The sequence below is a fragment of the Balaenoptera ricei genome, chromosome 1 (assembly GCF_028023285.1).
Source record: "Balaenoptera ricei isolate mBalRic1 chromosome 1, mBalRic1.hap2, whole genome shotgun sequence".
In the NCBI taxonomy this organism is placed as follows: domain Eukaryota; kingdom Metazoa; phylum Chordata; class Mammalia; order Artiodactyla; family Balaenopteridae; genus Balaenoptera; species Balaenoptera ricei.
Window position 1 is genome coordinate 152,916,918 of NC_082639.1, and position 144,179 is coordinate 153,061,096.

General features: G+C 40.7%; 2 protein-coding genes across 5 annotated transcripts in view; both read left to right on the forward strand.

Moving 5' to 3' along the window:
• Nucleotides 1-9,716: 9,716 nt before the first annotated feature.
• LPGAT1 (lysophosphatidylglycerol acyltransferase 1) lies at nt 9,717-86,342 on the forward strand. 4 transcript variants are annotated; one of them, XM_059938497.1, is made up of 9 exons: nt 9,717-9,838; nt 10,096-10,287; nt 11,156-11,420; nt 42,096-42,214; nt 47,102-47,197; nt 50,272-50,545; nt 54,797-54,923; nt 79,050-79,156; nt 81,543-86,342. In XM_059938497.1, exons 2-9 carry the CDS (start codon nt 10,165-10,167, stop codon nt 81,692-81,694), a joined length of 1,263 nt encoding a protein of 420 aa, XP_059794480.1. In that variant the 5' UTR covers nt 9,717-9,838; nt 10,096-10,164; the 3' UTR covers nt 81,695-86,342. The 4 variants fall into 4 exon arrangements, with proteins under 4 accessions (XP_059794480.1, XP_059794488.1, XP_059794509.1 ...); XM_059938505.1 differs by lacking the exon at nt 10,096-10,287; XM_059938526.1 differs by lacking the exon at nt 10,096-10,287 and having other exon boundaries at nt 11,160-11,420.
• A 49,157-nt stretch (nt 86,343-135,499) lies between these two features.
• NEK2 (NIMA related kinase 2) overlaps nt 135,500-144,179 on the forward strand; it is an 11,181-nt gene continuing 2,501 nt past the window's right edge. Inside the window, exons 1-7 of the mRNA XM_059904349.1 lie at nt 135,500-135,687; nt 136,663-136,880; nt 137,150-137,390; nt 139,282-139,364; nt 140,109-140,235; nt 141,269-141,488; nt 142,949-143,074. Of these exons, the coding sequence (XP_059760332.1) occupies nt 135,592-135,687; nt 136,663-136,880; nt 137,150-137,390; nt 139,282-139,364; nt 140,109-140,235; nt 141,269-141,488; nt 142,949-143,074 (1,111 nt within the window). The 5' untranslated portion in view covers nt 135,500-135,591. The remainder of the gene's footprint in view (nt 135,688-136,662; nt 136,881-137,149; nt 137,391-139,281; nt 139,365-140,108; nt 140,236-141,268; nt 141,489-142,948; nt 143,075-144,179) is intronic.

A 144,179-nucleotide genomic window follows, 5' to 3' on the forward strand; every position in this document is an offset into this window, starting at 1 on the left:
CTTCAGAGCACCTGCCTCAGATCACGTGAAGATGCTTTTTAATGCTGAAGATCCCCAGACCCCACCCCAGACAGACTGAATCAGAATCTTTGGGATGAGGCCCAGGAATCCGCATTTTAACAAGGAGATGATTATATACACTAAAGTCTCAAATTAAAAAGAACTGCAGATGTTTCTCATGATTAGGCATATTTAAAAACATTGAAATAGAGTAGGTACCTTTTCAGAAGAATGTCATTCAATTCAACATGACGTGGAGTTGCTGAAACTTTACCAAAACCTCATGAAAGAGCTTAAACTATAGAATTACTATAAGCTGAGTGGCTCCAAACTTTAAAAATCCCATCCTTTTGTTGCAGGAAGGGGGACCCCTTCCAGGGCCTGAGAGTGGGCTCTTGTCTAACACTTGGAAATGAATTGTCCGAGGAGACACACTTACTGACAAAGCAAGAGACTTTACAGGGAAAGGGCGCCCGGGCAGAGAGCAGGAGGGTAAGGGAACCCAGGAGGACTGCTCTGCCACGTGGCTCGCAGTGTCGGGTTTTACGGTGATGGGATTAGTTTCCGGGTTGTCTCTGGCCAGCCATTCTGACTCAGGGTCCTTCCTGGCGGCACGTGCAACCACTCAGCCAAGATGGATTCCAGCGAGGAGGATTCTGGGAGGCTGGTAGGACATGTGGACTGGCATCTCCTCTCTCCTTTTGACCTTTCCCGTATTCTTCTGGTTGGTGGTGGCTTGTTAGTTCCGTGTTCCTTACCAGGATCTCCTGTCGTAAAATAATTCATGCAAATTGTTACTGTCTTTGCCTGGCCAGGGCGGGTGGTTTCGGTCTGCGTTTCCCCTAACACTTGAAGAGGCAGCATTTTAGCCTCACTCTTTTGCGGAGAGCCTTGTTTAAGTCACAGTACTTAAAACAAGAGCTTGTGCTGAGAAGACCTTATAATAGGAAACCAAGAGATGAGGGATTCTTTGTCGACGGTTCCCAATTTACAATCAGGTTCTCTTTCAAGAGCATGTAAGTTTGCATTTCCCCATAGAAATAATACTCTAGGTGAGAGGAAGTAGAGAGGCAGGGCCTGCCAGGTTTTGGGGTGATGGAGGGTGGGACCCTCCCTCCAGGGCCTGCAGCTGGCTGTGCTGGGAGGGAGGAGCTGGGATCCCCCCAGCCCGACTCTGGGGTTTCTCCAGGCTGTGTGGTTGCCAGTAGCTGATTCTTTTTTTTTTTTTTACAAGCCATGGACAGTTTTTAATTTTATTTATTTATTTATTTATAGCCATAAAATAAATTGGGTCTGTGTTGGGTCTTCATTTCTGTGCGAGGGCTTTCTCCAGTTGCGGCAAGCGGGGGCCACTCTTCATCGCGGTGCGCGGGCCTCTCACCATCGCGGCCTCTCTTGTTGCGGAGCACAGGCTCCAGACGCGCAGGCTCAGTAGTTGTGGCTCACGGGCCTAGTTGCTCCGCGGCATGTGGGATCTTCCCGGACCAGGGCTCGAACCCGTGTCCCCTGCCTTGGCAGGCAGAGTCTCAACCACTGCGCCACCAGGGAAGCCCCCAGTAGCTGATTCTTAATAATTTAGATCTCCACTTCAGTTTATGCTTTGAAGACAGAAGTTAAGAGAAACAAAGGATTTGAAAGCATGTGTTATAAACTATTTCTTAAAGACATTTCAAGAGAAAACCACTTGTAAAGAAATTCTTTCCTTACCCTGCTTACTTCTTTCAACCAGTAAGTACCTGCCTACCTCAGGGGGTTATTGGTAACACCAAGCAAGGGGTGTGTGTGTGTGTGTGTGTGTGTGTGTGTGTGAGAGAGAGAGAGAGAGAGAGCGAGAGAGAGAGAGCACTTTGTTGACACAAGGCAAGGCACTGGGGAAATGCAAGGTGGCATGATTTTCATTATGACAGTCTCAGCCAACAGGCTCAGTCCCCAAGATGACAAATCAATCTTAAACACACAGTTTGAAAAGGAGCAGGGTGAAAATTTCTGCTTAAACCCCTTATGATTTAAGCTGATGAGAACCTCAGAAAGAGCCAAGCTGCGCTGCTGAAGACTTGGATAAGAGGGGAAATTTAACCCAGATAAGGACAAGTAATAACGCTTTAGAGGAAACATTAAACACGTTATCAGACCTGAATGGCTTGTTAACTTCTGATGCATCAAATCGTCAGAGAGCAGGTGTAGCAGAGAAAAGGTAGGCTGGGCGGGGAAGCGGGACCTCTGTAACCTGGCTAAGGGACTGCATGGGGACCCAGGACACCATAGAGTGTCACCAACCATTTGCCAGGACTGAGTAGTTTCCTGGGCTGTGGGACTTTGAGTGCTAAAATGATGAAAGTCCTGGGTAAACCAGGAGTTGGTCGCCTTAAGACCACAGCAGCTGTTTCTGGTGCTCTCTGGGATGAACAAGCCGTGTAACTTCCCCATACCTTCTTTCCTCTGTTCATAAGTGGAATTATCCTGTGTTCCTTTTCCACAGGGGAATTCCTCTTCCTTAACAAATATCACTAAATTTCACCACCCCAATGCCAGAACAAAGACGCTGCAGTGGGTTGTTTTTTGTTTTTTTTAAATTTGTGGGAAAACCCAGAAACATAGGATACTTATGAGTTAAAAGCTTCCAGATAAGTTAGGAGTCCGTTGTCAATGGTAGGACTTGGAATTGTGAAAGAAAGCTTCAGACATGTGATTCCATGGGATCTCCTGAGGATAAATGTGAGGTTAGAGGAAAGGGAGAAGAAACTAGTACAAAGCAGATAGGGTACTCTTTCCAGAAAGAAGTCAGTGCTGGGAAATTCTGTGGACACAGTCCAGGGAAATTGCCAAGCTGGAATTCAGGTTAACTGTAAAGAGAGCAGTTTTGTCTGGAAGCTAAGCAGAATCCAGGACCCTGAAAAGACCTAACTTTTCTGAGGGTCTAGAGAGGCTGAAGAAAGTAGATTTGGCTTTAAACTGGAGGATGGACTGTGGAAGGACAGAATGACTGAAAGGATCAAGCTACTGAAGGACCATCAGATAAAGAAGTGAGAAGGAGGAGCTGGAACTTGTTTGCAGTCTGAGTGGGGTAATGTGAAATTATGCACCTGGAACTTCTCAATCTGTACATCTTATATGCCGAGACCTCCCTGTACTGCAGGCTCAGAATCAGGCAGGTAATTGTGCTATCCACTGCAACAAGCATGCAGAAGGGAAGTGTGAGAGCAAAGATGCAACAAGCATGCAGAAGGGATGTGTGAGAGCAAAGATGCAACAAGCATGCAGAAGGGATGTGTGAGAGCAAAGAATTAAGCCAAAACTGTGGGGTGCTCTCTATATAAATGCAGTAGTTATTCAGAGAAGGGACTCTGGAGTCCCGGATGAGAAGACAGACTTCCCGTGGTTGTTAAAAGATGGTCAGAGAGAAAGAAGGATGGCTTTCCAGGTAGGGGAATAGCCAAAGCAAAGCTACGGAATGTGTTTGTTTAAAAGTAGAGGAGGCTGGTTGGGAAGTAAATGAGAACTGAAGGAGAATTTGACAATGTTTCCCAGCCTTTCGTTTCACGGCAGTCATTGACAATGGTGATAATAGGTTGGGGTAAATGGAGGCCACCAGTTTGTACCCTAGAGTGCCAGGCTCTGCCTTGGGAACCTCACTGAGACACAGCAGCGTGCATGGCCCGTTGGTTGATAAACTCTAGGATAATGAGTGAGGAACCTGGTGTTGAGGTCCTGAAGTAAACCAGACAGAGAGAGTCACACTTGATTTGCTAGGACGTGGAAAAACAATGTCAAAACTTGAGCAGGAAAATAAAATGTTAAAAATGGTACTTTAAGCCAAGTACTACAACCACATCATCTAGGATGGATTGGGAGTAGATGATAGCTTGAGAATGAGGAAGGAAGATATTTTAATAATAAAAGGGGTAATATTATTGTGTACAATTAGTGATTCAGCTGAGGTGCTTCTAGCCACTGAAAAAATCTTTTTTTTTTTTTTTTTTTTGTGGCTGCGTTGGGTCTTCGTTGCTGTGCGCGGGCTTTCTCTAGCTGCAGAGAGCAGGGGCTACTCTTCGTTGTGGTGCGCAGGCTTCTCACTGCGGTGGCTTCTCTTGTTGCAGAGCACAGGCTCTAGGCGCGTGGGCTTCAGTAGTTGTGGCACGTGGGCTCAGTAGTTGTGGCTCGCGGGCTCTAGAGCACAGGCTCAGCAGCTGTGGCGCACGGGCTTGGTTGCTCCGCGGCATGTGGGATCTTCCCAGACCAGGGCTCGAACCCGTGTCCCTCGCATTGGCAGGCAGATTCTTAACCACTGCGCTTCGGGGAAGCCCGAAACAATCATTTTTAAAAGGTTGAAATACATTTTAAGATGAAGTATTAGCAACATTTATTGCTTCTGGCTGTGGTTTGGATAATGATGGTGGTGATGACAATGATGGTGGTGTCACCACTCAAGGTTTCCTCCTGTCAACTTAAAAAAATGAAATGATTTAGTCTGAATAAATTAAATGAACATTGAATTCAATTTTTTTTCCTACCAAATATAAGGCGCTAAGCTAGACATTGGAAAAAAATGAGAAAGACAGGTGATATGGAACCTCTAATTTTAGCAGAGAACCTGAAATGTAAAACATCCAAGCCTGTTACAGTATGGTAAGCATTGGGATATAAAAATGCACACAGAGGAAGAATGAAGTCTGGGGATGGGGCTGGGGGTATGGATCCTTTGATATCTTAGCTGGACCACGAAGATGAGTAGGATCAAAAAGACACAGAGAGGGGAAATTCCTTGGTGGTCCTGTGGTTAGGACTCCACGCTTCCACTGCCGGGAACCTTGGTTTGATCCCTGGTCGGGGAACTAAGGTCCCACAAACTGTGTAGTGCAGCGCCACCCCCTCCCAAAAAAAAGCATAGAGAAGGGAAAAGCATGAACAAAAAAATGCATGAGCTTGTATGTGTGAAGTTGCACAGTGCATCCTTTCAAGATGGTGTGAGAAGGGAGTGATAAGAGATGAGGCTGGAGAAGAGTAGCATCCTCTGAAACTTCCTCTCAATCTCTCTCTCTTTCTCTCACCCTCTTGGTGGAGAGTGGCTTTTCTACCAGCCTCTCCTAGAGAGGCACTGTAGTTTGTGGTCAGGAGAATGGGCTCTGGAGCCTGAGAACTGGGAATTGAGTTGCAGCCCTGCCACTTGCTGGCTGAGTGACCTGGGGCAGATCACTTACTCTCTCCATCAGTAAAATGTAGGTCCTTATAAGGTCTTTGTGAAGAATGAATGAGTTGATGCATGGAAAGCAGGCACTGAGAACAGGGCCTGCAGTGTTGAAAGTGATCAATAAATGTGAGCTATTATTACTATTTTAACATAATCATCAATAACATGTCATTATTTTAGTTATTATGTTAGGAAAAGACAATTTTAAATCTGAATTTGTCTCATTCTTAGGGGTACTACATGATTTCGTAGGTTCTGTCAGCAAAGGAACTTGCTGAAATAGCCTCTCCAAAATATCTTACAAGAATACTTCTCCACTATAGTACCGGGGAATCTACCGATAGAAATGCTTTTAAGGAAGTCCTTTATAAAATGTTAATACTTCAGGAAGAGGGAATGTGGGTTTTAGCCATTAGCAACTCAGCAGGGATTAGTTTACCACACTAGGCAGGAAAGACTGGGCTGAACTAAGGAAATGCAATGTTGGATAGGTGAGAAAGAAGGTTCTAGCTTAGAGTGTTGTCTGTTGGGGGTGGAGGTCTTAGGTGGGGTCTTCAGGGCCCCTTGGAAAGTACGTACCATTTCAGTATCAAGAGGGGAAAAAGGAAATTAGTCGAAGAGGAGAGGGACATAGAGAAGAAGAGAGAATTGTTTACTTCACAAAACTGTTTAGGGTCAACCTTGTTAATAACAAGAGTTGCTGAAATGGCTTAAATAAAGCTGTAGTCAAGTCTTGTCTAAAAAATTTTAAGGTTATAAGTCCTAACATATTTTATGTAAAATGATTATGGATACTAATATAGAAGAAAAATATATATTATATATTTCATATATTTATATATATTTAGGTATATATATATCTCCCTTTTTGTTTGAAGTTAAAACTGACAACAGTCAGAATGCATGACTGTCTCGGGGTGCTAATTTCTAGGCTGCAACTGTTTCTAGTGATGTGGGAGGCCGGTATCAAGTCATTGCATGTTTATAAAACTGCTGATTGGGTTTCCCCTAGAGAGGAAATATTTCATTGGTGCTTTAGTGCAGAAACCGGTAAAGGTAGGTGAAATGTTTTTATAATTGCCACCAGGAAAAAGGGAGAGCCCAGGAGGATTCTTCTGCCCAAGGGAGCTCCTCCCTGGTTATAACCTAATTTGTGGGATGTATGTGGACCAGATGGGTGGAATTAAACCTTCTCAGGTGTTGTGGTTAGATTGTTTTAAAATGTCTAGAGACTCCTGGAAATGTGAGAAGTCATATTTCTCTTTCAAAGGACCATCCTCTTGTGGTTCAAATGTGGGCTTTTGAGACTGAAACTATAACTCTTGTGGCTATAGGGTGGGGTCTCCTTGTTTTCCTTCTTCCCCTATTGGGCTGTACTATAGGAAGGTGGCAAAATTCTTAATTTATGTTTGTGTTTTGATAAACCTGGGTCTAAGGGAGCTGGACAGGGGACTGGAGGCTAGTTAGTCATTGAAGAAGGCCCTTGCTTTCTATAGATCTTCTACCCTGAACAACTGGCCATCTCAACCTTCTTGTTACAGTCGTTCAGAGCATATATGCATCTGTCTGCCTGTGGTATTGTGAAAATAAGCTACAGAAAAATCTCAGGAGGCTGCCTCAGTAAACTGAAAGCTGGCAGGGGAAAAAAACATATAGGCAAGAGGGAGGTATTATATGTAAGGTAAAAGAATACAAAACATATATCTTAAATGAACTCTGAAATACAAGAAATAAATATAAGCGTCATCTGAAATTGTTCCCTGAAGAAGCCAGACCAAATGCAGTTCCTTATCCATGGTAGACACTGAATGAATTGTCTGGAAACTGAACACGCTGCTGTGGTCAAGAAAGTTAAAAAGATAAGCCCCCTCATTCACCCTGGGCAATGAAAGAGGACATACCTACACCTGAAACACGATGTGCTTAGCTTGAAGATAAGTCTAATGAAGTTGGAGCCAGTCAAGAGGGGACTAGCTGAAAGATTCAAGATTAGCGTTTCCACATCTCTCCCATAAAGAGCTACTGAAATGGCAGAATTCTGCAGTGTAAACAGTAAAAAGATGATGTTATGGTTGAATGGTGTCCCCCTAAAATTCATATACTAAAGCCATAACCCTCAGTACCTCAGAATGTGGCTATATTTGGAGATAGGGCCTTTAAAGAGGTAATTAAATTAAATGGGGTCACTAGGGTGGGTGCTAATCAGTGTGACTGGTATAAGGACTGGTGTCCTTGTAAGAAGAGATTGGGACACGAAGAGCAGACACCAGACACCTGCATGCACAGACAGATGACTATGCGAAGTCACAAGGAGAAGATGGTCATCCACAAGCCAAGGCAAGAGGCCTTAGAAGAAACAAACCCTGCCAACACCTTCATCTTGGACTTCCAGCCTCCAGAACCGTGAGAAAATAAATTTCTGTTGTTTAAGCCACCCAGTCTGTGGTATTTTGTTATGGCAGCCCTAGCAAACTAATACAGATGAGAACAGATATGATTAAATGATTTAAAATCATGAAGGGTCAAGAAAAGGATGTGATTATCTCAGGATACCTCTAGGTCAGAGTTTCTTAAAGCATGGTCTGTATACTCTACCTGCATCAGAACCACCTATGACATTTTTTAAAAGCATGTTCTCAGGCCCCTCTGGACCTAGAGTATTAAAATTTTCTGTTATGAGGTCCAAGAATCTTTTTTGTAGGCACCACAAGTGATGTTTTGCATGCTAAAGTTTGACACCCACTGTGCAAGGTCTTGCCCAACCTCTGGCCCTTTTCTGGGCATGACTGATTGGTACTAATTACATCTCAGCAAGTGCTGGAGTATCTGAAGCTCTGGCAGATGCTCTATGATCCGGGAACCGGGTACAGATCACATGGTAGGTTCTCTCTCTCCAGGTGTCAGCCAGTGTTTGCCAGCGTGTGAGGAATGCTGAATGGGATGGACCTAATGGAATCTTAGGGGAGTTTATTCTTGATTCTTGGAAGAATATATGCCTTACCTGTCTTACCCACTTAAGAGTATAATGACATATTTTAAACAATAATCTACAGTACATATATTATTTCTCTCATGAGATTTATTTAAAGATGCTATTGCCCTGGCACCTAAATTCTCAGAGGAAATACAAGGAATGGAAAGGTCATATTTAACTTTTCTATTGCTATACATCATTTGATCTTATACAGAAAGATCTCTGACAAGGTCTGTGCCTTTTTATGCCCTGTACAGTTAGAATATAATGCTGGTGAAATAGATAAGCAACATATATAAATAAAAACAAATTAATAATAAATGGAAAGAAATCTAATAAATTATTTCAGCCAGGCTCTGTGCTTTCATATTTCCTCATCACCCAAGGGAGTAGAAATAGAATATATTCTTTCACGTGTTCGTAAGGTGAGTTTTCTTTTCTTCATCTGTGAGCCAAAGAGGAGCTGAAGTTAAGGGCTGAGAGAGAGAGAAGTCGTTGAGAGTCCAAAACAAACACAGTGATAAACATTTTGTAGGCGGAATAAGTGGCATTCTGATTTAAACATGGCAGTTCACTAGGAGCACAAAAAAATGTGCACCCCTCCTCCCCCCATTTAAGGGATATAACAAGATTTTATAAGTTTTTTTTTTTTTTAGTACTGAAATTTAGGTAGGCCATATGAGAATGTTCAGGTGGGCAGGCCATTGGGCGATTTCTCTATTTTTCTTCTGGTGGTCCAACCTTTGAAACAGAATGCAACTACGGTACCTCGGGAATAACCAGGCCTGTCCGGGGTACTTATGGCCACAAATTTTTGAGCACTTACTCAATGACTGTCACTGCCTACAAGCTTTTCCCTCCTTGACTAACTAAATTTCAGTGTCTCTGTGTAGGCCGCTCATTCCCACTGGATTCTTTTTGGGGCGGAGGGGGCGAGAGGATGGATGGGGCATCAGAATTGTCATTAATGTTCTTCCAGGTGCTTTCCAGGAACAAGAGTTCTGGCACTTAACATGAATTGATTTTAAACTCTAGACCTTAATACTCTGGGGAGATTCAGAAGAAAAGCCATGAGAGCAACTGGGTTTCATTAGGAAAGAGAAGAGGACATTCAGTCTTCAAGGAGACAGCTTTCCAGTTTGGGCAGCGATAGCGTTTGTCAGGAGAGAGAGCCCTAACAATGAAAAACGGCTGTTTTGGCTAAAAAGCGGCTCTCAATTTGGACCAAATCACTCGTGTGGTGTAAGAATTGGTGCTCATTCCTAGATCTTTCCGAGCGGCCCTCTTCCTCGGTCCCGGGCTGAGCCAAGTCCCGGCCTAGGTGTTAGGCAGCCCCAAGGGCCTCGATCCGCGGACAGCGGGATTCCTGGCGCTGGCGGCGCCGGCGGCGGGTTGAGCAGGCGGACGACGGCGGCCGCGCCTTCATTAGAGGGCGCTCTGGGGGCGGCTCTGCAGCAGTCCCGACTCCCGCCGCTTCCTCCCCGCCGCCCCTCCCCGCCAGCCCCGGCGAACGCGGCTGGGCCCTGGGGACCGAGTCTCGGCGCCGCCGTGGACGGGGCGCGGGGCGCGCCGCAGCCGGAGCGGGGCCGGGCCCCGCCGCTCCTCCTTCCGCCTGCCATGCAGTCTTCCGGCTCCTCTGGCTCCCGTAGCCCCAGCCGGGGCCGGGCCAGCCCGAGGTAACCCCAGGCTCGGTGGGCTCAGGCCCCAGGGCTGCGGCGGGCTGGGCCCGGGGAGGCGCTGGGGGGCCGGGGAAGGGGTGTCGTAGTCGCGTGGCCCGGGGAGGAGGCGGCGGCGGCGGCGGCGGCGGCATGAGGGACGAGAGCGCGGTAGGCCCCAAGAAGGAGGCGGGGGCGCTGGGTATCCGCCCGCCTCCCCGGGACCCGCCCCGGTGACAGGTCTGGCCTCTGAGTCCCCGCCGTCCCTCTGTCCGCAGGCAGCTGCGAGGGGAGTAGGGCGTCCGCGCGCCCGCTCGCGCCGCGCCTCGGCCGCCGCTGCCGGGTCCATGACCGCGACCCCTCGGCCGGGGACACCCGCCGCCGCCGCCGCGCAGCACCGCGTCCCGGGCCGCCGACCCCCGGCCCCACCGGCTCCCGCGCTCCACCGCCCGCCGCCCGCGCCCGCCGAGGTGAGACCGGCGCGCGGGCCGAGACCGCCGCCCTAACCCTTCCACATCGCGGAAACCGCGGCGGGCCCCACCCGCCCCCTGAGCGCTGCCGTCGCCTCCTCTTCCCCGCTTCTTTCATCATCCCTGGTTTCCCTGGTGGGGACGGTGCTCCTCATCCCTGGCCCTTTGCCTCCACCTCCTTCTGCGATTGCTCCCCTCCCCCTACTCCTGTCGTTAATCCTTTTTTCCTTATTATCGCCCACTTTCTTCCTCTCACCCTTTTGCCTTCTTTTCTGCCGCCCCCCTTTTTTTCTGTAAAAAAAAAAAAAAAAAAAAAGGAACACAAGACCCGATTTGCCGCAAATGAACAATTTTAACTCTTTTTGCTAACGCGAGAGACCTTTTAAAGGAATAAATCAGTGCAGGAAGGGTGGTGGTGAGGGTACCGAGGTCGCAGTGTCTGGGAGATTTGATCGAGAGGTCCCTGTTTTAGTCTTCTTTTCACTCGTATCGTCAGTTTGGAGATACTGAGGGTGTGTGAAGCAAGTGGGTCTATTTTTCTTCGTTAAAGTCCAACAGAAGACTGCAGTCAGACGCGGTGCGGGCCGGCCACAGATTAGTTGGTGGGAATAGTGTTATCATTTGCTAAATATATTATGACATAGCTGTGCCTCCGTGAGCAGCTCCCTTGACCTTGTGCGGCTCCTCCTCCCTTGCTCTCTGTCCCCCTCTGGAATTTCCCGGACAGATCGCCGAGGTAATACACTAGGAAAGCTTAGACTCTCGATGTTTTCATTTATTTTTGTGCTGGAGGTGATTTCTCTGTTGGTGACTATCTAGATGTGTTTAATCCATTTTCCTTTTTAAATGAATTTTCTTTTCATCTCAGAAAGACAGGACAGTCTCCAATGTGAGAATGGCTGTGACTTTGGAAGAAGCTCCGTGGCTGGGCTGGATCTTGGTGAAAGCCCTGATGAGATTTGCCTTCATGGTCGCCAACAACCTGGTTGCTATTTCCTCCTACATCTGCTATGTAATTGTGCTTCAGCCCCTTCGACTGCTGGACAGTAAGCGGTTCTGGTATATTGAAGGAATCATGTACAAATGGCTTTTAGGAATGGTGGCTTCTTGGGGATGGTATGCTGGATATACAGGTAAGAATGAGAGCACTTTTAAAATGCATATTAAAAATTTTGTAATGTTATGCTTAAGTCAGGAGCCATGATTTAAAAAAAATATATATATATATTACACTTTGGGTGGAAGATGCTTTGACTACTGAAAAAATAAATAGAAAACAATTCTATTGAGTTGTTTTTTTCCAGAATCCTAATTTAGGAAGGATGATATTTTCAGAAGTATAATTTCATAATTATATATTGATAAATTCCTTAAATAATGTTTTTAAATGATTGACGTCTATTAAAACCAGTCTGTGAAAGCTCTCCTAGAGGAATAGGAGTGAGTTTTATAGGGCTTCAGGGGTTGGAAAATGAAGAGGTGAGATATTTAGCCCATAATCATTGGGCATTAAGAAAAACTACTGAGCCCCATTTGTGCTAAGATAGTTTAATAAGTTTTTTCATAGTGTGTCGTACTGTGTTCACGTTTGAAGCCAAGCAAAAAATGGCTTTCTTTTCTGTTACGTGTTTCTTTGGTTTACTAGAATCTATGTTTTATCTCATAATTCAATATTAGAATATTAAGTATAAGAAATTAAGTTTTATCCCTGTTAAGCTAACTTATCTTCTGAGTGTCTTTTAGTAGATTTTTATTAATTCTATTCTGAAGCGAACTTTTGAAGAACTGAATAAGTAGTGTTTATTTTCTGCTTATAAGCCTTATGTGCTTTGAGAACTTATGCCCCTGCTGTGAAAATTCTGTATTGTTTATTATATTTATTTGACTTTTTTCCTCTAAGAATTAGGATAAAGAAAAAAACACTGAGGTTTCTGGCATTTGTCTTAGACATTGAGGCTTTATCAGGGAATTGTATAGGTGATAAGCTCCTTAGAGATAGTGCCGCAGGTGCTGTAGGTCGTATCTTGGAAGAGTGAGGAGGGTCCTCTTAGGGTGGAACTGCACTGCAGTTCCCCATTGAAAATGTTCTGTCTCCCTCTTTCCTGCCCAGGCTACATCTCCAGATTTTATCCACGCATGTGAGGGCACTGACAGCACACAGCTTTTATGGAGTCTGACAGTCTCTTGCTAGATCAGAGTGCTCTTAGTTGCCCCAGATGAAGCCTTTTCTCCTTGTGGCAATGCCATTTATTATTCTGCAAGACGTGAAGCCTGGGGAATAGCGTAGGCATTGCTTCTTAGTTACGTGTCTTGTTGAGATCCCAATGCTCTTTAGATACAGTAGGTGAACTTCGAGTCCTTTTTTTGGGACCTGGTGGTAGCAGTAGTAATGGGAGAGGAAAAAAAGTGAAGTTTTCATCTATGGTGTTGAATTCTTAACCTGAACTGCACTGCTGTCATAGAATTGCTTTGCTCTGTGTAGTCTGAGCTTCCCCTAGTATGCTATGCGGTATTAGTGGCTTTGTTCTTTGCACAGTATACTTAAGTTTGCTTGTTTTAAATGAGCTCATAGTATTTTTAGATACAAGTTCTAGAAGTTCACTCTACTTAAAAATAATGAAATTACTGAAACACTTGTGCCTGTGTGTGTGTTTGTGGAGTATTTGTGTATAAGTATTAGCATGATGAGAAGCTTGAAAAAACTAATTTGGCATTTACCTTGAGATTGTAAGGAGTGCAATGGTGCTGATTGAAGTTAAAGTTAGTTATCCTATGGCCACAGCAAGGCTGCAGTCTATTTTTAAGCATATTTTCTTGGGGAGTCTCTTCCTTGCTGCCTATAGAACTATGCATTTTCTTTTGCCACCTGCTTGGAAGGTGGTCTTGGCATGATCTGCGTATTTTAGTCTCTCTGAAGCATCTGCTCTCCTTCAAGCTACTGCTTTTTGACCATTTGATCAGTTGGTCTCATTTAAATATAGGATATTTTAGTATGTGCATTTTAAATGGTCTTCCTATAAGTAGAATACTTCTAGAGGGTCTGGTCATAACACAGCACAGTCAAGAGGTCAAGCAAATGTAGGAATGACTTTTGTTGAAAGCCACGACTGTGTCTAAAGAAGCAAACATAAGCAAGGGTTGGTGAGCAGATAGATGTACCCAGAAGAGTCTAGGAGGTTGTATTAGGCTTTGTATAGATTATGTGTTTTATTTCTTACCTTTGTATCAGGAGGAGGGTGGGCCTAAGTTGTTTTTCTTCCCCTTTCCCTGTGCTTAAGTTTCACAGATGGAAAATTGAAAGTTGCCAAAGGAATCCTGCTCAGCAGATCTAGTATGTTCACGTTCTAGAATAAAAATTGCCAAACTTTGTTGAAAAGCCACTTCTGAGGAAACCTTAAATGTTAATTAACTAAATATTAATTAGGAAGCTGAAAATTGAATATTGGTGTAGAATATCATATTTTCAAATTGTGACATTCTGTCTAAGGTAAGTCAATTACTCAGCTTTGCTGCTGAGGACTTAAGTTGATTATCTAATCTACACTGCCCCATATGGTAGCTGCCAGCCATATATGGCTATTTAAATTTAAATTAATTAAAATGAAATAAATGTAAAACTCAGTTTCTCAGTCACACCAATCACATTCCAAGTGCTCGGTACTAGGTGGCCAGTGGCTACTGTATTGGACAGTGAGATAATAGAACACTTCCATCATCACAGAAAGTTCTACTGGATGGAGCTGATAAATAATAGGTATGACATAATCCTTTTTCTTAGAAAAAACTGCATTTTATCTTTATAAAAGAATATTTTTCTCAACATAGTTCTAAACAGATTTCTTTTGGGGAAGACAGGAAGATTTATTAAAGTTTTATAAAATTGTCCTTTAATTTGAGGCAAATGTCACAAAAAATGAGTCCTTTAAACTCAGACATGCTTCTTGGATGGGGAATGGTGAGGCTAGTAAGCCCAAGAACTTGACTGAACATTCTTGTACTTAATCTGCGTTCTCAGAGCTGGAGTACTGTCTGTGGACACAGAGGAGGGAAAGGGATTTTCTGGTCTTTCTGCGTGTTTCTGACTTTACATCTGTTCCGGGGAATACATTTCTTGAAATAACTCTGAGAATATTGGGGTTTCTTCATCTCTAACTTGCTGCTAGGTAGTGATGATTGTTGTTATCCCATTTCCTTTAGTGGGAAGTGCTGTATAAGCATCCTATGTTGAGGAAAAGTTGTATACTGCCTTGCTCTCTTATTTCAAGAGCAAACCAAAAAACCTATTACCTTAATTAATGAGTCACTTCTACATGCTTTATTCAGATCTGGGATAAATCAGTACACTCCCCTGCCCTCAATTTAAGTGAAGATTGACAAATATCAGTGAGAGATTTTTTAAAAATAAGATGTTTATTTTGATTTTCATTCACTTATTTTAATAAATTCATTGTTTCCCATCCAAACACATTTAATTAAAGTCTCTTACACAAAATAATTTAAAAATATTCAGTGTAAGTGGAAGCTCCAGAATTTCTTGTGTAGAATGATGAGAGTCTTTTGAGCCACAGTCTGGCTGGAAGAGAGCTGAGGTGCCAGGGGACTTGCCACCAAGCCCCCTGTTTTTGCTTAGCAATAGCTGTTTCCCTTAGATCGGGTATTTACTTTAGAGAAAGCTGATGGAGATTAGGTTTAGCTTCCTCCCACTCCCCAAGTGACAGCTGTCATGGCTCTGTGTTAGTCTTTGGGGGTTATTTGATTATTTGATAGTGTTTTACTTTTTTTTTGCTGGGACATTCGTTGTGTGAGAAAAATTAATTATTAGGAATTATATCTGACTGACATTTTAGAGAGAGTTTTAAAATATATCTTCTAGAGCAGTATTTTTCCACCTTTGAGTCATAAACCAATTTAATGTGTCAAGATGAACATTTTAAAAAAGTGAAATAGAAAATAATTAAATAGAAAAGATCAGAAGTGTATGTATCTGTACTGGGTAGTGGTACAGAATACATTTTTTACTATGAGCCCTGTCAACATTTGAAAGGCATTGTTCCCGTGGAAAGAGCACTGAAATTTAGGAGAATTCTAGGCATCAGCTGTCTTGATCTAGCTTTAACTTTAACATCTCTACTTAGCTAGTTGGAGGGAGATCCTTACCTGCTCCGTGCCCACCGGGCTGTGAGCTCTCTATAGACAGAGATGTGGTCTTCTTTACAACCCTAGAGCCCGGTTCATTGCCTGGTGCTCACAGGGTACTCTGTAAGTGTCTAAGTATTTCTTGAACGATCCCTTCTTTCATTCTTGGTCCCAGCTGAGCTGCCTTAGCTGCCTGCCTTCCTGATCTTGATAACGGACCTTTCAGGAAGGTAGGCAGCTAAGGCAGCTCAGTCTGTTATCAAGATCATTGCAATCCACAGAATATAAACCCTGAACTGGATCGTGTTTTTCACACACGTGCGCGCGCGCACACACACACGAAACCTACAATACCACATTTGTTAATTTAACACACCCTAATTGAACTTATATTATGTGTGGGAACAGGTGCCCTGGAGGTGAGATGCATAAAGACATAATCACTGACTTTAAGGAGTTCACAGTAGCCTTGGTGGGGAAGACAGTGCCAACAACAATGAATACATCCTGGTATAATGCTCTAATGGAGGTGTACCATGGGATGAAAGAGGAAGGGCTCCTGATCTCGCCCCAGGGGTAGGTGGTAGCAGAGAGGGAGTAGGGCATTTAGGAAAGGAGCAGCTTTACATTCTTTTTTTTTTCCATTAGGGGAATATTTCTCTGTGGGGCTAATTCTGTCATCAGTAATTATAATAGATTTAAAAGATTTGAATAATACATCAGTTTGAAATTTATATCTTTGTGATGATAATATTAGCTAACATTTATTGCAATATAAGCCAAGCAGTGTACTAAGTGTTTCAGTCATTTAATGCTCACAACGGTCTTATCAGGTTGGTACTATTATTATCTCCCCTTTTATTATTGATGTTGAAATTGAAACACAGATTTCACAGTTACTTCCTCTTTTGCATTAACTGAGTTGATGCTGCCACAAGTGTATTTTTGTATTTGTAGAGCCGTTATTGACCTTTATATAATATTCCTAGAATGTTTCTTAATTTTTACTACCCATATTTTTGTTTCTGAGGCATGAAATCTCTTTCTGAAGCTACAGATCTTTAACACCTGAAAGCAATATTATAGCTGTGGATTTCTGCAAGAGGTTAAAAAAAAATTGTTGCTTCAACAGAATAATTTGTAGTATACTATAAATTTCTTAAAATCCCACTTCCTTAAGATTCAGAGAACAACTCAAATTTTAGTTTTTGAGTGCTTGACAGTAGATTGTCATCAGAATAAGGAGTTACTGCATGCTTTTAGATCAACAGCTGATCTTGACGTAAATCCAGGTGAGGAGTTTTCAGTAGTGTTTTGATTTTTATATGGAAAAATTTTTATATACCATTAAAGGTAAATAGTACTAAATTCTTTAAACTCAGAAATTTGATATCTAGTCTTATTTCAAAAACTGTATATAATTGAGTAATTTGTTATAGTTTTTAAAAATATATAAGGTATATTCATTCATGTACACATACTCTATACATGCACTATTACAGAAGCACATGAAACATTATTTGCAGTTTTTGTTTATAGATAAGACCTCAGATTCTGGAGTCAGAAAGAGCTGGGTCAAACAATTCCTACTTTCTTTTTTTTTACATTTGCCGTGTATATCTTTGCCCATCCTTTTGTTTTCAAACTATTTAAATTACTTTGATTTAGATGTATCTCTAAATCAGCATGGAGATAGGTTTTGCTTTATGAGTCAATTTGAAAATCTCTTTCAATATGAGTTGAATCCATTTACATTTATTGATATGTCAGACGTGTTTTGTCTGGCCTCTGTCATTGTATTTTGTGTTTTCTGTTTTTAATTATATAAATGTTAAGTCTTTCACTGTGTAGTCTTTCTTTGCTTTTTTGTTCTTTCGATATTTAGAAAGGTTTGTATTTTTGTCTTATTAGTTACTTTATAAGATATCTTTAGTTCTCTATTCATAGTAACTATTAGTTTTTTTCTATGAAGAAAAGTGAAATTCTTTTTAAATACTCTCTTCTCTCTTCCCCTTTCTCTTCTGCATTACCCAGTTTTTTAGTCAATAGTGAATAGTATTTATTCACAATTGTATTTACATTTGCACTATTATGTATGCTTTTACTTCTACTGCTTGATTTGTGAGCTTTAAGGCTATCTATTGACTCCCAGCTGTTACATCAAGGTAAGCAGTAAGTTTATTATACTTCCTGCTCACTTTCTCCCTTCACCCAATTTTTGTTGTTTGAATTTATACATTGTTATAGCCTATAATGTTTGTGTTCTATTTTATCACCTTTATCTCTTTCTGTTTTAGTCTTAATTTTTCAGTTAAATATATATAATGCTCACCCAAGCACTTTTGCAGAAGTTTTTCCCAGTTATCCTGCGGCTGGTTAAAGTTTATCCTCTGGTAGTTTCTCAGTAACGAGGCATGAAAATAATATGGGAATATTATTCTTACAACATTTTCAGAACTTCTTTTTGTAGCTTTACACTTAGGATGGCTTAGCAGGTATAAAATCCTTGGCTCACTCTTTCTTTCCTTGAGTATCTTACAGGTGCTGTACAGATGTATTCTGGCATTAAATGTTGCTGTAGAGATGTGTGAAGCCAACTTGAATTTTTTCCCATGATTAATGATTTGATCTTTTTGCCTATTGGACCCAAAGGATTCTCTCTTTGTCTCTAATATTTAGTAATTTTACTAGGATATGCTGGTGTAGGATATGCTGGCACATGTGTGCCTTTTAATATGCAGATTCAAATCTATTTTTATTTCAGGAAAGTTTTCTTTAATTATAACTTTAAATATTTATTTTGTTTGATCATTTTGGTTTTCTTTCTTGGTGACCCTAATTATATGTCTGTTGGATCTCCCTTTGTATATCTTTTTTATTTATTATTTTCTCTTTAATCCTTTTAAACACTTTTTCATTTATTTGTTTCTGTCTTTAATGTCTCTTACTGTGTCTTCTGCAATGTCTCTTTGTTCTGCTTTCAGTTTCTTCTTCATTTCTGTGATGCTTTTGTTTTTTCTTCTGTTTCTTCCTTGAGTTCTGCCAATTCATGCTTCCTTTGTTCCTGTTGTCTAGACAGTTCTTCCTTGAGTTCTTATTTTATTTATGCTTTGTGAGCTTCTTCATAGTGGGGTGGCTTCATTGATTTTCTTAAATTCATGCAAGAATATTTAGTTATAGTTTTCATCTTCTCCATTGTAATGTTTTTCTAGCAGTATTGTTTGACAGCTGGTACGTTATGCTGCTCGTTTCTACCATTTTTCTTATAGTATCTCCAAGTCAGTGCTCTGCCAGTTACCTTTTTATTCCCTGTGATTTAGTGAATTGGATTTTCCTCAGTTATTTGTAGGAGGTGTGGGTGGGGCCAGGGTAGTTTTCCAGATTTCTGCCTCAGAGATAGTTTTTTTTACATATGGCGCCTGGGTGTGTTCTCTGTGTTGCCACAAGTCCTCTGCCTCTCCAAACCAGACTGAGTCTAGGAGGCTTTTTGCCACCAATTCTGGACTTCCCACTAATTCTGGACTTCCCACTCCTTCCTTTGCAGCTGTGACTGGAGGGACACAGCCACAGCATGCCAGTGTAAATCCCTCTCCTTAAGAATGTGAGTTTTTGCTGTTGCTTTCTGAGATCTGCCATTATTGGGCCCTCCTCATCACATGCCACACGTTCTGTCTCTCTCTGCTCTCCACTCCCAATATAGATTCTGTCTGATATCAGCTTTGTTTGATCTCAGTCAGATCTCATGTATCTTGGAGTTTTTATATTTTTGTTTTTCTCCTAGGTTTGCTGGAAAAGTTTTGTGAGGTTTTCTTTTCCTCTTTCTCCTTGTTGCTATGTATATTTTCCAGGAAGATTCACGTCTATAACTCTACTGTGTTCATGCCAGAAAGTGCAACATAAGACTTTTATTCAACTATGTAATTATAATTCAGTCAACTCTGTCTCCATTCTAATGCACTACTAGTTGATTATTATAAAATGGAGACCAACTTTATTACATAATTAATTTTCTTTAAGGTCTGTCCAAAAGCAAGAAATAGCCTCCCCAAGATTTTTTTCCTCCTAAACTGTTTTGGGTTTTGGTTCTCAAACTGTTTTGATTCTTGGAATACTTATCACTGGAGTATAGTTAAGATATCCACTCTGTTTCTACTTGGCTACAGTCAGAAAATGTCACCAAAATGAATGGAAGAAGTGAGTTACCTTTGATACTTGAGTAAGGAATATGAATGAAATGTAACATTACTACTGCTCTCTAGGGTCTGGTCTATAGACCACCTTGAAAACTTTAAGGATGACTAGCACCCCCAAACTTTGAAAATATATTTATAGTATATTATAGTGATTAAATATATTAAGTATATATAATATATATTAGTAAAATAAAAAGTGTATTATCTCTATTAAATATAGTACATTTATAGTTTATCTGTTACAAACTAGTTTCAAGAGTTTCTTTTCAGAGTTTGCAAACTAGTGGCCATATTCAGCAGCTGATGGGCTTTATTTGACCTTTGCAGTATTTCAATGTTTTTTTTAATTAGTTGCCAACATTTCAAAATTAGGGGGATTTCCCAAAACATGAAAGATAAAACCAAGATTTCCAGCTCTTGAGAAATTAGAAATCTGGCTGTGTGGGGCTCTCACATCTGGCGGCAGTTTGCTGGAGCTAAGTGATGACCGCCTCCTTTACATGGGCCTGTGCTCTCCACTTCACCTTCCTTGTTTTACTCTGGACCTGCTTTGCTCATTTACATTACCTGCCTGGACCCCAGAGGCTCAGATGACGTTCATTTAAAAATACTCAAGTAACAATTACTAGGCTATTTCTGCTGGGCATATGATAGTTTTGCATTTATATGCCTTAATAGTGCCTATATACTAATGATTTCTACCATTAAAACTGAAAGCTTGTTAGTGACCTCAGCTGCTGATTTCATGTAGCAGAGGCATGTGATGAAAACTGAAAAATAAAGTTCCATTAGTAAGAACTGTGGTCACAGGTTTTTCAAATTTCATGTACCATATTACTAGCCTAGTGAAATGTTTCCTGTTATTTGTGCATTCATTAATTAGTAGAATGTCTCAATTCTTCTTTTGAATATAGTCATATAAAAATCTAGATTATTAAAAATTGGTTATTCTCTTTGCTTTTCATGTTTTGAATATGAAAAACAAAGCAAGTCTAGTTGATTTCTGTTTCTTTAAATTATAGTGCAGATAATTTTAAAGTAGTATTGTAAAAAGCATGCATAAATTTTAGTTATGAGGTTATACTTTTTCTTAAGGTTTGGTAGATCTGATCAAGTTTTGCTAGTAAAACACTTTTCCCCAAACTTTTTTATTACTCATTAAACTTTAAGAAACCATTATGAATCAGGTATATAAACACATTTTGCATATGCTATTAACTTGGAGTTTACATTATTCGACACTTTAAGGGATAAAACACCTGTAAATTTAAACACATCAAGATGTTTTTGAATCATCAAAAGACTAAACTATGATCACTATAACTTTACTATATATGTTAAAAATTTATATATATATATAAATTGAGATGGAATTCACATACCATAAATTTCACTATATTTAACAAATAAATGGTTTTTACTATAGTCACAATATTGTACAACCATCAGCGCTAATTCTAGAACATTTCATTACCCCAAAAGAAACCCCAAACCCTTTAGCAGTCACTCCCCATTTCCTCCTCCGTTCAACCCCTGGCAACCTCTAATCTCTACTTTGTCTGTATGGATTTGCCTATTCTGGACATTTATATAAATGGAATTGTACAATATTTAGCCTTATATGTCTGGCTTCTTTCACATAGCATAGTGTTTTCAAGGTTCATCCATATTGTAACATGTGTCAGTACTTTATTCCTTTGTATGTCTGAATAATATTCCATTGTATGGATAGACCACATTTTGTTTATACATTCATCAGTTGATGAACATTTGGGTTGTTTCCACATTTTGTCTATTGTGAATAATGCTTCCATGAACATTCATATACAAATTTGGGGGTGAACATATGTTTTCAAATCTCTTGGACCTAGGAGTCCAATTGCTGGGTCATATGATAATTCTATGTTTAACTTTTTGAGGAACTGCCAAACTATTTTCCATACCAGCTGTCCCATTGTACATTCCTACCAGCAGTGTAGAAGAGTTCCAATTTCTCCATATCCTCACTAATACTTATTATTTTCTGGGTTTTTTGTCGTCGTTGTTGTTTTAATTTGGCCATCGTAGTGGATGTGAAGTGATAGCTCACTGTGGTTTAGACTTGCATATCCCTAATGACTAATGATGTTGAGCATCTTTTCATGTGCTTATTAGCCATTTATATGTCTTTAGAGAAATGTCTATTCAAATCCTTTGCCCATTTTTAAATTGGATTATTTGTCTTTTTAGTATTGAATTATAAGATTTTTTTCTGTATTTTATATACTATACCCTATCTATATTTTCACTGGTTGCTTGTGCTTTTGGTGTCATCTAAGGAACCACTGCCTAATCCAAGGTCATGAAGATTTACACCTATGTTTTATTTTAAGAGTTTAGGTTTTATGTTTAGATCTTTGATCCATTTTGAGTTAATTTTTCTATATGGTGTAAGGTAGGGGTCCAAACTTCATTCTTTTGCATGTGGAGGATATCCAGTTGTTCTAGCATTGTTTGTTGAAAAGACTATTCTTTCCATATTGACTGATCTCGGCACCCTTGTTGAATATTAGTTGGCCATATGGGTTTATTTCTGGCCTCTCAATTCTGTTCCATTGATCTATATGTCTGTCCTTATGCCAGTACCACGCTTTCTTTATTACTGTAGTTTTGTACTAAGTTTTAATGTTAAGTATATTTTGCTGTATTTTAATTCTTTAAAAATTCATGATCCTTTTTGATATGTATAATGACTTCAATAATGAGGCTAGTTCACTAATCAGAACTAGTTTAAAGCTGTTTTGGATTTAAAAGTGTTTACTGAAAACCGTGTTTTTCAAGAATTAACATTCGTAATTGGGTTAAATCACCCCTTTTTACCTCTGTGTTGAGGAAATGCTTACTAGTTATGTATTTCACTAGGAGTTGTCTTAGAAATAGTGTGATTAGGAATAACAATATTTCTTTCCTGTTGCTCTGTCAAGAAAACAGGACCTTAGTTGTAGAGGTATCTTGTGTGATTGATCAATCAAATGCTTATTGACTGCCTACTGCCAGTTAGCAAAGTTATTGATTTGTATAATACTGTGTTAGAGAGTGTGATTTAGATTAATTTCTACCAAAAGGATTTTTGGCATAGTTTCTACTTTGATGAATGGCTTTGGGAATAGTTGAGTTTGCTATGAACTATGTGTTCAAAATGCTTCTGCGAAAAGTTTTCTGAAAAATGGAGCTCAATATACAGATTTCCCGCTCATGGGATGGTTCCATTTTTTAAAGTTAATTTAATTTTAAAGTTAATTGAGGTCTTTGCAGAGAAGAAAATTAACTAGAAGCTAAATTTATGTTATAGAATAAAGTATGGATTACATGGATAAGGAAAAAGGGTGTCATTCTGAATGAGTCACAGGCTGTTTTTTATGGGTGGAATAGAATTAGTTTTTGTATATGAGAGACTAAATTAGGCAGTCATTTTAAAGCTGAAATAATCATTTAAAGCTGTTTTAAGCCGCAAATACTTATATACAGGTGTTGTATTTTTAACAAATAATAGTTATTGCTAAATAAGTATGATATTGGAGACAGCATGACGTATTAGAAAAAAACATTGACCTAAAAAAAAATTTTTTTTAATTTATTTATTTTTGGCTGCGTTGGGTCTTCGTTGCTGTGTGCAGGCTTTCTCTAGTAGCCTCGAGCGGGGGCTACTCTTTGTTGCGGTACGCCGGCTTCTGATTGCGGTGGCTTCTCTTGTTTCAGAGCATGGGCTCTAGAGCGCAGGCTCAGTAGTTGTGGCGAACGGGCTTAGTTGCTCCACGGCATATGGGATCTTCCCGGACCAGAGCTCGAACCTGCATCCCCTGCATTGGCAGGCGGATTTTTAATCACTTCGCCACCTGGGAAGTCACAAAACATTGACTTATGAGTTAGTATGAGTTTGAGTCCTGCTACCACCCATTGTTAATTGTATAACTTTGAACTAGTTAACTTCTCTGAGCCTCAGTTTCACCATCTTTAAAAATGGAGGTTATAATATTTATCTCTTGTGAAGCTTAAATGTAAAGTGAATAGCATGATGTTTGGTACTCTATAAATAATAATATTATTATTATTACCATTATTATTATTATTATATTAATGCCTAGGAAAACAATTATATTAACCTTTGGGGGAAAGGTATGTCTAAATGAATAAAAGCTAACTTTATGGAATAGTTTTAGAAATACATTTGAGGATATTCACACTTAGCTAATAGTATATCTCAATATAGTTCTTGTGCTTTAATCAATAAATAAAAATAATTTATTGTTAGTAATTTAAGCCATAGTCTAAAATATTAACTGAATTTTATGTTTGTAAATTATGAAATGCTTCAAAGCAATTTATGTTTAACTACCTTCTAACTCATTCAGTCACCTGTTCTAATACCAAATATTTGAGTGCTTTCTCCATCAAGCACCATGCTGGTGGTGGAAATAAAACAGTGACAAATAAAACAGGACAGTTCCTGTTGACTTTTTCATGTGGGAGACAGAAGGAGTCACATGATAACCGTGTAATCACAAGTGTGAAAACAACAAGTGTAGAGGCTATAAGAATAAGTAACAGAGAGCTTGTTCTGGAGATGATGGTGTCAGGGAGGAATGGCCTCCTTGAGAAAGTGATGTTGAGACTCAGACTTCAAGTATGAGCAGACCAGGTGATGCTGGGGGAGGGGCCACATATACAGAGGATGAAAAGAGTTTGTCATGTTTGAGGAACAAAGGGAAGGCCAGGTTGGCTGCAGCATGGAGTGAATGAAGAGGAGAGGAGTAAGGGTGGTGGTGTTGGTGGGCGTGAGCTGATGAGGCCGAGTCCACTGAGGCCTTGGAGTGCTTACTGAGGAGTTTGAAATTTATCCTAAGAGGAAACAATGCAAGGATTTTAAGCAAGGGAATGATGAACCCAGGTTCGTATCTGAAATTTGTAACTGTAACGATGAAATCAGATTCGTATCTGTAATTCTGCCTGTTTTGTGGAAATGGACTAGAGAGAAGTGAGAGTGTGCAGGCGATACCCTCTGGAAGATTCTCAGCTTCCCCAGGTGAGGTGATAGTTGTTTGGTCCAGGGGTGACGGCAGTGGACATGGAAAGGAGTGAACTAACTGGAGAGTTTTATAGGAGGAGATCTGTCAGGACTTGCTGAGGGATTGAACATAAAGGATGGAATACATGCGCAGGTGACGGGGGTGACCATGAGGTTTCTGGTGTGAGATGCTGGGTGGATAGGGAAGCCCAGAGAAGGAGCAATGTTGAGAGGAAGGATGAAAATTGAACACAGGCTGAGTGAGAAGCATCTAAGTGTAGCTCTGAAGTAGACATGGATATGCAGTCTAGAACTCAGAAGAGAAACCTGAGCTAGAAGAGAAACCTGAGCTAGAAAGATAAATTGGGAAATTACCAATGGTATTTAAAGCCATGGAGATGGGTGGGTTCACCTAGGGAGATTGTAAGTACTGAGTGATGAGAGGCCCAGGGTCAGACTTTGAGGGCATGCCAACATTTGGAGATTGGGGAGAGGAGGGTGGTAGAGCCTGGGAAGGAGCAGCTAGAGAAGTAGAACGAATGCCTGCCCTACAAGTGTGTGTCAGAGTCAGCAGTGTTCCAGGGCTGGGGCTCTCCATGAGAGCTGCTGAGAGTTTACCTTTTGTAAGATGAGAGCTGGTTTAGTCTTTCATTGATTTGGCAAGAGCAGCTTCGTTGAGGTGGTAGAAGTGGAAACTAGCTTGGAGTGGGTTGGAGATGAATGTGACTGGAGGAGCTAAAATGGAAACATGAATGTATGACTTTCCAGAAGCGTGGCTCTGAAGGAATAGAGAGTGATAGTTGCAGGAGAGAAATTAGGTCAAGGGAAGGCTTTAAAATTTTTTTTTAAGATTTAAAAGTTTAGCTTTCAATCCACTTAGAGTTGTACCTGATGAAACCAGGGTCATTTACTTACACGCCTCAAGTATTTAGGAATCTATTCTAAGACTGAATGAGAGAAAGCTTATCAGGGCTCCATGATACGACGAAACATGGAAAGCACTTAGATGCTGGCTCTGGTGACAGAGCTTCCATAATTTGATCCTGTTCTCAACTCTTATTCAGTAAGGCTGCTCTCCCTTGGCCCCTCTGCATTTTCTCATTGATATTCTTCCTGTCCCTAAAATCTGTTCTTCAGTTTCTTTGAAAATTTATCTCCTTATCTAAGCCTATGATGTCCTTGCCCCCTACTCCAGTTTCTACTGTTTCCTTCTTTCTGAACCTCTTTGGCATCTACTCTGTAACTGTGGTTATGAACCTTTGGGCTGAGAGTTTCGGCAGTGCTTCAGAGTTCCCTCAGGGGGTCGAGAATCCATACACATATTAAGTAACATCTGTGGTTGTATAAATAATGGGTCTTATAAATACATGTTAATACTTTTCAAATATATGTAGCTGCTGTTTTGATTAATAAGAAATCCCTTAAAAGCATTATAGACTTTACAGTTGCTTTTTGTTACAGATCTTTTCACTCATTGCTAAAAAAACTACTAGCATAGATCTCTGCCACATTTTTTTTTAAATTTAAATTAATTTTAGAATGCTATACCACTCACTTTGAGAAACAGTCTATTAATGATGGAGGGGGTAACTATTACAAGATATAAAGCCAAATATTTATTAGGCTACTAATGTAGGACAGTAAGACAAGTGTTGGTGAAATGCTCAGATTTCATGTATCATCCCTCTGTGCTCTGAGTGCCCGTATTGCCAGGACCAGGGCTTGTCACATTTTGTGACATTCAAAAAGACTCTTCATACTTGAAACAGTTAGGAGTCACTGCTCTACAACATAAAACATTCAGAATTCTGCTTCATGTTTTTCACTGTTGATTTCACCTTTGCTATTCCTGTCTCTTTAACTTGTCAGTTGCTTCAGGGCAGGGGCTGTGGCTTGTTCTTCTTCCTTATACCTTCCTGCAGAGGTTGGCAAGCTACAGCCCTTAAGCCAAATCCAGCCCGCTGCCTGTTTGTTTTGTAAGTCCTTTCCAGCTCAGGAGGTTTTTATAGATGACAGTTTGCAACTGATCTTGAGCTGATGATAGGAAACACTAACTTTGAACCCCAATTAAGTAAAATCTTACCCCTTGCAAGAAATAATTTTATTCTTCTCATTAGTAGACCAATATTGCAAAAAGTTGTATTCAATTATTTTTATATTTTGAATTTTGTCAATAAAAAATTTGTAGAAATGTGTTGAAAAACAAATTTGTTATGTAAATACCTATATAATATCCTCAATTTTGCCTCTTGGCCTGCATAGCCTAAAAGTTTTACCATCTGACCTTTTAGAGAAGAAGTTTACTGATCCTTGCCTTATAGTAGTAGTTCCCAAATTCGTCTGCACATCTGCATTATCAAGAGGAGCTTTAACATGTACATTTATGAACTTCTCTACCCTGGAGATTCTGATCAATATATTGAGATGGAGCCTGAGAACCTATATTTTTAACAGGCTATTTAATTGTTTGGGAATCAATGCCTTTTAATGCATTTGTAGGGTTGAACTCCAAGAGATAGTGAAATGAATATTGGATTAGATATCATAGGACAGCTTGTTATTTTCTTACTTCAATATTTACTAACTATGGGACCTTATCCAAGTAACTACTTGTTCTGCAGGTTTTAAAAAAATTTCTTGTTCCTTTGTTTGTAGATGGTTTTGCTTAATCTTCTACATAGTAGTTCTTTTACCTTTTGGGGTTCATAAGAACCTCTTCTAGAGTCTGATGAAAGCTCTGCACCCTCCTCTCAGAAAAGTACACCTATATTAATTTCCTGTGGCTGCCATTACAAGTGACTGCAGAAGCACTTAAAACAACAGACATTAATTCTGTCACGTTTCTGGAGGGCTGAAGTTCAAATTGAGGTGTCAGCAGGGCTGCACTCCCTGCAGAGGCTCTGGGGGAGATTCCTTGTCTCTTCTAGCTGCTGGTAGCTCTCAGCATTCCTGGGCTTGTGGCTGCATCACTCCAAGCTCTACCTCAGGGTCCTGTGGCCGCCTCCTCTTCTCTATGTCTATTCTCTGTGTGTCACTTGTAAGGACACTTGTCACTGATTGAGGGTCCATCTAGGTAATCCAGAGTTAGCTCCTCTTCTCAAGATCCTTAACTAAATCACACCTTTTACCGTATAATGTAACATTCACAGGTTCCAGAGGTTTGACATGGATATCTTGTGGAGTGGAGGTAGGGGAGCATTTTTTGGCTGACCACAGCACCTTTGCACGTGCTCACAGTTTTACAAACAGTTTCAAGAGGTTCACAGCTCTTTGAAGTCCATTTATGGACCCTGTGGACTCCAGGTTTGAACTCCGTGCTCAGTGAGAAGAGCTTTACACCTTAGTGTATTCTATTTAGTCTCTCCTCTATGTCATGTCTCCTTTTAATACCAAACTTGAAATGATGTTTTCTTCTTGTGACTTAGATTCTTCAATTTATAGTATGTTTTTTGAGTTAGTTTCTCTGGTTCCTTTAGGAACTATTTATCTTCTAATAAGATTTACTGTTAAAATAAAAGCCTTTTCCAATCCTTTTTACTTAATTCTGTTGCAAGGAGACTAACTTCTGTGTAAACTATAGATAACTGGTAATCCTTCCAGTGAGAAGAAAAACTTACCTTGATCGAGTACCTGATGTGCCAGACTTTTTAGCAAGTGCTTACATGTGGCTTCCTATAAATATTGAAAGCAGTCCTGAGAGGGAAATAATATCAACCCCATTAAACAAATGAGAAAAGGAAGACTTCTGGAAGTTAAGTAACTTGCTTAATGTGGATGACAGAGCTAGCAAGGGATGGAGCTGGTCTTTGAATGAAAGTCTTCTACTCTAAAGCCCATGCTATTTTCATTATACCTTGAAAACAGCACACTTCCCTTTTAATTGAATGGTTAATAATTTCATTAGACAGGGGCTATCCATAGTTTGGTTTTAGGGTCCAACAGACTTAGATTTCAGTCAGATTTATGGTGCTTACTTACAGTATTATCTTTTACAATATCTTCTCAGATTCTTATCTTTAAATAAAATTGATATAATGTAAAATAGATAGCTAGTGGGAAGCAGCCGCATAGCACAGGAAGATCAGCTCAGTGCTTTGTGATCACCTAGAGGGGTGGGATAGGGAGGGTGGGAGGGAGACGCAAGAGGGAGGAGATATGGGGATATATGTATACATATAGCTGATTCACTTTGTTGTACAGCAGAAACTAACACACCATTGTAAAGCAATTATACTCCAATAAAGATGTTAAAAAAAAATTATTCACCCACATAAAGAAAAAAATAAGATTGATAAATGGCCTGTTATGCCTTATGGTGCTGCTGTGGCAATTGAGAGAATATGAGTGAAAGTCCTTTAAAATAAGAAAGTTTTCCTAATATGTGGTACAATTAATTCGTTTCTCCTTTGATTATATTCTTAGTACTTTCTTCTTTTAGTATCCTAGGTTTCAAAGCTTAGGAATATGGCCAAGCCTCAACTCAGAGGGTATATTAGCTCCAACCATGAATTTCTTTGCTTCAGGCTTCTTGGACAGTTGGCTGGCATGAATGCTTCTATGTGCTTTCTGCTCTTTCATTTTAAGGGGCATCCCCAATTTTGTCTAGCTCAGCTCCACTTAGGATATCTACGTTCGTGGTGATTTTCTAAGCAGTTCTCTTCCCCAGGTCAGTTTTTAACTCCTCTCATTGCCTCTTTGCCGTGGGTTTGGTTAGTGCCCTGGAACTGTGCTGTGGAGAGTCTTCCCCTTTTCTCTGTCCTCCTCCCCCAACTTCTTCGCACCCTCATTCATCTGTAGATAAGTCTGTTACCCAAAGCTAACATCCCATCTCTCTTGCTTCACCTTACTGATTACTATCTCCTTCTATCTTTGCTCTTAGTCTTCCAGGATATAAAGATACTAAAGACATTCTCACCTTAAAAAAAAAAAAAATCCCCCACTTAACAACTAGCTACTCTCCCTCATCCCTGCAGCCCTTCATCCCTTCCCTCCATCCCACATATTGTCAATTCCTTTCCTGCTGGTTTCTGTGGTTTGTGAGATAATGTGCAGAATTTTGGTGCTCTACTAGCCTGGCCCAAGCCTACCTCTTAAGCTGCATCTTTTGGTATTCCTTTCCTTTATTCTTCCTGTTACATTGCAGAATGTCCTTTCTATCAAGAGCCAGTCCCTTTGCTTAGATTCCATTCCTGCCTGCTTGCCCAGGAACCTTCCTCCATTGTTAATCTCTTTATTTAACTTTCATACAAACTCTGAAATTTCCAATTACTCTTAAAAAATTGGAAGGTCTGGTAACCGGGGTCCACATTCCCAGATATCGGCAACAGCCTGGAGCTGGATAGGTAGCTGCCCTCTTTGGGGGTGGGGCACGCACTCTGTTTTTAACACAGTCCCACTGCTCTCTTCTGTCATATAGGAAGCCCACTTCCCTCACTTTTGTCACCTGTCTGGTGACAAAAAAAGGGATTTTATATCTCCTGGCCTAAACTGTAGTATCTGACTTCTAAAAGTATCTCTGTAATCTGACCTCTTATTTACAGATACAACCTCATTTTCCATTTTTCCCAATAGCAACCGTCTGTTCAAGGCCATTTCCCCCATGTCTTTGGTATCTCTTCCCTTCATGTTTTAGCTCCCAATGATTTCTTCTTTCCCTGACTCCTGTGGTACATAACTTCATGTGTAATGCACTAATCCCCAATTTATCTTTTATTCCCAATGAGTGAGCAGATCTCTTGAGGGCAGGGATCATATTGCATCAGTTAAAAAGTTTGCTTAAGTTTTATATGGAAGAAAATGTATTTTTAAAAAAACTGAAATCATCCAGCTCAGTGAGCTGCTGCCTCAGTAGGATGCTGGCATGATGACAGGCACATGCCAGCGGCATTGATGAGGAGCAGCAGATTCACAATTCCAGTCTCAAGCTTCCTCCAGGGCATAGATCTGAGGACTGGAAAGGCTGGCAAAATTGCTTGTACTATTTAAAATGTTCTCTGTTTCAGTCTTTTACTTCTGCCCTTCCATGCTCTCTCTTCTCTCACCTTTTACTTTTTCTCTCTTTCTTTCTTTTTTGCTAAGTTCCTATAGTTGAATTTAATGAGTTAATTACTTTGTGATAGAATCCCTGTGTACGTTTATGTCCCCCGCAGTGGTAGAATCCTGTTTCTCTATGAAGAGAATAAAACTAGTTGAATGAATGAATACATCAGTAAGTGCTTTGGGGGATAGTGAGCAGGAGGTGCTGTAAATTAATTATCCTCACCATCTGTATGTTTTTCTTTGCAACTAATTCGGTCAGTCAAGAAGCAGCCGTAGAGTTCTGTTTCTTGTATTTGATAAAATATCTGTGAAGTGAGGAACTTGGATTCAGATATCTGTAAATTCCTTTCTAGCTGTAAACTTCATTAAAATCAAAACCCCTACCATATGTAATAGTCTGATTCTAAAACTATTTAGAGCTCTCGTAGCAAAGCAGAGAAGTACCTACATTGCCCACTTATTTCCTAGCAATTTGGTGCAATCCTTTACCTTTAGGAGAAGTTAGAATTTCCCTTCTTCCAATTACTCATTTTAGCAGCCTAAGGCAGATACTACTTAATCCCACTGCTTACACTTTTCCCAATGGAAACAAATTAAAGTGCCTTTGATTTAAATCCCCATCTCTGAATTTAGTATAGTGTTCTGTTGGTCAACTTACAAGTGAATGTAAGAAGCTATTTAAAAGGTTGAGAAAACAAAACTTTGAGCAAGTTGAGCATTTTGCATAGAGTGAAGTACTTTTATTGGAACATACTATAAAAAGAAACTTAAGATGTGAAGTCTTAGCTACTTCAACTCTCAGTGGTTTAATAAAATACATTTGAACCAGACTAGTCAGGGGGAGAGGTTTTTAGTTAGTGAAAGTGAGAAAATGAACATTTAAGAAACAGATAAAAAGAGTGCAGCCCACTAGTAGTATCTTCCATTAATACTTTGATCTGGGGAGAAAAACCTTCCTGAATTACAAAAGTAATAAGTCAAATGCTGAAAACAGAAAAATATAAAGAAAAGAAAGAAAAATAACAGAGCAAAAATTATCTGTAGTTCTGCCATGCTTTAGTCATCATTATCCTTTGTAATCACATTCTCCCTCAACTTCTAACCCCTGGCAATTCCTGATCTGTTCTCTTTCACTATAATTTTGTCTCTTTTGAGAATGTCATAAAATGGATTCATGCATTATGTAACCTTTTGAGACTGACTTCTTTCACTCAGCATGCCTTTGAAAGTCATCCAAGTTGTTGCATGTATCATTAGAATGTTCTTTTTTGTTGCTGAGTCGTATTCCATTGTATGAATGTACCACAGTTTATGTCCATTCAGCTACTGAAGGACGTTTGGTTTGTTTCTAGTTTTTAGCAATTATGAATAGAGCTGGTATAACATTCATGTACAGGTTTCTGTATTAACTTAAGTTTTCATTTCTCTAGGGTAGGAGTCAACAAACTATGCCCAATGGGCCAAATTTTCCTGTTGCCTGTTTTTGTATGGCCCTATGAGCTAAGAATGGCTTTTACATTTGTAAAGGTTTGTAAAAAACAACAACAACAAAAGAAGAATTTGCAACAGAGACCATATGTGGCCTGCAAAGCTTAAAATATTTAATGGCTGACCCTTTGCAGAAAAAGTTTGCTAACCCCTGCTCTAGGGTAAATACCCAGGAGTGGGTTTCCTGGGTCAGATGGTAAGTGTATTTTTAACTTTATAAGAAACTGCCAAACTGTTTCCAGAGTGGCTATACATTTTGCATTTCTATCAGCAGTGTCTACAAGTTCCAATTTTTCTGCATCCTTATCAAAATTTGGTATTATCAGTATGTTTAATTTTAGTCATTCTAGTAAATGTATAGTGGTTGCTCGTCATGGTTTTAATTTGTATTTCCCTAGTGGCTGATGATGTTGAACATCTTCATATGGTTGTTTGCCATCCTTATATCCTCTTTGGTGAGGTGTCCAAGTTTTCTGCCTGGTTTTTAATTGGGTGGTTTGTTATCTTACTGCTGAGTTTTGGAAGTTCTATAAGTATTCTGGATACAAAGACACAAATCCTTTGTTGGATATGTGATTGCATATATTTTCTCCCAGTCTTTTCATTCTCTTAACAGTGTCTTTTGCTGAGCAAAAGGTTTAAATTTCGATGAAGTGCAATTTACTGATTTTTTTTCTTTTATGAGTTATGCTTTTTCTGTCAAGTCTAAGAACACTGCCTAACCCCAGGTCATGGAGGTCTTCCCCTAAATTTTCTTTTGGAAGTTTTGGAGTTCTAAGTTTTACATTTAACTATATGATCCATTTCAAATTAATTGTTGTATAAGGTATAGGTTTAGGTTTCATATTTTTCTAACATTGTTTTTTGAAAAGACTATTCTTTCTCCATTGGATTGACTTTACACCTTTGTCAAAAATCATTTAGCCATATTTGTGTGGTCTATTTCTGGGCTCTCTTTTCTGCTCTGTTGATCTGTGTGTCTGATCCTTCACCAATACCATGCCATTTGATTATTGTAGCTTTATAGTAAGTTTTAAAATTGGGTAGTGTGATTCCTCCAACTTTATTCTTCCTTTTCAAAGTTATTTTGGTTTTTCTAGTTTGTTGGCGTTTCTTTATAAGTTTTAGAATCCAATTGCCTGTATCTGCAAAAATTCTTATTGGCATTTTGATTAGAATTGTGTTTTACTTGTAGATCAATTTGTGGGAGAATTGATATCTTTAATGTGTTGAATCTTTCAATCCATGAACATGGTATTCATTTCATTTTGGCCTTCTTTGATTTCTTTCATCAGCACTTTGTAGTTTTCAGCATACAGATCCTGTCCATGTGTTTTAGATTTATACCTAAGTATATTTTTTGAGCTATTGTAAGTTGGATTTAATTTTTAAAAATTTCTTATCATTCATTCCTAGTATAAAAATATGATTGATACTTACTGTTGAGTTTGTAGTTGTTTAGTAATTTTGCTAAACTCACTTATTAATAATAGGAGCTTTTTGTAGATTAATTGGGATATTCTACAGAGACAGTCATGCTATTTGTGAATATGGGCAGAATTATCTCTTCCTTTCCAACCTGTATGATTTTCATTTCTTTTTCTTTTTCTTTTTTCTTTTTTTTTGCATTATTGAACTGGCTAGGACTTCTGGAATAATGTTAAATAAGAGAGGTGAGATTGGACGTCCTTGCCTTGTTCTCAATCTTAGGGAGAAAGCACTCATATATAATTAATACTAAATATTATGTTAACTATAGGTTTTGTGTAGAAACACTTTATTACATTGAGGAAATTCCTTTCTGTTTTCAGTTTACTGAGAGTTTTTTTCATGAATGTATATTGGAATTTGTTTAGTGCTTTTTGTGCATCAATTCATATGTGACTTAGTCTGTTTGAGCTGCTATAACAAAATGTCACAGGCTGGGTGGCTTATAAACAACAGAAATTTATTGCTTATAGTTCTGGAGGCTTGGAAGTCCAAGACAAGGTGCCAGCATAGTCACCTTCTGATGAGGGCTCTCTTCATGGTTCATAGTCTTTTCACTGTGCCCTCATTTGGTAGAATGGGCTAGACAGCTCAGTGGGATCTCTTTTATAAGCGCACTAATCCCATTCATGAGGGCTCAACCCTTATGACCTAATCACTTTCCAAAGTCCTCATCTGCTAATGCCATCACCTTTGGGGGTTAGGACTTCAACATTTGAATTTTAGGGGGACACAGACCTTCAGACCATACCAATATAATCATGAATTTTTTCTTCCTTAGATTGTTAATATGGTGGACTATTACACTGATTAATTTTTAATATTCAATCAACCTTGCATTCCTGTGATGATAAACCTTACTTGGTTGCAGTGTATATTATTGGATCCCATTTTCTAACATTTTTTGAGGATTTTAATGGATATAAGTCTATAGTTTTGTTTGTTTGTTTGTTTGTTTCTGGTTTTGGTATAAGGGTAATGCTGGCCTTATAAAGTAAACTTGAAAGTTTTCCCTTCTTTTCTGTTTTCTGGAAGAGATTGTATAGAATTGGTGTTATTTCTTTTTAAAATGTTTGGCAGAATTTGCTAGTGAAATCATCTGGGCCAGAAGAATTATTTTTTGGAAGATTTCTGACTATAAAATCAATTTCTTTAATAGGCTGCTTTATTTTCTGTCTTTCACATTAAAGACTTTTTCTGGGTATCTGGTAATACATGATGATCTGTTCTTATTTAAGAGTAGGGGACTATAAAGTTGATTGGTAGCCCTGTTAGTGGCTGCGTCTTGTCCACACTAAGCCTCATTGTAGGATAATCTGATTGGAATACTTCACTGGAGAATCCTAAATGTCAGTATTTTTAGATCTTCTCTCTTGAGCTGATCAGATTTCCTAGAGAAGACTCCTCCAAACTCTTGCTGCCATATCCTGGGGCTGAGTGGGTAAAGGTTAGGCATCAGAGGGCTTGATCTTTGTTTTTAATAAGCACATGTTCACTTAGTCCTCATGTTGTCTGTACTATTCTCATTTGTTATTTAACCTCACTCTGATTTTACCACAGGCTTATATTGACCTAAATCATTTTGAACTTTCTAACTTAGTGGTTTTAAATGGATAGAGGTGGGGGTGGGATGTTTGAAATGTGTAGGCTCTTGAGGGTTGTAACAGAGAATGTTGGCCAGGTGTGCTAAAAGTTTTGCAATGCTGATGACTGCAGGAAGAATTGCTTCTCCTGAGATACCAATATCTCCCCTGTTGGAAACTGTCTGGGTTTAAGTTAAAGCAAATCTCAATACCAGTTACAGTTAATTATCACTTATTATCTTTGACTTTCTTGCTCTTTCTTTTTCCATTCTTGCCAGTGGTGATTTAGATTATACTGGTATTTGAAATTAGCAACTATTTTAAAGTTTTCTTTTAAGCAGGTGGCTAGAGTGGAAGTGAGAAGACTAGTTAGGAGGTCACTTCAGAAATCCAAGAAAGAGGTATTGATGGCTTGGCCTAGAGTAGTAGTAGTAAAGAAGGAGAGACATAGAGGTTGCAGGATGTGTCTTAGAGTCCAAAGGACTTAGAGATGGATTAAATATGGAGAATTGAGGAAAGGGGGGAATCAAAAGTGGTCTTAGGTTTGGTCTTGAATTGACTGGGTGAATGACAGTGTCCTTCACTGAGACGGAAAAGGCTAGGGTAAAGAGCTGGTTCTGTACTGAGCACATTAAGTTTAAGATACCTGTATCCTGGGCCCAAAGACAGTGTTGATTTTTATTTTTCTTAGAACTCTTTGCCTCTTTAGACTTGTTTATTATTCAACTGTCATGCAAAAAAACACTTGATCCTTGGCTTCTGCACCATTCCTTATTGTTGCCGCCCACTAACCTTATTTGTTGAGGACTTTGGGACTTGGCTTGTCCACCCCACTTTTTGGCATAATCATGGGCAACATCAGGGGCTGTGTGGGCAACTTAACCGTTACTGTTTTCAAGGTTCCTTGATGTAGCCTGCCAGCAGTGACAGCATGATACAGTGGTTTTGAATCCCAGTTCCCCTACTTTCTAACTGTGTAACTTTGAAGATACTGCTTAACCTTTTGTGTCTCATTTTCTTCAATTGTAAATTGGGGATAACAGTGTCTGTACATTTGGGATTTTGTGAAGATTACATAGGAAAATAATGTGAATTATTTTCTCTTACTAATTATTAATGCCTGACACATAGTAAGCATTCTATAAATGTTGGCTATTAAGATTATTAGTATTTAATTATATATCTATTTAATAATATATGCTACTATTATTCTTTTAGTTAAACAACCCCTCCAAAAGCTACACCTTGAGCCTTGCCTCCTCAAGTTTAACCTCTTAAATTAAATTAAATTAAATTAATTAAAGTGCCAAAAAAAGGGCACTGACCACAACTTCCTAGTATGTTCAGTATACTTGTTTTAAGAAAATAAAACAAAACTCATCAGAGCTAAAATTCCAGTGGTTCTTATTTACAAATATACATTAGATTCACCCGGGGGCTTTCTCACAATCTCTGGGCCCTATCTATGGGGGTTTGAGTAGGATGGGTAAAGGTGGAGGTGGGGAATGGCTTCAAGTATCTCTACTATAATAGCCCTCCCTCTGTTTTCTTTAGTGAATTACCCCCTTGCTTGGTTCCTTTCCTCACCAGTCTCCTCTCCATTAATCAGTACCTTAATCTACTTTCTCACGGCTACCCTTCATGTCCTCACTCCCTTTTTATCTTCCTCTGCTAACCCCTAACTTTGGATGAATCCAACCCACTCTGCCTCCAATGTGTGTTACTGAAAGCCACAGTTCTTGAGCTACATGAGATTCCTTCATGTGTTTTTTTGCTCTCTAATCTTTACTATTCATATTAGAATACCTGACTTTACGTGACACAGTAGTTGTATGACTCTTTTAGTTAATAGTGATTTCAAAAGTAACTTCAACTGTCATGTAATCTAATTGCCAGGACGTCTGTGATTCTATCATTTATATCTCAGTCATCTTCACAATACGTTTGAGTAGCATAATGATATTATTAATGTTTCTTAAGTGAGTCACAGAATGGTAAAATAGTTGTGGCATCAGCTTGCAGGCATTTTTTTTTGCACTTTGAGAAGTAAGCTGTTATGGTCGTGTATAAAGCAACCTTTCTTCTCCACATTAATTCTGTTTTGTGGGTCAGTATAACAGCTTTAGCATCACTGTTTTTAAGGAAATTGTGATGGTTTATTGTTGTTTTTATTTTCTTTTTGAGATGTGAACTGTCATGATCAATTTTAGTCTAAAACTTTTGGGGGAGGTTTATTAATGTGTGTGTGTGTGTGTGTGTATGTGTGTGTGTGTAGTGGGTGATAATCTTTGGCTTTGGTTTTTAACAAGAAGTTTTAAAAATTCAATTACAACTAGGGAACTTTTCTTCCAGTTTTTACTCAGTTGTCTTTCATTCCCTTTGGAAATAGTGGACCTGACCCAGTTCTTTTTTGAGAATTCCTTTCACAGAACAGTGTGTTAAAATATTTTTGTCCTTCTAATCAAGTACAATGTAAGAACTGGCAGGCATCCATAGCTTCTGTTCTTTAACATGAGAATAATTCTATTCCTTGATTAAGATACTGGCTCCATTATTATACTTACTGGTTTGGATGGCAGGGTATGATTTGAGGAACATAGCTATTTCAAACATAAAATAAATGCTTTTTCTCTACAAGCATTTTTTAATCTTGATTTTGTTAGTCATATAACTTTCTAACAGTGATCTTTGAAGTATATAATGGTTTGGTAAAAGAAGAATACCATAGATACTGGAAATGAAATTTATTGTTGAATAAAATTTAGATTATTATAAAATCCAACATGACTTTATTGCTACATCAGGATAATTTTAAAAAGTTGATCCTTCTACCTTCACTTGTTTGATTTAGTATGTGTGTGAGTCTTAGCAAATTGACATTTAGTTTGAAAATTAATTTTAGCTAAGTTATGGCTGAGAGATAAAATATGTATTGGATTAACTCTTAATGATTATACCCTGAAAGTATTATAGAAATAAACACTGAGAACCATTTATAATACATAATGGTAGATTTCTATGATAATGTTCTGGATGTTTAAAATACAGTGCTGTTGTTCTTTTCCTATAGTTGGTTAGAAAAAAACTATAATTTTGGGGGAATAGAATGGAAAAGAGAAAGGATGGGGAAAATTGAGGAGGGTGGAGTATATCAGTTTCAGAGAGCTGCCATAACAAAGTACCACAAACAAAGTTCCTGTGGCTTAAAACAACAGGAATTTATTCTCTCACAGTTCCAGAGGTTAGAAGTCTGAAATTGAGGTGCTGACAGGGTTGTGTTCTGTCTGAAGGCTCTGGTGGGAAGGATCCTTCCTTGCCTCTTGGTCGCTTTGGGTGTTTGTCTGCAGTCCTTGGCTTGTAGACACATCACTCCAGTCTTTGCCTCCATTGTCGTGTGGCGTTTTCCCTGTGTATCTCTGTCCAAATTTCCCTCTTTTTATAAGGATACCAGTCATATTGGATATAGGTTTAGGGCCCATCCTAATCCATTATGACCTCATCTTAACTTGATACATCTACAAAGCCCCTGCTTCCAAATAGGGTCACATTCACAGGTTTTGGATGGATGTAAATTTGGTGGGACACTATTTAAGCCAGAACAGAGAGTTCTAAATTCAATTTATATTTTGAGATTTAAACCAACACACTAGATTTATCTACTTTATATAAAGCAAGTAAGATACATTTTAAGTAGAAAACTTATTTTTATTTGCAGTTATATTCACACGTATGCTTTCCTACTGCACAGGCCTAGGTATCTAGTATTTTCCATTCATGTAGCAGAAATTGCATTAAAGGACTATTTGGTTATGAAACATCTATTTATATAGATGTGGAGCTAGAAGACCTTCCACATTACCTCTTTTTTTAAAAATTTTATTTATTTATTTATTTATTTATTTATTTATTTATTTTTGGCTGTGTTGGGTCTTCGTTTCTGTGCGAGGGCCTTCTCTAGTTGCGGCAAGCGGGGGCCACTCTTCATCGCGGTGCACGGGCCTCTTACTATCGCAGCCTCTGTTGTTGCGGAGCACAGGCTCCAGACACGCAGGCTCAGTAGTTGTGGCTCACGGGCCTAGTTGCTCCGCGGCATGTGGGATCTTCCCAGACCAGGGCTCGAACCCGTGTCCCCTGCATTAGCAGGCAGATTCTCAACGATTGCACCACCAGGGAAGCCTCACATTACCTCTTAATAGCCTAGTATTTATAGAACCAAGTTAGACTTTTCTTGAGTGTTTTAACTGCATTAGAATACTACTTTTGTTCTTATTTGTTTTATATCCACAGTGCCTGATGCTGATTTATTGAGTGAAGAATGAATTAATGAAAGAATGGTGTGTGTGTGTGTGTGTGTGTGCGCGCGCATGTGTGCGGCACGCGCACATTCATTGAAGGGTTGTCAACAGAGACATGATATGAGGAGTTTTCATTTAGTAAATATATTCTCTCTTCACACATTGTTCTGCACTTTGCTTCTATTACTTAGAGTATATCATTCCATATTAGTGTAAAAATGCTATGATTACATAATATTCCATTGCATGGATATATTATAATTTGACTAGTCTCCCTTTTTATTTTTAATTGTGACAAAATACACATAACATAAAATTTACCATCTTAACCATTTTTAAGTGTCAGTATTAAGTATATTCACATTATTGTGTAACCAATCTCCAAAACTTTTGCATTTTACAAAACCAAAACTCCATACTAATTAAACAACTCCCCAGTTTTCCCTGCTGTCAACCACCATTTTAGAAATTTCTATGAATTTGAGCTAGTCTCTCTTTTTAGCTGTTATCATCTTTGCTCTTATAAACAATGCTGCAATAAAGAGCTTTGCATATGTGTCATTTTACACATGAATAAGTATATCTGTAAGATGAATTCCTAGAAGCGGACTTGCTGGGTAGAAGGATTTTCACATTTCTTAGTTCTGATATATATATCGCCAAATTGACTTCCAAAACTCTTGTACCAATTTATACTCCCCCTGCTCCCACACACAATGTATATCAGCTATTCAATTATGTTTCAGTAAAGTTAGCTTGTCAGCTAAACTTCACTGGCAACTTGGGAAAGGAAAGGCCGCTGTGAAGGAAAGTTGGTGCTGCTGGGCTGTCCCCAGTGTTCTACGTCTATTCCTTAAGGATTACTTGACATCTGTAATGTAGTTTCCATTCTGCATTCATTTTAAAAACTTAAAAGCTTTCGCCATACAGTGTAAGCTATTTGTGTGTTAGTAATAACTTCTGAGAGAATGACTGGAATACCTCACTTTGCAAGTAGGTACCACAACTGAATATATGTTCAGCCCAGCTGAAATTCCCTTAATACAAGTCTTTAAGATCTTTAAAATGAATGCATAGATGCCTTGCTTAAATGGCTGGTTTTTTTTTTTTTTTGGCTGCATTGGGTCTTCCATGCTGTGCACGGGCTCTCTCTAGTTGTGGCGAGCGGGGGCTACTCTTCGTTGCGGTGCGCGGGCTTCTCACTGCGGTGGCTTCTCTTGTTGCGGAGCACGGGCTCTAGGCCTGGGGGCTTCACTAGTTGTGGCACGCGGGCTCAGTAGTTGTGGCTCGCCGGCTCTAGAGCGCAGGCTTAGTAGTTGTGACGCATGGGCTTAGCGGCTCCGCGACATGTGGGATCTTCCCAGACCAAAGCTCGAACCCGTTTCCCCTGCATTGGCAGGAGGATTGTTAACCACTGTGCCACCAGGGAAGCCCTTAAATGGCTTTTAATAAAAAGAAAAAATTAGCAGAACTCTTTTCTCAAATGAACTCTTATGAGGAGCTCCGCTATATTGGGGTGACAGTGAAAGGTGACTGTGAAGGAGGGAGGCTGGCAGAGGTAAAGCAGGTGAGCAACAGGTCTCCCATCCCTATTTCATCCAGAACTATTACACACAGGTGAGTCAACTTCTTTCCTTATAGCAGTGAGTGAGATGAGTGAATGCTAACATATATTCAGCCTCTGGTAATTCACGTCAGACATTTGAGGAACCTAGAACCTTCTTTGTAGAGTCCTGATGTTTGACACTGATGCTCAATTTTATTTTTTTGCGTGTAGTAAATTTGGTATAAAATGAGGCGTAACTACTTGGAGATATCATTATTTTCCTTAGAGTGTACATATAGGTTTTGGTGCATTGACTTTTCATCTGGAGATTTTTAATAAATGTAACATCCTTAATTAGTTTTCTTGTAAAATGAAAATGCTTACACATTTTATAATACTTGCATATTTTATTATAAAGTAGAATTTAAGGGGGCTTTGGGAACCACCTCCCAATGATGATCAGTATTAAGTTTTGAATTCATTTCCCCAGACTTTTTTCAATGCATTAAGTTACATGTAAATTTTATTCCTTCTTTGAAAAGATGGGATTATATTATATATACTGTTTTGTGGTATGTTTTGTTTACTTGATAAGTCCTTTTGGGTTAGTGTATATAGATATCCTCCATTCTTTTAATGGGTTTATACTCTTCCATTATATAAAAATTATCCATTCCCCTGTTGGTGAACACTTAAGTTGCAATAAATATCCTTTGTGCATATCTTTGCCTGTTTGGACAAATGTTTCTATAGGATAAACTCTTAAATAGAATTTCTAAATCAAAGGTATGGCCGCTTTACATTTTAACGGATATTTTGGGTCTCTATAAAATATGAACATCCTGATTTTTATAGGAAATAAACTTAGTTCTAAACTTTTAGAAGTTTTAGCTAAGTGATGTATCATCATTAATGTGCACCAGTGTTTCTAATATAAGGCTTCTGGAAATGTATAAACTTTTTAAATGACAGCTTTGAAACTTTTTGTTCTTACAGTGATGGAATGGGGGGAAGATATTAAAGCAATTTCAAAAGATGAAGCAGTAATGTTGGTGAATCATCAGGCAACAGGAGATGTGTGTACTTTGATGATGTGCCTCCAGGACAAAGGACTGGTAAGCCATCCTGAAGGCAGAGATAGACTGCAGAAAGGGGAGGTTAACAGAGAATCAATTTAATGGTCTTACCACAGTTGGGAATGTAGACTTACACTTTAATATGTATACTTTTCATGAAAATTTAGAAAAATTTAAAAAGAGAAATATACTATGTATATAACTCTAAATTACTCTGAGAGGAATTTACAGACCTCAAGAAAAATAACTGGGATAATGTGGATTATATCTCCACAAAGCTGTTTTTTAAAAAAGATAACTGAAATGAAAGCAAAGTTAATATGGTTCAGCATGGGGCTGTCTTGAGGTGAGTGGTGGATTGCCAGTTTGAGAAATACAAACACAAAAAGCAGTTTGCTTAAGATAGAAGAGCAAAATTGGACAGGGAATTAGGTGATCTTGGGGATCTTTAGCCAGAAGAAAGTAAAGTAAATATTATTTTGGATTTCACTTAGAAAGCAAATTGAAAGGAAAGATATTAGGGCCATTTTATTCAGTGTTCTAGGGCTGTATTTGAACTGTTGATTTCACATTGCTTATATTGCTACCTAAAACACATCTGTAAACTGGGAGGGTTTAAAATAAAGTCAGTCCTTAACATTAAAAGAGTTGTTACCTTAAGAGAAGGTAAAGCGGTTATGTTCATAGAAAAGTAAATAAATAGAAAATATATAAAATTAATGGAATTAATATTTGGCCTAATAGTGAAGAAACAAATCAATAGGTATTTTATAAGTGTTTCATATTCATGGTCACCGACTATAAATATAGAAGTCCATCCTATAAGATACTATCCCCTTAAAGCAACTAATAATCTAGTGGTAGGTGGAGAGAGGGAATAGCAAACAATACTTAATTGCAAAGTGAGAAATATTCAGTGGAAAGTGAGCTCACCATGTACTTGGTGGATATAGAAAACTTTGTGGAGGGGAGAGGATGTAAACTTGACCTTGAAGGGTGAGTAAAATTTAGTTAGGCAGAGTAGTGAAGCAAGGGCCTCTTCTTTAATGAAATAATCTTGGCCAAAACACTAAGGCAAGAATACGCCTGATGTGTTTAGGTCCCAGAGAGTTTGATTCAGCAGCTCAGGGGTCAGAAAATGAGGTGACAGTAAATGGAAAATATGTTTGCTTATTATGGAATCTGTTTTTGTTGTTTATCTGAAAAGCAGAGGCATAATTTTGCTAGAATGTAGAATAAATTCAGTCCTTTCTTATATTCAGAATCTTATATTCCGAATTGTTAAAATAAAGAATATCACTGTGTAGATATATTTGCATTATAATAATATTTATTGCCTGTCCCCTAAATTCTTGATGTTAAAATTGTGTAAAAACTAGTTTATTTGGCTTTGTATCAAGGAGAACATTTTTATGCTTACCGATAAGATACTTACATTTATAGTGATTTTTCTGAGGGCCTACAGTGTCTTCTATTGGTTTTTGAATCTCAAAGAGTGCTTAAAACGGTGAGTATAAATACGCCTAACTTTGTTACTCTAACTCCAGTCTGGCAGAGATGATAACTGTATTAACCAGAGTATCAGGTAATCTGAGATTCACCGATATTGTGGACAAAAAAATTTTGATTTGTTTGCTTTTGTAAAAAGATTTTAGTTAGTTGGTCTTTGGTTCATTTTTCTGTCCAGAGTTATTTTGTTTTTATTTTCAGATTAATTATACTGATATTACTATCTAATATTACAAAATAATTTGAAACCTTGGAGAATTTTTTATCTTGTTTCATAAAGGAGTAATTGAGAAATAAAAAGGTGGAAGCATTAAAATCTCTGCCTCCTGCGTAATAAGTATAGGGCAATATTAATTTACCTTCACGAGTAGGAATGTTTACTTGATTAATTGCATACTCCATGGGCACTTTCAAAGAAAGAAAGCTAATGCTAAATTGTGGGCCAGTTTAAAAATACTAGTTTAATGGTGATGTGAGTATAACATAGCTTTTTGAATTCAGGAATTCCTGTAGCGCCTGTCGTTGTTCCTCAGTGGGGGCACTGCTTGCATTTTCGTAGGACGGCACTGTTGTTCTGGACTGTCCTGCTGCACATTGTTTTCCTTACCTGGCTGCAACCTACTACATGCTAGTAGAACTCCCTAGTCATTATGACAGCCAAAATTGTCCTTGCAGACTTCTAAACTGGCAAACCATTGACTCCACTGTAATTTCAGAAGGATATAAAGAATGGAGCCATTCATGTAAGCCTCCCCAGATGTTTTGACATGTAGAAAATTCGTGCTTCCAGGTAAAGAATAATTGATGTAGAGCAATTTTGTCCCTTGGAAATACCTAACAACGTTCTGAGTGACAACCTGTGAAACGTCGACAGGGTTGATTCAGGCAGCTTGTGTTTACTGACCTCATTTTTTCCGAAATATGAAACAAAGGATTAGTTATGTTTTCTAAACGTGCTAGTACCTTTTTAATAAGTATCTGTGCAGTGAGGAGTCTTGCCCTTTTGTGGCAATTGATGATAAAACTAAGAATTTTTATTTCTATCAATAGAACTTTTAGATATGTAATAAATATTTATTGACTTGTAACGTTTCCCCTAAAATAAGTTAGGACAGAATTATCCATACAAATCTCAGAAGATAGCTTGGCTGTCTTACTGAATTTGTTTTACGTTACCCTTCTAACTGAGGCAGTAAATCCACTATAAATGTAAGATTAAACATAAAAGCTAGTTACTTTAGTGTTGGTATTAAACCCAGAGAGCAATAAATTGCAGCCACACTTCATAGTGTGTACAAAGCTCAAAGGTTTTACAGGTTGAATCCACTTGCTTTTTGTTTTGTTTCTTGGGGCACTTTTCAGCAAATTCCATTTAGTTCAGATCTCAATTTATCTAAACAAAGTAGTTATCATTACAAAGCAAAACAAGATTCAAAAATGAGATGTTGGTGATTATTTTATTCTGTATTAATTGATTTGGGAATCAGTCTTTCATGTATGTATCTTTATTTTTTTTAAGTTATTTTATATGGTAAAACCGTTGGAATAGGAGTCATGTAACTGAACTATTCGGTGATACTGAAAAATTACATCAGAAGCTTGAATATTATTTGTGGGCTTTTATAATGTTTTTGTAAAAGCAACACATGGATGTCAATGCTTAGTTTTTTCCATATATGTTAGTTCATACAATTTGGTGCTCAGAGATGAAGTTTACATTTGTTATTCCTATAGGAACCAAAGTGGAACTCTGTTGCTTTCTTGATGGAGGCTGTAGTTTTCACTTTATTTATTAAAGGCTTATAACAAGGGATGCTGTTATCTCAGCACGGGAGAACAATTAACCAATTCATTAACTAGGTCCTGTTTACACTTACTTTTAATTTTGAAATTTGCTTGAAATAAAGTCTTCTGCTCTTGATATGGCTATTAACTCTTATCAGCAGTGGATAATATTTTTGTGTTTAAGAAACTGAGTATTTTTATGCTGGCAAAGAGTATGGCCTTGTATAAACTAACAAATACTCTTCATGATATAATAGAATGTGTAAATCATTCTACTAAATGAATTTTTAAAAAATTTACAGTGTATTTATTGACTAAATGAATTCTTCAATGTTCTTTTATTTTGGATATTTTTATATTTTATATTATTATAAATTTTTATATCTTTATATTTTACGACTTTTAATATTTTAGCCATTAAGTTAAGGTCACATTTTATAAAGCCTTAGTGCTTATTGATTAAACGTGTAGCCCTCATTTGATAACTTAGGCATATTGTATTGTTTCAAAATAACTTTAAAAGTTATATAAGAATTTCCAAAGGTTTTGTTTACATAGAACAAATTGGAAATCATTAAGTTCAAATTTAAGAAGTTAATTCAGTTTTATTTGTTACCCAGTGATATGTATATACCTGTGACTTAGGAATCCAAGACTTGGAATCAAGACCTGTAATTTTTTTTTTTTTTTAAGCACTAACATAGCAATAAATATATTATGTTTAAATAGTCTAAATACAGCAAGTTAAAGAAAGATTGGTGGAGTAAACATATTATTCAACAATAGTCTGTCTACAAGAAACTCATTTGAAATACACTGAACTAGTTAGTTTTAAGGTAAACGATATAAGTATAAATATATATATATATATATCATGAACACATTAATCAAAGAAAACAGTGAGATTGGCCATATTAATATCAGAAAAAGTAACCTTCAAAGGAAAGAAAATTAATAGAAACAAAGAGGACCGTTACATAAAAGGACCAATCTTCCAGGAAGGCATAACAATCTTAAATGCATAAACACAAAACAACAAAACCTCAAAATGCATGAAGCAAAAACTGATAGAGATAAAAGGAGAAATAGATAAATACAAAATTATAGTTGGAGATTTTAGTACCCATCTATCAGCACCTGATAGAACTTATAGACAGAAAATCAACAATGATATGGAACTCAACGACACCATCAACCAATAAAATCTAATCAAAACATATAGAATACTACACCCCAAAACACAGAATACACATTCTTTTTAATCATCTGTGGAACATATACAATGATATTCTATATCCTGGGCCATAAAACAAACTTCAATACATTTTAAACATTGACCTAATACAGAATAGGTTATCTTAATATAATGAAGTCAGATTAGAACTCAATAGCAGAAAACAGCAGAGAAATCTCAAAATCCTTGGAAATTATACAACACATTTCTAAATAATGCATGAAGACCTGTAATTTTTCATGTAGTGCTTTATTTATAGAAGTAACATTAGATTTAAGATAGGTTAATTAAAAGTATGCTTGGATGATTATACTTAAAATTTAGAGACTGGCTAGACTATAGTCAGGTTTTTTTTTTTTTTCTATTCAACATTTATTTCTTGCTTTTAAATATTTTAGGTTGTTGCTCAAATGATGTGGTTGATGGATCATATTTTTAAGTACACAAACTTTGGAATTGTTTCTCTAATTCACGGAGACTTCTTTATCAGACAGGTAAGTAATGAGCATTTTTTTCCACAGTGATAGCCTGATCAATCTGATTCTTTATTGTAAAAAGAGGCATCACAAAACCAGTTATAATAGATAGAGCCAGTTCTAGTTATCTCAGGGAGCTGGGAATCTTTTTTCCTAAAACATTTATTTCAGTCTGAATTTGAGTATGCATAAACATTAAAATCTAATTAAAATTAATCTCTACCCTCCTCGCTTCTAAACAGTTTACCAAGCACCTGCCACATTCTCAGCTCTTCTGCTCCTTAGCTGTGTGAATTGGGCAAGTTATTTAACCTCTCAAAGTTTCCTCATTTTTCAAATGAGAATAATGGGTACTCCTCTCACAGAGTTGCTGTGGGGATAACATGAAGAAATACGTGTTACACGCTCAGAACAGTCCCTGTTACTTTCATCATCTTCATCATGACTACCACTATCATCATCTATATTATCACTGTTATTTTTATTTACAAGTCACCGTTATATGATACAGAAGGTATCTATGTTAGCAGTTGGGAGATTGTTAAATAAGATTACCAGTCGGGAGAATATTAAATAAATAAATAAGAGGAAATATTTTGCGAATTCATAGTATGAAAAGTGAGTATGTCAAATTTCTGTAAATCCAGAAAAACCGTAGAGGAGAAGATGATATGTGGCATAAATTTAAAGAATGAGTACGGGTGTGATGGAGGAAGGTGGATTGGGAATGGGTCGCAAGCATTAGGAATAGTTTAGTATAGGAAAAAGAATAATACCCTCTTATCAAGTCAGCATACAGGGACTTCCCTGGCGGTCCAGTGGTGAGACTCCGCGCTTCCAATGCAGGGGCTGCGGTTTCAGTCCCTGCTTGGGGAACTAAGATCCCACATGCCGTGCGGCATGGCAAGAAAAAAAAAAAGAAAAAAAGAAAAAGTCAGCACTACATTATAGTGTTCCCCTGATATGCTACATGCTTTATTTTCTCAAAAATGGATAACAAAATATGATATCAAGAGTTTTTATGTATGGTAATGCCACACTTATCTGGTGTTTATATATTTAGCCACTTCACCCTGGATGGTGCAGTACCTTGCACGTAGTAATTATGTAATGAATTGCTGGTGAATCTAATTAAGCCTCTTCTGAGCATCACAAATTCAGAAATAAGCTAGAAGTGTGTAGAAAAACTTCTAAGCTCTATGAAAATAGGTCTCCCCAAACACATATACTTTGCTCCAGACAGTTTTTTAAATATTTATTTATTTATTTGGCTGCACCAGGTCTTAGTTACAGCACACGAAATCTTTGTTGTGGCATGAGGACTCTTAGTTGTGGCATGCATGTGGGATCTAGTTCCCTGGTGTGGGATCTAGTTCCCTGACCAGGGATCGAACCCAGGCCCCCTGCACTGGGAGCACAGAGTCTTAACCACTGGACCATCAGGGAAGTCCCCTCCAGACAGTTTTATACACAAAACATATTTTTGTTTTTCACATTCTGTGTAATTGTCTAGTTTTTTCTGGAAACACCCTTGGTTTTTCTGAGCAGAGAGTTGGAAAAAGCAGGCACTGGAACCCCAGGAAGAATTGGGAATGGGGATTGGCCACAACAAGGTTGAGACAAAATAAGCAGTGATCAGAGCAACTTAAGGAAGAAACTAACCTAATATCTTAGAGTGTCACTGGAGGGGAAGACAGGAGAGATTTACAAATTCATTTCTGAAGAGCAAAAATTTTTTCCCTGTTAGATAGTAATAAAAATCTATAACAAGGGGGAAGGGGAGAGAAAAAAAGTATTAATGTTAAAGAAAATCTCTTGGGACTTTGATACTAAACATTTTTGACAAGATATTTCCAAGAATATTAAAAATATTTTACATGTACTCTTGGGAACTTAATAAGTAAAGCTTAATTATAATCAATTCAATTCCATAAATTAGCTAAGAAAATTGTTACTTTGTTTGCATTTAGAATAATTTAGTCTAAAGACTGAAAGTATACAAATTATTTTGGGGAGCTTCTGTAATTGTGTTGGCTGGAAAATTATTAGCGAATTGATCATACTGAAAGGAAGAACCTTCTTATATTTAGTCATGGGTTTTGGGCTTTCCTAAAAATGCTTCTAGGTTCCTCTTTTCAGTCTTCAAGTTATCCTCTTTCCTCTCTTTCCCTCACAACTAAGATCCAGTCCATCAGAATGTCCTGTTAGCTTTCAGATTTTTTCCTGAATGTGTGCACCTCTCATCGATATCCCACAGTTGAATCTCATCAAACTGCCTTGTCCAGACTCTACAGGAGTCTCCTAACTTATTTCCTACAGTCTTTTTGTCACTGGAGCCAGCAGATTTTTTTTTTATGTAAATAAGATCATGACTCTCCCTTTTTGAAAACTATCTAATGATGTTCCATCCCAAACTACTACTTAACCAAGCTCAAGGCCTTTCTTATATGTCTTCCGCCTCTCTCTGCAATTTTCAGCCACACTGGCCTTGCCACAGTTCTCTGAACATGCCACACATGTTCCTACCTCAGGGCCTTTGTCCTTTCTCTCCTCATCACCTGGAGTACTCTGACACTCATCTTCACATGGCTTATTCCCTCACATTATCAGCTGTTTGCTCAAATTTCACCTCCTTGGAGCTGCTTTTCCTGACCCTGTTGAGCTTCTCTAGTCTCTTACCCTTCTTCCTAACCTTATCACCGGTTGCATTTATACATATGCACATATACATATGCATATGTATTATATATCTTCCCCATTCAAGTAAGCTTCGTGAGGGTCTCTTACTTCTCTATCTCCAGGACAGTGCCTGGCAAGTAAGTAGTAGGTACTCAGTAAATACTCACTAATGATGAATGAACGAACTTTCGGGGGCAATTAGAGCAATTTTTTTCTTCAGAGGAAAGGGTTTATTTATGTAAGTGCTAATAACTTACTTTTTCCACTGTGGTCAAAAGGGGAAGTAAGTGGGGGGAAATCACTATTCTAGCCTATGATTGGGATTTGCTCTAGAAGCAGTTATTTCTATTTAATTTTACAGCCTTTAAATTTCAAATGTGACTGTACTTACTCTATGTGTGTCTACCTTCTAGGGAAAATCTCATCGTGACCAACAGCTTCTTCTTCTCAAGAAGCACCTAGAAAATAATTACAGGAGCAGAGATCGAAAATGGATTGTTCTGTTTCCAGAAGGGGGCTTCCTCAGGAAGAGGCGAGAAACCAGTCAGGCATTTGCCAAGAAAAATAACTTGCCATTTCTTACACATGTCACTTTGCCAAGGATTGGGGCAACAAAAATTATTTTGAATGCACTTGTAGCACGACAGGAAAATGGAAGTCCAGCAGGAGGAGATGCTAAGGAATTAGGTATGATGGTTTTTTAGCATTTTTTTCTTTTCTTGGAATTAAAGAATTTTCTGGAGTTCCAGAAGATAACATTGTTCTTTTTTATATTTATAATTTTTGTCAAATAGAAATAATGCTGAGGGAGAAGATGAAAATATAACTTTTTAATGTTTCTATTTCCTAAAGTAGTCCATGCTTACAATAATTTATTCAAATAATATAGGAATGTATAAAGTCGAAGGTGTCTCTCCCTTACTGTACACCTTACTCATGGCCATTCCCACTGCTGCAGTCAACATTCCTGTAAATATCCTTACAGATTTGTGGAACATGTCTGTAGTATAAATTCCTAGAAGTGGAATTGCTGGATTAAAAGATACAGGAATAGAAATGACAAATTTGAAAAACTAATCATAGATATGCAAATGGAATTATAATGACTTATATTTTTTGCATTTATCAAATTAGAAAGTTTTTTTGTTTTTAATACAGAGAATGAGTTTAATGAAGTTTGGCAGTATTTACTAAGAGTCTTAAAATGTTGATAAATTACTCAGTTATTCTACTGCAAATAATACTTATCAAAAGGGAATGATCTGAAATACTGGCAAAGTAGTTTATCACAGCATTATTTCTTTTTTAAATAAATTTATTTATTTTTGGCTGTGTCGGGTCTTTGTTGCTGTGCACGGACTTTCTCTAGTTGCGGCGAGCGGGGGCTACTCTTCGTTGCGGTGCGCAGGCTTCTCGTTGCGGTGGCTTCTCTTGTTGCAGAGCACGGGCTCTAGGTGCGCGGGCTTCAGTAGTTGTGGCACGTGGGCTCAGTAGTTGTGGCTCGCAGGCTCTAGAGCGCAGGCTCAGTAGTTGTGGCACACGGTCTTAGTTGCTCCGCGGCATGTGGGATCTTCCCGGACCAGGGTTCGAACCAGTGTCCCCTGCATCGGCAGGCGGATTCTTAACCACTGCACCACCAGGGAAGCCCCAGCATTATTTCTAATGGCAAGAAATTGGAAATAGCCAGCAGAGAGAACAGATAAGTAATTATTAAATATCCATCTAACAGAATACAACACAGCCATTACAAATGATGTTTACTGGCTTGGAAAATTCTTATGCTCTATAATGTTAATGGGGTGGGAGAAACATACAACTCTTGTGTAAACAATATGAGCTCAAATATGTAAATAATAAGGCAGTAGAAAATCAGTGAAAGGAAAGATTTCAGAATATTAACAGTGATTTCTTCTCTGAGTTGTAACATTATGGATAATTTTTCTCCATTTCTTAATACTTTTCTGAATTAAAAAAATATAGTGAGTATGTATTACTTTTATGACCAGGAAAAAGTACACCATACTCAAAGATGCAACTGTGGACTTCCCTGGTGGTGCAGTGGTTAAGAAACCGCCTGCCAATGCAGGGGACATGGGTTTGATCCCTGGTCCGGGAAGATCCCACATGCCATGGAGCAACTAAACCCGTGTGCCACAACTAGTGAGCCTGCGCTCTAGAGCCCGCAAGCCACAACTACTGAAGGCCACGTGCCTAGAGCCCGTGCTACACAACAAGGGAAGCCACCGCAATGAGAAGCCCGGGCACCACAGCGAAGCCACAACTAGAGAAAGCCCGCACGCAGCAACGAAGACCCAGTGCAGCCAAAAATAAATAAATAAATTTATTAAAAAAAAAAAAAAACTGAACAATAAAAGATGCAACTGTCTTGGAGATAGCCTCGTGAGTTGTGCATATTTGCAGAAGATATTTGTGCCAACAGCATGAAGACTGTTTTGAACAAGTTTATCCAAGACACTATGAAAGTTTGGTGATAAATTATAAATTAAAAAGCTGAAAGAAACTTACTAGGCCTGTTTCCGTAGTAGCATTTTGCTATTTCTTTTAATATTCTTCAGATAAAATAAAATGGGAATGACTGGCCCTCAGAAATATGTGTTATTTTAGATGACGGTAAGGACCAAACATAGAAATAATGCCTGTGAGATTGTGCTGAGTTTTCCTTTCATTTGTTTTTTCCAAACAGCTGCCTGGCAGTCAGCTCTCTTAATGTTTCATCATCTATTAAAAAGACAAATTGAAAGAGTCTTTTAATAGAAAAGGAAGGTTCAGAATAGCTTCACTGCTGGAGAGACACTGTGGCAATGTCAGCCAAGCCAAAGCTTGAAGGCAAAGTTTTTCCAAATAGGATTCATTGCACTAATAAATACCGCTGCTTTTAAATAGTTTTACCCAGTCAATACCCTGTGGTCTAGATCTCAGAGGCATGGGCACTTGTCATACTGATTACACAAGAGGGAAGAAAAATGGTTTTTTCTTTTGGAGAGAAGCAATCTCTGTTTATAACCGAAGTGAAATTGTTTATTACTTATCTTACCTTAGTTAAAATTTAGGCCTCTCGCCTTCTGAGACGGCCCACACTCTGTCTGTGGAGTGTGATTCTCCCAGGGCCAGTCTTGCCTTTTGAGATGGACAGCATTCTGTCTATGGAGTGTGTGTCTCTCTAAATGAATCCACTTCTTACCTATCAAGAAAAAAATTTTTATTCTAGCAGTTTAGGAAAATCATAAAAATTTTAGAAAACTGTATTCCCCAAAACTAGTTTTACTTATATTTTACCATTTGCTTCTCTGCTTTGATATCGATATTTTGTGTTTTATTTTCTTTAGTATTCATACTCACTATTTAGTATTTTATTCCATATAAACACAAACCATGCCTTCATGTCTGTTTTAATGTGCGGTCGGTCCATACACATATAAAAATTGAGTTGTATCTAATTAACTTTAAGTTTTTATATATTTATTTATTTTGGCTGCCCCGTGCGGCATGTGGGATCTTAGTTCCCCGACCAGGGATTGAACCTGTGCCCCTTGCAATGGAAGTGCGGAGTCTTAACCACTGGACCGCCAGGGAAGTCCCTCTAATTAACTTTAAAAGGATTAGTACTTTTTTGTTTATTGTATGATTTAATAGATATTAAACTGAACTCTGGTGATTTTTCCCAACCATTTTATTATAAAAATTTTCAAACATACATAAAAGTTGAAATAATTTTGCAGTTAATATCCATGAACTGACCAACTAGATTTTATAATTAACACTTTACTATATTTGCTTTATCACATCTCTCTCCATCCTTCTATCCATCTATTTAGTCCATCTTGGTTGGTTTTTTTTAATGCATCTCAAAGTAAGTTGCAGACATCAGTGTACTTTACCCCTAAACATTTTAGCATGTACATCAGTGGTAGCTTGTTAAAATGTGTCTCTTTACATACACTCTGTTCCTTTAGCAATATGTTATTTAAAAATTAAAATTTTTAAGCTTATTTCTTATATGATTATTTCTTCCCCTTCAAAATGTCTAAAATTTTAAAAGAATTTAAGGCCAGTTTTTAATTATTTGACATTTTAAGTAAAATATTATTGATTCCTACTGTACATTTGGCCTTATATTTAAAAATAAGTTTTATTTTTTTAGAGATCCTTTAAATACTTCAAACAAAGGATAGACCATTACACTTTAAAGTCTAGCTATCAGCGTTCTCTTTGAGAATTCCTGTCTCAATTCTTACTCAACTTTGTACTCCGTGCTGGGAATAAAAACAGTGTGCAGAGGACCAAAGTAAACAGAACTTCCCCAGCCCCTCTCATAACGGTAGTTACCTGTTGTACCTACCAAAGGGTAGACAGGTTTATTGCTTTATTTTTATATAACTCTTGCTAAAATGGGAGGAGTTTTTTGTTTGTTTTGAACAAGAGCAGCAACTGATGATCATGTGCATCAATAAAATGCTTAATTTTATTGCCTTATTTCAATATTTATTAATGCCTCCCAAGTATCACAAAACTTGGTGTTTGTATTATATTGTGTTATATTTAGTGAGTGGAGTTTTTTGTTTTAAGGTCTGCTTTTCGCTTTTGTGATGTGATACTTTAGCTACTGACTATTTTTGTAGGCCAGTTTTTATGAGTGATAAAATGTAAATTAGACCTTGATACTGCATAATTGTATTGAATGCTTAAATGATGCATGTCCAATAAATTATACCACTCTGTTGTTTAATTTGTTTGAGATTCAGCCATTTTATAATGTAATAGGAAATGCTTAATTTCATCCTAAGTGCATCATATAGAACAGTAATGCCAAAGTTCATTCTCTTAAAGCAAAGGATATATCAGTATGCTTTATAATTCTATACTATGTTATTTGCTGCAAATAATATAAAAATTTATCCAATTTTATATTGTTATCAGACAGCAAATCGAAAGGCCTCCAGTGGATAATAGATACAACCATAGCTTATCCCAAAGCTGAACCCATAGATATTCAAACCTGGATCCTTGGATACAGGAAACCAGTAGTCACACATGTACATTACAGGTAAGAATTCCACATTAGTACTCAGTGTAAAGCCAACATGAAGTACTATCTCAGGACATTGTGAATGTTTTAATATTAAATTATAATTAATAGTGAAAACAGTTGGCTCAGAATCATTCTTATGCTGAATTTTTAATATGAAAATATCATTTGAAGTAGTTATTTTCACTGATTGATAAAAGTCTCTAAAAATGGCATTCTAGAGGCACTATGATTATTTGATCGCCTGACACTCTTGACTGAAAGTAACTAACTTAAAGGGCAAATATCAAGGATAAATATGTACTCAATTGGGGTAAGTAGGTTTGTATTAATAGAAATGGAATTTGTTTTTAAATCATTAAGTCATGTAAGATTTTCTAAATGATTGAATCGATAATTTAACAATGACTTACACTTTCAAATTTTTAATATTTTAATATGCCTATGTCTTTTGCATAAACAACAGTAAAACCATTTATTGAATATTCTGCAACAGCTCCTTGAGATTTTTTTAATATAGACCTTTCTTTTTTTAAAGTGTTTGAGGTAAATGTGTATAGGTATTCATATCAAAAAATGATGCTGATAAGACCTGGATAGAATTGATCGCTTTATAAGCCATTTATCTCCTCGTCAAAGATCTCAATACATGGTAACTAAGTTACTAAGGGAGTGGTTGGTCCCAAGGAAGATCACAATTGCCACAAAAGCCCTCCTTTAAAGAGGAAAACTACTCAAATTACATACCCATTGGAAGTAAATAGGTAGCATATTTTCATAGGTGTAAACCATTAGAGTTTTCAAATATAAAAACAAAGTTGGAATAATTTGAAACAAATTTTAAAACTCAAAATTATTAAGTATTACAGTTTGGGTTTTTTTTTTTCTTTTTTTTTTTAACATCTTTATTGGAGTATAATTGCTTCACAGTGCTGTGTTAGATGCTGCTGTATAACAAAGTGAATCAGCTATATGTATACATATATCCCCATATCCCCTCCCTCTTGCGTCTCCCTCACACCCTCCCTATCCCATGCCTTTAGGTGGTCACAAAGCACTGAGCTGATCTCCCTGTGCTATGTGGCTGCTTCCCACTAGCTATCTATTTTACATTTGGTAGTGTATATATGTCCATGCCACTCTCTCACTTCATCCCAGCTTACCCTTCCCCCTCCCTGTGTCCTCAAGTCCATTCTCTACATCTGCATCTTTATTCCTGTCCTGTCACTAGGTTCATCAGAACCATTTTTTTTTTAGATTCCATATATATGTGTTAGCATACGGTATTTGTTTTTCTCTTTCTGACTTATTTCACTCTGTATGACAGACTCTAGGTCCATCCGCCTCACTACAAATAACTCAATTTCGTTTCTTTTTATGGCTGACTAGTATTCCATTGTATATATGTGCCACATCTTCTTTATCCATTCATCTGTCCATGGACATTTAGGTTGCTTCCATGTCCTGGCTATTGTAAATAGTGCTGCAGTGAACATTGTGGTACATGACTCTTTTTGAACTATGGTTTTCTCAGGGTATATGCCCAGTAGTGGGATTGCTGGGTCATATAGTAGTTCTATTTTTAGTTTTTTAAGGAACCTCCATACTGTTCTCCATAGTGGCTGTATCAATTTACATTCCCACCAACAGTGCAAGAGGGTTCCCTTTTCTCCACACCCTCTCCAGCATTTATTGTTTGTAGATTTTTTGATGATGGCCATTCTAACTGGTGTGAGGTGATACCTCACTGTAGTTTTGATTTGCATTACTCCAATGATTAGTGATGTTGAGCATCCTTTCATGTGTTTGTTGGCAATCTGTATATCTTCTTTGGAGAAATGTCTGTTTAGGTCTTCTGCCCATTTTTGGGTTGGGTTGTTTGTTTTTTTGATATTGAGCTGCATGAGCTGCTTGTATATTTGGAAAATATTAAATTACGTAGGCATTCTTATTGTTGACCTTGCTTTTCTTTTTTAATCAATCCTTTGTCAGTTGCTTCGTTTGCAACTATTTTCTCCCATTCTGAGGGTTGTCTTTTCGTCTTGTTTATAGTTTCCTTTGCTGTGCAAAAGCTTTTAAGTTTTATTAGGTCCCATTTATTTATTTTTATTTTTATTTCCATTTCTCTAGGACGTGAGTCAAAAAGAGTCTTGCTGTGATTTATGTCCTAGAGTGTTCTGCCTATGTTTTCCTCTAAGAGTTTGATAGTGTCTGGCCTTACATTTAGGTCTTTAATCCATTTTGAGTTTATTTTTGTATACGGTGTTAGGGAGTGTTCTAATTTCATTCTTTTACAAGTAGCTGTCCAGATTTCCCAGCACCACTTATTGAAGAGGCTGTCTTTTCTCCATTGTATATTCTTGCCTCCTTTATCAAAGATAAGGTGACCATATGTGTGTGGGTTTATCTCTGGGCTTTCTATCCTGTTCCATTGATCTATATTTCTGTTTTTGTGCCAGTACCATACTATCTTGATTACTGTAGCTTTGTAGTATAATCTGAAGTCTGAGAGCCTGATTCCTCCAGCTCCATTTTTCTTTCTCAATATTGCTTTGGCTATTCAGCATCTTTTGTGTTTCCATACAAATTGTGCAAGTTTTTGTTCTAGTTCTATGAAAAATGCCATTGGTAGTTTGATAGGGATTGCATTGAATCTGTAGATTGCTTTGGGTACTATAGTCATTTTCACAATGTTGATTCTTCCAATCCAAGAACATGGTGTATCTGTCCATCTGTTTGTATCATCTTTAATTTCCTTCATAAGTGTCTTATAGTTTTCTGCATACAGGTCTTTTGTCTCCTTAGGTAGTTTTATTCCTAGGTATTTTTTTCTTTTTGTTGCAATGGTAAATGGGAGTGTTTCCTTAATTTCTCTTTCAGATTTTTCATCATTAGTGTATAAGACAGTTTGGGGTTTTGATGTGTGAGGGATGACTATAAAATTACAGTTGATTCTGCTCTGTAACTTACATTGCCAAACTATGCATTCATGTATAAGGTAAGAAAGTAATTCTTGGTGATTGTTCTGACTCCATTCTACATGTATTGTCCATTTTACTTAACTTATTGAGCACTTAGTATATACAAGGCAATGTGCTTGGCCCTGGAAGAATTTCTCCAGGAACAGTTTCATTTTCATCTATATGAAACATATCTAGCCTTCAGTAAGTTTTTAAATTGTAATCTATAAATGAGGCTAAGTTCCAGTGCCCAAGTCCAGAATACATGGCTGTTGGATATATGTTTTGGCCACATGTAGATTGTATCTGCATTGGATATATGCAGCTCTTCCTAGCATATCATACTCAAAAAGAATTGAGACAAGAAAGAAAATATTAAATTATGTAGGCATTCTTATTGTTGACCTTGCTTTTCTTTTTTAACCAACAAATAGAAGAAATTGTAGTTTATAGAGACAGAAAAAAAACCTGAATGGAATCATAAGGGATCTTAGAAATTGAAGAAATGCCCATTTTTAGCAAAATTATTTTAATAAGAGCAAGTGCAACACTCAAATTCACTCGGAGAAGGAGTTTTTAACCTTGGGTCTCATGGATGGACCTTAGAGAATTTTTTAACTGAATCTCTATGCAGAATTTTGTGTATGTTTGTAATTTTCTGTGGAGAAGTTTCATAGCTTTCATTCTATTCTCAAAATAGATTAAGGATTAAAAAAAGATAAAGGACCCCTGATTTAGAGATCGAAACCAAATACTGTAGTAGATAGAAGATGAGGAGTGGTTAGTTTGATACAGAAAAATACTTCTATTAATAAAATAGAAGCTTCTCAGAAATAAATTTTTTATAAAAACTTTATTAGCAGACATAGCAATAATAAAGAAAATTCTAACATGTTAAATTAGCTGAGATTAAATTATGACATAGAATCATACCCCAAAATATGCATTAAAGTACAAATTATGCCCCATATTTATTTATACATACACACACAATGCACACGAACACACAAAATCCTATGAGTCTTGGGACAGACTCTTTTCTTTCCAGAAATTTAATAGAGATCATTATCTAACCAATGGTGGGAAAAGAGAAGGACCTGTGTTCAGGTGGGAAGGGGAGGGCAGTTGAAAGATACAGGAGAAGACAGGTGTCTTGGTGTCAGGATAATTTTGAGGACTTGCAAGAAGCTTGTGAGGAGGGATGTGGGCTCTGTTCTTAGCAGCTCCCAGGAATAAGTCTTTATCAGCCATAGGTTGACTAGGTTTCCTCATGTGTTATTCTAGGCCACCAAGACACCCTGGGGGATAGGGAAAAAAAGATTGGGTTTTTTTTGTGTTTCGCTGTTGGGGTTTTTTTGGCTTTTTTTTTTTTTTTTAACCCCTAGCTTTCTCAATTCCAAAATAATCTGTTTATTGCATATCTTGGATTTGTCCTGTCAGGAATAACACCATTGAAATTAAATTTAAACAAACATGGCACTCCTTACCCATTTTTGGTTTTTCGTTTGTTTTGTTTGTTTGCTGTTCTCAGAAGGATTGGTTTCTGTTCAGACTCTCCAGTTGTGTGGTTATATTTTAAAATTTTTAAACAAGGATGAGGTGTTTCCAATCAGAATAAGAGATGTAAAATGCAGCATTGGAAATCATATATATATGCAAATGTGAATAATACAAATATTGGGGTTGGATCTCTTTCTCTTTTAATATGAGGAGATTGGCAAGAAAAACTAAGTAGCATTGACTCCTTAAAGTGGGGAATAGGTGCACAGAGAGATAGGAAAAGGTGGTCTGGAAAGTGTAAAGTTCACTGAAAAATGGTAGTTTTGCTTAATGTTGGCTTACTTATCTTGACTTATAGGCAGATTTAAAAGTCTATTCATGAATGTATTCTTTTTCCTGCAGTTAAACATATTTTATCCAGAACATTACTATTAAACCAAATTGGTCCAAGCCAATTTTGCTTCACATGACATAGAAAGTGTTTGTTTTCTTCTTAATCCCAACTGACTTTTTAAAAATAAAGCAGCACCAATTCTTAGAGAATTTAATTGAAATGATCACTTTGGTGATTTGGTGTAGCTGGGCAAGTTAATACTATTGCTAGTTTTTTTTTTTCCAGTATAATTTAGAAGACTATACATGTGAGAGTCAGAAAGGAATTATTCCATTATGCTCAGCATTTATCAGATCCCACTTAGAATATTGCATGTATTTTAATTTCACCATTTCAAAAGAAATAATACAATTAGTAGAAGGTTTTGAAAAGAGCTAATATAGAGAAATCCTAGACCACTAGTACCATTTAAAATGCAGTCGTTTTAGATCAAATCAAAGCAAACTTGGAGATAGTAGTGACTAAATGAAACATAATTCTAGGAGAAACTCCAAGTTGAGAGCACCAAATCCTGGCCACTAGACCACCAGGGAAAAGAAACTCCAAGTTGAAAGTACAAACAGGTTAAAGAGAAGTTTAACAATTCATAAGTATTGAGTTTGTAATAAGTTTCTATATATATGAAGTACTTTTATCATATTTTAGGTAGATTTCATGCAAGGCAGTAACTGTCCTTGCCTATGTGATTCATCTTGGAGCCTGCTGAGAACAGCACAGTGTTCCTCTGGATGGCTGGAGTACTCTGGTATTATGCTGTAACGTTCCTGACCATCAGAGTACACTTGGGAAATAATACAATTGCCATCATTCATTTAACATTGATCAGTGGTTGGGCCATTTTAAATTTCTTTAATACACTTCTTTTTTCTTCTTGGAAATTATTGTCAAGGCTACCAAGGATTCCACTACCTGTTCTATATCTCACTGGAACATACTGTGACAGATGTATGGAGATCTCTGAGCAAGAAAGGCATTTTCCCTACCGAGTAGCTTCAGTCATAATGCGTTAGTAAAATTAAGTACTTAGAAAACATTAGGTCTTTATTTAAATAGGAAAAGAATATCTAGTTACCAGAATGTGCAGCAGAATGTTCTTCTAGATTTTACATTTCTGTACTGATGCTTAGGAATAAAAAGATAAGAATGCAATAGCTAATTTTAAATGTTCTGAAATAAACTTTTTTCTTCCAATAGCAGTTTTCTACATTGTCAGTTCCCTTCTTACTTCTTAGGTGTATGTTGATTTTTAGGATTTCTGGAGGAGATAAATATACATGTTATTATATGCTGTGAAATACTTTCCTAAAATACCATGCAAATGAAAAAGTAAAAAATTTGTGACATAGTTATTTATTAGATCCTATCCTACAAACAGGTAGTAAATAACAGTGCCGTGAATACAAACGATACACTGATTTTATTTATTTATTTATTAATTATTGGAGTATAGTTGCTTTACAATATTGTGTTAGTTTATACTGTACAGCAAAGTGAATCAACTATATGTATACATATATCCCCTCTTTTCTTGGATTTCCTTCTCAACTTAGGTCACCACAGAGCATTGAGTAGAGTTCCCTGTGCTATACAGTAGGTTCTCATTAGTTATCTGTTTTATACATAGTATCAATAGTGTGTGTATGTCAATCCCAATCTCTCAATTCATCCCACCCTCCCCGCTTCCCCCTTGGTATTCATAAGTTTGTTCTCTACGTCTGTGTCTCTATTTCTGCTTTGTAAATAAGATTGTCTATACCAGATACACTGATTTTAAAAGTGTTTTAAAAACTGCACATCACCTTACAAATACAAAGTACTATTATTAAGATATTTAAAGTATGTATGGGTTATTGATAAATCCAGTACTAATAAATCAGCATTCCCCATAGTTTGGATCTAAACTACTTATTACTTTAAAGGATGTCTTATTCTTTACTTCCCAATATTATATATTATTTAACTGGGGAAATATTTTTTGTTATTTTTGTTTTTTTAATAAATTTTTTAAAAATTATTTATTTATTTATTTATCTTTGGCTGCATTGGGTCTTCATTGCTGTGTGTGGGCTTTCTCTAGTTGCAGCGAGCAGTGGCTTCTCTTGTTGTGGAGCACAGGCTCAGTAGTTGTGGCTCGCGGGCTCTAGAATGCAGGCTCAGTAGTTGTGGCACACGGATTTGTTGCTCCGTGGCATGTGGGATCTTCCCGGACCAGGGCTCGAACCCGTGTTCCCTGCATTGGCAGGCGGATTCTTAACCACTGCGCCACCAGGGAAGCCCCTTTTTGTTACTTTTGGATACAACTACATTATGGATCTCTTTCTAAAGTGAAGCTCGTTTTAAAAGAGGAATTAAGGCTTAACTATGAGAACCATTTGAGGGGAACAATTTTTTCCTCCCCTTCATATTACTGTCACATTGGAAGACAGCTTATTCCTATTAAAGTAGTAATGGGCACAGTGTGCTGTTGTTAAGGAGTTAATAGCAAAATTAAACATGAATTAGATTTTAATTACAGGGATAGAATGTTTATAGAGATAAAAGCAAAAGTAACCCCTGTCCTTAATACAAATGTCTGCTTCACTCCAAATTAGGAAAGTGAGTTGGAGAAGATGATTCTCTTGTGCAGAAATAGCTTATACTTTTATTTTAAAATAAGTTATAACCATGAGTGTAGTGGCATAGATAAGTTACTGAAAGCAGAGGTGTTACTTTCATGTCTAATTTGACTGGAACATTGGTAACTTTGGAGAAGGCATTCAATTAGGGACTTTGGGTAAGAAATTATTTACAGTTTGCAGGGGGAATTAATTCAGAAAAGGAGTATTCAATGAATATTTTTAAAGAAAATATGCTCACTAGCAAGAATGGACAAATGTTAACATTCTGACATATTTGCCTCAGGATACTTTTATTAATAAAGGAAATAAAACATTTCTAAAATGCAATACTTACTGAACGTGTGAATGCTAAAGTTCATGCTCTCTAGACATGCACTGTCCAGTTACAGCAGCCACTAGCCACATATGCCGTTGAGCACTGAAACTGTGGCTAGTCTGATTTGAGATGTTCTGTAAATGTAAAATACACAATGAATTTTAAAGACTAGTAGGAAAAAGGAATATAAAGTATCTCACTAATAATTTTTGTTGATAATATGCCGAAATGATAATATTTTAGTTTTGGGGGATTAAAGGATTAAATTTCTTTAATGTTATTAGATGTTCTCTATTGTGTACTTTGTAAAATATTAAATTTATTTTTAAAAATAAAAGCATGTAACTATGAAAAATATGTCATAGAGGGGAAAAAAATCTTTCCCAGCATGTTCACATAAAATTCCTTTTTCATATTTCCTTTTAATATTTGTTTTGTGTATGTTTTTAGTGTAGCTGTAGTTGTAATATGCATAAAAGTTATTTGTATTCTACTTTTTCCCACGTAGCATTTTAACGAACGTTAAACCTGTACTACACGTGGACTGGGTGTTAAGATTACAAATTTTGTAAGCATTTTTAAGTCCTGTTATGAAGTCTTTACATTTTTAGTGGCTTTCCAAAATCCTGGTTAGTAGATACATTTAATTACCTATTTCCCTATTGATCATAGGCTTTTCAGGTTTTATTCTTGATTTTAATAACACTATGCTGAATATCTTAGTACGTACATATAGCTTACCCTACCCCATGTTTTAGTTGTTTTTATAATAGATATATTTAACCTGTTCTAATGTTAGGTTGGAGAGTGTTATTAAAATTACAGAAAAACTTATTTATATGAAAAATTACCAACATTTTAAAACAGAGTTATAATATTTTGGTAATTTTATGCATAAACCTATAAATATTTGTGATTAATATGTCACTTTTGTTTTTCTTTCTGTTTTGTCCCCTTTACTTCTTAAAACAACAAAACAAAAAAGTCACAAATATTTATCAGTTTTAGGGGCTATAATTTCAGAAATAGTTTTTTCCTCCAAAACTTTTTATTATGGAAAATTTCAAACCTAGAAATTAAACCCCATGTACCTATTGTACACTTATGGTGTACACTTATGTATTTGTGGTGTACACTTACGGTTGTTTCCTCTGTGTTATCTCCCAGGTCCCAGTGGATTATTTTGAAGGAAGGTTCAGATATTATATCATTTCATTTGTAAATGTTTTATTATATATTCTCTAAAATGTAATAATTCTTTTTGTAAAATCATTATCTATTATCACACCTGAAATATTAATAACAATTCATTAATATCATTAAATATCTAGTCAGTCATCAAATTTCCTGGATTGTCTCATAAATTATTTTTTTAAAACAGTTTGGATTCAGTTAGATTGCAGTTGGTTGATATATCTCTTAAATTTCTTTTGTGTACGGATTCCCCCCTCTACCTTTTATTTTCCTTGTAGCTTATTTTTTGAGGATACCATATTATTTGCCCGGTAGAGTTTATACAAATTTGGTTTTGCTGATTGTATCCTGTGTATTCCTCTGCCCCCTATATTTCCTATAAATTAGTAGGTAGATACTAAAACTTCACCAGATTGAGGTTTGAATTTGCTTGACAAGAAATACTTCATAAGTTGTGATGCTTATTACTTCTGTGAAGGAGATAAATAATATCTGATGTCTGTCAGAAATAGTTTTTAAACACTCTTATTAGTTTAAATTTTTAAAACAAATATATCCAGTGTGTTGAGGAAAAAGTGATGCTTCCTTATTCCATCCCTTTAACCCCAAACAATAATGTCAGAAATTTCAACTTAGAATTGAGGCCTCTTCAGGCATATAACACATAAAGAGAATCAGTTTGCCTAGGATACCCTCATAGTAATGGTATAAGAAGGTCCATAGTCTTTATTTTGTTTGATGAGCCATTAAAAAGGGGTTTTTCCCCACTGTGTCCCTAACTATAAAGATGTTGAAAATGTTCTAAACCTAATTGGAAAATGAGCTATAAATCATCAATTGGGGTGACAGATAATGACAGATAGTTGTATTAGTCAGGGTTCTTCAGAGAAATAGAACTAATAGGATATATAGAGAGATCAAGAATAGATTTACTCTAGGAGTTCGCTCTCCTGGTATGGAGACTGAGAAATCCCATGATCTACTGTCTGCAAGCTGGAGAACCAGGAAAGCCAGTGGTGTAATTCAGTCTGAGTCCCAAGGTCTGAGAATGATGAGGAAGGGAGTCTGAAAGCCTAAGAAATAGGAGAGCTGATGTCCTAGAGCAGAAGGACGTCTTAGCTAAAGCAGAGAGAGTGGACTCACCCTTCTTCCACCTTTCTGTTCTATTCAGGCCCTCAGTGGATTGGATGCTGCCCACCTGCATTGGTGAGGCCGACCTTCTTAAGTTATTCTACTGGTTCGAATGCTAATCTCTTCCAGTGACATCCTCACAGCACACCCTGAAATAATGTTGTACCAGCTATCTGGGCATCCTTTAGCCCAGTCAAGTTGACATATAAAGTAAACCATCACAATAGTCTACATAGAAAACCCAGGAAACTGAGTTCACCTTCTATTTATAGAGTTTAGCAATCTTGATATAAAATCATCACAGAAAAAAATCAATATTATCCCTTTTTACTGACATAAATAGAAAATGTAATTTTTTAAAAGATACTTATCTGAGAAGCAAGAATACTATAAAGTATCTACCAATAAAACTTAAGAAAAAATGTAGAAGACTTTTATGAAGGAAAATATAAAACTGCATTGAAGAACATACAAGACCTGAATAAGTGGAAAGAGATACTGTGTTCATAGAGGGGAAGGCTGAAAATTATAGAGATGTCAGTTCTCCCAAATTAATCTATAAATTTAACATAATTGCAATTACATTATATCCAGGAGGGTTATGATCAGAATCCAGGAGGGTTTTTCTGGAAACTTGACAAATGGTTCTAAAATTCATTTGAGAGAGTAAAGATAAATGAATAGCGAAGATAGTGTTGAAGATGAGCAAGACAGAGGAATTCTTCCTACCAGATGTCAAGGCTTAGTGTAATTAAAGCAGTGTGGTTTGAGGGCAGGGTCAGATCAATGGAAAGATTAGAAAAGCCAGATTTACTTGGGAACATGTGTATGATTGATGATTTTCTAATTATATTTCTTATAGTTGATAGTTACAAAGGTGATATTTGAAACCCATCCCATAGAGATAAAGTAGTGTTACTTCTTAGATACTACATTTAAGTTCTGAAAAACACATATCAGCGAGACATCATATACCATGTTTCACCCATTAAGATACATATTTTTTCACATGTTAACATCTCTGAAACTGGGAGGCATCCTAAAAACCAGTATAATAAAGGCTTAGTTATAATTTAATTGTATATTTGGCATGCAGCACTTAAAAGTCCAAAAAGTAATTGCTGCCTCTCCCCTGTTCCCCCCATCTCCCCAAAAAAGGCAGCACAGTGACTGCTGAATGGTTGGTATTTGACTGTTGACAGTGAATGCCTCTGGGGAGGGAATCTTACTTCTCTTTGTACTATTTTAGGCCTTTTTTTTTTTTTAACGGTGTGAATGTATTAACTTAAAAAATTAATTGAAAAAAGAAATTGCCCACAATTTAGAATTTTGGTTTAATAATCATTTGAGTAATGGCAACAAAAGCATTTTTGTCGGGTAGTTATAAGAATTTAATAAGTTCACATTTAAAATGCATACTATTTAATATATACCAAATAGATTTTACCCCTTTAAATCAAGGTATTGAAATGCTTAAATTATATAGATAGTCTAGATTTTCATATTCTAGTGTTTCATCCATAATTTTTGTGAGGCTTACATTTCTATAATAATTTTTTAGTATAAAATCTAGAATAAAGTAGAATATAATTAATATAGTAAAAATCAGTTATTCAACATAATGAGGTTTCACTTCACCTTTTCCCAGTAACTGTGAGTAGCACTAAAGTGGTTCACACCTAAGTGGTACACACAGGTACTAATGATGCAGGTTTAGAGGTTTACCGCCCTCAGCCCTGGCCCCCAAATTACTTATCTGGGAGTGAGGTCATTAGATTGCCTCTTGAACTAAAAGTGGCTTTTTTCCGCAGCAGAAGGAAACATTGTCCTGTCTTTAGTTTTTCTTATGGGCCTTTTCTCTATCAGCATTTACAATTATTGCTCATTTCACCTCTACTTTTGATTCTCTTCTTCCTGTCTGCTTTTCTTGTCATCTCTTGTTTTCTGTTGCTTTGCCTCTGGGCCCTAGCTTTTCCCTGGAAAAGGCTGGATGTTTTAGTCATAAGTCACTATTCAAAGCTTCCAGTTGGAAAATGGAAAGTTACACATTAAATTTAATCTTCAAGTTTTTAGTTCTGCTTGGCTGATTTTATTAATGTTCACCACCCCCAAGTTCTTTTTTCTTTTCTGCCCCAGCAGTTTTTTTCCCTTTTCTTTAAGAAAACAAAGCATTTTAGTTTGGCACCATTCAGGATACTGATGGTATTAAATAAGTGGTCTTAATTGAGGTTTGACTGTATTATGGATTGAATTCTGTGCTTCTATAATGAAGTTGAAGATTTGAAAGAGGTGAATCATCATTTCAAATAAGATAAAATCTCTATCCTCTAGTTAGAAGATATGCTTAATTTCTTCTCAAATGTTTATAAGAAGTTATAGATATACATGAAAGAAATTTTTTACTGTTAACATGGAACCAAGACATAACCTAAAATCTGATTTACTAAGTTATTTTTCAGTATATGAATCTGGACATAATAAGCTTTGGAAATGATGTGCTCTGTCCCACCTTTTGGCCCTCTGGGGGCTCACCATGTCTTTTTTCACTTTCAGATTCACTTTTCAGATCTAGTCTAGAGACTAGCATCAAGGACAATGCCTGCCATTGGTATTCAAAAAATGCTTTTCGTTTTCTAATTAAATTTTGTTGGAAATATTATGTCCCCCAAATTTTCAAAAAAATTCTTAGAGCTTAAATTTTAAGTGAATAATGGTTAAGCATAACTCTCACTGATCATTATTTATATTTTAGTTACTTAAAGTCATTGGATTGGATCTGAGAAGTAGAAAGGGCTAGCTAGGTCTTTTTGTCTAACCTTCCATTTAATACAGGAATACACATACAAACACACAGTGATTACTTAAGTATAGACCTTCTCTAGGAGCCTGTTTTTAGTCCTCTTTTTTTTTCCTGTGGAGGTTGAGTCCATAATAGGAGACTACGTAGCAATGGATCCTCTGTAGGTGTACCTCTAGCTCTCAGTCTTTCTGCCAAGTTCCAAATCCTGACTTAACTTCCTTGCCTCCACCTGGATACCCTGTTGCTTCTTCAAACCTAGTATTTCTAGAACTGAACTCATTTTCCTTCACACCAACTTGTTTCTCCTGGCTTTCCAATTGGGGTTTATGTTCACATCATTCTGCCCTCACCCAGAATAAAAATTTTGGAGTTCTTTGACTCTTCCACTTTAAAATTTTATCCTCTCTCTCAAATCCAGCCGCCAGTTCCTATGAAAGGTACCTCTGCAATGTTTGTTTCTATTCCCTCTTCTTATTTCAATGCCATAGCCTAGCTCAGATTTCATTACTTCTTACCTGGAGTATATTTGCCTATTAAATATTCCCTTTATAGACAACCCTCAGAATGGGAGAAAATATTTGCAAACGAAGCAACTGACAAAGGATTAATCTCCAAAATATACAAGCAGCTCATGCAGCTCAATATCAAAAAAACAAACAACCCAATCCAAAAATGAGCGGAAGGCCTAAATAGACATTTCTCCAAAGAAGATATACAGATTGCCAACAAACACATGAAAGGATGCTCAACATCACTAATCATTAGAGAAATGCAAGTCAAAACCACAATGAGGTATCACCTCACACAGGTCAGAATGGCCATCATCAAAAAATCTACAAACAATAAATGCTGGAGAGGGTGTGGAGAAAAGGGAACCCTCTTGCACTGTTGGTGGGAATGTAAATTGATACAGCCACTATGGGGAACAGTATGGAGGTTCCTTAAAAAACTAAAAATAGAACTACCATATGACCCAGCAATCCCACTACTGGGCATATACCCTGAGAAAACCATCTGTCATACAGAGTGAAGTAAGTCAGAAAGAGAAAAACAAATACCGTATGCTAACACATATATATGGAATCTAAAAAGAAAAAAAAAAAAAGTTCTGATGAACCTAGGGGCAGGACAGAAATAAAGACGCAGACGTAGAGAGTGAACTTGAGGACATGGGGAGGGGGAAGGGTAAGCTGGGACGAAGTGAGAGAGTGGCATGGACATATATACACTACCAAATGTAAAATAGGTAGCTAGTGGGAAGCAGCCGCATAGCACAGGGAGATCAGCTCCGTGCTTTGTGACCACCTAGAGGGGTGGGATAGGGAGAGTGGGAGGGAGGGGTATGGGGATACATGTACACATATAACTGACTCACTTTGTTATACAGCAGAAACTAACACACCATTGTAAAGCAATTATACTCCAATAAAGATGTTAAAAATATATTCCCTTTATTGATATTGATACTTCACCCTATCTTATTTATTTCACTGCTATTCTCCTCTTCCTAAAGCATGGTACCTTATTTTTTGTTTCTTTTCTTGTTTCTTTATTCCTTTGTTTCTGTCTTTTTTCTTTTCTTTTTTTTTGTTATAGACATTAGAGGGACACTTGGCAAAATTTGAATGAAATCTGTAGATTGTAGATTAGATAATAGTATCAGTGTTGATTTCCTGATTTTGATCATTGCAGCATGGTTATATAAGAGACTGTTCTTGTATTTAGAAAATGCTCATGGGAGTATTTAGGGGGCACACCATCTGTAACTTACTCTCAAAAATTGAGGGCAGATCATATATATATATATATACATATATCAGAAAATATATGTATATGGAGAAAAAGAATGATAAAGTAAATATGGGAAATAATGATATTTGGGGAATCTGGGTGAAGCATATATATGAATTCTTTGCACTATTTTTGTAACTTTTCTTTGAGTCTGAAATTATTTCAAAATAAAAAATTATTTTAAAAGTCATTAGGGAGATATGGAAAAATCTCTGTACCTTCCCCTCAATTTTGCTGTGAACCTTAAACTACTCTAAAAAAAAAAGCCTTAAGAAAAAATTTTTAAATGTCATTAGACTCATGGAAAACAAAATAGTGATTCTCTTAAGCAAATATACCAATCTTATATTTTGCTTACTGGATAGTTCAGTTCATTCAGCAAGCATCTGTGTCTCAAAGGATGTAATATGAATAAAGATATAATAAATAAATTTGAGGTATAAACAATGCCATCTCATTGTTTATGCCCTCAAGTGGCATGTTAGTTTGCTATGGCTTTGACTGTTTCAAGGAGCAGGACTCAAGGGGAAGGCGTAACAGGCTCAATTGTCCCTGACTGTGAAGGGAAGCAGTAGTCTAGGTGCTGAGTATTTGCCATCTCCCTTTCTACACAAACTTTAAAAAGTCACTCAAAATTCTCTCCTATATGACCCTAGGTTTGCTACCTTAGAGCCTTGGTTTATTCCTCTATCAAAGTGGATAAAAGATTGTATCTGAGTAGCTGAAATTTTTTTTCAGATAGCTGAGTGGGTTGTTTTTTAAACCTTTCTAGTGGATGCAGGAGGAAGCTACAAATATTACATTTTAGAATGTTGAGGATGAGGCCTGAGCAGCTTACCTAAGGACGATGGCTCAAAGCAAAACTTCTGGGAATTGAGTGCTGGGAGATCCTCTGATATGTTAAATTTGACAGGATCTGTTCTTGCCCATAAATCTATTTTTGGTGACAAGTAGTTTCCGCATTTCTGAGTTATTCTTGTCATACCAGCCCTGGTGGTGTCAGTTAACTGTACCTGTGGTATTGTGGCTGTCTACAGATGGCACCTCATCATGTTTTATGCTGGCGGATTACTTTGCATTTAATTCAGTTCAGCAAACTTGAGTTCCCACAAAGGAGCAGGCGCTGATGTGCACATGGGTATGCAGAGATGAGTATAGCACAGTCTGATAGAGGAAACAGACACATAAGAAAATAAATAGAACATAAACTAATAAGCACAGTTATAAAGGACAGAGTAGGCACTGGGGAGGAATTATTAACTGTGGGAGAGGAGGAGGAGGAGGAAGCCAAAGGAGCAGAGGACAAAGGTAGAAGAAAGCCAAATCCTTATCTTCCTTAGTAGGAAGTCAATGAATACACTTTAAATTGGACAGTCTAGCATGTTTATAAGCAATGTGGAAGTGAACAGCAAAAGAAAGTTGAAAGGGGTTGTATCTGGGGAACAGGGATCTGAGGAGGGAAAAAATAGGTCTATTATTTTTCATTGTGAACCTTATACTACTCTGATTCTTGAAAACTATATGCATATTGTTACTCTGTTAAAATTTTGTTTTAAGTTTTTTAATCCTACTGACTCTTTTAGGCCAACTCAAGTGATGCCTTTTCCATGTAGCCTATGTCATAAGTAGACATGCACACCCCTTCATTTAAACTTACACAGAAATTGTTTAAACTCCTTATATAACATTTACCACATTCTGATTTTAGACTTTTTGCTTTTCTGATCCCTCTGCTAGGTTATTAGCTTTTAGAAAGCACAGTTTATCTTCTTCAGTGCTTATTAGCTCCTAGTATGTAGTTGGCATAATTGAATTGAGGATTTAGCCATGGTGTTTGTTAGCTCACGTTTGGGAGTCTTTGTGGCATGAAAATTCTAGTGAGAATGTATAGGTGCCAGCTAAGCATTATTTTATATCTTTTTTTGAAAGTATAATTTATCTAGTGCTCTTAAATCTAATCCTGTGGATTTTGGTGGAATACTCTGTGTTTAAGAGCACATTCTAGATTACTGATAATAATTTTTATTTCTTGAAAATTAAGAGCTGATTTTTCATTGGATAGCTATTGGTATTGGAAAGATTTGTTTCTGTTATTTATTTATATCCCACAAGAACTCCTTTTATTTGATTCCAAGAGGACTGGTATTCAGTGCATTTGACACTCTGCCATATTAGAAGATTAGTTGTTTTAATATTTTAATCCCATGGTGACCAAACAATCAGAGTAATAGAGGTAGATTGCTCTTGAGGGAGCATTTGGTCTGCCCTCCTGGCTGCCTCCTAAGGCAAGAGAATGTCCCAGCTGTTCTAGGCGAATGGAAGGGTAGGTTTTCTGTTAAAACACAGCCCCACTCCCACACTCACCCCATTTAAAGCAATAGGTACTTCACCAACCTCACCACATTCTTTCAAGAGTTTAATTGGTAAACCCAAACTTCCTCTATTAATTCAGCCTTATTTTCAATGTCACTTTTCTCCTTATAAAGATGCTTTAAATACTATTTCAGGAAATTCTTTCTTTCTTTCTTTCTTCCTTTCTTCCTTCCTCCTTCCTTCCTTCCTTCCTTTCCTTCCTTCCTTCCTTTCATTTATTTTTGGCTGGGTTGGGTCTTTGTTGCTGTGCGTGGGCTTTCTCTAGTTGTGGCGAGCGGGGGCTACTCTTCGTTGTGGTGCACGGGCTTCTCATTGCCGTGGCTTCTCTAGTTGGGAGCACGGTCTCTAGGCGCATGGGCTTCAGTAGTTGTGGCACGCAGGCTCAGTAGTTGTGGCTCGCAGGCTCTAGAGCGCAGGCTCAGTAGTTGTGGCGCACGGGCTTAGTTGCTCCACGGCATGTGGGATCTTCCCGGACCAGGGCTCGAACCCGTGTCCCCTGCATTGGCAGGTGGATTCTTAACCACTGTGCCACCAAGGAAGCCCAAGGATATTCGTTATCTCTATGGCTCTTGCTTAGTTATCCTTAGGTTGATTAGACCTGCTTTTATATTTACAGAAATAGTATATTTTTAGAGGCTAAAAAGTAATACAAATAATTTCCCAAACCATTTGACTGTACCTGGTGTGGTAGAGGTGAATAGTTTAAAGAGCACTACTTATATTACAAAACTGTGTTAAGACAGTATTAAATTATCTAAAAGTAAAAAGTCAGTAATTTGTAATACCATTCATTTAAAAAATAAAATTTGATTTTTAAGTTTAAATTGTTAATTTTTAATTTTAAAACATTCCCCAAATCAACTATACTACAATTAAAAGAAAAAAAAAACCACTTCCATGGAAGAAACAAACAAACAAAACATTCCTCTACTATCAGGATGATGTTAACTGACTTTCCTAAAAATCCAAATATTAAGGACATTTAATTTGGAAAAAAGAAAAAGAAACAAATGATTAAATTTCCTGAATAGTTATATTTCCTGCATAGCTCTGGGCATCTCCCTTGTGCCCAGAACTGTGCTGGCTTTATTCTGCTGGAGTCTGCCTCATACATACATAGTTCAGGGGTTACCCAGAGATCTGAGTGGGGATTATACTCAGAAGTCGTGGCTCCCACTCAGTGCTTACTTCTTTCTGGGATTCTTCCCTTTACAACTGCTACGGTCACCCTAATCTCTGTCCTCTGATTCTTCAACCAGTAAGACTTACATAGGTTTTAACTCCCTGCATGGCACTATAACTGGGAACTATTCTCAGGTTAAAAGCTATAAAAACTGGAAAACCAGTGCCATTGCTGTCTGCCAAGTGTTGACTCTCCTCCAATATCTGCCTGCCTTCAGTCACTCTCCAGTGCCTTCCACTAATTACTTTTTGCATTTTGTCCAGAATTTATAACTGTTACCTATGAACTACTCTACAATTACAAGAAGCAGAACTCCTCTCATTTTATTTTAATGGATGTTAAAGATCACAGGGAGAGGTGACTTTTAAGTGGTGAAAGAATAGATTTTGCGGGCTTCCCTGGTGGCGCAGTGGTTAAGAATCTGCCTGCTAATGCAGGGGACACGGGTTCGAGCCCTGGTCTGGGAAGATCCCACATGCCACGGAGCAGCTGGGCCCGTGAGCCACAACTGAGCCTGCGCATCTGGAGCCTGTGCCCCGCAACGGGAGGGGCCGCGATAGTGAGAGGCCCGCGCACCGCGATGAAGAGTGGCCCCCGCTTGCCGCAACTAGAGAAAGCCCTCGCACGAACTGAAGACCCAACACAGCCAAAAATAAATAAATAAATAAAGTAGCTATAAAATTAAAAAAAAAAAAAAAAAAAAAAAAAAGTACTAACCATGTGCCACAAACTCAGGAATGACAACAGAACCACAGTGGTAGGGAGTTGAAAAAAAAAAAAAAAAAAAAAAAAAAAAAAAGAATAGATTTTGCTCTTAAGTATGCCCCCCGTTAACTTCTCTGGCCCTTTAAAGTAGTACTGCATTGTGCCAAAATGACTATAAACATAGGCACCAAAGTCACATGGCAGTACTTACTCACATGTTTATCTATATGATTCAGAATATTTTTATTAAGGTTAGTATTAAAATGAAAACATAAGATATCTATTTTCTTAAAGAGAGCTCATGGATGGATTCCAAAGAATGTGTCCCCAAATTGGCATATCCCAGTTGTGAAACACTGCTAGCCATCTTCTATACCTAAATCAGAACCTTCTGATTTTGTTATTCTCCAGTTTAAAAATCTTTCTGTGAGAGGCATTCTCATAAATTTCTAGTATAAATTGGTATAATCTTTATGAAGACAGTGTAGCAACATCTTTCAAAATTACTTATACATTTAGCCTTTGACTTAGCAGTTTCACTTCTGGAATTTTATCCTATAGATATACACATATGAATGGACATTTGCACAGTGTTATTCATTGTAACATTGTTTATAATAACAAAAGATGAGAAACTGCCCATCAATAGTGAGTAGAGGAATTTAATGTTTACCATGTATTAAGAGATTGCAATGAAATTAGAAAATATTTTTAACAGAATGATAATGAATATATGATCTATAAAAATGTATGGGATACACCTTAATCTGTGTTTAGAGGAAAATTTATAGCCTTAAAAACTTCCATTAGAAAAGAAGAAAACTGAAAATCAGCGATCTAAATATCTATCTCAAGAAGTTAGAAAAAGAAAAGTAAATGCAACCCAAAGATAGTAGAAGACAGGGGATAATAAAGGAGAATTTACTGAAATAGAATACATACAATAGAAAGAATAATGACACCAAAAATAATTGGTTTTTTGAAAACACTGTAAACTTGATCAACTCCTGGCAAGGCTGATCAAGGAAAAAAAAAAGGTCCGTGTTACTGATATAGGAACGAAAAAGGGGACATTACCTCAGATCCTATAGTCATTAAAAAGAAAAATTAAAGGACATTAAGTGCAGTTATTTCAGAGCATCAAAAAGAGGGAATACTTCCTAGCTTGTTTTATGAGACCAGCATAACTGGGATACCAAAACCTGCACCAGGGATATTATAAGAAAGGAAAATTTATAGGCAAATCTCTTACATGATTATAGATATAAGACTAACCCAGCAAAATATTTAAAATGCATCATATTATATACTGAGAGCATATATTCCAGGAATGAAAGTTTGGTTTAACATTCAAAATCAGTTCCTTTAATTAATCACATTAACAGAATAAAGGGAGAAATTATATAAGCATTTCGGTAGATGGAAAAACTTGATAAAATGCAACTCTTATTCATGATAAAAAGAAAACTCTTAGCAAATTGGGAACAGAAGGGAATTTCTTTAACCTGATTAATGGTATCTACCAAAGAAATCTACAGCAAATATACTTAATGGTAAACTGTTGAATGTTTCCCCCTGAAAGATCAAAAATGAAAGGCAGGGTGCTCATTATCACCACTTCTATTCAACATTGTACTAGAGGTCTTAGGCAATGGGATAAGAAAAAGAAATTGAAAGTGTAAATACAGAAAAGGTAAAAACAAAATCGTCATTGTTTGCATTAATTCATCTTCCTACCTGCAAATTAAGGTTATAAAATTGTTTGGTTGATAGAGACATTCAGTCTTTACCTATGCATCACTGTTTCATGCAACCAGGTACCTGAAGAGATTTTTTAGGGCAGGAAAGGAGTTAGGAAAACCAGCTTCACAAAACTGACTTTTGTTTTTAATCATCTCCCTTTTAAAAACTCACTTTAAGTGGAGATAGTGGCTTGAGACAGGGAGTTAGGCCTTTTGTAGCTGAGGAGCAAAGATACAGCAGGGTGAGATGTGAGCTTAGCATTATGTGGTGAACACTGAGGACATTTTTCCATAGAAATATGTTTGCCTAATGGCTAAATGCTGCAGGATTTCGTGTACACTGCAGGTGAAGTAGCCTGTCCAAGCACCCTTAGGATCTTGTGTATCCTTGGTAACTTTCCCGGTAGGAGCCCTCATTCTCAGTTTAAATGGGGAGAGCAGAAAGAGGAGACAATAAAATTCTTGGACTATTATTTCTAATTTGAGGATTTCTTATAATTCAAAGGATAGAAGTTATCCTTTGAAGAGATGGGAAAACAAGCCTGTTTAAATAGCCCAGGGACTCTTCCTCATTTGAAATTTTAACCCTTTGTCTCTACTCCTCTGATTGTATCAATATTGATATTAAAGGAACTCTGTCAGGAATTCTTCTTCGTAATACTCGGTAACAACTATTTATCCTTTTACTTTTATGTGGCTGGCTTGAAGCTGGCTTCATTTTTGCCTCAGTGGTATAGAAGGATACACACACACACACACACACACACACACACACACACACTAATATGGGTAAAGCTGGCTTAGGATTCTGTTACCTTATTTACTGCTCTGTTTTCCAACATCCCAAGTTTTGTTGCTGTTGTCCTTCCTACTGTTTGCCCCATCTTTGTGGGTTTACACCTTAAAAAACCTCTTTAGTGTTACTTTCCTGGGATTTTGGAAGAGCACGAAAGTAGACCTGAGTTGAATCTACTACCTCCCTTGACAAGCCAAAAGTGTGAAAAACTGCCAGCATCAGTACCTGTGGAAACGAGGTGGAAAGTTGCTAAACCTGGGAAGACTAGTTGAAATCTGTTTAAGGAGAACTCAGATCCCCAGAACCCCAACCCTATACCGCATTGCTGGGTGCTTATTTTTTCCCTACCCTGGCAAATAGTGGAGGTCTGCTCTGGAGGGAAACAGAGGCTCTTTGGACTCAGGAACACCAGGTGCAGTTGAGGCAGAAGTCCCGTAATGAAAATAACATGGTTGAGACTCCCAGCCCTGGCATCTCACTCTGCCACCAGAAAGCTAGCAACGAGAGCTTTCCTCTCTAGGCAGGAAATTCGAGGATCTTTCTATGAGTAAATAGTGAGTTCAAGAGGAAAGACCAATTTAAATGGCCCAGCCAGATAATCCTCAGGGAAGATCACAGTCAACAAACTCCACTCACAGGCAGAGAACTTTCAGTTAGCTGTTTAGTCCCACATCTGTAAATGTGAGTGGGCAACAAAGAATCCCCAGATAACTGGGAATCTAATCGGCCTCTATTGTGAAAGATGGAGACTAAACCAAACATAAGAAGGTCACTTGGAGGAACAGAGACTGTAAAGGGAAAGTACAGCTTCCAAAAGTACTAATAGTACATGGGAGCTCATTAACCTTTTTCTTTACTTTTGTGAATGTTTTAAATTCCCATTATAATTCTCATAGAAATAAGATTCTCGTAGAGATAAGATATTGCAACAGTAATAGCATTTTATAAAAAAAGGAACACTCAGAGAGCTCTTAGAAACTAAAAGTATGATTTAAAAAAAAGAAACTCAGTAAAAAGTTTGAAATTAAATAAGAAATTTCTCAGAAAGGAGGACAAAAAAACAGAGATGGAAGAAAATGAATTCCAACCCTGAATCCTATATCTAGTCACATTATCAACCAGGTATGAGGACAGAAAAAAAGACATCGGCAGAAATGCAAGATTTCAAGTACCTTGTCTCAAGAAACTGCTGGAGGATGTACTCCATCAAAATGTGGAAGAAATACAGAAAAAGGAAGTCATGAGATGTAGGAAACATTAAATCCACTTCAGGAGTACAGAGAATCCCCAGGATGATGGTGAAGGGCCTTTGCAGGATGAAAACTACAGGCAGCAAATCCAGAATCTGGGTGAAGTTTCCTCAGGAGGGTGAGATTGAAAGGATTTCTGATGTATGTGAATAGCCTGGGAGGAGATCTAGACCACAGGTTGATCTGGCCCACTGCCTGGCTTTTAAATAAAATTTTATTTGAACACAGCTACGCTAATTTATTTATACCTTGTTTGTGGCTGCCTTCACACTGCAAAGCAGAGTAGAGTAGTTGCAACAGAGATCTTAATAGCCTGCAAAGTCTGAATATTTTCTATCTGGCCCTTTAAAGGATAGATCTAGAGAATTGATTTTAGACAATTGGTCCAGAGTTTGTGGTTGAATTGGTTATGTATACATAGAAAACAATGCAACTGCTCAATCTAGGGAGAACAAAAATTGGGGAGGAAAGGAAAAGTAGCCATGATTTACTACATGGCTTACCTTTGAATATATTTACATGATTATAATAGTGTAAACATCAAATATTGTGATAATTAAAATGACCATACAAGTGCATTGGGAAGATGGGAAGGATGTACATGTGTGGTGGGAACAGGAAGAGGAAGGAGCTTAGTCCTCATCTTCGATAGTCAGTAGATAAGCCCTAAAACTGAAGAAGAAATATGGCGATGAATACCAAGAGGTAAAAATCGATTCCTCTGTGGGGGGAGAAACAAAGGGCAGAGGAGGTGGGTTGCATTTTTTCATACAAACAAATCTTTTGCAGATTTTTTAAACTGTACCTTTATACCTATGATGAAGAAAAAAAATAAAGAACACCTCCCCCTCAAAATTGGAAAACAAAAAAGAAAAGAAACGCCTTTTCAAGGTCAATTCTAGTATCATACTTACTCATGCTGCCACTGTTCTGTTCTCACTTGCAATGGATATATATCACTGATCATCCCAGCCCATTTCCTGTTGAGTAAGGACACAGACACAGATTCTTCAGAATCATTTACCAGCAACCACGCCCAGTCAGTAAGAGTTGGCCCTGCTCATGAAACCAGTATCTCTGATATGATCAACAAACAGACACCAATTTAGGCAGATTCTGTCTGGTTCATAGGCATTCCCACCAAAGGAACATTGCCAAGATGCATTATTTGGCCTAGCGTCTGAGTACTCTAAATGTGTTCTAAAGAAACTGCATTTTAAAACTTCACCTGTTCCAAAAACCATTCCTACTTAAACCTACAAACATGGGGAGAGAGGTATTTCTCAATAATTCTTTGTAGATATAGGATAATCTAAAGCTAAGTTGTGGTTCTGAATGATTTTGACCTCTGAATTAAAGTAGTTTCTGCTTTTTTTTCTGACTCTTGATAGGATCTTTCCAATTAAAGATATACCCCTGGAGACAGATAACCTTGCTGACTGGCTCTATCAGCGTTTTATTGAAAAAGAGGACCTCTTATCGCATTTTTATGAAACAGGTACACAGAGTCCTATTATACATGTTCCTGATGTTACTGATAGTTTCAAAGATGTACTTTAGGGGAGATAACCATTTTTCGATTCTTCAGATACCCTAAAGGAATCACAGTATTTCTCTATTTAAGAATTTCAGCTTAGAATTTTTATAAAGACAAATTTATGTGAAATTTATTCAGGCTCTTACTTCATCAGCCAGTGTGGAAAGATCAAATGGTGAGTATCCATTGTATAAATGGATCTAGTTTAAGAGAGTACACAGTCTGGAAGACGGCCAGCATACATTTACGATTATATGGTCTGTCTTATGAAATAGCAGATATCATTCATGTGTTGGCATTGTACTTGATTGTTTGACTGATACCGTCACCATACAGTTGTTTCAGATCACTTTTGACTGCATTTTCAGGGACTTCCCTGGTGGTCCAGGAGTTAAGACTCCATAATTCTACTGCAGGGGGCATGAGTTCAATCCCTGGTTGGGGAACTAAGATCCCACATGTCGTGTGGCCAAATAAATAAATAAATAAATAACTGCATTTTCACGTGCTTTATTCTTTTCTTTACATGGAGGGATAAAGTTTACATGTTAAGTTTTCATGGATATAACCTTATTACATTTTTCTCCTAGGGAGACATTTACCCTAAGATCCCTTTTCTATACTCAATATTCTCTACGTTCTGTGACAACTACAATGAGTGAAAAAGACCTAGGAGGCAGGGAGGGGAGAGGGAGGAAAAACAGGAAGTTACGAAAGAAGGAAATAACATTGGTAGAACACCAGGCATACCAAAGTGCTTTCACAGTTAGCTGTGCCGTAGGTCTATTTTCTAGACCCTGCAATAGGGATAAAAAGATGAAGAGAAAGTTGTCCCGGGCCTGAGAATAGCCATGGGGTTTTAGATTAGTAGAGGCCCAATTTTCTTCCCACCTAGACTTTTTTGGTACAGAATTAAAGTAGATATTGACTCAGACTATTGAAGGTCTAATACTAATAAGGAAAGACTGATACTGTTAATTACCTTTAAGGCTTTTTTCTTTATGTTAGGGTTGTTTCACTTTGTCCTCAATAGGATTCATTCCTCAACTTTCCGACCCTGGGGCTTTGGAGTAGTGCATATTAATATGACAGGAGTAGGACATTGTGTATGCCATTAGAATTCCTAGTAAGACTAGTTGAACAAGATGCCTCTCTCTGCTGTGTGCATTCCTTGGTCTTACTCTAGAAATTTCTTTCAAGATGAAATAGGATGGATATCTAAGAAGGCTAAAAGGCCAGCAAGATCTGTTTTCTTTTTCAAACTCAATCTCTTTATGATATTTGGCCTAAATAGTAGCAACAATAATAGAAACTCTTTTTAAGAATGCTATTTGTATAACAGACCTTGAAACTTAAAAGCGTTCTCTGTAAATTGTTTGTGAGAAGCAAATCCTCTCTTGAATCAGCTTATCCTAGGGGATTATCAGCAAGGACAAAGACTATTTGAAATGCTGAAGCGTGTTTTCAGGATGACCTTAGGTAATATTGCTCCAAAGTGGTCTAGCCTTCCTTTCCAGAAGAGAATTTAAAGACATCTGTTTACTTTGTGTTTCTCCTTTTTATTATTAAGACATATTCCATAAACCATATTACCTTTTGAAAATAATCAGTAATTTACAACCCCTTTTGTGGCAAAAACATTTAATTTGTAAATAGAAGAATTAGTATAAATTATGGTATTCTGGAAATTTTTTCTTTTTTATTGGCCTCGCCACGCGGCTTACAGGATCTTAGTTCCCCGACCAGGGATTGAACCCAGGCCCTTGGCACTGAGGGCACAGAGTCCTAACCACTGGACCACCAGGGAATTCCCTGGAAATTATCTAATTGAGTCACACATCCTGTGTCCTGGCCATTGTGGAAATCTATAGGGATGCAGTGGAAAACAACGCAGCCATAGTGCCTTCTGTCATGCAGTTTATATTCCAGCGGGAGACAGAGAGTAAACCAGTCTGTAGAAAAAAGAAAAGGTAGATTGGAATCAATACAGATTGTGGAAAGTGCCAAGAAGGAAATAAACACAGAGATAAGAGTGACTGGCGGGGAAGGGGAGACTAGATGGATGGTCTTTTTCTGATATTGGAAGAATGCAAGGAGCCTGCCATTCACTGAGGTGGAGGAGGAGCGTACCAGCCAGAGAATAAAGGCAAAGACTCAGAGGCAGGAAAAGGCTTAGCGGTTTGAAAATTGTATTTCAAATGATATCTCTCTTTAAGAGCACCAAGAAGTCACAGAAGATGCTTTAAAAAAAACAAGAACAAAAAACTCTAGTTAAACTAATGTTCAACTTTTATTCTAGGACACCTACCACCACAGTAAAACAAATTATTTCTATCTTGTCTTTTAGGGGCTTTTCCACCTCCCAAGGGCCAGGAGGAAGCTGTTTCCAGGGAAATGACGCTCAGCAACACGTGGATATTTCTCATACAGTCTTTTGCATTTTTGTCAGGCTATATGTGGTACAACGTCTTTCAGTATTTTTACCATTGCCTGTTTTAGGAATTGACTTGGACTTGTCAAGGTCACCACAGGAGCTTGGACTTTCATAAGCGTGCATTGTTTTACATGTACAAATCAGAATATAAAAAAAAGAAAAGAAAAGGAAATTCAATGGATGGATTAATATTTATCCCCCTTTGGGATATTTTAAAACTCTACTAAAATGAGGATCAATAATATAACGACCTGCAAATATGTTTTAAGGACTTTTCATGTTTTAAAAAGATACACTCCACCACACATTTAAGCAAACATCACTTTTGGAGAAGAGGAAATCATAAAATCATCCTAGAAGACTCTCTGAGACAAATTCTGTTGCCACCAGATATACCTGTTAATCTAGTTCAAGCTCAGAATGCTGTACGCATCCGTTCCTTTTAGCTAGTAGTCTCTGTCAGGCAGTGCTGTAGAGCGCCCTCATATCCACCAACTCTTGCTGTGTTACTGGTAACCTCGAGGGGAGCTGGTCGGCACCTTCTGAAGAACTCTTTCCCTGTTGTTCGCAGCGACACTCCGGTCCTCCACAGCTACATGAAGTTCAGTGTCAAGCATGCTCTGGGGGGCAAAGCAGTGTCCACTGGACATCTTCTGGTACTAGAATGTGTTCTTCAGAAAGACCAGCTCAGTCCAATGCTGTGTTTACATGCACTAGTGCTTCCCCTTGTATGAGGGGTGGGTCACTTGATTTATCTTCTTGTATAGAAGGCATATCATAGGTTGATGATTGTCTTTTACAAAATGCACTTTTATCAGATGCATATATAGCAAAGGATTAGTACTATAACCTAAAAACAAACATAAGCATAATCAGCGAGTGGGGTTTCTGAGAGGCTGCCTGTCTGCACGTGGCTCTGTGTGCAGGCGCTCTCCAGCGCTGCCTGCATTGGGCACCAGCCACACCGAGGCTTCCGTCCCGCTCAGAGCCTTTTTTTTTTTTTTTCTCCATTTTGCATATTAGCATTAAATGCATATGGGGATGGTTGAAACAAGTTAAGGTAAGAAATTTGAATGATAAATTTAAGGTGAAATAGACTAGTTTATTAGAAAAATAAGAGATAAGCCAGGCACTGGCTTCAAGTGGTGACAAGTTCTCACGTGGCACCCCCGGAACCTGTGTTCCCTTAGCACATCAAGGAGCTGCCCATGTCAGAGTGGTGTAACCAGGAGAGAGACCAGCAAAAAGGCTTCTCAGTCTCTTCCCATTGCTTTTGGAAAGGATAAAGTCAAGTTTCTATTTCTAGAAAACTTCTTTTTCTTTAATTTGTCACTATGTTCATGTGATTGACCTCATAGTAGAACCAAACACTTCTCAAAAAGTGCTGGCATGCCATCAGCCCATCACCTGCACCCCCACTGTTGAGAGAGAGGCTATTTTTTGGCTTGGGACTATAAAACTATTTAGATCCTAGTGAGTCAGTGGTAGTTATCTGTGATGTGTGCATTGTAGGTTCCCCTATCGCCACTAATCGTACAAATGACAATTTTGAGAAGTAGCCAGAAAATAAAAGTAAACGCTAGTGTTACCTATTTTTCAATAAACCAAAAAAACTGAAAAGATGTGAATTTTCTCCCAGTTATGTGGGAAAGGCAAAGCAACACCAAACCAAAGCCCACAGCAGCTTCATCTTTAGGGTTAATTCAACGCCTATGTGAAATAGAATGATGTGTTACCTGAAATACCTCATTGAATATCAGACTACTACTGGTGAAATGCAGAAGACAGTGTTAATGTGTTTGGTTTGGTAATGGTTGTTATAAAATGCAGTTTTTTGGAAATCTAAGCATTTCCTTATGTGTTTTACAGTGACAGTGAATAGGTGAAGCCAATCTCAATATAGAGGTATAGATAATGATAGGAAGACGGAAAGAAGCTTAAAGATGCTTCTGTTTGAGGCCCAGCAAACACTACTTGACAAGATGAATCGAAATTGTTCATTTGAGAGATTAGTCAGCCATCTGGGGGATAAGTTGCTCACTGTCGAGTATGGCATGCACAGTCCTAGCCAATAGACCTTTTCCTCATTGCTAAGCAAGCCACAGATAGCGTGGCCAGTTCTCCCATCCAAAAAAAAAAAGAGAGAGGAATGCATACATGCATATATAAATGTGATTTAGGGCCACTTTTGCCATCACTGTGCTCCAAAGGAACGTGGTATTGTTTAATATACTGTATATGTTAAACAGACTATTACGTAAGATGCTTTACTTTTCAAGCGCAGTCATTTCAACAGTCTGTAGAGTGACAAATACCAATAGATTTGTGAGTTAACTTTTGAAAATAGATCTGTGAGTTGTAAATAGATGTGTATTTGATCTGCCCTATCCCTCTTTGATTCTTTATCAACATGTTCTCTCTCTTCTGTTGGCAAAATGTTTGAGAGCATTGATAGTGCTTTCCTTATCAGTAACTGGAGTTCTCCTGCTTGTACTAGGGAATGTAAAGAGAGAATCCATGTTTTTATATGGCAATCAGGGAAGCAGCAATATGCCACTGTACAGAACTGAATTAAAAGTCCTAATTTGTATTTTCTTTTCAAAGTGAGATCAAAGGACGTTTAGAAAATATACATTTTGTCAAGGGGAAAGAAAATAAAACTGTGCCAGTTTTATGCCTGTAGCTTGTAGAATCTCAGCACTTCTTGGTCTCAGCTGATCTGTCTAGATTCACACAGCAGAGAGGGTTGAGAACTCCCTGCTGGACCCTGGTCTCAATGAGCTGCAGTGAGGGGAGCATCTGCTTGGCCACGGGCAGGCGCAGTGACTACAGAAGTGACCACCCCAGCAGTTCATGCTTAACTTCAGAAACTGTCATTGGTGTTGAAATATACAGATATTGTGGAGAAACGTATATGCCAGTAGAAGGTAAAGAAAAATTACAGAATGGAAAATGATGTTTTGGGTGGGCAAACGAGTTGAGAATCTAAATAGCAGATTTTTTTTTAAAGCTAGCTATGAGTTCAGGTCTGTCATGTTATTAAGTAGTTGTTAATATTACAACCAACCCTTAATTTTCCACAGTAAAAGAAGTAGAGGTTACTGGATAGTTAATCCAGTAATAAGTCATAGTAAGCCAAAAATCTAATTGTATTTAGGTGTTTGAGTTTTTATTATCATCAAACTTTTTTTCTTCTAGGGATGCATATTAATTTTAAAAAATGATTTGAGTTTATTAGTTTCTATTGCCTATATATTTATGACTGTTAATGAGTAGTGAAAAGATTTGGAAAGACAGCTTCAGGAAGAGGAAACACAAAAGCCTAAATAATCCATGGGCTAGAAAAGGAATAATCAAGAGTTGGCGGTATTGTAATTTTTCGCGAGCCTTTTTGTGAAAATGAAATGTTAAATCACCAAATGTAAACCTCGGAACATCCCTGTAGTGTTAATAGTGTTTGCATCGGTGTTAAGAATGCCTCTCATTCTTTGCTCATGTTACTCACTTCTGGTGGATTTGTCTTAGTAACGTTTCTTGACAATCACTTCCCTACAGACTGTTCTGAACTATTGGGACCTGGTTATAATCGTAGAAAGTTAATCCTGGATAGCCTTATTGGATTCTTTTTATATTTAAGAAAATTTTATTTGTATTGCTGAATAGGAAGAGTCAGTTATTTCCTTCATTACATAGGACTTCCTTCCAGAGTTACCATTATGAGCATGTCAGCGCTGGTCCACAAAGGATGGATAAAAATGGTTCTTCTTTATTTTTTTGCAATGTAGTACAGTGAATCTTACATCTGTTAACATGAAAGGCAAAGTCAAAGCCACCCTGGGCAGCAAGTATACTGGTTCACTTTATGAGGCAGTAGAGACTAATACGTTTGGGACCAAAACCACCTAAATTGGACATTTCTCAGTCACAAAGGGGCCAGGTGTTCTCTGGAACAGTCACTGGTTGGTGCTTTATTGTAATCATTTTGCATTGATACCCAACAATTAGGAACTGGACCCTGGGGATAAGCTGAGGGTGCTGGACTGTTGGGGGAGGGTGACTGTAGCCATATGGAAAATAAAATAAGGGTTTTTCTGCAAATTTCCATTTGAGGATTTTTACATTTAATATTTTTTTAAAACAGTTAAAAGAGCAAAAAAAAGTTTTAAGTGTAATCTAGTTGCGAGGTATGCACACATATTTTGAATGGCTTTATTTTTATTGTGTAAAACTGTTGAACACATGACTGTGATGCACAAATTCTTTACATGTAAGGAGTCTATGCATTTTACAGTAACTCATTTCATGATTGGGTAATGAAACAGTTGTACATTGAATTGCCATTGTTGTATTAAGTGCTTTCATTGTCTTTACAGTTATTACAAAGTTGTATTTATTTTATACAGGTGGACTTTCATTTTCCTGATGCCATAATGTTTACTTCAGCTTGTTGACCTGTCTTTCTTTGTGTATCTGCATGTTGTAATATATGATAAGAATGAATGTAAAGGCTGTGGCAACTGTAATTAAATTTTGTAAAGGGCTGGTCACATGTGGATCTGGTTTATGAATGCATTTGGGATTATTTTCGTAACCAGATCACCTTTTCAGAAATTTAGATGTGAACACCAAAAGAAGCATTTTCTCAACAAAAATTAATAGCTGGTTCTATTTTTTTTAACCTAGAAAAAATAAAGTTGATTTTTTTCAAGTAAAGTGCTTTTAATTCTTAGTAGTGGGGATGGGGTGGTTGTATTTTACTGGAGATATTTAGGCATTAACATCTGTGGACGTGTATCATGGCAGTTGGATGCTGAGGGCAAACTGAAAATCCATGAAAAAACATTGTACTTCCTCCTTTGGTTTTAAACTATTTCCCCCACTCCTTCCCACTTTCCCCATCCAGTGGTATACTGGTAAATGTTGAATAGACTGCTCTCCTAGAAAAAAAATTCTGTATTCAAGTGTACATATGTTTGTTAAAATTTTGCTGATAGCAAGGACATATAAACACAGTTAACAAATAATAATAAAATATACTTTATTGTAAATCCCATATAGCCAGTTGATTCTCCCAGGATACTTTAATTGATTTTTGCTGAACTCTTGTAGCCAATCTATGATCGCAATTCAACCATGATTTAAATAATGGAATTACATCGTAATCCACTTATTTCTCAAATTTATTGGCATTCAGTCTGATACATGATCTGTTAAACTATTTCTTGTACAAATTATACTCATTAAAGTGAACCACTTTTAGCTTCAGCACTCATTGTAAGCTTATATAATTTAATTTTAATAACAACTGTTTAGCAACTGCTGGCAAAACTCTAAAATTTAACAATCAGCTGTAGGGAGCCAGTAGGGGCTGTCTCTGGCACACCACTGCCCTGTGCTTTTTTTTTAAATTTAACTGATAGTGTTGAGTAAGCTCACTGCTCTCAGGAAATTCCTATCACTGACCCTTTAAAAGAGTGGGAAAGCATTAATATCTGTCTTACAGAGCATGCTTTTGATTTGAAGAATTTGACAACAGCAAATCTTTCCTGAAGTGCATGGGAAGCTTGCATATTTCTAAATTTGGTTCTTTGCTTTCATTTCTCAAAACTAAGTAAACTGATAACAGGCATCTCTAAGATTTTGTTTTGAGTACTGAAAACATTTATTGTTTAGGTATTTTTTTGGACAGTATGTTTGATCCCACTGAAAATTTTAAATGTATTTAAATGTCTTACACAATCTACCAAATAAGTTAAAGAGTTACAGTTCAGCCTACCTCTTCATTTTCTATCTGGATTTAGGCTGCTGTTTTGGTGAGGCTGTAATTTTTTCCCCAGTGTGGTTTCTGTGGAAGACAAAGAACAGACTGAGGGCAAAGGCCTGAAAGCAAATATGAAGCACTCTGAGATCTGTTGCTGACCAGCCCTATTCTTCATGAGTTGGGAAAAAAAGAAAAGCCATTGCTTTCAACTTCCACTTAATAGGAAAATGTTTGTTTTTAGAAAATGTTTCTTCCTGCTGAAAAAATGTATTTTTTAAAGGAAAACATTTCCTCTTTTGGCTATAAGAAAAAGTCAGCCATGTGAGCAGGTGTGACCATATCATAACATGCTGATACAATATAAATCAATAAATTTTTACCTCTCAGGACTTGGATAAACTTGTTCTTAACTGTTAGAGGCTTGAGAAACGTTAAACTAAGTATCAGTTACCCAGATCACATGTAAACACACGCACAAATGTATTGTGGGAGGAGGGTTGGCTAACCACTGGAAATGAGACCGGCTCCTTTCCTAGTCAGAAAAATACTCTTAATTAGGTGAGTAAACCCATTTTACAAAGGAAGAAATTGGAACTTTTTTTTTTTCTTTCTAGAAATCATGAACATATCACAAATCTCCTTCCTGAGTTTTCCCCTGGAAAGTTTCTGTTGCCTCTCCTTGGAATATTTTCTGCCTTTTAGGTGTGAGATTCACTCTAGAGATGGTGGTAAAGTTCTCACTGCTGAAGAGGGAACACTGGGCCGTCCTTGCGATTATAGTAGCTGTCTTAGCGGTGTCATTGAGAAATCACTTGGCTAGGATACCTCCCCTAAAATATCAATTGCTGCATCTTCATTCCTTTGTTTCGTTTTTGGTGCAAAACTCCCTGAAAAGGTCTTCAGTTTTTATTCGTTAACTAACACCTAACACTCTATCAGGATCAGCTGATGGACAGCTAAGGGCAAAGAAAATAGATCCCTAGAAGTGGGGGGAGTTGGGAGGGGATTAGAAGAGCTTGGAGTACTAGGAAGAGGAACCCAGGAGTGTTAAAAGACAAAGAAAATGCCTAAGTCTGTTGTCTACAAACAGGTACACACACCCCTGATACGTGAGGACCCCAGGGAGTATTCAAACATGGTGGTCTTAAGGAAGTCGACTTCCATGTGAACTGTCTTCAGACTGCCATTCCTGAGGGCTCACCGCTAAAGGATCCCAGCTGCCATTTTAGATACTCTTGCCATCTTAGCAGAAGAAATATGCCTCTCAGCCATTAGGCATCTCCAGGACGCCAGACAAAGGGACAATTCAATATTGGTGACAAGGAGCCTCTTTTAATCAAGGAATCTAGAGCCCACAATAGGGCTTTTTCTCTTTCCCTGATATGTACACTTTTTAATAGGGACAAAGGATGGCATTGGAAATGAGGCATCTGGGCCCGTATTGGGTCTGTTGAACTCTGATATGTTTAGTGTGGAACAGTGAGAGTAATGGGCAGTTCGGGGCTCCCTCAAAGCACAAAAGTAGCAGCAACCAAGACTTCTTTTGGCTTAGATCCAGGACTGGCACAATGTCACTTTGGCTAAAGTGACTCACAGGGCAATATGGGAGGGTCTACAAAAGGGTATGAACACCGGAAGGCATGGCTCATTGGGAGCCATCTTTGAAGACCAGTTATCACAGTAAAAAAAAAATTCCTCAGCTATTTGAATAATTAAAGGACGCTACATGGGTCTAGAAGAGCTCTCTCACTTCGACAAGTTTGCCCATAATTTCAATAGCTGGAAATTTTTTGAGTTAAATACTTTAAGAGGATTAGATCTGTTGATCCATCACTCATTCATATAAGTCACATTAATCAAAGGGACACCCATCTAAAACAATGGAGGTTTTGTTTGGGAGTAACCTTTATATTATCTTTGGCACTGATTGATGCATAACTCATTAGCCCTTAGAATTTCAGAGCTACTGGAACTTTAGAAATCACCTTGTTTTGAGATGGTGGATTTCATTCTGGTGCAATTTTGGTCCATCGCTGGTAGCCTCAAATGGCTACTTAATAGAATTGTGGAGACTACAGCCAGGTCTTTTGATTTCCATTCAAATGTTTTCCTCAAAACAGCAGATTGCCTCGGTTGGATTGCTGTTTTTAGTAAATAAGAGTTAAATCTAAAGGATTAGGTATGCTTGTTAAAGAGGTAATGGACCTAAAAGCTTCTATAATTTCCTTTTCCCCGATTTTAAAATAAACATAATAGTTCCCAAACCCTAGAAGATAACTTTTTAATATGTGTTCCCCTCAGCTGTTGCAGAGATAACAATTAGCCACTAAAAAGTCAGAAATCCATGCTTTTTATCTTTTTGGATATGGACATGAAATGTATTTTGTTTTTATTTTTGCCCTGTAGAGTATACAACATAAAGAGAATGCCTTTGTTTCAGACGGAAGGAGATAGAGATTTCAATCTCATAATAGTTCCTTTCATTTCTGAATTCCAGGTATGAAACTGGCAGCAGGTGGTAAATTCATGACTACCTCTAGTGCCCAAATGTCCCTCCATCATGGTGGCCTCTGGGTTCCAGGGCTTGTCCAAGTAGGAGCCCGCAGAGAGGCAGCAGAACCCAGGACTTGTCCCATGAGCTTGAATCTCAGCCCCTTTGACAAGTTTCTTATCCTCTCAACCTCATGCTCATGTGTTAAATGGGAAACTTTCAAAGAGGTATTTCCAGTGTTAAATGAGATCGTGTATGTGAAGCACATTGTGCTGAATGCTCCCACCCTGACTAGGTTTAACAAAGGGTATAAACTATTCCTACACCTAGCTGTGCCTAAGGTCCAAATAACCTGTTCGGTTCATTAGAATTGTATCACTGTGGCATAGGCTATAATGCCCACCATCTCATTTTCCAGAGCCCTGGGTCCTTTGGCCCAGGTAAACTGGAATGCAATCAGCATAGCCAAGCTCCTAACCTCACCTAGTCAGACTATATCTAAGGCTCCAGACAGTAGCAAGAAAAGGCTTTGTGGTCAGAGAGCCAATTAGAAAGGCGAGGAGACAAGGGCCTAAAGAGGAAATAGGACCTGCTAGACAGAAGACATTACATAGTCTTAATAGGGGCCTATTTTTGCTTCTGAGACATGATGTCGCTTGTGGTGAAGACCTTGAACTAATTATCAAAAGGGAGGGAAATATAATTTCTAGTAGTTGGAAGCTATCCACCAGCCCAACAGTTCTCTATGAATAATTTATATGATCCTAAATATAAAAGCCTGCATTGACAGCATCCGAAAGATTTAGGAAGCTGCACTAATTTTGAAAACCTTTTCCTGTCCAGGTGCAGAAGATTCTGAGGTTTATATCTTGAGAACTGACATTTAACTTCCAGTCATAAGTGCAGTATACTCAATTCTTGGAAATCTGGTTATCAGAAGGAAGTGGGCAGATTAGAATCAAATGTTGCCTGTGGTTATGGAGGTGTCTTGGTAAAGTACAGAGGAACTTTAGGCAGAGCTGGGACAGCAGACATGGGTTTGAGGCCTGGCTCTGCTGAGGGTTGGAGTGGAGAAGTGATACAAAGGTGATGTTTCATAGTCCAATCTGGCCCTAAGGGCCTTTGATTTCCCAGCCTGATAGCTAGCAGGCTGTTCAGTGCACCACTCACACAACTTCTTCAGAGTATTGACATCAGAAGGTGGAACTCCACAAGAAAGAGGATGAAGGGTAAAGATGAGAGTGCAGAACAGGTCTCCTAGAAGAGATTTGGAAATACCTAGGAGCCATCGGCCGGTGATGACACATGGAGATACATCTGTGCCTGCCCCGGCATGATACTATTCAGAGAAGTCCTGGGCTGGCTTCTAATGAGGAGAACCTGGCTTTGTTCTCCTAAAGAACTACTGAAAAAGGCAAGGGACTGAGTGAGTTAATGAATGTGGAATTTATAAAGCAGTTTCTCCTTGGAGTCAAAGACATGATCTAGTTGACTACTCAACCTGCAGAATCCGCTGCCTTTTAGATCAGGAATAGTCATTGGAATAAATCGGAATCCTGTCTGAATAGTGAGGAGATGTGGTGTGCCAGGCGAAGCACTGACTCAGACTGACCTACTCTTTACTGAAAGAGGAAGAGGAGGAGTGACAGGAGGCCTACCTGCCCGTCCCCGCTGGAGCTACCTGTCTTACCCAGGGGTAGATTCTAACACAGACCAGCCCAAGTGGAGGCCCCATGGGTTTTTCATTTGAAAGGTATTTATGGTTGGGTTTGGGTAGGGAGGAGAGGTGGTGGGCACAGAACAGAGCAACGGAGAATCTGAAAACCACGGACAAGAAGGAAATGAAAGTAAAGGCTTTTGCTTTACTCTAAGTAAGGGACGCAGGAGAGCACTAGTTCTACCGAGCAGGTGAGAAGCGGCAAGCGTGGCCACGTGCTCAGCCACAGACATCTGGGCGGTGCAGGGTGTGCTCACTGGCAGGGCAGCATGTGGGGTGTATTCTACCTGTGCAGCCCCTCCAGGGGCTCCAGCTCTTCATGTCAACCCTGCACCCACCGGGCAGACAGCAAGCCAAGGACAGCCCTTCCTGCCCACGCAGGCCCCCCGGGTCCCGGGGACCTCCACTCTCAGGTAGTTCCTTGCCCTTCCCACTCCCTCTGGCGGCTGCCCTTCAAATCCGACACAGGTGAAGGGCTCAGGATTTTCTCAATGGACCTATTTCCCCAGTCTGGGGCAGGATGAAACCACATGGTTCTAGAAGCTTCTGCTTCTTTCCTTGACTGGACCTTTTAGAAGGGCCATGTGTTCTACCCTCTTTCCTTGTATGATGGACTCTTCAGCTGTTTGAGGTTGTTGGGTTTTTGTTTTGTTTTAAAATTTCTGTGTTATTTCTTTGGGCAAAAACGGAATGAGGTTCTGTGATCCTGCTTTATTCCACCATCGTTAAACAGAAGTCTAATACCTCAGCTCAGTTTCCTGAGTTTCAGTTCATTGAAAGTCTGCCTAGCTCATGCCATTTTCATGACTGTTATTCAAAGGAAGCATAACTGAAAAAAAGGCATTATATTCCCCACAGCCCAGGGGGAAAAATAATTTAGTACTAGAAAGAATTAAGGAGTCTTTTCTTCTCTCTTGATAGGGGAAGTGAGATTTCAATTGCTGATAGAAGGAAGGGAAAGGCTGAGTGGGGCAACAAAGGCTGTTAATCTGGAAGTTACAATTTCCTCAACTTCTACGCCTAAGAAAACGCCTATCGAGTCGGAGGGTTGGTGAGAATCCAGTGAGATAATCCTTGTGAAAAGGTTTGGAGAACCTCAAAACACCCCACAAGGGTGAGGGGCAGTTACAATTAGAATCGACAATGAAAGGAGTCCTTTTTGGCACTAGAAGAATTCACAAAGAGGCTTGGATAAGCCTGTGCTGGGGTGCCGGGCAGGAGATCACGACTCCGGAGCGGTTGGACCAGCTGGCCCCTAAGGCCTGTCCCCACCCCAGGGGCCATTGTCAGTCACGCTGGCTGTGATAAAAGCTCCCACTGTGCCTGCATTTTCTGCTCTGCTCAGGGGAGGGAAAAAGCTGAGCCCAGCTTGGCCAGAGGACAGGGTTCCTTTTACCCTCATCATTTGCAGAGGCCTCTCCCCGAGATTTAAGTCACCAGGCGGGACCAGCTACACAGTTCGTGGGACTTAGTGCAAAATGAAATGTGGAGACCGTGGTTCAAAAATTTAAAGTTTTTCAAGATGGGAAACAACAGAGCATTTAACCAAGTGCAGGTCACTGGTTTATGAAGTCAGCCTTGCCACCAGGACCACCAGGGAGGAAACGAGGAATGGAAAGGAGCCAGGCCCCTGGGGGTCCTCAGGGACCCCGCTCTGTCCCTCTCCCCAAGGCATTGCACAAGGAGCCCTTATGGAGGAGATAAGAGTCCCAAACACAGAAAACATTGCCGTGAGCCAGGCAGTGTTCTAACCATGTGCCACCAACTCCTCTAACCTTCACAGCCCCGCAGGTAGGTACTATTATGATCACTATTTTACAGATGTAGGAAATGACACAGAGTTTAAGTGACTTACCCAAGACCGCCCAACCAGCAGTGGCGGAGCCAGAATTCAGATGCAGGCAGTCTGACCTCTTAGCCGCTATGATTTCCTCTTTTTCCAGGGGAGTTCCGTGCAATGGCTCACACAGGGGAACAGTTGCAGGCGAAACTGCTGCAGAAATGGAAATGGATCACCGGGCTGTAGACTCTTCTCCTTTATTGTCCTTAGTAAAAGCACACCAGACCCACCGAGGAGGCGGGCAAGGCTTCCGGGAGCTCTGGCTGCCCAGACGGGCAGAGATAACCATGCATCTGAGGGGTGCCTTAGTTTGGGGTCCCTCTTAAGCAAAGCCTGAGATAAGGTTTTGGGTGCAGGTAGTTATTTGGGAGATGATTCCTGGAATGAGACAGGAAGCAGAGGGCATGGAAAGGAAAAGGAACGAGGAAAAGTAATATTGGGGACATTATTGAGGCCACCATCACAGGCAGTGGGAGCGCAGCTCTGCCGGAGGCGGGCCGTCACTCACCACCTCCTGTCCCCCCATTGGTGAGGGGTTGGCCCTGCAGCTGGTAACATCCCCAAACTTGAGGGTTGCCCCTGCAATGGGTGTCCTCCAGCCACTCCCCACCCCCACCTCCCCTGCACAGTAAAGAAGCCCCCAGGCCAAAAGCAGAAAGACTCAGGGTGCGTGCTTGAGGTGAGTGTGAGTTCCCAGGAAACCCGAGCCGTCCACCGCAATGACAGCTGAAGACAGTGGGCCAGGGGACTGCGGTGAGGGACACCCAAGAGGTCTGTCTAGGGGCCACCAGATTTCCCTAGGAACTGGCTTCCCATAGGGGCAGGGGGCGGCAAGAAGCTCTGTGGACAAAACGCCGTTTGCATTCTTCTCCTGTGCATCTCTGTTTCCTCTCCCTTCCTCACTGACTGCAGCTGTTTGTTATTTGAGCTGTCCTCTCAGCCCGCCCCCTGCCCAGTCTCACCACGGAACCAGCACCAGAACCCAGGAGAGCGGGACGGTGGGGTGGGGCCAGTCAGCTGTTGTTTGCTGGGTGTGTTTACTGGGTAGACTGGAAAGGGGGTGAAGGAGAGGAGAGAGGACACAGCTCTGTCACCCTTCCAGCGGCGTGTTGACACACCCCAGGTGGCATCACTGAGATTAGCTGTGGCCCTGCTGAAGGGCTTCGGAGGAGGGGTTAATCCCAGGAGGCTTCCTGGAGAAGGAGCCTCGAAGCCGAGGCAAGGATTCAGAGTGAACCTTTGCCGCTGGCAGGAGAACCCTGGAGACCACCCCTCCAGGCCCCTCAGCCCCGTCCTGCTCCCAGGGAGCTCCCCAGCTGCTGGCCTGGGGTGTCCGGGCTGAGTCAGGGTTGCTGGCTCAGCGGGTCTGCCCCTAGCCTCTTGCCAAGTCCTTTCTTCTCTTGGCCCCATTTCCTCGAAACCGCTTTCTAGGCTCTGGTTGCCTCCCATTCTGTTCTGAGAAACTGGTTGACGAGCTGTTAGCCCCAGAAGCCCTGAGCCTGGGCAAGTTTATGAATGTTTATGATCATTTTTTGGTTGTTTGACTGTTTAAGATTGATTTATGATTGTTATGCATCTGTGAGGGGAAGAATCCAGGCCTGGGAAGTAGGAACCTTAGGGTGAGGTCCCAGCTCAGCTTCTTTCTAGCCAGGGAGGTCACATTGCCTCTGTTTCCACATCTGCAACAGTAACCAGCCCTGCCACGTCCACCTCACAGGGCTGTTGTGAGACCAAAGGGAACAAGATCTGGGAACGGAATTTTTGAACCCCTGGAGTTTTATGTGAGTGGAACATAATAACCATTGTTTCTGCCCTTGCGCCTGGCATCGCTTTAGACCTTCCTGGCACACGCAGTGGACTTTGTTATTTGGAACTTGTTCACTTGGCAAACTCCTTCTTGTCTGGAATCTAAAATGGACACTCACACAGGCCAGCTGTGAGCTGTCTGGGGTCGTGGTGCGATGGAAGGGGCACGCAATCCTGGGCCAGAGCCAAGAATTCTCCCTCCAGATCCAACTCCTAGGAGCTCCGCGGCCTTGGGCAACCTCCTTGATTTCCTAGAGCCTTGTGATGCATCTGACAAAAGGGCTTATTATGCCTGCCCTGTCTGCCTCCTGGATGCTCATGAGGGCCAAGCTAGATGAAAAGGGCCAACTAAATGCTCAAGTTTTGTGTAAATGTTGGGGGTCGCTATTGAGGAAAGGCTTTCTGACTTTATTCCACAGCACGCATCCACCCACCAGGCCTGATGAGATCCTGAAATGCTTCCTGAATCTCCTGAGAAAGTCAGTGCACAAGAGAAAGACTTTTCCTTTTATCAACCAAGGGTAATGGTAGTTGTCATCGTTTCGGTGGTGGTTGTTGTATGAAGGTTTGTGGGTCAGAAAGAAGAAAGGGAAGGGAGTGGACTTTGAGTCCCAGAAAAGGAAGAAGAAAATGGTAAGTCTTGGGAGGGATGGCAGGAGCCAGAAAGAAGGAGCAAGGCAGGGCCCACAGTGCAGAGCCTGGAAGGAGGCAGCGAGAGAGGCTGGGGGCTGTGGGAGGAGATGCAGGAGGGGATGCAGAAGGGGATACAGGAGGGGATGAAGGAGGGGGTGCAGGAGGAGATGCAGAAGGGGATGAAGGAGGGGGTGGAGGAGGGGATGCAGGAGGGGTTGCAGGAGAGGATGCAACAGGGGGTGCAGGAGGGGATACAGGAGGGGATGCAGGAGGAGGTGCAGCAGTGGGTGCAGGAGGGAATGCAAGAGGGGATGCAGGAGGGCCAGGAGAAGACGAGGCAACACATGTGGCAGGTGATCTTGGCTCCTCCGCCCGCAAGGGCCATCCCCCAACCCATGAACCATGGATGAACAATGATTGGTTTAGAATCTCATTCTGTACCAGTAATCAGCTTATTAGTGTGACCCAGTCCTGGGCAAAAGAATCTGAGAGTTAGTCTCTTGGGGGCTTCCAAGAAAGATTTTTTCATCCTTGATTAAAATTAAATAGATGAGGGAGCCTCTTCCCTCCTCCCCATCAGCACCTCCCCAAGTGCCTGTGCCCTCCCACCTGACATTAAGCACCGGAGCTTGACAACAGCTGGTTCACGTTTCTAACCAGCTCCCGCACTGCCCGCACCTTCCTGTGGTGACTGGCGGTGTGAGAGGCTAAAGCCTGGAGTGGCTACAGCCGTCTAGCGACGAAGTCAAGAGCGTGGTAGAGATGCTAACCCAGAGCCCGGACAGTGTCAAGCTGCTGAATCCTGGAATTCCTTCCAGGCTTCTCGATGTGTGAGACAAGGATCGGTTTAAGCCACTTGTAATCTAATATTCCATTGACAAGAGGACCAGGGGTAAAATAACACTGATAATACATGCCATTGGAGGGAACATTACAGTTTGCACTGCACTTTTATATACACTTATAAAGACAAGAGGATAAGTGACCTTATCCTTTTTTTAAAACACATAAGGAAACTGAGGCCAGGGAGGGGAAATGACCCCCAAAGTCACACAGCTAATTGGTGGTAAGTCTGATATCATAAATCAGGGTTTCTGACTCTTGGCCCAGGAGACTTTGCACTCTGCCTGCGAGAGACCGAAATCAGAGCTAAACAGAGGCAGGTGCAAATGCCCCCAGACACTAAAATGGAAGGTCAGGCAGCTCCTTACTCTCACCTCCCAGAAGAGTCCAGGGGAGAATAAAAGAGAATCTGATCATCAACTCTTGGTCAGACATTGGGTTGGGGAACTGAGACCGGGGTGTTACCTGACAGCATGGGGTGGGGAGGTGGCCAGACGAAGAACGTGGTAAGTTCCTCCACCACCCCCAGCGGAGCTCCCTGGCCTCCTCCCGCCTTCCTTCCTGCCTTCTATTTTTTCTTTCAATCAACAAAGATGTACTGAGTACTTCCCATGTGCTAAGCATTGTACCAAGAGCTGAGAATGTGGCAGTGAACAAAGCAGACAAGGTCTCCTGGAGCTTATCTTCTAGTCAGGAGAAATATAACACAACTAAATACAGCTGATCCTCCTTAATTTCAGATTCCATTATTTGCAAGCTCACCTATTTGCTAGAACTTATTTGCAACCCCAAGATCAATACATCCAGTACTGTCGGAGTCATTCAGAGACAAGTAAAGAGCAGTGAAAATCCTGAGTGGCTGACGTGCATATTCAGATGAGGTGGAAGCTTCTCGTTTCAGCTCTCATACTATAAACAAGCATCTTTTTGTGGTCTATTTAGTGCCACTTTTTTTTTTTTTTTAAACATTTATGTGCTTTCTGTTGGTGATTTCGCTGTTTAAAATGGCCCCAAGCACAGCACTGAAGTTGTCCATCTAGAGTTTGTAGGTTCAAGAAGGCTGGGAAGTGCCCCACAGGGAAGGCGGGTGTTACATACGCTTCCCTCAGGCATGCGTGCTGTTGTCCTGGGAGTTCAATGTTAATGAATCAACGGAATATTTTAAAGAAGGTGTGTTTAAACAGAAACACACAAAGAAAACGGTTAATAGGCTCATAGGTGCCTAAACCTGTGTTTCCCCGATGGCCTCAATATTTGCTAATTCATTGTTCAGGGCGACTTTACAGAACATGACTACCTCCAGTAACGAGAAAGACTGTCATTTTATTTATGATGAGTGCCATCAGAAGATCAAACAGGGAGGTGATCAGTGTGTGATTGGCAGGGGGTGTTGGTCAAGGGAGATGTCTCCCGGAGGTCACTGGAGCTGAAATCTGCATGATGGGAAGCGGGCAGCCAGCCAGCAGACCTGAGCAGAGAATTCCAAGGGTGGGACCCGGGGCTCGCGCTCTGGTGGGGAAGCTGTGGGCAGGGCTGGGCGGACAAAACCTGTGCAGCTGGAGGGTCTATGAGAGGAGGCTAGAGGTCGGGCCCCTGAGGACACACAAGGACTTCAGCTTTTACGCTGAGTCCTGTGGAAGCCATTGGAGGGTTTTCAGCAGAGCAATGAAACTGATTTCTGGGTTTTCAAAGATGCCTGGCTACTGAGTAGAGAATGGGTCAAAGAGACCACAACGGAAACAGGGTCCAGCTGGGCGGTGACTACGAGGTCCAGGCTTGAGGTGGGCGTGGCCTCAGGCGTTGAGGCACCAGAGACAGTTTTGTGGTGTATTCTGAAGAAGAGTGAAACCTGACCGGCTGATGAATTGACTGTGGAAAGTGAAAGAGAGAGAGCGGAACTGAGATGACCCCTGGGTTGTGGGGCTGAAGCAACCACATGAATCAGGGCGCCATTTGCCCAGGTGGGGATGACTGGGGCCGGAAGAGGACAACATGTGAAGTTTCAGACATCATAGGCTATGAAACAGGACACGTCACATAAGTGATTGAAAACACAGATCTGAAGCTCAGGGGGTGCTGGAGTAGGAGAGGTCACTTCGGACGTGAGGGGACTGGGTGACCTCACCCCGGGCTGGTGTGGGTTGGGAACCCCTGCAGGATTCAGACGGAAGCGGGCAAGGCTGGGCCGGAGGACAGGGTCTACGGAGGTGAGGGTAAAGGCCGAGGTGGCTGAGGGCTTATGGTTGTGGGAGTGATGAAAAGGGGACCCGAAAACTTCCGAAGCTCAGGGCTTAGAGACGGGAGGCATCCCCCGGAGCCCTGCTCTGCTGAAGCTGGCAGGACCACGCTTCCTGGTGAGCGGCGGGATCTAAGGCCAGCCGGGCGCCCACACAGCTCCTCTAGGGCCTTGTGCCGTGCCACTAGCCAGGAAGCACCTGAGCGGGGTGATAGCTGGTTGCCATTTCTAACCAGCTCATTTCCCGTGCTACTGGGGGCTGGGCATCCAGTGAGGAGACCAAAGGCCGGACTGGCCGGAGGTGGAGCGGGGTTAGAGAACACGGGGATTTTCAGAGCCTGCCATCGTCTTGGATGAGGGGGCAGAGATGGGAGGAGGAAGGGCAGGCTGGCAGCCCAAGGCTCTGGTAATAGCTGTGTTGTCCCCAGTAAATCAGGAAGGGGTGATCCTCACTGCCCGAGGAGGCACGGTGAGGCAGTTCACGCACACAGGCTCTGAAGCCTGACCCTTGGATTCTGCTCGTAGCGCCGCCACTCTCTCACTGCAGCGCTCAATCTCTCCATCTGCAAAAAAGTGCCGAGAGCACGGTGCCCTCATGGAGTGCTTAGAACAGTGGCAGCAAGTGGGCGAGCACTCAGTGGTCAGTGTCCAGAGCTGTCCACTTAACTTCTTCCTCTGAGCTCAGTGATGATTTCCAAGCTGCAGGTCACACCTGTACAGATGGCACAGAGGTGGCTACGGCTGGATTAAGGCTATGGATGTGGCGACAACATAACGAACAGATCTGGGCAGCACTCAGAACCAGGCAAAAGATCTCCAAGTTCGATAGGTTTCTGTGTAATCACTGTGCTTATTGTAATAACATTCTTGATCCCATAATGCTGTGTGTTTCTCACGCTTTTCATCTTAACCTTACGTATCGTTTCCTGCGGCTGCCATAACAAATTACCACCAACTCAATGGCTTAGAACAACAGACATTTATTCTCTCACAGTTCAGGAGGCCAGAAATCTGAAGTCCAGGTGCCTTCTGGGTTGGTTCCTTGTGAGGGCTGTGAGGGAGAGACCCCCCTGTTCCTCTCTCCTGGCTTCTGGCGACTTCCCTCAGCGATCAGCATCCTTTGGCTTGTAGGCGCGCCTCTCCAATCTCTGCCTCCGTCTTCACGTGGCCTTTTTCCTCTGTCTCTCTGTGCCCTCTCTCTTCTTATAGGGACACCAGTCACTGGATTTAGAGCCCCCCTAAACGCAGGATCATTTCATCTCAAGATCCTTAATTAATTATATCTCCAGATACTCTTGAAACAAAGTCACATTCCGAGGTCCTATGGAAACATGAATTTTGGGGAGACACCATTCAGTCCTCTACAACTTGCACTCGCAGCCTCCCTCTGGAGCAAGGATGACAGGTACTATAATTCCCTCCTCATGCATTGTGAAGCCAGGGTCTAGAGAGAAGTGAACCAGCCTGTGGTCATATAACTAGTGGGAGGGGATAGATCCCAGATTTCAATTCCTGCCCCACCACCCAAGTTTTATTCCCTTTAGATAAGCGCCTTGTGAGAGAGACACACAGGGAGGGCAAGACGGAGCTTTCGTCTTATCTGTCCTGCTCTCCTCCCTCTTCCAGCAAATTGGCTTGGCCTTCTCCAATCATGTGGTGCCACGCTCTGACAGAACCACCACTCCCCAGCACAGGGGTTGCCCTGGGACCCAACACCCGCCCCAAACTGAGCGCCATGGCACCACCACTGACTGCCCTTGACTGGTCCAGAGATGGGCATGTGACTCATACTGAGGAAAACAGAGCCTCTTCTTAGCAATTTAGACCTCAAGGCCTGAGAGCATGAGTCTCAGTTTTATTCTACTGGCCAAGCTGGGAGGGGGAGCCTGGAGCTATGGGTGGCCATGAGGGACAATGCAGACACAAGGTGTGCAGAGAGAGGCCTGGTGACACTGCAGGTCTTGTTGCAGCTGTCCATAGGCCCTTCCCACACCTTGGTTACTGGAGCCAACTTATTACCCCTCTTGCTTGCAATCACAACACTCTGAACTAACATCTTAGCCCCAAAACATATGTCAGCTCACTTTGGCAATAAAGAGGTCAGTAAACAAAGTTAGAAATCATTTGGTTTTCAACTTAATGTTAGACAGCAAGGTATTTATTTAAATAAATAAATTTATTTAATCAGGGGGTTAACACAAAAGTGTTGATGGAGTTCCGTTTTTATTCAGTATGAAAGAACAAAGGTGACATTCAAATAGTTTCATGATTTTAACGGCTACACCCTGTGACAGGCAGACTCCTAAGATGGTCCCCAGTGACTCCATCCCCTGGTACTCACAACCTTCCCTTGAGTATGAGCTGAACCTAGTAACTTGCTTCTGGCAAATAGAACAAAGCAAAGGTGATGGAATGTCACATCTGTGATTAGGTTACAAAAGATTATGTACTGACTCTGTCTTTTGCTGACTTTGATGAAACCAGCTGCCATGGTGGAGAGGCTGACCTGGCAAGGAACTGAGGGTGGCCCCCAGCCAAGAGCCAGCAAGGGACTGAACCCTGCCACCACCCATGTAAGGGAGCTCGGAGGTGGATCAGGCCCCAGATGAAACCTAGTTACAGCTGGGTGACCCTCCCTGAAACAGAGGGCCCAGCTCAGCTGTGCCCAGATTCCTGACACACAGATACTCTGAGATAATGTGTGTGTAATATTTTAAGCCACTAATGGTTGGGGGCATTTGTTACAAAGCATTTCCTGTACACACACACACACACACACACACACTGCAGACTTCATTGTGCAGTGATAGACAAGATAGAAAGTTCTGTCAACTGAAGAAAAACGCACAACCTAAAAGTTGTGAGTTAAGTTTTATTTGGGGACCTGCTGAGGACTATATAGCCCGGGAGACTACAGCCTCTCAGGTAGCTCTGAGGAACTGCTCTGAAGAGGTAAGGGAGGAGCCAGGATATAGACGAGTTTTTTTGCTGGAAAAAACAAACAAACAAACATGTAGTTGAACACCTAAAGATTATTGCTCATCACAAAGAACAGACATCTCGAATTAATGATTTTAGTACTTTCCTATGCACGGGAAGAGGCAAGAATCTGGGATCATTTGAAATTATTCCTTAGATACGCATCTTAACTATCTAGGGCCAGTATCCAAAGCACAGAATGCATCCTGCTTTTCTACATCCTGAATTCCCTTAAGGGCATGTGGTCGGTGGGTGGCTGCAGTGGCTAAAGGCTTGATCCTTGTAGAACTGAGATGACGGGCAACCTTCTTTGTTTACTGGAATGGCAGGCAACATTCCCTGTCCACGGTTCCATAGAGAGAGGGAAAGAGAAAAGAGGAGCTGGAAGGATAGAGAAAAAGAGCATGAGCCCTGGAAATTGATGAGGAAAACCCCATTGTGTCGGAGAGCCTCACTAAGGCCTTAGAATGTTTTTTGTTTTGTTTTGTTTTCAGTTATGGGTGCGTTTAAATTTGCCTTAGTGTCAGGAGGTGGGATTCATTTATTCATTTGTCTTTTCCTTGATCAACAAATATTTACCCAGTGTCTATAGTGTACTGGGACACCATCAGCGCAGCTGGGGTAAGAAATGAAAAACAGGGTCATGCTCCTGAGGCATCCACAGAGCCTATGTACACAGAGCATATGGTCAGAGCCAGATGGTGCACAGTTACAATGCAGAGATGACTGCTATGAGCAGGGTGTGTACTATGGATGGAAGCAGAGAGAACTAGGTCTAACCCAGCCTGGGCTGGGTCACAGAAACCTCCCTGGAAGAGTGGATGCCTTGGTCTAAGTTAACAGGGCCCACCATAGTAGTCCTTGCAAGAACAGACCTGGGCCTGAACTAAGACAGTGCCATAGAATGGAAAGGGATGGCTAATGTGGAGGAGATCCAGGGAGAACTTGGCTGAGGGAGACAGCCCCAAGTTCCCCAGATTTCAGCTCATGGAACTGGCAAGATGGGGATGACATTAACTGAAATAAGGAAGAAAAGAACAGTTTTATGGCCAAGAGGATTTTTTCCCAAATATAAGAATCTGATCATATAAATACATGATATAATATTTTCCCAAGATTCTCCATAGCTTTTAGGATAATATTTAAACTCTGTTGTTCAGCACATATGGCCCCCCAAATTCTTTCTTCTTTTCTAGGTTTATTTCTTGCCACTCATCCAAGTTCATCCTTAGATCCAGCTGCAGGAAACTACTAGTAATTCCCAGGCACATTCCATGGCTGTTGTATAGTTTTGTACATGGGATTCTCTCTGTTTAGAAAGTTCTCTATTACGAATATTGTTGTTTTTGTGTTTTCAGTAGCCCGTCCTTTGGCTTGCCTCCCCTGTCTCATTCCATGTGGCCCTGATGGAGCTACCAATCACAGTATCCTGCTCCCTGGCCCCAGGGTTGGGCAGGAGATCCAGGCCTCATCAATCATAGTATCCCAGCCCTCAGTGATTGGTCCAGGATTGGCACATGACCCAATCTGGACCAATCAGAGCCCTTCTCTGGGATTTTATATATGGGTGCTGGGATAGTTTTCTCTTTCTTGTGGGGTCAACAAACTGAAGTGATGTAAGCCTGGAACTTCCTGTGGCCATGCTCCTTCTGCCCCCTGAAACACAGAGGAAGCTTAACTGGTTAGGAGAGAATGAGTCCAACATAGAGGGAGAGACAAGAAGAGCAGCAGACCTGAAGGCTTTTTTTTTTTTTAATACATCTTTATGGGAGTAAAATTGCTTCACAATACTGTGTTAGTCTCTGTTGCACAACAAAGTGAATCAGCCATATGCATACATATGTCCCCATATCCCCTTCCTCTTGAGCCTCCCTCCCATCTTCCCTATCCCACCCCTCTAGGTCATTGCAAAGCACCGAACTGACACTTAGGTTGATTCCACGTCCTGGCTATTGTAAATAGTGCTGCCATGAACATTGTGGTACGTCTTTCTTTCTTTTTTTAATAGATCTTTATTGGAGTATAATTGTTTCACAATACTGTGCTAGTCTCTGTTGCACAAAAAAGCGAATCAGCCATGTGCATACACATGTCCCCATATCCCCTCCCTCTTGAGCCTCCCTCCCATCTTCCCTATCCCACCCCTCTAGGTCATTGCAAAGCACAGAACCCATCTCCCTGTGCTATGCTGCTGCTTCCCACCAGCCAACTATTTTACGTTCCGTAGTGTATACACGTCAATGCTACTCTCACTTCGCCCCAGCTTCGCCCTCCCACCCCATGTCCTGAAGTCCATTTTCTACATCTACCTCTTTATTCCTGCCCTGCCACTAGGTTCATCAGTACCATTTTTTTTTTTTTTTTTTTTTTAGATTCCATATATATGCATTAGCATACGGTATTCGTTTTTCTCTTTCTGACTTACTTCACTCTGTATGACAGACCCTAGGTCCATCCACCTCACTACAAATAACTTAATTTTGTTTCTTTTTATGGCTAATATTCCATTGTATATATGTGCCACATCTTCTTTATCCATTCATCTGTCGATGGACATTTAGGTTGGTTCCATGTCCTGGCTATTGTAAATAGTGTTGCAATGAACATTGTGGTACTTGTCTCTTTTTGAATTATGGTTTTCTCAGGGTATATGCCCAGTAGTGGGATTGCTGGGTCATATGGTAGTTCTATTTTTGAGGCTCTGAGGCCACTTCACCCAGTTGGCCAAGTTATATAGTCCTGGTTTGCTTAAGTTAGTCCTGTCACTTAAAATTGAAAGAGTCCTGCAGCCAGAATCCCAATTTCTTCTACCCACTTCTTTTTTTTTTTTTTTTTTCTACCCACTTCTTATACATCCTTTAAAACTCAGTTCCAACCCAATTCCTCCAGAAAGCCTACTATGACCAGTTGCTCCTCCCCTCCCAGTTTGATGCACTTCCCTGGGTTCTCACAACATTCTGGGCAGATTTCAGTTGCATTCCTTAATAATCAGATCAGTAAGGGTTGGTTTACATATCTGTTTACCATCAAATAAGCTCTTTAACCCTCATTGTACTCACCTTATTTCTCAATGTCTGTCACAAAGAAAGTATTTTAAAAACATTTGATGAATGAATAACAAGTTCAGAGTCTGCCTGTGGAACATTCAGGTGCCCAGGAGAGTTTGTGGGTATATAAATCATGGGGGTGTCTCTGTGTCAGTGGAGCAGGTGGAGACAAGTGGAATGTGGGCAGGGTGCAGTGTGGAGGGCGTGTTGCCCTCAGTCTCTTTCCAGTGGCTGATCCAAGAAGGGAAGGAGAGAAGTGGGCTGGTGACTGGAGGGACAAAGGGGAATTTATTTTAAGATACCCAAGTCCCAGGTGTGTTTATATGTTGAGGGAATGGAGCCAGTGGAGAGAGAAGGGTGCAGATTCAGGAGAACCAAGGCATGGGACACGGGGAGGGGATGAGCCCGGAGCACAGGTAGAGAACAAGGAACAGGCACGATCAGTAGACACTCCAGTTCGGTCAACAACAGAGACATGGTGGGGAGTGGGGCATCCGCACCAGAGCAACCTCATTCAGCAGCCCCACAGGCTAGTGAGGTTGGGCAAAACAGAGCCTCCGTCTTTTTCCTAAGGCTCCCAGAGCATTCAGCTTCCTCCTCCCCAATTACCCTCCACCCCCAGCAAGTGAAAGGTCACTGCTGAGCTTAAACGGCCCTATCAGGTCACTGGCCTCCTGCCGGCTCCGGATCTCCCTGAGCTCTGGCCAGAGTTCAGGGTAATCCTTGCATTGTTCGCCTTGTTGTTGTTACCCGACCTAGGAGATCAGGTTCCCCCAGCATAGTGTTCACCCACTTTGTCCGGGGCCATGTGATCCCGTCCAGGGAGGAGCAAGGATGTAAATTATGGAGGAAACCTCAGGTTCTCAACAACTCCCTAGTGATTCCGATCTGCCAGGAAACCTGAGCGCACCGGTCCTGGGGGCCCTGCAGCCGGGATTGAACAGAATCACTGCCCAGGACTCCAATGATTGAACCCCGAAGGTTGGTGGCTCACTGGGGCCTTGGCATCCAGGATTTCCCAAGATCTGTAGGGGAGAGTGTGCAACAGATCACTGAGAAACCCAGCTCAGAACCACTCCTCCGGGGCCCTCCAGGTGTGGGAAGGTGAGGAGGAAGCAATGCCTGTTCCCTTGGGAGGAGCCCAAGGGAGGCGGGGTCTTCCCTCAAGAGAGGCTCAGCCTTATTGTAGAAGACACGCTCCCTGCCCTTGGGGAGCTCCTGGACAGAGGACACACACACACCCACCCTTGCTGTTTCCAGCTGCTGAGCATCAGACGCTGTTGTTCCTTATGGGGGCAAAGCTGCAAGGGTCTAGCTAAAGTCCCAGACTACTTTCTGGAAAAGAGGAAAGGAAGGCGTTCAGTGTTCAGCCCCTCCAAGCATCCTTTGGCTTTGGTTATCAGGAGACAGCCCATGCGTCTGCTCTGGGCTCTCACTTCCCTGCCCTTTAACAACTGTGATCACACTCGCTGTGTTTCGTGGGCTCTCAAAGACTGCCGAACCTGTGTGTGTGTGTGTGTTCACGTAAGCCTCGTGTGCATCTCTACATGCCTGGCCATCCAAGTGCACATCTGCACATTTACACGTGGGTGTGACCTTGTGTGGTAATTCCTGCATTTACCTAAGTGGTCCCTGTACACACACAAGCGTGTGCAGGTGTATGTGGTGGGTGTCCTCTTTCACAAACACACTGAGCATTCCTCTACAAGGTTTTAATGTCCAGCAACATGATGATGTCAACACGGCAGGCTGGACGTTGAACTGAGTCTTGCCACTCCCCTGGCTTTGCCCGGAGCTGACCCATGTACCCTGATGGCCCAAACTTCCCCCCTCCTCAGCCTGCCTTGAGCCCCTGAAGAACTCTGATTTGCTACACCCGAGACTTTCCCGGAAGGGCTGAGGATGTCTGCTCTTTGTAGCTTCCACTTGACCTCAGTTCATCTGGTCATTTACTCCTCAGTCACTGAGCTCCTGCCAGGCCAGGCCCTGTATTAAGAGCCAAGAATACAGAAATGAGTATTTCATGGCCCCTGTCTTCATGAAAGGCACACTGTAGTCAGGGAGAAAGGCCCGGACACAACCAGCCGTGTTCAAAGGCAGACTCTGATGAGATCATGGGAGGACAGAGAAAGAAGTCACTACCATGCCTTGTGGAACCTGGGATGGTTTCATCGAGGTCCCATTTAACTAGGACTTGAGTAGAATTTCGACAGGAGAATGTGCAGAAGAGCATTCCAAGCAGAGCAATGGTGTGATTGGAGATTAGAAATGAGGAAGCCCATGGAGTGTCTACTTTCAAACCCTTCCTTAGGGCTGAGTGTTGCACGACTCCAGGGGAATGCAAGTGCAGGGCACACTTTGAAGTTGTGCAGATTGGGGATGGGAGTTCTGAGGAGCTGCTGTGACAATGGTAAACAAGGGAAAAAGGATTCATAAACTCATGGGCAGATGGTGTGGCAAGGAGATGCACCATCTATCTCACTCCATCCAGGAAGACTTCCTGGAGGATGTGTGGCCTCAGGAACAATCAAGGGAAGAAAGGGCAATCTGAAGGGATTGAAGCATAATTTGTGTCGCATGAAAGCAAACACGTATTTGGGGGAGAATAACCAGGCAGTAAAATGTGATGGACTTAAATATGCTTTGAAGAAAGGAGAAAGAGGAAGGAGTCGTCCCAGGTCTTATCTGTGCTTGAGCAGCACCCAGCTTGATAAGAGCAAGCATAACACCTGCTGGGAGCTCCTTGCCTGATGGAGGGATATAGGAAATGAGGCTTCCAAGACACCAGACATCAGGCAACAAAGGTCAGTGATGCCAAGAGATGCCCCAGTTTACAGCCTTGAGAGAATGTCTAAGCCACAGTGCAGGGAAGGGGAACCGAGGTGGAACCCAGCAGTATTTATGAATGGGGAGAAGGAGCTGGGGGTCTGGGGAGACCAGGCAGCTATAGTACATACAAGAGAGTATCTAAGAGGAGAGAGTTACACAGAGAAAACCCTGGAAATCTTCAAATTTTCAGCAGAGCACAGATCAGCATATGTGTGTAAGACAACTACCCATGGCTGGGGAAATAACCACCCAAAAAGATGAAGGAAAGAGTGCCCAGAGCTCACACAGGGCTGGGAATACTTCCTACTCCCACCAGATTGGAAAAATTCATAATTATTTTTTGACTTTATATTTTTTATTTTATTTTCCCAATTTCCATCCCCATTACTACAAAGTACAGAATAACATTCCCACATTTATACTTCTGTCTCAGGTATTGTAGTATTAAGGATGTGTCCTTCTATTCAAGCAAGGTTTTGGTAGAATAAAGTTTGAGGTAACAGATCTTGATAAAGACCTTCTGAAGCTGATTTCAGGAAAGGTAATGCAGAAATCTGTAAGTAAGCCAAAATATTCAGAATAATGTCACCTAAATCCTCAGAGTTTTATTTCAATCTTATTTCTAAAGGTATATCTTAGTCTCCAAATTCAATCTACCATTTCTCTGAGATGATGTTATTTAATACGTATTCTCCAAATAGGGTACAGTAGAGGTCAACTTCAGTCAAGTCTGAAACTATCAAATTACCCAGGGAAAAAATTCATAATTTATGGGGAGATTACTCAGAAGGATCTTGCTTCAGTAGTGAAAAACAATTAGCGCTAGACTAAATACTGCTTTCATCTCACTTAACAAATCTTAAAGACCTGAAAGGATAAAACTGCTGCATCATGGAACAAGTTCAAGGACATTTATACGAATACAAAACTATCTAGCACCCATCAAAGTAAAACTCCCAATGTCTGGCATCCAAAACAAAATTGCCACGCGTGTAAAGAAACAGGAAAATACAACCTATGATAAGGAGAAAAAATCGTTGAAACTGACCCTACAACTAGGTGACCAATTGTCCTAGTTTGCCTGGGACTATCCCAGTTTTAGCACTGAAAGTGGTACACCCCAGGAAATCCCTCCGTCCTGGGAAATCTGAGACAATTGGTCACCGTACCTATAACTAACATCATACTTAGTAGTGAAAGACTGAATACTTTCCCCCTAAGATCAGGTACACAGCAGAATGTCCACGCTCACTACTTTTACCAACATTGCATTGGAGATTCCAACCAATGCATAAGGCAAAGAAAAGAAATCCAAACTGGAAAGGAAGAAGTAAAACTGTTTTTATGCTCAGATGATATGATCATCTATGAAGAAAATCTGATTGACTCTACAAAAAAGTCACTAAAACTAATAAGTGAGTCTAGTAAGATTGTAAGATACAGGTAAATATCCACAAATCAACTGGATTTCTACACACTATCAGTGAACAAACAGAAAATTGAAATTAAAATAACAATATCCTTTTCAATAGCATCAAAAAATATGAAATAGGGATAAACATGACAATAGATGAGAAAGACCTGTATGTTGAATATTATAAAACATTGCTGGGGGAAATTAAAGAAGATCTAAATAAATGGAGAGATATACTTTGGTTATATTTTAGAAGACTCAGTGTTCTTAAGCTGTTAATTCTCCCCAAATAGATTCAACACAATCTCCCCAAAATCCCACTAGTCCTTTTTTGTAGAAATTGACAGGCTGATTCCAAAATTCACATGAAAATACAAAGGACTTAGAATAGCCAAAACGACTTTGAAAAAGAGCAGAGTTGGAGGACTAACACTACTTGATTTCAAGACTTATTATAGGACTTCCCTGGTGGCGCAGTGGTTAAGAATCCGCCTGCCAATGCAGGGGACACAGGTTCGATCCCTGGTCTGGGAAGATCCCACATGCCATGGAGCAACTAAGTCCGTGCACTACAACTACTGAGCCAACGCATCGCAACTACTGAAGCCCGCGTGCCTAGAGCCCATGCTCCGCAACAAGAGAAGCCACTGCACTGAGAAGCCAGCGCACCACAACGAAGAGTAGCCCCCGCTCACCGCAACTAGAGAAAGCCCACGTGCAGCAATGAAGACCCAACGCAGCCAAAAAAAAAGACTTATTATAAATCTATAGTAACCAAATAGACCCACACATAGATATCAGTAGTGCGGTGACTCCTGTCCCCCTCCACGAAAATCATATGTCTACCTGGAACTTGTGACTGTGATCTTATTTGGGAAAAGGGTCTGTGCAGACGTAATTAAGTTACGGATCTTAAGATGAGATCATCCTGGATTAAGGATAGGCCCTAAACCCAATGACAGTTATCCTTATAAGAAGAAGGGAAGACACAGAAATACTTGGGGAGAAGGCCAGGTAAAGACAGAAGCAGAGATTGGAGTTACGCTGCCACAAACCAAGGAATGTCTGGAGCCTCCAGAAGCTGGAAGAGGCAAGAGAGGATTCTCCCCTAGAGCCTCCAGAGGGAGTGCCGCCTGCCAATACCTTGGCTTTGGACTTCTGGCCTCCAGAACTGGGAGAGAGTTAAATTTCTGTTGTATTAAGCCATAAAGTTTGTGGTACTTTGTTAGGCAGTCTTAGAATCCAAAGAATACAATGCATAAGTAATATTCTGCAAAGGTGCAAAGGCAATTCAGTTGAGCAAAAATAGCCTTTGAACAAGTGGTGCTGGGAAAATTGGATATACATATGCAAATAAGTAAATTTGGTTTCATACCTTTTAGCATATATAAAAATTAACTCAAAATGGATCATAAACTTAAATGTAAAACCAAATCTATAAAATATCTGGAAGAACTCGTAAGAAAAAGCCTTTGTGACCTTCTGTTAAGCAAGGATTTCTTAGACATGACACGAGAGCATGATCCATAAAATTAAAAATTGATAAACTAGACTTCTTAAAATCAAAATTTTGTACTTTTCATAAGACCCCATTAAGAGAATTAAAAGATGAGTCACAGACTGCAGTGCATATATTTGATAAAAGACTCTGTTTAAATTATATTTTAAAAAATTCTCCGAACTCAATAATAAAGACACAAACAACCCAATGTTAAAAATAGACACTCCACCAAAGAAGATATACAGATGGCAAATAAGCATATGAAAAGATGCTCAAAATCTTTAGTTAGGGAAATGGAAATCAAAACCACAAAGTACACTTATTAGAATGTCTGTGATTAAAGACCTTCAGTGCCAGGACTTCCTTGGCTGTCCAGTGGTTAAGACTCTACACTTCCACTGCAAGGGGCACGGATTCGATCCCTGGTTGGGGAAATAAGGTCCTGCGTGCTGCACAGTGTGGCCAAAAATTTTTTTAATTAAAAAATAAGGACTTCCCTGGTGGCACAGTGGATAAGAATCTGCCTGCCAATGCAGGGGACATGAGTTTGATTCCTGGTCCGGGAAGATCCCACATGCCGTGGAGCAACTAAGCCCGTGCCCCACAACTACTGAGCCTGCGCTCCAGAGCCCACGAGCCACAACTACTGGAGCCCGTGCGCCACAACCACTGAAGCCCGTGCACCTAGAGCCCGAGCTGTGCAACAAAAGAAGCCACTGCAACGAGAAGCCCGTGCACTTCAATGAAGAGTAGGCCCCGCTCGCCACAACTAGAGAAAGCCTGCGCACAGCAACAAAGACCAAACGCAGCCAATAAATAAAAAAAAAAAAAAAAAAAAAAAGACCTTCAGTGCCAGATGTTGGCAAGAATGTGGAGCAACTGGAATTCACATGCACTGCTGGTGGGGATGGAAAATGGTACAACCAATTTGGAAAACAGTGAGACAGTTTCTTAAATAAACATGTACCTTTTATGTGATACAGCTATTCCACTCCTAGCCATTTACCCAAAAGAAATGAAAGCATATGTCCACACAAAGACCTGTACACAAATGCCCGTCATCAGTTAGATGGACAAATTATGGTGTTCATACAATGGACTACTCGGCTACAAAAAGGAATGAACCAGTGATACATGCAACACTGAATGAATCACAAAGTAATTAAGCTGAGTGAAAAGAATCTGGACCAAAAAAAAGAATATAATGTACCATTCCATTTATGTAAAATTTTATAAAATGAAATGAATTTATAGTGACAAAAAGCAGATCAATGGCTGCCTGGGTGGGGGATTAGGGAGGTATGGAGGGGGAGGAGGGAAATTGGAGGGGAGGGTGGATATGTTCATTATCTCGTGGTTTCATGGGGTTTACATATGTCACACTTATCAAAGTGCATACTTTAAATAGGTGCAGTTTATTGTATGTCAGTTAAGCCTCAAAAAGCTATAAAACAAGAAAGAAGAAAAACCGATGTCGCCAGCGCTCCCAGCATTACTGCTGCAGCCACTGCCTAAGGCTGGAGGGCAGCGGGAAGGGGTGAGGTGCTGAGGGGTCCCACAGCTCTTACTCCTAGGCAGCTATGCAAGGCCAACCCATCCACGCTCACACCCTGGATACTGGGTGCAAGAGCCGCAGGCTGTGGTCCTCACTCCCCAGTCCCTCCCTCAGGAGACCGCTGTGCTTGCCTGGGGCCGGCCAGAGGGGAAAGTTAGGGGAAATGAGGTCATTAGAGGCCTTGGAGCGAGAGCCCAAGAGAGTTAATACAAATGTCAGAAAACATTTGGTCCAGCAGATGCTGTAAAACCCCTCATTAGTCCTTGCTGCCCGTCTGCAGCTGGATCTTTCCACAGCACTGGGGGACTCTGCTCAGTTGCCATCCTGCAGTCACAGAGGGGGGACAGCGTGGGGGGCAGAGTCCAGGACCAAGGATTCACTGGGGTAGGACCCCAATATAATTGGGGGCTATACTTCCTGGATTCACAAGGGTGTGATTTTTTTCCTGTCAGTACAGTTGTTTATTAAATGCCATTACATTTTATATTGTCATAAGGCTTTTAAAATGAATACATTTTAAAAAATTGCTATGAGGATCTATCTACTCAACTCAAAAGTGAGAAAGTTTGCCACCGTATTCCCAGAAAGGCCTGCCGAAGGACTTGGAGGTCGTTTATTCTGTTAAGAAATTCAGAAAACTCTCCTGCACTCGGCCTATCTGGTTTGTACCAAAACTGAGTTCAGCTCACCCTTTTGCTAGGTAAAAAGCCTTAGAAATTCCAGCCTGCTGTGCATAAGTTTAAAATGATTAGAGTCTACATAATTGGGAGACCTTGGTGGTTCTGCTGGGACCCAGATGTTCAGGTCAACAAGCCTTGAGGAGGGGAGATTAACCAAGATGGCGGAGTAGAAGGACGTGCTGTCACTCCCTCTTGCGAGAGCACCAGAATCACAACTGACTGCTGGACCATCATTGACAGGAAGACCCTGGACTTCACCAAGGAGGATACCCCACGTCCAAGGACAGAGGAGAAGCCACAGTGAGACGGTAGGAGGGGCGCAAGCAGAGTAAAATCAAACCCCGTAACTGCTGGGTGGGTGACTCACAGACTGGCGAACACTTATACCACAGAAGTCCACCCACTGGAGTAAAGGTTCTGAGCCCCACGTCAGGCTTCCCAACCTGGGGGTCAGGCAACGGGAGGAGGAATTCCTAGAGAATCAGACTTTGAAGCCTAGTGGGAATTGGATTGCAGGACTTTGACGGGACTGGGGGAAACAGAGACCCCACTCTTGGAGGGCACACACAAAGTAATGTGTGCATCAGGACCCAGGGGAAGGAGCAGTGAGCCTGGGGGAGACTGAACCAGACCTACCTGCTGGTGTTGGGGGGTCTCCTGCAGAGGCGAGTGGTGGCTCTGTTTCACCGTGGGGATAAGGACACTGGCAGCAGAGGTTCTGGGAAGTTCTCCTTGGCATGAGCCCTCCCAGAGTCTGCCATTAACCCCACCAAAGAGCACGGGTAGGCTCCAGTGTTGGGTTGCCTCAGGCAAAACAGCCAACAGGGAGGGAACCCAGCCCCACCCATCAACAGTCAAGTGGATTAAGGTTTTACTGAGCTCTGACCGCCACAGCAACAGGGAGGGAACCCAGCCCCACCCATCAACAGTCAAGTGGATTAAGGTTTTACTGAGCTCTGACCGCCACAGCAACAGTCAGCTCTACCCACCACCAGAGCCTCCCATCAAGCCTCTTAGATAGCCTCAACCACCAGAGGGCAGACAACAGAAGCAAGAAAAACTATAATCCTGCAGCCTGTGGACCAAAAACCACAGTTACAGAAAGATAGAGAAGATGAAAAGGCAGAGGGCTATGTACCAGATGAAGGAACAAGAAAAAACCCCAGAAAAACAACTAAATGAAGTGGAGATAGGCAACCTTCCAGAAAAAGAATTCAGAATAATGATAGTGAAGATGATCCAGGACCTTGGAATAAGAATGGAGGCAAAGATTGAGAAGATGCAAGAAATGATTAACAAAGACCTAGAAGAATTAAAGAACAAACAAACAGAGATGACCAATACAATAACTGAAATGAAAACTACACTAGAAGGAATCAATAGCAGAATAACTGAGGCAGAAGAACGGATAAGTGACCTGGAAGACAGAATGATGGAATTCACTGCTGCGGAACAGACTAAAGAAAAAAGAATGAAAAGAAATGAAGACAGCCTAAGAGACCTCTGGGATAACATTAAACGCAACAACATTCGCATTATAGGGGTCCCAGAAGGAGAAGAGAGAGAGAAAGGACCAGAGAAAATATTTGAAGAGATTATAGTCGAAAACTTCCCTAACATGGGAAAGGAAATAGCCACCCAAGTCCAGGAAGCGCAGAGAGTCCCATACAGGATAAACCCAAGGAGAAACACGCCGAGACACATAGTAATCAAAGTGGCAAAAATTAAAGACAAAGAAAAATTATTGAAAGCAGCAAGGGAAAAACGACAAATAACATACAAGGGAACTCCCATAAGGTTAACAGCTGATTTCTCAGCAGAAACTCTGCAAGCCAGAAGGGAGTGGCATGATATACTTAAAGTGATGAAAGGGAAGAACCTACAACCAAGATTACTCTACCCGGCAAGGATCTCATTTAGATTTGATGGAGAAATCAAAAGCTTTACAGACAAGCAAAAGCTAAGAGAATTCAGCACCACCAAACCAGCTCTACAACAAATGCTAAAGGAACTTCTCTAAGTGGGAAACACAAGAGAAGAAAAGGACCTACAAAAACAAACCCAAAACAATTAAGAAAATGGTCATAGGAACATACATATCGATAATTACCTTAAACGTGAATGGATTAAATGCCCCAACCAAAAGACATAGACTGGCTGAATGGATACAAAAACAAGACCCATATATATGCTGTCTACAAGAGACCCACTTTAGACCTAGGGACACATACAGACTGAAAGTGATGGGATGGAAAAAGATATTCCATGCAAATGGAAATCAAAAGAAAGCTGGAGTAGCTATACTCATATCAGATAAAATAGACTTTAAATTAAAGAATGTTACAAGAGACAAGGAAGGACACTACATAATGATCCAGGGATCAATCCAAGAAGAAGATATAACAATTATAAATATATATGCACCCAACATAGGAGCACCTCAATACATAAGGCAACTGCTAACAGCTATAAAAGAGGAAATCGACAGTAACACAATAATAGTGGGGGACTTTAACACCTCACTTACACCAATGGACAGATCATCCAAAATGAAAATAAATAAGGAAACAGAAGCTTTAAATGACACAATAGACCAGATAGATTTAATTGATATATATCGGACATTCCATCCAAAAACAGCAGATTACACGTTCTTCTCAAGTGCGCACGGAACATTCTCCAAGATAGATCACATCTTGGGTCACAAATCAAGCCTCAGTAAATTTAAGAAAATTGAAATCATATCAAGCATCTTTTCTGACCACAACGCTATGAGATTAGAAATGAATTACAGGGAAAAAAACGTAAAAAGGACAAACACATGGAGGCTAAACAATACGTTACTAAATAACCAAGAGATCACTGAAGAAATCAAAGAGGAAATCAAAAAATACCTAGAGACAAATGACAATGAAAACACGACGACCCAAAACCTATGGGATGCAGCAAAAGCAGTTCTAAGAGGGAAGTTTATAGCTATACAAGCCTACCTAAAGAAACAAGAAAAAGCTCAAGTAAACAATCTAACCTTACACTTAAAGAAACTAGAGAAAGAAGAACAAACAAAACCCAAAGTTAGCAGAAGGAAAGAAATCATAAAGATCAGAGCAGAAATAAATGAAATAGAAACAAAGAAAACAATAGCAAAGATCAATAAAACTAAAAGTTGGTTCTTTGAGAAGATAAACAAAATTGATAAACCATTAGCCAGACTCATCAAGAAAAAGAGGGAGAGGACTCAAATCAATAAAATCAGAAATGAAAAAGGAGAAGTTACAACAGACACTGCAGAAATACAAAGCATCCTAAGAGACTACTACAAGCAACTTTATGCCAATAAAATGGACAACCTGGAAGAAATGGACAAATTCTTAGAAAGGTATAACCTTCCAAGACTGAACCAGGAAGAAATAGAAAATATGAACAGACCAATCACAAGTAATGAAATTGAAACTGTGATTAAAAATCTTCCAACAAACAAAAGTCCAGGACCAGATGGCTTCACAGGTGAATTCTATCAAACATTTAGAGAAGAGCTAACACCCATCCTTCTCAAACTCTTCCAAAAAATTGCAGAGGAAGGAACACTCCCAAACTCATTCTATGAGGCCACCATCACCCTGATACCAAAACCAGACAAAGACACTACAAAAAAAGAAAATTACAGACCAATATCACTGATGAATATAGATGCAAAAATCCTCAACAAAATACTAGCAAACAGAATCCAACAACACATTAAAAGGATCATACACCACGATCAAGTGGGATTTATCCCAGGGATGCAAGGATTCTTCAATATACGCAAATCAATCAATGTGATACACCATATTAACAAATTGAAGAATAAAAACCATATGATCATCTCAATAGATGCAGAAAAAGCTTTTGACAAAATTCAACACCCATTTCTGATAAAAACTCTCCAGAAAGTGGGCATAGAGGGAACCTACCTCAACATAATAAAGGCCATATATGACAAACCCACAGCAAACATCATTCTCAATGGTGAAAAACTGAAAGCATTTCCTCTAAGATCAGGAACGAGACAAGGATGTCCACTCTCACCACTATTATTCAACATAGTTTTGGAAGTCCTAGCCACGGCAATCAGAGAAGAAAAAGAAATAAAAGGAATACAAATTGGAAAAGAAGAAGTAAAACTGTCACTGTTTGCGGATGACATGATACTATACATAGAGAATCCTAAAACTGCCACCAGAAAACTGCTAGAGCTAATTAATGAATATGGTAAAGTTGCAGGATACAAAATGAATGCACAGAAATCTCTTGCATTCTTATACACTAATGATGAAAAATCTGAAAGAGAAATTATGTAAACACTCCCATTTACCATTGCAACAAAAAGAATAAAATACCTAGGAATAAACCTACCTAGGGAGACAAAAGACCTGTATGCAGAAAACTATAAGACACTGATGAAAGAAATTAAAGATGATACCAACAGATGGAGAGATATACCATGTTCTTGGATTGGAAGAATCAACATTGTGAAAATGAGTATACTACCCAAAGCAATCTACAGATTCAATGCAATCCCTATCAAATTACCAATGGCATTTTTTACGGAGCTAGAACAAATCATCTTAAAATTTGTATGGAGACACAAAAGACCCCGAATAGGCAAAGCAGTCTTGAGGCAAAAAAATGGAGCTGGAGGAATCAGACTCCCTGACTTCAGACTATACTACAAAGCTACAGTAATCAAGACAATATGGTACTGGCACAAAAACAGAAACATAGATCAATGGAACAAGATAGAAAGCCCAGAGATTAACCCACGCACCTATGGTCAACTAATCTATGACAAAGGAGGCAAAGATATACAATGGAGAAAAGACAGTCTCTTCAATAAGTGGTGCTGGGAAAACTGGACAGCTACATGTAAAAGAATGAAATTAGAATACTCCCTAACACCATACACAAAAATAAACTCAAAATGGATTAGAGACCTAAATATAAGACTGGACACTATAAAACTCTTAGAGGAAAACATAGGAAGAACACTCTTTGACATAAATCACAGCAAGATCTTTTTTGATCCACCTCCTAGAGTAATGGAAATAAAAACAAAAATAAACAAATGGGACCTAATGAAACTTCAAAGCTTTTGCACAGCAAAGGAAACCATAAACAAGATGAAAAGACAACCCTCAGAATGGGAGAAAATATTTGCAAATGAATCAACGGACAAAGGATTAATCTCCAAAATATATAAACAGCTCATTCAGCTCAATATCAAAGAAACAAACACCCCAATCCAAAAATGGGCAGAAGACCTAAATAGACATTTCTCCAAAGAAGACATACAGATGGCCACGAAGCACATGAAAAGATGCTCAACATCACTAATTATTAGAGAAATGCAAATCAAAACTGCAATGCGGTATCACCTCACTCCTGTTAGAATGGGCATCATCAGAAAATCTACAAACAACAAATGCTGGAGAGGGTGTGGTGAAAAGGGAACCCTCTTGCACTGTTGGTGGGAATGTAAATTGATACAGCCACTATGGAGAACAGTATGGAGGTTCCTTAAAAAACTAAAAATAGAATTACCATATGACCCAGCAATCCCACTACTGGGCATATACCCAGAGAAAACCGTAATTCAAAAAGACACATGCACCCGAATGTTCATTGCAGCACTATTTACAATAGCCAGGTCATGGAAGCAACCTAAATGCCCATCAACAGACGAATGGATAAAGAAGATGTGGTACATATATACAATGGAATATTACTCAGCCATAAAAAGGAACGAAATTGAGTCATTTGTTGAGACGTGGATGGATCTAGAGACTGTCATACAGAGTGAAGTAAGTCAGAAAGAGAAAAACAAATATCGTATATTAATGCATGTATGCGGAACCTAGAAAAATGGTACAGATGAGCCAGTTTGCAGGGCAGAAGTTGAGACACAGATGTAGAGAATGGACATATGGACACCAAGGGGGGAAAACTGCGGTGGGGTGGGGATGGTGGTGTGCTGAATTGGGCGATTGGGATTGACATGTATACACTGATGTGTATAAAACTGATGCCTAATAAGAACCTGCAGTATAAAAAATAAAAAAAAAAAAAAAAAAGGAAAAAAACAAGCCTTGAGGAGTTCCTCCTTCTTGAGGGGCATATTCCCAAAGTCCCAGAATAGACTCCCCTCCCCCAAAACACACCTCCACCATGTCATCCTGCCATCTCTGTCCCCTTTCTCTGAAAAATAGATCTTCGGATTCGCGCCCTTCCTGCCCTGCTCAACCTGAAACATTAATAATGATAACAGCTGACACGAGGGCACTCAGACGGCCAGGCATGATGTGAACCCTTTATATATATTACCCAGCAAATCCTTATGACAACCCTATTAGTTGGGTAGCATGATGATTCCTATTTTACAAATGAGTAAACTCAGGCAAAAAGAGGGGAGGGGTGTACAGAGTTTCCAGCTGTGTGTTTGTTTTCTGGTTTAGTTTAAGATTTTTTCATTGTGGTAAATTACACACAACATAAAATTTACCATCTTGGCCATTTTAAAAAATGTACAGTTCGATAGTGTTTAAGTACATTCACATTGCTGTTCATCCATCTCTAAAACTCTTTTCATTTTGCAAAACTGAAACTCTGTACCCATGAAACAACAGCCCCCCACTTCCGTCTCTGCCCAGCCCCTGGCACCCACCGTTCCACTTTCTGTCTGTATGGATTTGACTACTCTAGTGACCCCCATATAAGTGGAACCATACAGCATTTGTCCTTTTGTAACTGGCTTACTTCACCTAGCACAATGTCCTCAAGGTGCATTCATGTTGTACACGTGACAGAATTTCCCAGAGTTTCAGTTTGGCAGGACAAAAAGAATTCTGGAGATGAATGGTGGTGATTTGTACAACAATGTGAATGTACTTAATGCTGCTGAACTGTACGCTTAAAAATGGTTTAAATGGTCAATTTTAAGTCATGTGTGTTTTACCACAATTAAAATAACAACCACAAAAATAGGTGAGAAGATGTGCCCAAGGGCACACAGTAAGTTCCAGACCCACACCCAAGTGGGCGGGCGCCGGCGTCCGGCACTGTGCCTAACTGCCACTCAGAACAGAAGAGACACACATAAAGCCTGAAGCCCCGAGGCTTTCCAGGCCATCACACGGATGTGGGCATGGCTGCAGATTCAGGCTTGGGGGCAATTACCAGCAGGAGTGGGCAGTCCACGCAGGGCTCTCAGTGGAAGAGGGCATCAGATGCAACAGGATGCTGGGGCCTTCGGGTCAGACAGAGAGGAAGACAGAGAGGAAAGCACCCTGCGTGGGGAGGGGAGAGAGCCAGAAGGTCTGGGAGCCACAGGATGGCAGAGCTCGGGACGAGCTGGGCAGGGGGGGCCGCAGGAGGTTGCGGGAGGATGGCTGTGACAAGAAGCCTTGTTTAATGGAGGCAGGGGTAGGGCTAACAGGAGGTGGGACACCTTCTTCCCTTGCCTCTGTGGGGCTCCCGGAGGAGCAAAGGAGCATCGGACCCTCTTCTGTGGGCAGGGACTAGGGGAAGAGGGTGGCAGGGAGAGAGGGACCGAAGCTGATGGGCACAGTGGCCAACTCACCAAGTCACCCAGACCCCAGCCCTTTCCATGTATCTTAGACATGACTGTGCCCTGCCTTGGCGATCATTTTCTTCCCATAATTATATTTCACCCCCTTTGAGATAAGGAGTGGACTACCACTAAAAAAATATGTCTTTCATCAACAATTTGATGAAATTGCCTTATTTAGAACTAGCAGGGCCTGAGTTAGGAATAGTGTCACGGCCTTAATTACGGACAGTGTCAAGGCCTTAGTTAGGGACAGTGTCAGGGCCTTAGTTAGGAGTAGCATCAGAGCCTATGTTAGGAATTGTGTCAGGGCCTGAGTTACGAGTAGTTTCAGGGCCTTAGTTGGGGACAGTGCCAGGGCCTGAGTTAGGACTAGCATCATTTAGGTATCTTGTCAGGGCTTGAGTTTTCAAGAATCCAGATAACAAAAAGACATATAAATCATGTCATAAAAATCGGGATCATTGGCAAAAATACATATCTGAATGTAAGGTCAACGGGAATAGATGACCGTTTTTCTCTCTCTCTGATTTGTGCCTGGCCTGGCATACCTTTTGCTGGGGTGTTAGCCTTCTCGCCCCATTCTGTGAGCCTCATTGCGGGGTGGGGGGTGGCAGGAGAGCACACCATGGAATATGCCAGAGCCTTGCTGGTTATCTCTGCAGGGCTTGGGATGGGATTAGGGTCGGGAAGCCCACTGCAGAGGGAAACCTAAGTCAGGAACAGATCAGGAAGGTGCCACCTGTGCATGCAGGTGAGGCCACCACATCCCAGCCGCTCCAGGGCTGTGTCCTAGCAGGCAAGGACTTCAAACTGGGCTGTGGCTCCCCCCTGGGACAGGGTGACCTTGGCATGGTGGCCCAGCGACCGGATTACCTCCTAGGGAATCCTTGGTGGGAGCTGAGGAAGAGCCTTGTTCGGCCTCCGTCCTGTGAAGAGGTGTGTGTGCCCCGCCTCCTGCCCTGTGCCAGAGGAGGCTGGCCGGTCTCTGCCCAGTTGCACCATGTGGCCAGCCCTGGGAGTCTTAATGCCATGGGGGGCCCCTCCAGCATCACCCAGTTAAAACTTCCCGGCAGAAGAGTAGGGCGGAGCAGGAAATGCACGTTCTGGGAATTAGCTCAGTGTGTGCATACATCTCCCGTGGTTTTCTTCTTAACTGCTCAGGGCAGCTGTCTCTAGCAGTGGCAGAGCTGGTTCAAGCACAGAGCTTTATTACAGCTTTAAACAACCTCCTACTCCCTGGGTAGCTGAACAGAGGCGCTTAAAGGGCCCTAATCAAGAAGTCAAAGAGGCAACATGAACACCAAGACTGTGCTCCCACCCTGCCTGGTGCCTGGTTCCTCCCGGGAAATCCATGGCTCCCTCCCCTTTCACACACACGTATTTATCACCTCGCCCTCCTGCACCCACTCCTCCCCGCAGTGCCCACAGCCTTCCTTCTCCAGATCCTGCACCAGGCACTGATTTTGCACTGTCTGCTCTCATGATGACGGCGTGCGTGTGTAGCCTTATCTGAGGCCATACTTCCTAGAGCAAGTCGAGGCCGGATTCCTGACAACTCTTGGCCTATAAGCCCTCAGGGCCGCAAGACAGTGAGCTAAGCAGCCTCACCAGTCCTGCTGAGTGGCAAAAAGCACCGAGCCAGACAGGCAGCCTGTTCAAGAGAGGGCTCCTCGGGTCACGCTGAGGGTTTTGACAACCTCCCAATGCTCCAAAGCTAGGGTAGGTAGGCCTGTTCTCCACATGCAGACAGGAGAACAACATCGTAATGAAAGAAAAACTAGCTGATGTTTACTGTACTTGTGCCAGGTCCCAGGCACTTACATGCTTTAGTTAATATCCTCTGCATAACTTTAGAAGTCGGTACCGGAAGTTAGGTGCTATTTTTATGCCCTTATAAGATAGGAGAACTAAACCTCAGAAAGCAGAGAGCCAGTTCTCAAACTGGACTCCATTTGTCCGGACTGCCATGCTTGTCCCTGATACCAGTGTTTCTCGTCTTTGGGGAGCAGTGGCAACTCCTGAGGTCCCCACCCCAGAGGTCCTGATTCAGTAGATCTGGGGCCGGCGGCACTAGTGGTCCCGGGAGTGACCCTTCGAGTTGCACTGCCCTGAACTACACTCAGGGCCCCCAACCTCCAGCAGAGACCACCCGAGTCTCTCACAACCCTGTGGTGTTGTCACCTCATGGTCTTTATCTAGGAAATCCAGCCACTGCAGGAGTTATGCGTCCCTGCCACCTTGGCTAGAAAGCACCTCTCCCAAAATACCCGGCTGCAGGGATGGGGCAGACACAAACTAACATCCCTGTCTGTACCCAAGATACACAGCCTTTCACGATCGGCCAGACCCTTCAGAGCACTACGAGGCTGCTTATCTGTAACTGAGCCATCCTTGTCCTCAACTGGTGGCAGCAGGTGGGGGTCAGGGTCATGGTTAGCTGGGACATCAAGACCCCCAGCGAATCGCTGTTTCTGTCATTGTAGCTCTTACCACTGTCAGAATTAACCCTGATTTCAACACTGTTTGACTAATGCCTCGTCCTCTGACCACATGAAAGTGCCGTGAGGACAGGCCTTTCATCTGCCTCGTTCCCCACTGTTGCCAAACATCTAGAACAGCAGTTTGCACACAGGATGTGGGCAAGAAAGACATGCTGAATGAATAAATAGATGGACAATGGACAAATGAAGACGTGAATGACCAAATGCAGAGAGTCATGGACAGGCCCTGGAGAGGGCCGAGCGTGACTTGTTGCGAATCTGGAATAGAAACTTGAATAGAGAAGCCAGAAGACTCTGTTCTGGGACACTCAGCTCCCTCCTTTCCTTCTCAAAAGAAGTCACCTTTTCACAGGTGTGAGAGGTGGGGCCTGGTGGCCTGACCACGCAGTAATCTGGGCAGAGGTGTGCTTGCCTGCTGGGGCTGCTGTTACAAGTATCACAAACTGGACGGCTTAAGCAACAGAAATTTACCGTCCCACAGCTCCGGAGGCCAGAAGTCTGAGATCCAGGTGTGGGCAGGGCCAGTTCCTTCTACGGCCTGAGAAGAGAATCTGTTCCATCCCCTCTCCTGGCTGCCGGGGGTTTGCAGGCATCTTTGATGTGACTTGGCTTGTAGAAGCATCACATTTCTCTGTCTTCATCCTCGCTTGGCATTCTCCCTGTGTGCCTGTCTGTCTCCAAATTTCCCCTTTTAATAAGGACACCAGTCATATTGGATCAGGGCCCACTGAAATGACCTTGTCTTAACTAATTACATCCACAATGACTCTATTTCCAAGGAAGGTCACATTCCGAAGTACCTGGAGTTAGGACTTCAACGTATCTTTTCTGGGGGGGGGACATATTTCAACTTATAACAGAGGTATATTTAGCAGTTGGGCTTCCAGGCACAATTTCCAAAAGTAGGTCCCTTTCTTTAGTTTCTAGAGGTGGGCTGTTGACATGACTTTCAAGTCTATAAGGAAAATATGCTACAGGCAGTGTGAAAGTAAGACCATGAGAAGACCCGCTGAGGAGGTGGGCCAAGATGTTTGTCCCCGGGGCAGTGGGCTTCAGACCACACCAGCAGAGCAGCTGCACCTGCTCCCTGGGATTGGCAGACAATGCGGAAGGCCTGGTGGGGGCCAGGGTGCAAGCCCCATCCCCCAGGTGCTGCCAGGACCCAGCTCTCCCCTGGGAGGCTGCCTCCCTGAGCCCAGCCCACTGCACCGCCGGCAAGAGCGGAAGTGGCCAGAGGAACAAAAAGGCTCATGCTCACCTTGCAGACTTCCCTTTCTGGTGCTTCCTGTGTAGCGTGCAAATTTCAACACTGCCCCCTCTCTGCCACCTCTTTTGTGTGGTGCAGGAAGGAAAGAAGGTCACTTCCGGGCATGGACCCACTTGGGCCAGGCTGAGCTGCTGCAGTGCCACCCCACACCGCTCGCTGCTGCTTCTGGGCCTTTCCTCCTGCCCTGCTGCCAGCATTCCTACCGCCCCCCTCACTTCCTCCCAAGGCCCATCACTGCGCTGTGTGTGGTGCTTGTACTGGGGGGAAGGAAGGCATCTCTAACTCTCTTCTATATTCTAATTTTTTTTCTCTCAATCAGTCTCAATAAGCTCAGTTTTAACGCTTTGATCAGTAGATCTTAATAAAGGCAGCAGCCAATAATTACATAAAACAACGTATTGGAGAACTACTTTCAATTCCAGGCACCATGCCTAATTTAGTGACTGTAGGCAGACTTTGGCTGGCTTTGGATTCGTCAGAACAGGAGCTTGCAAAGTCATGAAGATAGAGAGCTCTCTCCCCACCTACGCTGCGTGGCTGGTGTCTGCCCACCTGTGACCCTCTGCTCACCTCACCCTGCCCCGCACTCTACCCCACCCTCCGGGCCACCTCATCCACACCCGCATCTGTGGCTTCCACTACCATTTACCTGTTGAGGACCCCATATCTCTATGTATCTCCTTCCCGGATCATCTATCAGAATCAGGATAGATGGTGTCAGAATCCCCAGTGGGAGGACCACAGGCGCTTCAGAGGCTCCACGTCTGGGTCGGCATGAGCTCCTCCCCAGAGCTGCTCCCCCCTCCTCCTTCTCTCCGTGGATGGTGCCATCATTTGCCGGCTTGCACACCCAGGAGCCTGGGTATCTGCCTCAACCCCTCCCTCCCATGGGCGCTGATTTTTCGTGATGCCATTTCATCTCGGTGGTCAGAAGATACAAGACCATTAAAAATCATGCCCAAGCATGTGCTGGTATATTTGTATTAAATGCCTATATCTAAATCGTACAGGCCACTTTCTTCCCCTCATGCCCACGGCAGGTGACCTGGCCCTGCACAGAAGTTGCCCTGGCGTCCCTGCCCAGGTGGCTTCTGGAGAATGTCACACAGTGCAGCAGTCTGATGACGGCAGCCGTGGTCTGGATTTGGTCCTGTCTCCACCCTGCCATGTGCCCTGTAATTTGGGTAGGAAGGGGGACAGTGTCCCCCACAAGCATGACAGTGTCATGCTGGTCCTCTTCCCCTCTCAGGGCTGATGGCGGCCTGAGGGCCCTTAGGGGCTCCTGGAGACACAGGACTTCACCAATATTTGATAGAGCCTGGGAAAGCCTGGAGGCTGCTCCAGGAAGGCTCTCACACATTGTCTACACAGAGTGTTTTGGGGAATGCAGCCATACTCTGGCCCATGGGTTTAGATTCCTTGAACTCAGAGTGTGTGGGGTTGGAATACAGTATACTCTGGGCTGGGGTAGGGAGAGGCGTCTTAATTATAAAATATATTAAAATCAGTGCAGCTTTATTTCTTTAGCAGTGGTTAGGATACGAACTTTGGAGTCGGGCAGAAGCAAAGGCAAGATCAGTTCTGGCATTTTCTAGTGGTCTGAACTTGGCAAATTACTTAACCCCTGGACCCTTGGTTTCCTCATCTGTAAACAGAGATTATTATAGTATCTGGTCTTCAGGTTGTGGTGCCTTGTGCCTCGGCTGGCACGCAGTCAATGCCCCAGAAGAGTAGCTACATTATTGTCAATGTTAGTGTCACAGTTTCACAGGCCGCTGGAGATGGCGCCTGGCAGGACCCCTGATGGGCTTCCTTTAAGGAACCACTTGTCATTGGCACACAGTTAGTAACTGAAAGCTCCAAGATGCTGCCAAGCAACTTGAAAAGATGTGTTAGAAATCCACATTTGGTAAAGGAGAACAAAATTCTCAGTTCGCAGAGCTTAGAGATCAGGCTGACTTTTTTTTTTTTTAAATAAATCTTTTCTTTCTGAAGAGTTCTCAGTTTGTAGAAAAGTCGTAACGCTAGCACAGAGAGTTCTCACATACCCCACACCCAGTTTCCCCCATTGTTTACGTCTTACATTAATGTGGTATGTCTGTCGCAAAGAATGAAGCAATACTGTTACATCATTAACCAAAGTCCATTCTTGATTCTGATTTCTGTAGTGGTCCCCACCTCCCTTTTTTTTTTAACCTAACATCCCTTTTCTGTTCCGAGATGGATTCCAGGATGCCACATGACATTTAGGTGTCATTATCATGGCTCCCTAAGGTCCTCTAGACTGGCGGTTTCTTAGACTTGCCCTGTTTTTGATGCCTTGACAGATTTGAGTACTGTGGACCACTTTTTACAAATGAGGAAACACAGGCCTAGGAGGTTGCAGAGCTGCTTAAGGAAATACAGAACTCTCTTCTCCATAATCTTCTTGCCCTGGTGATGTGCACAGCAAACCCTTCCATCACCATTAGCACAGAAGTAAGTTTCTGCCAGGCACTGGAACAGCCCAGGTTCTGTATTAACATGTCACTCCAGGGAGTCACTGGGTCTTGCTGGACACCCTGGATTCCTCGGGCCTCCTAGGTCCTGACACCCTTCCCTGCCTGGCTACTACTCCTGGAGGCCGCCAGCCCAGGCCTGGGCCGCTCCAGGCGCCTGCCAGGCCTCTCGCATCACGGAGAGCTGGGGGTAGGCGGTGTAGAGATGAAACAGCCTTCAGCCTGGGTCCCCGGGTGAACGGGTGATGCTGGACAGCGTCATCCTGCCCCAGCCTTGTGTGCCCAGGGCAGGTCCTCCTTGTCTCACCAGCTCCCTGCTGGGCAGGGCTTGCTGTGGCCCAGTTGTTCAGTTTCTGTCTGGCTTCCCTTTTGCTGTGGCGAGGCTGTGAGAAGGCTGCAGCCTTTTCATGTATAAAAACAACCCTCGTCCCCACCTGTATCCTTCCCTCTGTGTGATGGTATACAGCCATCCAGGGTGATGAACACGCCCACCGAGCCAGGGGTCTTGCTGACCCCTGACTTGTCCCTCTGCAGGCACTAGTTCTGACCAGAGTCCTTGCAGGAGCCCATGGTTTCCAGGTGGTCCAGAGTGGAGGGGCTGGGATGAGGGAGCTTCCTCAGAGACTCGTGAGCCAGACCTCTAAGGATCTGTAGGGTGGGTGGGCACATTTCTGCTTTCTCTTTTTCAGATGAGAACTGTTATAGTGGCCTGAAACCTTAGGCTTAACCATCCCGAGCCTCGGTTTTCTTTCCTGAAAAATGCGAATAAACTGACACTCCAGTTATGGATACGTGGTGAAGAGTGAAGGAATAGGGTGAGAAGCACAGTGCCTGGCGCAGAGGAGTGGCTGTTATCATTCCCGGCTCCACAGGCCACATCCATCAGGCCAGGTATACCTGTGCCCTCAGCTCACCAGGTGCTCCAGGACAGCCCTCTGCTGCTGCCCAGGGTCAGGGGCAGTGTGAGGGCAGCAACGTGATGATGCAACAGCCTGGCCTGAACCTGAAGAGTTTTATGTTTGACAGTTGCCAAGACCTGCTCAAATTAGGTCTCTATGCACGACAACATTGCTCCAGAAAAACAAAAGTGCAAACAACATTTTCTACTTAAACTGTGTTTTAGGAGCACTCTGGAAGATTGGTATTTAAAATAATCAGTAGCAAATCCTTTTATAAAGTGGAGTGGTTTGTGTCTCCAATCATTCCCTTCCCAGTTACTGTGTGTGGTGAATTCTTATTTCAGGTGTTGAGTTCTCTTAACTAAGAGATTTAACTAACAACATTGTGCTTTGGGTTCAAGCTATGTATTTGGGAGACAGATACATATATATATATATGATTTCTCATAATATTCAACAAACAAAGAACTCTGGCAGAATATGCAGGAGTCTGAAGTTCACTAGAGGCCATGTGACAGATCTCCCCAGCAGAGCTTCCAGATGTTTCCTGAAAAAGAAGAGAGGAAGAGTGAGGTCTCTGCATCATGTCTCAAACCTGAGTGAAGCCAGTTCTGGAACTCGACGCTCGTGGGGGAGGGAATAAGCTCTGAAGGGCCGAGGACCAGGGCCTCTCCTCTCCTCAGATACCCTCTCTGCCCTGTATGGGTAGCTGAGGATGGGAAGAGAAGGAAACAAGGGAGAGAGAGAAGGTAAGAGCAGAAAAAGAAGGCTGGCAGGCACCTGGGGGCTGTTTGCATCTGCTCATCAATGGGGAAGTGGATTTTAAACCACCCCCACAACAGCCATGTCTTGGCCTTGCTCCCCTTGCCTTGTCTTGAGAGATATGTGCTCGAATACCCTTGAATGCAGGCTTGAGAACCCACCCAAGGCAGGATGCCACGTACAGGCAGAGAGAACAGAAGCCAAGGGAATGAACCAGGCCAGTGGAGGAAGTGTTTGCCCTTAGCCATGCTGGCCAGGGTGGCCAGGTTGGATAAAATGCCCCTCAGGAAGCCTTGGCCGTCAGCAGAAAGTCTAGGGATTGCGCCGTCCTCCAGGGTTCCACCCAGTGAGAGAATTGCACTAAAGACCCTAATAGCCACCCTGTCTGGGGCATCTGCAGCGGGGCAGACACTGCATACATTATTGCATTCAACCCTCAGTGAAGCCCTGGGAGGTTGGCACCGTCTCCCCCCCCTCTACAGGGTCACTGCCGTGGTCTCATCCAGCTTGTGTGCCAGGCTGGGCAACCACGTCGGGTCCGGGCGATTCGGGAGCAGGAGCTCAGAGCCTCTCTCGCCGCGGTGTCTAACGGTTGCAGGAGCTGAGCTCTCTGGGGTCCATTGAGGGTGGGGAAATCTGATCAGCAGGCAGATGCCAGGCCTCGAGGTGCAGCTGTTAAAACAGAACCTAAGGTAGACGTTGGGTGGTTGCCATTGCTGTTGAAAATCCTCTCCCCCTTAGATGAGACCAGGCAAGTCACACAAACTAGCTGTCAAGATCCTGGATCCCGTACTGGACGCCACCGGGCCTTCAGTTTGGATCTGCCACTCAGCACCCTGAGTCAGTTATTTAACGTCTTTGTGTCTCCAGCTCCTCATTTGTAAATTCCCCGTGGGCATTTGTGAGATGGAGTGAGACAGGCTTACCGGGTGCTGGACCTGAGCTCAGCGACCCGTCACCGTAACAGGCTGTCGCTGCAGGCTTTCCTTTCTGCCTCTGCCCTGGGGTGTCCTCCCTAACGAAAGGCAGCAGCACGGAGGTGACTCTCTAGCTGGGCTTTGTTAAAGGATTAGCACAGAAAAACAACACAAAGGGCGCAGGGCTCTTCTGGACTGAATCCAGACTCAAGTCGGCTGCTGGTCGGAGGCACCTGGGAGCTCGTGGAGGGCCCTATAGTGGAACAGGCCCGAGCTGGTGTCTTTGAGTTCTGCCTCCTAAAAGTCGAAATGAAAGTTCCTTCTCTGACTTCTTTCCAAACCCTCCTCACTAAGCAAACGCAGCCTCTCCCAAGGTCTCCGTGGGTTGCATTCAGGTCGCTGTGGCCACCGCGCTGGCAGTGGCTGGCAGCAGCTGGGAACCTGGGGCAGGCGTTGGCTGTGAGGAACCACTCGCTCCTCTGGGTGACATGTCATGAGTGTGTTATGTGACGTCATCTGCAGGCTGGTGTCATGGGAGTGGTGACAATGAGGGCGGAAATGCCTCCAGGAGAGGTCACTCATTCTCCAGGGGCACAGGACCCAGGTGCAAACAAACATAAAGGCCGGGCCCGCAGCTGCTTTGGAAGGCTGTGCGGGGCTGTCCACACACACACACTCTGTTGCCCGCCCTCCCCATCTGGTCCAGCGGCAACCTCCGCAGGCTGGTCTCTGCCCCACTCGACTTGCAAATGCTCTCAGGGAGGTCACCTGTGCTCTCCAAATGACCAAATCCACTGTTTTCATTTCTGCCCGTCCTTTCTGTGCTCTTTTTGCAACATCCGGCCCCGTGGACCACTCCCACATTCTTAAAACGATCTCCTCTATTGGAAACCTGGGTTAGAGATTATTTCCATATTGCCTTCTACCCCTTTGGTCATGTTTCTTGGTCTCCTTTGCTGACTTTTCTTCCTTTACAGCCCAGTATAAACTCCAGTCTCCCTTCTCTGCCACCCTTGGGGCATATTCATCCCCACACCTGGCTTCTGTCACCACCTACTCCCAGTTCTCCTGCTCCAGCCTAGACTACTCTGTTGAGACTCTGTATCCAGCTGCCCACTGGCCAGCTGCCCCATAGGCCTGTGGGCTCATCATGCTCTCAGTGTCCCCCACCCCAACCTGCTCCTCTTCCAGCATCGTCTCCTGCAGTGGAGGACACCGCCATCCATCTGGTCACTCAAGCCAGGAGCTGTCCTCCCGACTTCCCCTACACAGGGCTGCTCACCGCATCTCATCTAATCTACCACCCAAACGGCTCTAGACTCCCTCTTTCTCCTCCATTGCCTCAGTTCAGCTGATATCATTTCCTCCTGAGTTGTGACCATAACCTCTCGTAACATATTCCTGTCCTCCCACGTTCATTCTCTATCTTGTTACTGGGGTGATCTTTCTAGAGCACAGCCTGGTAATATTCGTCTGCTCAAAGCTTCCACTGTGACTCCATCACCTTCAGAAGATTGCCTCAACTCCTGGGTCATCCTGCTTACCTAACTGGCTGTCTCACAAGGTAACCATAGGCAGCCTTTGGTCCACTAACCTGCAGGCCCCTGCATGCCTTCACGTTTTCACCCACAGTCCCCTCTCTCCTAATTCTAATTCATCCTTTAGATGTAGTTCAGAGGTCACCTCCCCCAGGAACACTTGCCCTGACCTGCACCCCCTGCCATCCCTATCAGAGCCTGGCTCCTCCCTCTGGGTTCCCTTAACATTTAGGCAAAACTCTTTCAGAGAGATGATCACACCGAATAGGGATAGCTGATTTACACGTCTCACCTTTCCAGGGGAACCTCTTTGAGGGCGAGGGCTGATCTTTTATCTTTCTATCTCCAGCACCTGTCACTGTGTCTGTTACTCAATAAATGTTGCTGATAAAAGTCAAAAATGAAGAGGATGATGAGAAAGCTAATGCAGACATAGCTTCTTAATAAAAACTGTTATCTGGGGTCAAACCAAGGGCTAAGCAGACCAGTTTCCTGGCTCTGATAGCAGTTCCGGTGAGTTTTCAGGAGTTTTCAGTTTTCATGTGAAGCTGGAAGGGTCATTAAAGGTCATCAAATTTAAAACCCTCATTTTACAGGGAGGTGAAGTGGATTCCCTAGGTCATACAGTTCATCAAAACAGAACTAGCTGAACCTGGGTTCCTAGACCTCATGCTCACTGCTCCTACAATTTCACTGTGCTGCCCCCTGAAGGGAAAATTAGGAGTGTTCTCTAAAAGCTCCTGAAGTCCCTTAGATACACATTATGGCTTCAGCATCTGTGATTCGTTCTAACTTTCTTCTTAACCAATTTATATTATTAATATTCTTAGAAATTTGATAATATATATCCTGAATATACAAATATCATTTTTAAAAAAACATAAAATTTGTGGGTGGCTCTCTTTGTCTGAAAGTTTATCCTTGTATTGAACAGAAGTCAGCCTTCCCCTAACTTGTACCCTTGGGTGCAAGCATGACGCTATTTCTCTTTAAAATGTGACAGAGCTAGAACTAACCACAATGTGGTCTCAAAGAAAAATTTCTTATCATCCTCTTCCATCAGCTGCCTGCCATTAAACCCAAAGCTGTCTCTTAGCTTCGTCTTATCCTTCTGTTTAGATCAAGTGGTAGGTCACTATTAGGGTCAGTCTCCATAACACCTCATTCTTTCCTCTAGAACATGGTTATTTATTGAGCACATACTATGTCGTGCACCTTTCTTTAACATCTTTTAGCTTCTACTCTTTCTAAAGAATCTCTCTCTCTCTCTCTTTTATTTCTAGAAATCTTTATTAAGCACTTTAAAGAATTTCCATAATCCATGACTTCAGATGGCTCCAAGTAATTGTGGAGATAAGACACACAAACATCTTGTCTGAGGTTTGACGTGCTAAATATGCAAATCTCGAAGTGCCCTGTCAGGACAGGTCTGGGGGTGGGCTGGTGCAGACGAACTGACTCCTCGTTTATCATGCGGTGATTTACAGCCCTCTAGTGGGTCTTTAATGTAACATATAAAGGAAAGCCGAGGGCAATGGAGTATGATGGCTCATTTGTTTGTTCCTTCGCTGGTACATTCTTTCAATGTACAAATGCCAACTGAGTGCCTACTACGTTCCAGGCACGTTTTACGTGCTGGAGATACTGCAGTGAACAAAAGAAACAACAAAAAAATCACCTGCATTAATTACTTAAGACGAAGAAAACAGCGAGTAGAACAAATCTGGGACAAAGCTCAAGAGTATGATTTTGGACACGTTACGTTGGAGGTGCCCATTAGTCTTCCAAGGAGCTTGTTTTAAAAATTTGTTGGTGTCTTTGGGAACACCTGTAGAGCACTTGTGAGCAGAACACACAGACATAGTGCAAATAATCTCTTTATTTGAGATTTCACCAAATTTAAATTAAAACTGACAACAATGAAAATATTTAGCAAGAAAATTGTGAAGACACTGAATCAGACCCTGGGTGTGGGAGCCTGGTTATAGACAAGTTCAAGCCTTGGTCCCACCCTTATGGAGCTGGTTATCCCTTAGTTCTCTCTTTCAGTGTAGTCTTCTCCATTTCTGTCTCAGTTCTTTGTTTTCTTAATTCTTAGCAGAATTTGTAATGGTTGCATTTCTCTGTCTCCTTGGTACATCTACTGTTTCCACCTCCAAGACTGCACATCAGTCCCGCTCACTGGGGTATCTTCAGCACCTGGAGATGCCTCGATTTATATTTGTTAAAGGATGAGTTTTCGATTTAATAGGTCAGGTAAGATAGATACGCATGAGCAGCAAGTAATTCAGACTATTATATGGCACATCCTAAATGAGTAAAGAACACAGTTAATTGCTCTTTTAGGAGGTCACCGTGGGTTGAAGGCAGCCAGGGAAATTTTCAGGGAAGAAACTGGGCTTGAGTTGAGTCTTAAAGGATGGGTAAAATATGAAGGAAGGAGGGAGGAAGTGATGGGGAAGGGGTATTTCCTCTAAAGTGTTCCTGATCGACCTCCACATGTTCCTCAGCCACCAATGTCTCTTTCTTCTCAGTGTCTAGGCTGTCCTGCCCCTCACTCCCACCCAATGATGTGGGATAACTTTGGCATGTTTTTAGGGTTTGTCATGCCATACCCATGTCACTCTTTACCATCTCTGTCTCTTTTTTAATGAACACTCAGCATATTAATTCCTATCATTATATCTGGCACATGAAAAGTGCTCAATAAATATTTGCTGAATGAACATATGTGCCTAGGAGCCACTCTCCATACTCTTGGGATGGCTCTTTACCCAGTATTTAGTTGCTGCCACAGGGCTGGAGGCTATCAAAACGTGAGTACTTGAGGGCTCATCCAAATTCTTACATGATTATTAATAAGCTGCTTTCTCATATTTTCATTTAACAAAGATTTTTTGCATGCCTCTTTTATTACAGGGCTTATGCTAGCTACAAGGAATTTGAAGTTGAGCCACTGTGAGATCCATATAAACAAATAATATAAATAACAAGTTAAGGTGGACTTATGTACAAAGTGGTTTATGAACACTATAGATGGAGGAATTGCTTGTTCTAGGTTGCTAGGAAAGGCTTTCCAGAGTACAGGAGAGAAAGTTGGCATTGAGTCTTGAAAGACAAGTTGTGTCCTCTAGACAGACATGATCAGGGGTAGGGGAGTGGATAAGGGAGTGGGATGGACAGTATTCCAGACAAATGGAGTAACAGGTGCAAAGGTGGTGTTGGTAGGAGGGAACTGAGAAAGTGTGCCGGGTTTGGGGAATTGGGGCAAAGCATCAGAGCATAAGAATGGCCAGAGAGAAGGTGCAGGGTTGGATTTGAGGCGGGCCAGCGAAAGAGCTCCAGGGATGTCAATCTTTAAGAGGTACTAAAATAAAAAAATAAAAAGCCAATTAACTGAGCCACTTGTGGCTCCTTACATAACTTTTGAAAACTAAACTGGTTCCATTCCCTTGAGGTAAGACAGTGCCCTTGAATGTTACTTTAAAAATCTCCTGGCTGGCAATTCCAATTATGTTATATTCAGTGCATGTAATAAATTCCTTATTTTTAACATAAAGAGGTTTGTAATTCTTATTAATAGGAAATCAAGTTACTTTCAATCCCATGCTGAACAGATATTTAAAGAAAATTGACCTATTTATGCATTGCCTTCTTGTAAAGTACTCCTCCACCTTTGGATGGAGGTCTCCAGGTCCCCTCTCCCAGGTAAAAGTGGGACTGTTCCATCTGGCTGGGCGAGCTGAAAATGTTGGTCTCTGTGCATGCCCAGAGAAGGCTGCATTTATTGTCAATCAACTATGTGTTTGGCACCCCTGATAACCTATTTGGTAGTCTTTTCTAATAAAAAAAAAAATTTGTAGGAGTCTTAAAGGTAAACCTCTCTCTGCCTTACAGCCACCATATTCTCCTGGGTATTCCAAAACTTCAGGGACTTCCATATTCCACCTTGAGGTTTTGTACACATCCTCTGCATGTTAAACAGGCCTCTAAGTTTGGTGTTCAAAGATATAGTCTCTCTATGAGGACTACATCCTAAAGTCATGTGTGAACTTTAAATCATTACTATGAGTATCCACTGTTTTTGCATTTATTCTTCTCTTCCTGGATGTTGGACCTAAGCAAATACTATAACCTTCCTGTGCTTCCATTTCCTCATTGGAAATAACGCCAATTCCTGCTTTATAAACGAGACAATACATGTAAAGTGCTTGTAGGCAGTGAGCAGAAAAGTCTGAAGAGAGGTCTCTGGACTTCGGTTGCCTTGGCGACCTCAGCCAGAGGAATAGGGTGGCAGGGTGGCAGGGAACCACCTGACACTGCTGCTTTCGGTCTCCCGCCCTCTCTTTAGTTTTAGCTCCGCCCCTTTCTCCCGAGAGGTCGGAAGCAGACGCCGACACGGACGCCGACGCGGTTGCCTAGCTTCTTTTCCCAAGATGCCCAGGGTGTTGTGTTCTTCTTAGCCAATCAGAGAGGCGAAGCGGCCTTACCGCAGGCCAATAGACTGCGAGGCGGGGGCCCGCGACGGTTAAACGGGGCTGGAGACTGGGGCTGCCTGGCGCGGTGGCTTGAGGTCTCCGACTCTGTGGCTGCAGCTCCGCGACGGTGGTGCGACGTTCAGGTGTCCTGCGCGGGTCCGGCCATGCCGACTCGGGCGGAGGACTACGAGGTGCTGTACACCATTGGCACGGGCTCCTACGGCCGCTGCCAGAAAATCCGGAGGAAGAGCGACGGCAAGGTGAGCGCGGGCTCGGCGCCTGTCTCCGCCCCCGCCGCGGTTTTGCAAACTGCGGGGGGCGCGCCCTCTGCCGCCGAAGGGAAGCGAGGGGTCTGGGGCTGTGCGTCTGGAAGGCGGGGTGCTCAGAAGAGTCAGCCATCTCCCCCCAGGTCTGTGTCGGTCCTGGGTCTCTCAAGGGATGGGAAACTGTGTCCCTTTTTCCTTTTTTTATTTTTCATTTGTGAATCTGTCCTTAATTTTTAAATAAAGTTAATAGAATGTGCCAAATAGAATATTGTCAAATACATAACACCGCTTTTGCTATTTACATGGGACTGCACATTTTTATATATTTATGTTATATATATATATATATATTTTTTTTTTTTTTCTATCTTTTTTCCTTTCTCTTCCATTTTCTTCCTTTTTCCCAATTTGACCTGCTAAGGGCCTTCAGTTGGTGACAGCTAGCTGACTCCTGAGCTATTTTTAGAGAAGAAGAGCCCTCTCAGTCATGACCATCAGCACCTCGAACTTTTATGTCTTGTAGTCAGAATTCATTTAAAATACCCATTATTCAGATTGTTGGATTCAGATTTCCCAAGGTGTGTAGGTAGACTTTACACAAAGAAACAATGGAGAGGAAATTGGCTCTGACGGAAGGACCTTTACTAAGTTCTCTTACCTTGGAAATCTTGACTTGGAATGCTCGAGGACTTTGACCACCTCTGCCCCAGCTTTGACCAGCTTTGACTAAGCAACGGAGGTTAGGGGGTTGGGGGAGGCCTAATGTACCTCATCACCCTGTGTTGCATCATTTATTCCTGAAAAATTAGGGGAAGATTATGGAAGTAAACTCAGGGGTCCTTAGGTTCATTGAACTACATTGGATGATGTCACTGTATGATCTACTTACTAGAGAAGTAATTTTAAAAAGTTTTTAAAAAGGTTTTAAGTATAATGAGTTTATTTGTACCTTGGAAATTTTTATTTCAGATCTTAGTTTGGAAGGAACTGGACTATGGCTCCATGACAGAAGCTGAGAAATACATGCTTGTTTCTGAAGTGAATTTACTTCGTGAGCTGAAGCATCCAAACATCGTCCGATACTATGATAGAATTATTGACCGAACCAACACAACACTGTACATTGTAATGGAATATTGCGAAGGAGGGGACCTGGCTAGTGCAATTGCCAAGGGGACCAAGGAAAGGTAAAATCTCTTAAATGGGCCTAGTTTTGCTTCTGTTAAGCATCCTGTATTAGGATCAGGGACAGAGTACTTAGTAATGGGGAAGAGTCTTCTGGTGTTTGTTTGGTGGGTCCATGGTACTTTAGAAAATCCGTGGTACGTCAACACCCATATTTCATATCAATTTATTTCCCTATGTGTACACTTTGAAAACTAGATAATTCACATCATCCCATCTTTGTAATGGTTTTATTCAGAAGTTATAGGCTATATAACTGCTTTGATTTCAGACAATACTTGGATGAAGAGTTTGTTCTTCGAGTGATGACTCAGTTGACTCTGGCCCTAAAGGAATGTCACAGACGAAGTGATGGTGGTCATACTGTGCTGCATCGGGATCTGAAACCAGCCAATGTTTTCCTGGATGGCAAGCAAAACGTTAAGCTTGGAGACTTTGGGTTAGCTAGGATATTAAACCACGATACGAGTTTTGCAAAAACATTTGTTGGCACACCTTATTATATGTCTCCTGTAAGTATTTCAGAATTTAGATGCTTTTTAAACATCTTAATGCTAAGCACTCAACTGCAGAGAAATTGAGCTTTTTGTTTGTTTAGTAATATCCAATAGGCAAGAATTAACAATACTGTTTTATTTTAAATTTATATTTTTCCAAATGGACCACCAGACCATTAAGTTCCTGTATTAGCAATATAAATCAAGCTTTCATTGAATGACTACCAAGTGCTAAGCTCTGGGATCACAAAGATGAGATAGGTTTTGTCTCTGCCCTCAAGAGCAGCACTTCCGAAAGTGCCATAGGTCCTGGACACCAGCTGGAACTCATCTGGGGTGATTGTTTAAAATGCAGAGTCCTGAGCCCCAAATCCAGTGAATTTGGATCTCTGGACAGGTCTTTGCACTCAACTTTTTTTTTCTTTGTTTGTCCTCCACCACTTTTTATTTTGGACTTCGTATTTTAACAGACCTTCTAGATGATTCTTGTGCATGGAGATTCAGGGCTCAGGAGACTCACTCACTTCTGACAACATATTTTTGCAGTGTTAACTTTTTGTACTTATTCTTTTTTTATTGCCTTTTCCTACAGTGGAGCTGCAGAGTCCACCCATTTACCTGTTTCCTCAGTTGCTGAATATTTTGTTTCCAAAATGTCTCACCATTCTAAGGAGCACTGCTATGCATGTCTTTGTATGAATTATTCTTTCTTCCTTTTTGGTTATTTCCTTGGTGTTTAGCTCTTGAAATGGAATTTCTGGGTCGAAGGGTATGAACTGTTTATGGCTCTCTAGTGACTTTTGAAAAGCTTGAATCAATAAGTGATAGCACCAGTGTGTTGTATATGAAAGATGAGCGGATAAAGATGGAGAGAGATTTATTTTTTTAGCTGTTCACAAACATTTTCAGGATTTTCTCAATCTTTTTCAGTTATGTTAACCAATCTGACTACAGTGTAAAACTTTGTAAATTAGTGATTTTGTTTTTGACTCAGATTAGACATGGCCAGAGCAGTGTCATTTTCTCACTGGATCAGATTCCAAATAGAAAGCCTTTGATATAAAGGAAAATTATCCAGAGGTGGTTCTTGGAAAATTTGAAACCTGCACAATTCTTTTGTTCCTGTTCCCTCCTGCCCTTGTAAATAGATCAGTTTAGCCTTCCCTATGGGATTGATTGTCAGGAAGTGGTACCAGACTCCCCTGTTGGACTTTAAATTACTAAGAAGACTCCTGAAGATTTCAGTACAGTACTTGCCTCTGTGCCTTCTGTTGAGAATAAGAGCCATGGTGGACTGTTGTTACTGTACGTGTGGAAGAAGGGCAAACAATTAAAACAGGAAGTGAGAATATTAGTTACTATTGTGGTATGTACAGTGGACTAAGGGAAAAATATATAAATGAATGATTCAATTAACCATTTATGTCTATATTCATTTAAATGTGGGCTAGATGTTATTCTAGAATTTTCTCTGGTTCTTTTAAAATGGAGTTTCTAGATTATGAATTCTTTGAGGGTAGAGGGTAGAGATATCTCATGTTCACCTTTAACTTGCCAGTGCCTTGCCTGTAGTAACATAATAAATATTTGTGAATGAAAAATAAGTGAATGAATTATATATGACAAAGTGTATTAGGATAAGACCATTGCCTTTTTTCCATTATAAATTTGAATATAAAATATAAAGTACCATCTTTTTGTTGTTATGATACAAGATCTAATGTAAGAGGAATCAGCCTTTTGTATTTGAAATTTTTGTTATAGATATAAAATCTGTTCCTTTCTTTTCCTTGAGTGAATATTACCAAACTTTAAGGTTCCATTTTTGTCTCAGGACTAATTTTATAAGTTTTAAAACAAAATGAACTTTAAACCCCTATTTTCTTACCTTTTTTTCCCCCTTAAGGAACAAATGAATCACATGTCCTACAATGAGAAGTCAGATATCTGGTCACTAGGTTGTTTGCTGTATGAATTGTGTGCATTAATGTAAGTATAATGAAGACAGATTTGTATTCTGAGGTTTACACTTAGAGAGATTTGTCACCTTTCACCGGGTTCAGCTTTTTGAGCATCCGTGCACATTCAAGTCTGAAAGAATCATACCATGGGTTAAAATTAAGGTAGATGGACAGGTTAAAAAAAATTATTTACAAATTAATAATATAATCCCTGAGGCTGGATCTAGACTTGTTCAAGCTTCTAACCTGGTTAGATGTTTCTCTGTTAGACTGAGCTTAGCTCAAGGGGAGAGCATATAGGTCAAGCCTGTGAAAGAAATGAAATAAAGATCTAGAGAAGCAGTCTAGGGTTTGGACAGGAAAGAGCTCTGATTCTTTCCCTTTTTTCTTTCTGTTTTTTCCCTTCTAAAGTATTCTGTAGAGCAGTGGTTCTCAACCAGCGAAGGGGAATTTTGCCCCCCAGTTTTGCCTCCCATGGGACATTTGACAATGTCTGGAGACATTTTAGTTGTCACAACTAGGGATAGCTACTGGCATCTAACGGACAGAGGTCAGTGATGCTGCAAAACATACTAAACAATGCACAGGACAGTCCCCGTAACAGAATCATATGGCTCCAAACGTCAGTAGTGCCAAGGTTGGGAAACTTAGCTACAGAAGAAGATCCCAGAAGTAGAAACATAAATACAAACTGAACCTTAAACTCTGCTTTTGGTTTGCTTCTTATTATATATTTTCATTTTTACATTTAAAAAAAATTTTTTTTCCCCAGGCCTCCATTTACAGCTTTCAACCAGAAAGAACTAGCTGGGAAGATCAGAGAAGGCAAATTCAGGCGAATTCCATATCGTTACTCTGATGAATTAAATGACATAATTACAAGGATGTTAAATTTAAAGGTAAAGTTTGTAAGATGATATATTGTATGTTTCCATCTCTCAGTTAAGTTTTGCAGTGTATGCTCTCGTGGAGCAATGAGTCTAAAGAAACATTAAATATATTTCTTTAGCTAAATCTACTGTTACCAAGAGTGAAAACATGTATCCTTGGCACATTGCTGGCCTGCCTTCTGTACTTTCTTTATGTCTCCTCCCACTCTCTGCCATGCTAACAGATGGTTGGTAGCAAGGAAAGATTGCAAGAAGGATCCAAATCCTCAGTTCCCCTTGTCCTTGCCTACCTCAAAGTGGCAGGTGGTACAGGAAGGGGCCAGGAATAATAAGACCTTATTACTCTGCCTCTAGCTCTGAGAGATTAGAGATCATTAGAGATGGGAATGGTGGGGGAGGGCTGGCTAAAAAGGGTAGAGGGGAAATAAAGAGATTATGTCAAAAAAAATCTGGCAGTGGGATGGGGAGGGAGATGTCCTAGGGATCAGGCTGTGTAAGAACAGAGTTAAATGCTGTGGGAGTTCAAAGAGAAGGAAGGATGCAGGTGAAGTAACAGGATTGAAGGTCGGTGAGAGAGCATCCTGCTTAATGTAGTTTAGAGATGCAAGGGCAGTACGTGCCCTGAAACAGACCGACCCTAGCAATGCTACCCAGCACAGCACAGGGATTGAGCCTTCTTAGGTTAAAAGGGGAACACAGGTAAGTTAAAATTTGCATTATTTTGTGGACCCAGAACCTCATGAGTTAAAGCCACCAGTGAACTTATTTTTCAGGTGTTTAAGACCCATGTGTGTGTGTTGCGGGGGGAGAATGGGCAGTATGGGCGAAGGGGGTCAGTTGCATGGTGATGGATGGTAACTGAGCTTGTGGTGGTGATCACTCTGTAGTGTATACAGATGTTGAACTATAATGCTATGCAACAACAACAACAACAAAAAGACCCATTGCCTTGGAAATATATGCTGTTTTAAATGTAACTGCTCTTTCAGGATGAGTAGTCCATTATGAAGTGTGCCTGTAACACTGAATATTTTTTTCCCAGGATTACCATCGACCTTCTGTTGAAGAAATTCTTGAGAATCCTTTGATAGCAGACTTGGTTGCAGAAGAGCAAAGGAGAAATCCTGAGAGAAGAAGGCGGCGATTAGGAGAACCAGGAAAGTTGCAGGACTCCAGCCCTGTATTGAGTGAGCTGAAACTGAAGGAAATACAGTTACAGGAGCGGGAGCAAGCCCTCAGAGCAAGGGAAGAAAGCCTGGAGCGTAAGTCTGAGTGGGGGTGAAGCACAGAGAACTCCAGGAAGCTTATTCTAATGTATGTGAAAATCCATCTGAATAGAGGATCTCATGTCTATGTTCTATTAGAATGTTTTTATAAATACTTGCGAAACCAAGATATGCACATCAAGCTTGCTGCACCTTCGTGTTGAGCCTCTTTCTCTGAGATCAGCTGTGGTCGTCACATTGTCGGGCCCTAACTGTGACAGCCCAGCACAGTAGCCATCACACTGTACTGTAGAGTCACTCTTTTCTTTATCTTTCTTAATATACGGACCCTGAGGTTTCCCATTGTAGAGAAGGTCTTAGAATTTGCCAGCGCTTCTCCCTTCTGATACGCTGCTCCAACACAGCCCGGGTCTGAAATCCTACAGTGTGTAAGACTAGATGTATTTGGGCAGTTCCACAGAGGATGTGGGTACAAGATATTTAAATACTCTGATGGGTATTGACGGACTGGGTGCTAATGAGTTTTTGATGTTGAAACTCTGTCTACTCCACTAAAGTGAGAGCTGCTACCCAGGTTTTAGGATTCTGCAAGGCAGCAGAAGCAGTGCAGCTCTGCATTTTGACATCGAGGGATAAGAGACGGGCTGCGACTGTCTTCTTCCCCCTTCGTGGCTCACCCGATCTCGCTTCTGCAGCTCTATGCCAATGCAGACTTCATAAGTGTTTTTCTATTTAAACGTACTTATAAAGCATCTAAATGCGTTTGTTAATGTTTTACTTCTTAATGATAATTGTCTAGTCCTGTGAGATATGCTCTCTGTGGGAGGTACAGCCTGTGCTTACCTGAAAATCTTTGTCTCTTCTGTCAAAAGAATTCTTTAAAAAAAAAAGCAAAACCCACAAAAAACAAACAACCAAAAACATTTCATTAAAACTTTCCCCAGTGTTTTGTAATTTCACATAGCAGCTGAAATCTGAACTCTCTGAATGCTGGGCCATGAATAAATAATAGACTTCGTTACTGATCTAAAGAAGTACCACCTAACTGAGCTGTGGATTTTTCCCTTCTGTTTGGGTGCTGTCATTCACCCAGAGGGAGAAGGGTTTGTACCGTGCAGCCGGGTAACGCCCGGAAAATGAACTGTTGCCCCTTCTCCGCGGAGAGCGGGGATGGCAGTAGCTCTTTGTTTTCCCCCGTGAGTTATTCCCACACATCACAACCAAAGGGTGAAGCTGACTTTGTCCTTGTGCTTAAGCCGGTCCTTAGGAGAAAACCTAAGACAACATACGACATACTAACCACACTGCATTATGAAACGGGAACAGTCCGGTTGGCTGGAGATACAGTAGGAAACCCTGCACAAAACATGACTCATCGGAGGCCAGGCTGTTAGCCTTAGCGATAAGGAAAAGCGGTAAGGTTACCAAATGTGAATCGTTTATACCCAGAGCCACTTGTTAATTTCTTTCTTTCTCGTTCCATTCCCTTCTCAAAGAGAAGGAACGTGAGCTTTGTGTTCGTGAGAGACTGGCAGAGAACAAGCTGGCCAGAGCAGAAAGTCTGTTGAAGAATTATAGCCTGCTGAAGGACCAGAAGTTCCTGTCTCTGGCGGGTGGTCCAGGTATGTGAACCAGCTCAGAGAACAGAAGTTGGTGCCACAAATGAGGAAATGGGCACCCGTGTTGCCCCGAAGGTGGCTTTGGCAGCCCTTTAAATTTTCGGAGTCTTGAATTTTATGATGGAGTTAATTGAATATATGCGTTTCAGTGGAGATAAGAATTCTGTTTTAGCAATGACTGACTTAACTGTGATCAGAGACATGAGGCAATGAGTCAGGATGATTTCATCTTCGGTTTTATTAGCTTTATCAGACTGTGTGTTCAGTATTTGATATTTACTTTTAAAAACTAGGTCATTTAAAAAAAATGCTGTGCCTTTTAGATTTTTCTCTGGGTATATTTTCAAAACTACATTTCTCTCCATTTTCAAGTGAAAATCCTAGCATTTTACTATTACCACACAACCAACTCATATTTGCCACATCCTTCATAGAAAGTATGGCTTAAAAGGTGTGATAAACCAACTGTAGAATAGGCCATCACTTTTGGATCTTTGCTAAGACCCATTCCAATTGAAATGTGTATGTCAAAATGTGATTGCTTAATATCTATCTACATATGCTCTGTAATAAGTGATGGAAACAAATGAAACTAGTGATGGAAGTAAATATCTTTTTTCTCAATACTGCTATCTACCATTTCAGTATTTTTATAATATTTATTTCAGCTTTTCTTAGATTCCACACTGCCATCCATAAAGGTAAACTAGACTTAAATCATGATTACTGTGATAGAGTGAGGAGGAATTTTTATCTGGGTAAGTGTCATGCATTAAGCCCGTTGCCGAGAATTATATTGAAGGCCCTGTTGGGGACGGCTCTCCCAGTTAAAGAGTTTATTTACGTCTTGCCCTGAGAGTCTTTGAGCAAAGGGTGAGAAGAGCTGGTGAAGGATGATGTGTTTCACTTCGTAGGATACGTAGGTAGAAGAATCTACCGGCATGCGAATCACGGCAAAGACTTACTTAAAATGAGCTGTGGGAATGGTGTCCAGTGTGGGTAGGAGATATTTTAAAGTACTGAGCATGTTAGAGCCCTAAGAAAAACAACAAAGCAGTGGAGAGGGGGTGCGCTTGTGAACTCAAGACAGCTGGAAATATCCTCTCCC

Coding starts and splice junctions, on each gene's coding strand:
- LPGAT1 (XM_059938497.1), top strand. CDS start 10,165: ATGACCGCGACCCCTCGGCCGGGGACACCCGCCGCCGCCGCCGCGCAG. Junction 11,421..42,095: donor ATGGTATGCTGGATATACAG/GTAAGAATGAGA, acceptor TTGTTCTTACAG/TGATGGAATGGGGGGAAGAT. Junction 79,157..81,542: donor ATCGCATTTTTATGAAACAG/GTACACAGAGTC, acceptor CTTGTCTTTTAG/GGGCTTTTCCACCTCCCAAG.